General features: G+C 38.9%; 1 protein-coding gene and 1 pseudogene across 1 annotated transcript; one reads left to right on the forward strand and one right to left on the reverse strand.

Moving 5' to 3' along the window:
* Positions 1-6810: 6810 nt before the first annotated feature.
* Positions 6811-67992, reverse strand: Adgre3 (adhesion G protein-coupled receptor E3). Its single transcript, XM_041669444.1, has 18 exons — positions 67919-67992; positions 49266-49366; positions 45750-45800; positions 44903-45025; positions 38509-38665; positions 35281-35294; positions 32664-32686; positions 31081-31216; positions 29690-29791; positions 26782-26966; positions 22974-23141; positions 20064-20267; positions 17749-17984; positions 15782-15848; positions 14273-14364; positions 12291-12471; positions 9221-9358; positions 6811-6816 (listed from the first exon to the last, which is right to left on the reverse strand). The coding sequence occupies exons 1-18, from the start codon at positions 67990-67992 to the stop codon at positions 6811-6813; spliced, it is 2058 nt and encodes a 685-aa protein (XP_041525378.1).
* On the forward strand, positions 8776-8869 carry LOC121459945 (annotated as a pseudogene).
* Positions 67993-106127: the final 38135 nt, after the last annotated feature.

Consider the following 106127-nt stretch of genomic DNA (forward strand, 5'->3'; position numbering starts at 1 on the left):
ACTCCTCCCACCTATGTTTTAACTTATGAGGCCAAGCAGTTTCTTTATTACTTAACCAATGACCTTCCTCCATCATTTCCCCTTTTTCTGTTTAAACAAAAAGGAAAGGCTTTAACTTTAACATAGCAAAATTACATATAACAAAACAGTTATAAAGCAAGAATGACAGTTACAATATTTACATCTACTTTATCTTTTATCATAACTAAGGAAAACTATAACTATCTATATATTCTTTAACTCCATCAAAGACTCCAGAAGGACATAATATTACCTAAGCAAACAAGAAATAAGCAACTTTCAAACTCTAGAAATGACAGAGACATCTCGTTGCCTGGACAGTCACCCAAAGTTCCTCTGTACCGTTGGGGCATCCATCTTCAGCCTTCAGGCCCATGGTATCCAGAAGACATTTCCATGAAGCAGGAAAATTCAAAGTCAGTTCAGTCACTATCTGTTGAGTCCTGCAGAATGTCTTGCAGACTCCTTCATGAATCAGGAACCCCGATAGATCATCTCACCTTTCGGCAAGTTCAGTAGTCCTCTCTCTGCGGGTTCTCTGTGTCCAGTTTATGCAATAGTCCAGGCAAGAGCAGTTTTCTTGCCCAAATGGCTATCAAACTCCATAAGGATCCTCTTCGATGCCCATCTTCTTCTTGAAGTAGATTGGTGGTGCCAGGAGCAGAGTGTCTCATTGTCATGAAAAGTCCTAAGTTATTAAAACATTAAATGTCCTATTCTTTAGTCTTTGAAAGATATGAAGAATGTCTATCTAAAATATATCTATTTACATCTAGAAAATCTAACTAACATGACTACAAACTTGACTATTATGATTATCTATTAACAACCTATATACATTACATTTTTAAATGTACTACACAATCACAATACCTTAATCAATATCAGAAATACATACAAGGTTCCACAGAGCTCGCAGGGAACCAAGTTTGTAAGTTTTCAACACACAACCCTGGAAAGAAGACTTTTCAACAGTCTTACCAAAAAGTGACAATTTCTTCCCAAATGAAAACTCTTAACAGAAAATCCCTGAAACTTACCACACACACTAGAATCCTCCATATCCAAGTACATACAAGCTGGAAGGACAACTAACAGACAAAGACAAGAGAAGCTGCCTTTAAAAAGAAGAGATAAACCAAGATTCCTCAGACATTATGCAACCTGTGATGTTGCTTTCAAGTTGTTTCCCAAGTTTCCAGGTTTTGTGAGTCAGCAACCTTATTTGACACAGACTTTGAAATGATGGAGTTTTATTTTATTTTATGAGAAATAGAAAAAGAAAACAAAATATCATTTTTCATTTTATATACCAAACCCAGTTCCCACTCCCTCCCCTCCTCGCATTTTCTCTACTTACCTCCCCACCCCACCCTTCATCCACTCCTCAGAAGAAGGTAAGGCACATTGCTCTGGGGAAGGTTCAAGACCCTTTCTACTATATCTAGGCTGAGAATGTTATCCATCCAAAGAGAATAGATTCCCAAGAAGCCAGTGCAAGCAGTAGGGATAAATACTGGTGCCACTTCCAGTAGCCCTGCAGTCTGTCCCAGCCATACATCTGTCAACTGTCACTACATTCAGAGGGACTAGTTTAGACCTATTCTGTTTCCTTCCCTGTCCAGCTGAAGTTGGTGAGCTCTGGGTTAGCTCAGGTAAATTTTTTCAGTGGATGTTCCCATAATGATCTTGACCTCTTTGCTCATGTTGTCATTCCTCCCACACTTCAGGTGGCTTAGGGAGCTCATCCCAGTGCTCCATTGCAGGTCTCTGCTTCTGTTTCTATAAGTTACTGGATGAAGGTTCGATGGTGATATTTAAGATATTCATCAATCTGATCTCAGGGAAATGCAAATCAAAATGACTCTGAGACACCATCTTACACGAGTCAGAATGGCTAATATCAAAAACACCAATGATAGCTTATGTTGGAGAGGACTAAGGGGAACACTCATCCATTGCTGGTGGGAGTGCAAATTTGTACAACCACTCTGGAAATTAGTATTGCAGTGTCTCAGAAAAGTTAGGAATCAACCTACCTCAGGACCCAGCAATACCTCTCTTGGGCATATATCCAAAAGATGCTCAATCATAACACAAGGACATATGTTCAACTATGCTCATTGTAGCATTATTTGTAATAGCTGTTACCTGAAAACAATTAGATGCTCTTCAACAGAAGAACAGATAAAGAAAATGTGGCACATTTACACAATGGAGTACTACTCTCCAGAAAAAAATGACATCTTGAAATTTGCATGCAAATGGATGGAACTAGAAAACACTAGAATCTGAGTGAGGTAACTCAGATTCAGGAAGATTAACATGGTATGTAGTCTCTCATAAGTGGATACTAACTAAAAAAGAAAAGGATATTGAGCCTATAGTTCATGATCCTAGAGAAGTTAAGTAACAAGGTGAAGCCTACAAAAAACATACATAGATCTACCTGGAAAAGGAAAATATACAGGATCACTTGACAAAATTGGAAGCGTGGGAGAGGGGAAAAGGGAGGGTGAAAGGGGAAAAGGAGGGGAGAAGAGGAGGGGTGAGAAGAACTTGATAGAATGTGATAGTCAAGATGGAGGAAGAACAGAGATGAGAGCAAGGTAAGGATATTTTGATTGAGGGAGTCATTAAGGGGCTAGCAAGAAACTTGGCACTAGAGAAATTCCCAGAAATCCACAAGGATGACCCCAGCTAAGACCCCAAGCAATAGAGGAGAGGGACCTGAACTGACCTTGCCCTGTAGTCAGATTGATGGAGCTTTTTGAAACTTGTCTTTGTCACTTTTTTAATGCTGTTACAACAGACCATTTCCAAGGGGAGTTAAAAATAATGACTTTAAATTTGAGTTCATGGTTCTGGAGGGTAGTAGAGTTCATGAACCCATGGCAGGAAGCATGGCAGCGTTGCAGCTGGAATGGTGCTGGAGACATAGCCGAGACCTGACATCGGACTTCTAGCCATGAGGGAGAAGAGGGACAGATACAGAGAGACGGAGAGATAAGGGTGCATGGGGTGGTTTTCTGAAAATGCAAAGACCACCCAGAGTAACATACGTCCTCCACCAGTGTGCCATCTCCTAAACCCAACAACTGCAGAAGGAACATTCAGATATATGTGCCTATGGAGGCCATTCTCGTTCAAACCACCATAAGTCATAGCTTCTCCTGTAAGTAATTACTCCTGTGAGTAACCTCAGTAAAATTCATTGGCTCAACAACTTAAGATTTTGGTTGTTTTACTTTGTTTTGATATAAGTTCCCTATCTGAAGTGAGTAAACATCTGTTCGTGTCTCCCTAGGAACAGTGTCTCATAATGCTTACCTGTCTTTGAACCCTTGGGCTATAATAGTGACTGGTATTGAAGGATATGCTCACTGATATCTAAATGCTATAGGAGCAACTAACCACTCTCTTATTGCATTTAAAGCCCACTCTTCAAGAGACAAATTATGTCTGGTATCATTAAAAGTACCCAAAACTCATCGTTGGCTAGGTTCTAGGTCCTAGGGAGGAATGCAATAACATCATTTTGTTACATGGACAGATTAATGATGTTCTTGTTAAATTGTTATCTTTATACCCAAAGTTTGTATAACTCTCAACCCTCATTGGAGGTGGCCCAATAAGGACTACTAACACAAAATGCTGACAAAGATATGGAAGTAATGCCCAATTAACACTATGAACAGGTATATGCATTCATATAGCTATTGAGAGGAGCATAGAGTCTCCACAAACTGAAAGTGTGGTTACCTTATCACAGCACAAGTGTTTTTTTCCCCCTTGGGAGACAAAACAGTCTACACCCTACTCACAAGGTAAAAATAATAAACCAAAGTAAGACTTAACCGAAGTTCACCATGAGAACCAATAAATTTATTGGGTAACGGTTATTTACAAACACGTAGTTGACCTCAGAATAGCAGCACTGGAGATACTTCACCCAGAATGAGCGGCTGCTTCCCCACACTTGCATCAATGAGTCTCAGCCTTCATGCAGAGTATGTACTATAGCACCTCTGCAGACACCACGGCAGGAATATTAGGGCTGAACTGTGAGCAAATGCTTGAGAATTATGACTTCTTTCTCAGGTGAGTATCCAGTAACATACCCCACCCCTGCTCTGTGACAGTCAAGAAGCTTGCAAGCAGTCATGGTTGATCTTAGGAAGATGACAGCTTTTTTTTTCCTCAGAGAACTGTGTCCTACATCAGCATAGTTGAATTTATTGAGGTGCTATTCACTACAGCCATGATGTGGAGTCAGCTTCAGTGTCCCTCAAAGAATAAAGAAACTGAGCTTTATATAACCCATGGCATATTTTTCTGTTTTAAAATAGAATAAAATCCTATTTTTGCAAGGATATAGATGGAATTAAGAGAAGACATGCTATAATAATTAAGTGAGATGTAGCAAGAGAAATATTATCATTTTCCATTGTGTTGAAAATTAATAGAAAGAGGAATTATTATGTACAGGAAAAGTGACTGAGTAAAGAGGGTCAGGTAAGGATAAGGGAAAAGAAGTGGGCATGGTTAAAGCTGTATGTATGAAAAAATCCCAGTAAAATGCATCACATGTACAATTATTGTGCATTAGCAACCATAGCAAGATTATTTTCAACATGTCAATTCACATGGAAGAAAGGTGAGATGAACCTAGTTCATGTGTGGCCACACGGCAGTGATGGTCCTTGGTTAGAAGTAGGAACTCAAGTTGTGAGCTCTCTCTGTGAGTCAGTTCTGCTGATTTCCAACTTCCTCCTATAATAGATAGATATTTAGAGGTAAACAGAAATTCATTCCTCAGAAACTAAAGTTCTAGATCATGTTGGTATGACAAGCTAAGACTTTTGGTAAGGTCTAAAGCTCAGAAAACACATCCTAGTGTCTGACTCTAGAACCTCTTGTCACTCCCACATCTGCAATGTTTATCTTACTTTATCTTTTCACATGGTAGTAGGTTTACTGTCGTCCCTCACATCTTACTAGGTAGTATCATACGTGTCATCCTTTAATCTTTCTGGTGAGACTGATATTATCTTTGTTTTACAGACAGGGACTGTGAAACAAAGAGACATTAAATGTTTTGACCAGACCACATATTCTAAAAGTGGGAGTTTGAACTTATGTGTTTGACTCCATTTAAATATAACAATGGCAGGTCATTTAGATGCAACAGAAAATTTACTGGCATTATAAGGGTTGATATGGACCTTTTATACTGAAACATAATATCTAACGTAAGAGTTTCTGACTAGTTTTTTTCGATCATTTTTATGTAGTTGGTTCTTGAAATTTGATATTAAAGTATGTAGCTGTGACAGCATATTACAACAGAGCACAATGTTATTCTGAATATTATTCTGATTCTCATTTAATTACATTTTTATGATGAATTGATCATTGTTCAGACAGACTAACCAGTGTCTTGTCTTGAATGAGAATGGTACCCATAAGTTCACATATTTGAATTATTGGGCCTAAACTGGTAGTAGTATTGAGAAAAATTAGGAAGTGTGGCCTTGTTGAGGGAGATTTGTAACTGGCAGGAGGGCCGTGATGTTTCAAAAGCCTATGCCATCTCCAGTGTCTCACTCTTGCTACCTTGTGCTTGTGGATCAGGATGCGATTTCTCAGCTACTTCTCCAGTGCTATGCCTGCTTGCCTGTCTGGATGCCTATGACCATGCTCAATTCCAGAATAAGCATGGATTCCTCCTGTGAAACTGCAAGCTTCCAAACAAGCTCTTTCTTCTATCAGTTGCCTTGGTCATGATGTCTTATCACAACAATAGAAAACTAACTAAGATACCTAATAGCCACAGGGGCACAAATGTGGTCTCAGCAGATTCATCACTGAAACATCACAGATATACCTGTCTGAGCATGCTCAGTGTTCCATTATTCACAATACCTATGATATAGAATCTACAGAAATGCTTACTGTCAGATGAACAATGAAAATATGGTTGGCATACACATACAGTCACAAACATTTCTCCCATATTTAGATAAAAAAGACAGAGAGGATGGAGAGATGATTCAGCAGTTAAGAACAATAGATGCTCTTCAGAAAACCAGAGTTTGATTTATTAAACCACGTGGTGGTTCATAACTGTCTGTACCTCCATTTCCAAAGTATATGATTCCATTTTCTTACCTCTGGACACCCAGTACATAGACAAAACGACCAATTTACAAAAAATAAATTATGATTTTTCTTTCTTTTTTGAGACAGAGTTCCCTGTGTAAGTCCTGGCTGTCCTGAAACACACTCTGTAGAACAGACTAGCCTCCAACTCACAGAGATCCATGAGCCTCTGCCTTCCAAATTCTGGGATTAAAGGAATGCAACACCACTGCCTGATTATAAATAACTTAGTGAAAGAAAACATGAATGAAGATGGAGGACATTAATTTCAGTGAAACATTATATGCAGAGAAAGTAACACAAGATAAAGAAAAGGTGTGTTTTTGAATATTGAATGCTACTTAAACATTAATATAGAATAGCAACAGCTAGGGCAAGACACACATTAAATAGATGTATTTGATTTTAAAATGTTACCTGTATGATAGAAATATAACAGTGAAACTTATCATTACTAACAATTGATCTGTTCATCAGGAAGAAAATAAAGTGAAATTTGGGAAAGTAACTGAGAAGTGACTAGAGAGAGGAAGCTCTGTTTCGGTTCATGGTTGGGGCATAGCGTATGAAGGAGCGAAAGGTATGGTGGTAGGACCATTTTCATGTACGGCAATGTGAAGCTGCCTCTCACATCTGGGAAGATCAGGACAGAGAAAGGGGATTGTTCACTCTCAGATAGTTCTCTTTTTTCATTTTTATTTGATCTAATACCCTGTCCCATCAGTAGGTGTCACCTATGTTCAGTCGGTCTTCCCTGCCCAATGATATCTCTTTGGAAACATTCACATAGAATAACTAGGTGTAAATCATTTGGGTGATCTTAAATTCAGGTAAGTTGATAGTGATTATTAACCAGAAAATGAGAAGGAAAAGAAAGGCAAGGAGAGGCGAGAAGAGAGGGGAAGGGCAGGGAAGGCAAGAAAATGGAGGGAAGGGAAAGGAAAGGCAGGGGAAGTAATCTCTTCAGGAAAGTGCATGCTTCTCTGACCTGTCTGTTCTGATGGATCTCTCTAGCCTTTTGAATAAATTTGGGCACCTTTTTACACCTTCTTTAATAGAGGATTGAAACCACACCCATTGGCTTTTATTGTCATTTGCTGTTTGCCAATGCTGCACATCGTCCTTCGCCTTCATTTTGTCTTTTGTACATGCTGTATGGATTGTGTGTGCATGTGTTCATGTGTGTAAGTACAAGTTAATACACCTCTGTCTTCCACACGGATGTCAGTGAACAGCTTCAGGCTTCCTACCTTGTTTGAGACAAGGTCTCTTGTTTATCAAATAGTGCATCTGAACATTTGGATATTCTCCTGGCTCTGTGTTCCATCTTGATGCATTAGCAATGGGATTAAAAATTGAGTTACTGTATTAACTTTACATGGGCCTTTAGGACGTGAACCCAAGCTTCCTCTTGTGCATAACAGGTGCTTTATTTACTCACGAAGCCATTTCCCCAGCCTTCTACCCTCAAATAGATGATTATCTACATTAAGAGATTCAGTCCTCTCCCCTCAAATAAACTATCATGCATATTAACAGATCCATGAACACAGCATCCTGCCATGGCCACACTGAAAGATGAGCCCAGCATCAAGACTCTCATCACTCAAGAGTCTATGGTTTCTCAATAAATTGCTCTGTATAATTAGTTCACACAAACACCAATGGATAATTCTATCTCATAGCACCTTGAAGTCTTCATATATGTATACCTTTTATGGAGACTCATTGAGATACTTTAGAAGTAAATTTTATGGGAACTAGATGGTACAAACATAAGGCAAATTAGAGAATGTGGTGAAAACTGACAGCTACATAGCAGTAGTTGAAGTGATTTATGTGTCTACACTAAAAGTTTGTATAGGTGCACATATTCATGGATCTACACACAAATGGAGGTCACAGGATATCTACAGGTGTAGATTCCATTCATTTTTAAGAGGGTCTGTAATTGATCAAGGGCTCACCTATTCATCTAGACCAGTTGTCCAGGGAGTTCAAGGGATGCTTTGACTCTATCTACTCAGTGCTGAGGTTACAGTTATGTACCACCATGCCTTGTTTTTTCTGTAGATACCAGAGATAGAAATTGATCCTCATGTTGGCAGGGCAAACACTATACTGAATGTACTATCTCCCAAATTTTACAGATCTTAGTGCTTTGGGGTATCGTAGAGAATTGGGTCTGAGTATGATTCTTCCCGTACAGAAAGTTAGCACAAGATAAGAACTCAAGTCTATGACTCATAAGAGCCCTATCAAGCCAGAAAGAAGAACCATCTTGAGACGTGCCCTATTTTTATTGGCCAGATTTTTCAGAGTATCATAATACTTAGAAAAATCTTGATTCACAGAGTCTATGGACAAACTCTCACAGATGCAGAGACTGAGATAATTACATAAGAAACTAATATATACGGAGGCATGTGAACACAGAAAGTCCATGTTCTGATACAGAGTGAGGGCATAGCAGAGGGTGGTTTGGGCCTTAGTAAACAGAGGGAAATTTATTTATATGTCTTTTCTCAAAGGAAAAAGGTTGGAAAGTGTCAAGGAAAAGGGTGACAAATCTCTCAATTCTCAACTCCACCAGCGTCGGCAGCACATATTCTGAATTTGGAAGGGAAGATTAGCATATCCCCTGTGCAAGGATGACATGAAAATACACAAGGTGTCACTGATGGTACCAGAGGCTGAGGCATCCTGTGCTGCTTACAGACTGTCCATTGCCTATGTCTAATGAGTCTTCTAAGGTGAATATATACCTACTCATGATAGTGAACAGAAAAGATAGATAGAAGAGATGAGGAGTGGGAGGAGGAATAGAGGAAGAAATATTGAAGAGTAAAGACATGTGAGTGGGGTAGAGAGAGAAGATAGGAGCAAGAAAAGAAGAAATGAATAGAAAAAGGCAAGAAGAAAGGGAATGAAGGAAGGAATTTAGGTACCAAATCTAGAAACTGTGGCTGTATACAGTATGTCATAATTTTTATTTCTTTTTCAAGGAACAGAGAGGAAATCTGTTTGCATGACAAACCAGATCAGGCCACACAAAGCCTTTATGGGGAACTGAGCTTACCATTTTAGTGTGGGTAGTGGAACAGGACATCTCAGTGCTCTCAGCCTCAACCCCTTTGTGCATCTTACGAAACCACTTCGTATATTCCATTCGCACCTGAAAGTTTGAAAGAATAATTAAAAGGATGGCTCATATCCAGAACTTGGTACAAGGTAAGGGAATCTACTTTACATGGGATACAAATACACTAATGGCAAATCCTACTCTCTATGACTCATTGTTTTTCTGAATATATTTGACCATAATTGAACTTATCAATTTTATTTAAATTCAATTTCTTCCATTATAAGTAGGAACTTATATAAAAAGAATTGATAATGGTGACAGTGGTGAACTGGTGATTAGTGTAGCTGTATGACTGTGACATTGCTGAATGAGATGATAGCAGTGACGGTTATAATAAAGACAGTCATGATGCCCATAATGAGATAGCAGTGATGGTTATAATAAAGACAGTCATGATGCCCATAATGAGATGGCAGTGATGGTTATAATAAAGACAGTCATGATGCCCATAATGAGATAAGAGTGATGGTTATAATAAAGACAGTCATGATGCCCATAATGAGATAGCAGTGATGGTTATAATAAAGACAGTCATGATGCCCATAATGAGATAGCAGTGATGGTTATAATAAAGACAGTCATGATGCCCATAATGCTAATTATTAGAATGCTGATGATAATAACGGTAATTGAATGATCAGAGTAGTCCCAATAGGGTTGGTAATGGTGAATATGATGAATGTGTGATATGGCTACAGTGACCAAAGTGGTAATGATAATGATTATGGTAGTGATATTGATGTGATGGTAGTAAATATAGTGGTGATCCTCATGATAATTATGGTGGTGTTAATACTGAAAATAAGATGATTGGTGGCGATGGTGGTTGGAATGGAATGATAGATACGATGTTGATTGTGATAACTATGATGGTGGAAATAAGTGCGATGAAGGATGTATCAGTGAAAGCAGTGACAAGAGTGGCAATGTTAACGGTAGTGGTAATGATGGTAGTGAGGATGCTGAGAACGAAGATAATTATGAAGATGGTTATGATAATTATAGTGGTGATAAGATGACTATGATGATGGATATGATAATGATGATAATAAGAAGGACAATGATAAGATGATGATGATGGTGGTGGTGGTGAAGATTGTGGTCAAAAGTTACTAAACAGTAGATATATGTGAGGCACTTGATAAACAGCATAACATTTAACCTTCACATAAACTGAAGATAAAACATATGTTTTTAATCTCTAATTCAGGTGACAGAATCTAAATACTAAGAAAGTAACATTTAACAGCGCACATGACAGTTCAGCATATAATTCCATAGTCTGCCTTTTTAAAAATCATTGTCGTATTAAAAATAAAATTTGAGTTTTTATTCTTCACATGATTTTATAAAGACACCCATGTTTCATTTTACTTCTGCTGAAATAATTAACTCAAAAAAGTTACAGATCACCTTGCATACTAGATCTATTATGAATACAGTGAGTCCTTTATTATTAGAAAGCTTACCAGGAGCAGACTAGCTCCTCAGGGAAAAAAATACTCTTGGTAGTAAATTAAAGCAAGGTAAATCTTTTTGAAGTTAAAAGGTGTAATCATATCACACCAGTGGCAGGGTGAGGCATGATTTTACAACAAAAGGAAAGAAGAACCCTTTGGTCTATAAAATATCCCACAAGCCTCATATCACCAGAGAAAACTTTTATTTACCTATGATCAGCTCCCAGCAGGGAAGAAGGAATCATTTGTTCTTTAAAACACCTGATAAGTGTCTTTCATCAAAACAAGGGAGAAACTGCTTAATAACAAGGCTTTAGGGGGGAGGAGGTATGTGGTCAAAGTAACCTAACTTTTCCTAAGCCATTTACTGTGAGGGAGAAGTACCAAACATAGAGGAGGCACACAATTAGAGAAGAGGAATTAATGAACTGTTATAATGATGGTTCATTTGTATTAGCAATTTAACTGCTGGTATTTACATTCAATAGCAAACAAACAGACAAACAAAAACTTCACCAAAGATTGCCATAAATAAAGATTAAAGTATAATTACAGTGACATGCACAAAAAAGCGTGTGCACCAGGCAGTGGTGTACACCTTTAATACCAGCACTCAGAAGGCAGAGCAGGTGGATCTCTGAGAGTTCAAGGCCAGCATGGTCTACAGAGTGAGTTCCAGGACAGGCTCCAAACCTTGTCACAGAGAAACCTTGTCACACACACACACACACACACACACACACACACACACACACACTGTGCTACTGGATTATATTGTACTGTCTTATAGAATCCTAACTCTTCAAAATAAGACACTGTAACACTTCCATATGGTAAAGTAGACTCAGAGAGAATTGGCATCCTCTTTGAGGTCACAAAACAAACTAATAAATGGAAGAACAGAGTGAGGTAGATTGTGCCAAATATCCTAGTGTTATCCTGTTCAATATGAATCACAACAACCAATCATATCCCTGGTGAACTCAAATTTGATCATAAATTTTGCTTCAAATAATCAAAGAGTACAAGAAATAATGTTATTTGTAACAGTTATGCATAAGCTTTAAGATCTAATGTGGGATTTACATAAATTATCCTTCCCATTTGATACAAGACGAATAATATCCCACATTGTATCCATGTTGCCAGTCTAATTTATGCTCAAGTGAAGACTTTTTCATTTCATAAAGGCTAATTCAACCAAATGATAATTATACATCATCAACAAGAAAGAAATTCTGTTTTAAGCCACCATGGTTGAAAAATTGGAAAGAAAGTGCCATTTGTTAATGCAGTATAATCCACCTTATCTTGCATGCCCTTAAGAGGTACACTTAGATGCTGAATAGATACAAAACACAATGTGTTAAATAACTAGGAAAAACTTCAAAATATCTTAAACAAATGAACATTTGAAAATTGAGATGTGAAACTCCAAGAATATGAACAACTGGTCTAAGAGAATTTTGGTGTTAGGTTGGTAAGAAATGAGACAGCCTTACCTGGCGATTAAGCAGACAGTGTACCACAAATATCAAAACCCCCTGTAGGACATTGATGATGGTGAATAGATAGGCAATGATCAATTTCACCGTCTTCCCGAATTCAATGACCATAAAGAAGCCAATGCCCCAAGAACATCCCAATACAAATAGTTGAACAATGGCTTTAAATGTCATGATCCTGGGTAAAAACAATGACAACAAAGTTATATACTGTTCCTCAGGCTTTCACTATATGTTAAGTTAGCATTAATATCAGCAACATTTTTATGTGTTACACTACTACATTTTTAAAATATTTTGTTAATTAAAAAATGTATCTGTCCTGTCCACAAGGTGCACTGGGGTAATGTCAGTGCAGATCTTGTGGGAGTGGTCAATAAATTACTAGTACAACTTAAGGCCCACACCACAAGTGTGAGCCCACATGTAACCTTGCCTGAATGTTCAGTAGCCCAGAATCCCCTGATAGAAACAAATACAACTAGCAAAAAATTAGTCAATGAAATGATTCCTAATAATATCCTGCTGTACTCATAGATTGGTGCCTGACCCAATTGTCATCAAAGGGGTATCATGCAGCAACTGATGGGAACAGATATAGAGGTCCACATCCACAAGGTAGAGCCAGGGAAACCCTGCAGAAATGGGGAGGGAGGTTTGTAGGAGTCAGAGGGGTAGAGGATACCATGAGAATATGACACAGAGAATCAACTATGTGGAGCTCATTGGGGTCTCAGAGACTGAAGCAGCAACCATGGACCCTGCATGGCTCTAAGCTAGGTTCTCTGCGTATACCTTACGGTTGCATAGCTCGGTGTTCTTGCAGCAGTCCCAACGGTGGGAGTGGCATGTCACTGACCCTTTCACTTGCTCTTGGGACCCACCTTCTCCTAGTGAGTTGCCTCACCTAACTTTGATATGAGGTTTTGTGCCTAGTCTTATAGTAGCTTGTTAACTGTGCACAGTGGAAAGCCCTTGGAGGCCTACTCTTTTTTTTCTGGAAGGGAAAGGAAGAGGAATGAATATGAGAAAGCAGGGAAGGGGAAGGACTGGGAGAAGTGGTAAGAGGGGAAAATTCAGTAAACATAATATATGAAATAAGAATAAAAGAAAAATTACAGCAGTTCACACTTGAGGAATTTTAAGATGTTGAAAATGGTAATGCCCCCAGGGGCCTTTGATTTAGACTACATGGATTTTCCATTATGAGATGGCTGTGAGCTGGTAAAAACAAGGAATATAATGTACTGGTTAGAAAGCGAAGCGTTTGGGTATCAAGTTAATAAGGGATAGAGTGTGATACATTAATTTTCTCATTAGTAGGAAGTAAAGTCACCCATAGCCTGATCCTGAACACATCTGTGAGGGAGTATTAAAATAAGGTTGACCTCTGAGAATCTCTGTGAACGATTGTTTTGATTACAGTAATTGAGGAAGGAAGTTGTGCCCACCATGGGAAGTAGCAGTCCCTGAGTTGGGATGCTGGATTATATAAGGGGATCTGTATAATTGCATGCATTCACCACCATCTTCTTTCCATTTGTGAATGAAGTAGAGCCAAGTAGCTCTAGATCTATTTGCCTTGACCTTTCTATGACTGCGACTATACACAGTCAAGACCTGTAAAGTAAAATAGATCCATTCTCCCTTAATTTGGATTGGTCAAAAACTAAATAATAAAAATTTCTTTAGTACATAATTGAAGAAGCATATTTGTTTATCGGAAATAGAGAATTTTCTTACTTCTATTTAATGTTCCTGATTACAACCAGGTGGTAGATATGGAGAATTTTATTTTCTACATTTGTAAGTTTTTATGTTTTTGCTTGTTGGTCTTGGTATGGGAGCCAGGTCTTCAAACATTCTAACCAAGAATTCTATCTATGAACCACAGTCAGACCCATTACCATATTTTGCATCAAGTGTTTCTCCCCTAGAAAATGTTGCAATGGAAAAAGCTAATTCTGTTACATTCTTACTTGGTGTCCTGAAGTGTAGAAACTTCTTTATTGAGGGAAGAAAGTTTGCTTCTCAAAATCCATATAGTTTGAAAGTAGAACACCAGGTTGATCTGTGGGAGTGTCATGAAAAAAAATGAGTTGGAGTTTTCTTTTATGATCCTTTCTTCATAAAATACAACTTTGATTGCTGTGAGAGTAATTCTACAAACAGTTCAGGCCCCACGTAGACTCCACGGTCATTCTCTGACCTATTGTATGCAGTAAACAACATATGTGCAGTTGCCCCCACTTCTTATTTAGTTTCCTATGTCTTTTATTCAAAATAGGACGTTTTGAAAGTAGAAAGCTTTCATTCCTGACCTAGGCAAAAGGTATTAATTATGAAGTTTCTAGAAAATAGGAAAACATCTTGAACAGAGTAGCTGAATGTTCGCTCAATGTTTCTGAATGTACAAATCAACCAATGAACCAATTAATCTAGAACTTTAAAAACAACCTATGGTGGACTGTTATATTATATAATTTAAATTGCAATAAAGAAACTAGAAAGTATGTAAGAGATGAAGGATGGGGAGGTGGTGCTGGGAATGCTGTTATCTGTGTATGACTTCCTTATCGTATTCATAGACTCACAGCCGTTGTGGTTATTCACACACAATCAAGCCAGCAAAAACTCTAGCATGGGTGAGGAAGGAACTGTGGCAGCTTCACCGCAGCTAAGGAACGAGTGGCCTTGATAGCTAGAATAGGAAAGACACCCAATACTCCTTTTTGTATATAGCCACTGATAGGCTAGGCCCTACAGCCATGCACATGTGGGCTGTACTAGTTAGACTTAGTTGGATATGTAAATAAAAGAAGAGGATGTAAACTTGGGAAGAGAATTGGATGAGAATAGGGGACAAATAGAACCGTAGTCACTTGTATACTTGCATAAAATCCTTAACAATAAATTTGAAAAATCAGCTAAAGGGAGATGAGCAAATGAGGGACGAGTGGGTGATGAGCAAATGAGGGACGAGTGGGGATGAGCGAATGAGGGACGAGTGGGTGATGAGCAAATGAGGGACGAGGGGGTGATGAGCAAATGAGGGACGAGTGGGTGATGAGCAAATGAGGGACGAGTGGGTGATGAGCAAATGAGGGACGAGTGGGTGATGAGCGAATGAGGGACGAGTGGGTGATGAGCGAATGACGGACGAGTGGGTGATGAGCAAATGAGGGACGAGTGGGTGATGAGCGAATGAGGGACGAGTGGGTGATGAGCAAATGAGGGATGAGTGGGAGGTGAGCAAATGAGGGACGATTGGGGATGAGCAAATGAGGGACGAGTGGGTGATGAGCAAATGAGGGACGAGTGGGTGATGAGCAAATGAGGGACGAGTGGGTGATGAGCACACATTCAGGACAAGGGCCTCTCAGCCTGCGCTCTGGGTTCACATCTTCATCTCAGTTCCACTTCAATAGAAAGGAATGCATCCTATTTTTGACTGAATACAGGCACACCCACTAATAGCAGTCACCTACCAAGATAATGGCTGCCACTGGCCCCAGGAAGCTCCAGATGAATGCTTTATCAAGGCTGAGCCAGCAGCTGTGAATAGGAAATGAGGATTAGTTGTCTCTCTTACTACAGGAGTTGAACATGCGGCCTGGAAGTCTGATCTAGCACTATGCAAAACAATTGTTTCCAACCGGGATTTCAGATGTTCTTATCTGACGTGAACTGGGTGCAATAAGCATGAGCTTTCTCGAGTCTGAAGTAGGAAGTGGTTAAATCTTTAGAAAGATTGGATGACTGGAGAAACAGCAGGGTACTTACAACTCCGTAGCTGTCATTTCTCCACAGTTTTGGGTTATTAATTCAAGATCTTATTTCTTCTTCATTAGACTTTTGGTAATTTCTCCAGTATATACAAGATAACTCTCTATGAATTTTGAATGTCAAATATTTAAAACAATTTTTGCAAATCATTTCTCTTAGTAAGATTGACTCTATCTGTAAACATCTCTCTACAGTTCTCCATTTGGTCAAAATTTTTTTCTTGGGCATTTGTGAATTTTCTCATCTACAAACTGTATAGTAAGGGTTAAGTGGAATGATATACATGGAAATTTGGGGTAAAAGTCAAGACTCTATAGGTATAGTTTTTATAATGACACTGGTAGCTATATTGAAGCAGTCAAACCAATAGTTAACTCTAGATAAAATCAACTAGACAAAATTAAATATATTTCATATACTCTATTTCTTGAAGATTGTCACAACTTGCCATGAAAAATGTCAAAAAATCTAACAGAGAGTGTTCTAAATTGGGTCCTGGCATGTCACCATGAATAATTATAATGTCCCACAGCCAATGTTTAGGATTCAGCAACATTCACTCTTAAGTTATCTTCTTGGGTTGAAAACTACAACTATGTAGCAAATGCAGCTACAAACTACTCATATTCTGTATGTAGAATCTTACTGAGACTCAGTTACACTTCTTCACATACCATCAATGACTGCTTTCACTATAGCCGTGTAATAGGAAGTGATTTCTACAGAGACAGTTTGGTCTACAGACCTAAGGTATTTAGCATTTCTCCCTTTATGCAAACAGTTTGACTGCTCCAAATCTTGTACACCATTTAGGTACCAAGATTATTCTGATTGTAGGGCACTTCATGGAGTTATATTAGAGACACACAAGCAGTAAACCAGCCTTTAGTACTTGGCATTTTTCTGTTAATATCTACCTACTGCTTAAAGTTCTTGGAGAATATAATCCATGGGAATTTAGTGTGAGACTGTGAAATTGCTTTGACCATTCCTTAATTTCATGAAGTTGGGTTCATTTTTTTATGTCTGTAGATTCATTTGTTAAAGGAGCTCTCATTTTACCAAAATTCCCAATGTGATCAGACACCAAAGCTGCTGAGGATTTCCATTAGATTATGTTTTTAAGTATTAGAAAATATGGGACAAAAGATATGGACCAGTTATGAAAGTGCTCTTGTTGCATACACAAAGAACCCAGGTCTTTGCAGAAACTTGGTGTGGGGCTGAAAACCTGTGATTTCATCACCCAGGAGATGGAGTCAGGAACATGGGGAGCTCAAAGACATCCTTTACTACACAGTGGGCTCCAGGCCAACCTGGGATGCATGAGACCATGTTTCAAACAAACCAAAAATAAGTAAATAAAACAGTATCTATTATCTATTTTGTCATATATATGTTGGAATATATATATATATATATATATTATGGGCAAAAATTGTATCTATGAATGGACAACTTTCTATGTTATAGCTAGGATAAATGTGAACTCAACCAACAACAATGAAACAAGACACTCAAAACCAACACTGCTGGTATTTGCAAAAGACATTTTGCAGACAGGCTGATTTGAAGAACAATATAAAAAGAGAAGGTTACTTGTCCAATGAAAAGTCTGATGTTTAAGTTACATTTATACATTTCCACCTTGCACACACACTATGCTTACTGGGTATGTGTTCCATAATTCTTGTGTCTGGCTATTGCAGACACAGCAACAATAAAGGCAGGAATTCCGTAGCCTACAGGATACATGAACCTCTTCTTGAATCTTCCTGAGCTGCTGTAGTTGGCTACTTTGAGATTCCTCACAGTGAGAAAAAGGTGTAGCCCTTCCAAAAGCATCCACATGAAGGAAGCCAAGTAGAGGTAGTGCAACATTCCTGCAATGAGGGAGCACAGCACCTAAGAGGAAAGAATGAGAGTGTGGGACAGATGCAGGCTGTACCTGATCCAATTCTTAGTACCTACTATTCACTTTATGTTGACCTGAGATCTCAACAAGATCTGTAACACTTTTCTTGAAGACAATGCCCATTGAGACAGCCCTTTCTGATCATTGAAATTTACTTTCCACATAAATCAATTATCAGGTCAGAAAATGCCAAGGAATAGATACTGTCAGAACATGCCTTAAACTGGTAAAGGGTTTGTAGATCCATACTCCATTGCCCTGGAACTTTACACAGAAGTCTCTGGCATGTGCTCTTTGCTGCTTCCTGGAGGTCTTCAGGGGAATATACCTGCAATTGTTTATGCTGGGCACTTTATTGAAAATAGACATGAAGCAAAGAAAACCAGCCTACATATCACAATCCCAGAGAACTTAGAAAACAATGAGGACACTAAGAAAAACACACATAGATCTAATTTACCTGGGAGGTAGAAAAAGACAAGATCTCCTGAGTAAATTGGGAGCATGGGGACCTTGGGGGAGGGTTGAAGGGGAGGGGAACGGCAGAGAGGAGAGAAAAAAAATGTAGAGCTCAATAAAAATCAATTTAAAAAAAAAAGAAAATAGCCATTCATTGACTCTCTGTCCATCTTGGTATTATTTTCCTTGCTAGCTGAATATGTCTTACATAAAAGGAAAAAAAAAGGGTGTTCATCAACTCTTTGTTGTGGGATCTGTATTTAGAGAAAATGGTAATGAGCCCTCAGAGAACATTTACTGTTTATTAGTGCTACATAATACAATAAATGTTTTCTCAGGGTGAGATTTAACCACTTTCAATAGATGGATACCCAAGCTTACACATCATAACTAAGATAATAATAGAAATAAATATTAGGAAATTGAGTTTTAAAATATATACCTGCTTGTGGTAGAACTGGAATACTTCAAATCTGTTTACCTATATTCACAGATATTAAACTTAGCTGTGGCTTGGGAAATGACTCGGTAAGAGCACTTGCTTTGCAAACATAAGGATATGAGTTCAAATTTCCAACAACCACATAAAAGTTGGACATAACCATAGATGCCAACAGTCCCAACATAATGGGGTTGGAGAGGCAGGTACATCCCCAAAACTCTCTGGTCATCCACCCTTGTCAAAATGGCAAGCTCCTGATTTAGTGAGAGGCTGTATCTCAAGGTAATAAGGAGGATACAATAGAGCTAGGTATCTGACAACTTGCTCTGGCTACATTTATACATAACTGCTCACACCTGTGCACTAGGGTCCATGCACTGCACATGTCCATGGTATTCTGGATGGACTGGTAGAGAAGAAAGGTGACAGACAGCAGGAATAAGAACCACAGACACCACAGACACCAAGAACATCGTCAGGGAACATTGATGTTTGGAATGCTTTCAGTTCCAAAATGATCAAATACCCAAACTCCTTCAATTCTACACAGATAGAGAACTGAAATTTTCATCACGCATTGGTATGGGAGGTCCTTCTGTATATGTGTTGCTTTTGTTGGTTAATGAATAAAGAAGCTGCCTTCAGCCAATGGCTTAACAGAATATAACCAGGCAGGCAATATATATATATATATATATATATATATATATATATATATAAATACACACACACATACATACATACACACATATATTTTTTAAATATATATATATTTATACAGAGAGAGAGAGAGAGAGAGAGAGAGAGAGAGAGAGAGAGAGAGAGAGTCAGGAGAAGCCATGGAGTCGCCAGAGGAGAAAGACGCAAGCCACCAGCCAGAACCTTGCCAAGTAGGCTACAAACCTTGTGATAAAATATAAAATAATAGAAACTGGTTAAAAAAGATATAAGAGCTAGCTAGCAATATACTTATGTGATTGGCAAAGCAGTGATTTAAATAATATAGTTTCTGTGTGATTATTTGGAGTCAGGCCAACCGGGAATGAATGAGGAGCCTCCCTCAACAGAGTGTTTCCCAAGATCTCTACTGATGAATCCCTCTTTCTTTGTGCTTGCACAAGTCAAGGCAGCTAAAGCTCATAGGAAGTAACTTGATTCAGCCACCAACCTTAGGCTCAGTTCTGTTGATGCCGGTGAGAAAGAGGAGATCGGCCAGGAACAGGCAAATGGAGAGCTGCAGGTGGAGTGTCGTACTGGTATTCTGGATGGGCTGGCACAGGACAAAGGTCACAGCCGCCAGAAACAGGCACAAGAGGGAGAGACTCAGACCCACGTAGGTTATCACAGACAGTGCAGAAAGCACAGAGTCCTCCTGCAAGCCACAGAAGAATACATCAGACTCTCCATGTCTACACGACAGTTAGCATGAACATCGTGATGCACTCGGAAGCCTGGGTCTTGCCTTGTCCTATCTCTTGTACCATCAAGACTGAGATTAATGCTTAGCACATGTTATTCACTTAATAAATGTTAACTTAATGAAACATGCATGTGGAAGTGTAGTAGGAGCTGCGGGTTGCATTCCACCACCCAGCTCCTGCCACCGGCTAGCTTTACCAGAAATAACAACACACAAATTGTATTCTTTTAAACACTGCTTGGCCCATTAGCTCTAGCCCTTACTGGCTAATTCTGATATCCGGATCAACCCATTTCTAATAAACTGTGTAGCACCGGTCTTACTAGGAAAGATTCAGCATGTCTGACCAGGCGGCTTGCTTCATCGCATGCATCTGCCCGGGAGAGGGGAGCATGGTCATGGAGTCTGCTCCAGAGAGCAGAGCTGTCGAGTCTGAGCTCACTTCCTCTTCATCCCAGCATTCTGTTCTGTTTACTCCAACCACCTATGTTTTAACCTATGAGGCCAAGCAGTTTCTTTATTATAATTAACCAATGACCTTCCTCCATCATGGAAGGACACAGCATGATGGACACTGAATAGTAAAATAGTTGATAAACATGGCCTAAAGTAAAACAGGGTAGTGGAAATTTAAATTATAGATTAAAAGCCATAAGTTTTAAACATTTTACAAGGCTGGCTTACTAACTGAAACCTGTGACTATGGAGAATTGGAACATTGCAGAATGGCTGTAGCATTGTAATATTGCCTTTAGCCTGTGTGTTGCTTAGCATCCTCATGTATCTTCTGTACATCCTTTAGAAACACACAAGCAAACCCCTAACTTCCACTAACCTAAAATTCAAGATGTCATCAGCATCCCAGGTTGTGGCAGATTTCCACCTGTCTGATGTTCCACAATTGCATTTGAATTGACTTTATATATTATTTCCTTTGTTCTCTTCCTATAAAAGCATGGTGTTTAGAGTAATTTGAATTTGTTTTCCTGAGTCAGTGTCAGCCCCAAAATAAGTATTTTTATTTCCTATGAAGTAGAAGCTTTGGTAGTTTTGTTATTTCATGTTGATAGGAAGCCATTAGGTGAGTTTCCTTCACCTTACATTATCTGACACTTAGTTTACATCTAAAAATCCTAGGGGCCATGATGAACCTTTGATGATAACCAATTGCCTTAGTTTGGTTCAACCAGGGACATTTGGATATAACTATCTTGCAAGTGAAATAAAGGTTCTAGTTCCAGAGCCTCTAGGCCTCTACTACTTTGGGGTATGCAAACTCCACTTCCCAAACTTTGATGGCTTTCCTTGATGGGTTTACTTACTCCAGACACACTTATGGAAGAGTCAAGATTTCCCTAGGTTTGCTTAACCCACCACCTACCTTATGTTTCCACTACTGTATTTCTTAAAATGACATGAGTCATAATTCTGCTTTCCTGTTACTATGAAATCTTCAGGAAATGTTACCACTGCACACAGGTGAAGTCAAATGGCTGAAAAGGGGCTGTGTGTCACACCCAAGCCACACCATCCTTTAATAGTTATAATAACTCTGAACTGTGGGTTCTGCAGTGATTCCAAGCATTTTCCAGGGGTGCTATACGCCCAAAATTGTAATTAACTTGCAAATACTACCACACAGACTGTCCCCATTTGATCTTCAAAATCCAATACTGGTATTTATTAAGAATTTTTGGGGGCATTTCTATCAGGGGAGTGAAGCTACACATGTACCTTTGGGGGGGATCTGAAGTAAAATGACCCTATTGGTTTGTGTATTTCAATATTCATTCCCCAGTTGATGGTGTACTTTGGGGATATTACAGAGCTTTTAAGGAGGTACAGTCTTTCCGGTTGATATATGTCACTCTGTACAGGCACTGAGGGTTTATAGCTGTACCCCATTCCCCCTCTTCTTTTTCTTTCTCTACTTCTTTTTTTTTAATGTTTTCGTTTTTTTTTAAAAGATTTATTTATTTATTTTGTTTACAGTGATCTGTCTGCATGTGTGCCTACAGGCCAGAAGAGGACACCGATGGTTGTGAGCCACCATGTGGTTGCTGGGAATTGAACTCAGGACCTCTGGGAGAACAATAAGTGCTCTTAACCTCTGAGCCATCTCTCCAGCCCCCTCTTTCTCTACTTCTTGTGTGTGAACAAAATGTGAACTCTCAGCTCCCTGATTCCGTTATAATGCCCCTCATTCTGTGCCATGATGGACACCATCGCTTTGGAACCAGATGGCCAAATGAACTTCATATTTAGATTGCTTTCAGTCACAGTATTCTATGACAGCCAGTAAAGTAACTAACAAAACATTTGACAAAAATATGGCCCTCCTCTTTCATGGATGGACAGCATCTTAGACCAAGCACATAGTTTCAGAAGAGTCCCTCACATGGAAGAGTGAGGGACAGGGAGGGTGGAGGACACGTTCCTAGACAGTTCAGCTGACAAACATTGGAGTCAGTCTTTCAACAGGACACTAGTGAGATTACAGAGGTGCACAGGACCACACTCACTCTCTTAATATGGGTGTTTCTTGGAATCATTTCTCACCAAACGTACACACAATTAACTCCTTTCTCTGGATATCTTTTATAGACATATATTTAAGTGAAAATCACTTTCATGGTTGAGTTCTGTAAGACTTGATACCTCAAGGGATAGAGCCATGAGCACAGCAAAGCTGGACAGGTGGAAGCATTTGCAGGTGGTGTAGGAGTCATTGGTGTGCATGTGAGAACAGCCCTTAGTAGACCAGCTGCCCCCATCCTCCGATCCTTCCCAGTAGACACAAAGATGCTCTGCTCTTGGGTCAATGGGCTGCAAAGAAAACAGAATGAAGAAACATGGTTTTTGTTTCATAATTCAAACTTTTATTTATCTTTAATCAGGATATGTGACATTGACTTGCACATGTGATTTAATAGTTTCCCTTCTAATCTTTTTCTGTAATCTTTCTCACTCCTCACCTTTCCTGTACCCTCCGTCTTTGTTGCACCTCCAAATTATAACTACTCCACAAAGATTAATCTGACACACACCAGAATGAGAAGACATAACTGGGGACATTTCACATCTTCTCGTTCCACACAGATGTTTGTCTCATCATTCATTTTCTGTCTCTATCTCAGTGCCCTGTGCAATGAGAACTGATTTATCAGTTTCTTGTCAGTGACAATATGAATGAGGGGCAAGAATGTGAGATCACTGCTTGAAGAGAGATGTCAGGTGTCTTTTTTCAGTCTCTCTTTCTGCTCCAGGCTCCTCCTGGAAAAGGCATGTCCCTCTTTCCTACCTCTGACTCTCAGTATTCACAATTCCCAAGACCCCATTGCCTACACGGGTTTGAGCATGATAATAGTTTCCCTTTATGGAAGTACCCAGGCAGCTTAAAATTTTATTCCCCACTTTCTTGAGGTACCATTCACAAAACATGAATATCTTTGAGGTGTAGGATGTACCCCTAGATGCAGACAGTATGAAAGAAATAATAGAGCTGTGATACTGACTGGTTTTATGTGTCAACTTGACACAGCTAGAGTCAGCCGAGAAGAAGGAGCTCCAGTTGAGGAACTGCCTCCATGAGATCCAGGGGCAATGAATTTTGTAAATTAGTGATCAATTGGGGAGGGCCCAGCCCATAATAGGTAGTGCCACCTCTGGGCTGGTAGTTCTGGATTCTATAAGAAAGAAAGCTGAGCAAGCCATATGGAAACAAGTCAGTAACATCACTCATCCATGGTCTCTGCATCAGTTCCTGACTCCAGGATCCTGGCCTGACTTCTTTCAGTGATGAGCAGTACTGTGGAAGTGTAAGCCAAATTTTATCTCAGCAATTGAACCCTTACCTAAAATAAGAACCAAGCTATTAAGCATATCCCTCACATCCTACTTTAAATTTAGTGGCGATCTTGGAGATCTATTGTGTTTGAAATTAAAGAAAAAGAGACCAGGAATGTGAGAAAGAGCAAAGATGGGATGTTTGAGGGGGTGTTGGAGTTAGGAAAGAAGAGAGGAAATGAGGTAATTATATTTTAATTGAAAAAAATGACATAGAATGAGAATATTTTATGCTAATATCTTCTGAGTTGAAGCATTCATCCTTGAGATTCAGGAAGTATACAACTCAGAAGTCTCAGGAAATTCCTGAATCCTAAGGCCCCATCCTTCATTAAGGTTATAAAAGTTGTGAGGACTGTTGAGTTAAGGAGACCTTCACTTTTACAACTGCCTAGAAGACATGTGGAGATCTCAGGACGTCCAGGTTTCATGAATCCTTATCCATGCCCAGTTGGTCCTTTCAGTGAGGAACTTGTCTTTTAGACATCTATGCTCCTATGAGAAGCCACTCACCCTTACCCTAACAATTCACTGCTTCACTAAATTAGAATTTGGTGGTATAGTTACTTTGCTCTGTTGTGTGTTCCATATAATGGGTGAATAGATGTTTATATTCATCTCTCTAGGAAATGTGTCACACAACAGAAGAATCAAAATACATTAACACGGGGGCATGATTGTAATCTTAATACATTATATAAATGCAAGAAATTTCATTATTTAGCCTATTATCTTATATAGTTAATTTATCTTAATATAAACACTTAATCATGTCAAGATTCACTCCTATTATGCTAAGTCACATTAAGCATCCAAAATGTTATAACTTAAATTTTGTTTTCTGTGGTCCATGTTTTCCCATTTTCCACAAAACACATCTCCTGGTAGGCTCTACTGTACAGAAACCATGATTTCTACTGTTTAGGTTTCCAGTGTGAGTGAGAGCATAAAGGGTTTATTGGACCAGCCTTCAGGTTGAGGCACTGAAAGGCAAGGCTATTTTCTTTTCTGTTTTTGTGACTACATTTGGAAGAATATTACAGTCACACCATTTCTCCTGTATTGAGTGCACTCATTATTGACTAAAACACAAGCACTTGGCCATATGTACGAGGGGTTTTTCTTGATTGCATTATTTAAAGTTTGAGGTCACACCCTACATCAAGTTTATTCGAGGTCAGACGACTTCCTCCCAAATCTGAACCACACCTTCTAGTGGCAGCCAACATCCAAAGGACATGGGAAAAGGAAGACACTGCTTTCTGCTTGTTTACCCTCACTCTTGCTCACAATTTCATCTCTCCTGATGCTGAAGCATTCCCTCACTGGTGTTCTACAACTTCTTTATGATTCTAACATAGACTGAAGACCACCAGCTCTTCAGGAAATCCCTGGGACTCTTATCACAAAACTGGAACTGCTGAGGCGTCCAGTCTCATGGACTGAACAAGTAACTGAACAACTACTTAGCCTTTCTATCATTCTATCATTTCTGTTCTGTTAAAGAACTGTGACTAATGTGTGCCCTTTTCCTTTCTTCCCTCCAAACATTCCTGCTTAACCTTCTTTGCTCCTTTTGAATTCCTTCCTTTATTAATATTGTCATCTCACATATGTATAGATGTTTCACTAAAAACAACCTGCCAGTTTACATAATGCTACTTGTTTGCTTATTTTCAAATCTGAACATTTGATACTATATAATCCAAAGTAACTTCATATTTTTTATTAAATTTTTAAAATTTTATTCACTGAGGGGATGTAAGAATTTTACCCCCAATTGGCTACTGTGGCTAAGGTTACTGGAATCATTGAAGTACAGTTGCTTTCCGAAACATTGGTTTACATCCTTTGAATGTATGGAATAGGGGGACTGATGGATTCCATTGCCATTTTATTTCTTGTTTTTTCATGGGTTCAATATTATTATCCTAAATAGTTATATATTCCCAACTACATTATGCAATGATTCTCTTTTTTCTACATTCCCGTCAATACACACACTTGAAATCATAAAAATGTGTAACACATCAAATGTCTTTTTCACAATTCCATATGTGTGTAAAGTATATTCTTATTAGTGTGTCCCCTCACACTCTTTAATATCACCCACAGCCCCATTTGAACTAGGGGCTACTGAACACATTGTCTTCTTTACTCAAGTCCTTCCACATTGGAAGATGGGGCCTTATGGACCCTTTCTGAGCAATGACTGATTAACTGTTGATATGAAATTACAGATAACAGCAGTGAAGTTACAAAGAATTGACGTTTTCAACATTTTGCAATTTCTCTTATTTTTCAAAGATCACAGTTAGATCCCATCCCTTTCCAGACATTTAATTAAATCACCTGTCACTTTGTATACTTCATAGAGAGGATGATCTCTTAGAATTTAAGAGAATTAATTGCTGTTACAGAGGACCCAGGTTCCATTCTCAGCCTCCACATTGTGTCCCATGACGGTCTCGAAGTCTAGTTATAGGAGAACTGATAATAATCTTCTGAGCGAACTATATGGCCTTGTTCACAAATGTCCACGCAGGCAAAACACTCACACACATGCAATAAAAATAAACTTTTAAATTGTTCTTAAAGGATACTTTGAGAGTACGCTCACCTGAATATTTTGTAAAGTCAGGATTACAGGTTCAGATAGGACAGGTTTGACTTCTGAACGAATGGCAGCACTCACAATAAGAGAGTTCAATTTTACTTCAGTAACCCCTTCTTTGTTACTAAAATATGATCCATTTAGAAACTTCCCGAGGGACTGATATGCAATAAGAGCAACTGGAGTCTCATCTGAGGGAAAAATCATATTAGATATTTTTTACTATATAAAGAAAAAGGTATTTATTTTGTTTCCTGATTCTGTAAGGGAGGGACTTAGAAGATGACCGTGGTGATGATTTCCCTACTGTAGAGTTGTGAGAGTAAGGAGGGCATTGCATGTTAAAGATTTCTTAGACAAATGTCTTACATATGAACCATGAAGTAAACACAGCATGTTTAGTAAAATTACCCATGGGCATCCATTAAATTGCACATATAACACATTCTAAATAGTTTTAGGCATGGAATTTCACACAGAGACACACACAAATGTATATGTGCACATACATGCACACCCAGAGTGAGAGGAATCGTGGAAGAGGACACCATGTCCTGGCTAGTGTCATGCCAACTTGACACAAGCTACAGCAACTGAAGAGGAAGGAGCCTCAAATGAGGAAATGCCTCCAAAGATGGACTGTAGAAAAGCCTGTAGGGCATTTTCTTAATGATTGCTGTGGGAGGGCCCAGCTCTTGATGGATGGTGGATACTTGGGCAGATAATTCTGGGTTCTAAAACAAAGCAGACTGAACAAGCTGTGGGGAAGAAGCCAGTAAGCATCACCCTCCTTGGCCTCTGCATCAGCCCCTGCCTCTATGTTTCTTCCCTGTTTGAGTTCCTGCTCTGACTTCTCTCAGTAATAAATGGGCTGTTAACTGAAGTGTAAGTGAAATAAATTCTTTCCTCCCCAAGGTTCCTGTAGTCATGGTGGTTCATCACAGCATTAGAGACTGAGCTAAGACAATATATGTGCATATAAAATCATTGTATGATAGACACATATATAGATATATACACACATATATATGCACAGGTGTGTGTGTGTGTGTGTGTGTGTGTGTGTGTGTGTGTGTGTGTGTAGAACATGGTTAGCAACTGCTTGTGCTCCAAAGGACAATAAGACTAAAGGAAAATGAATTACCACCTTATACCTCAAGGTTCTTCAAGGTTATCTAATCATTCATTCTGACTCCCTCTCCACCATTATATATATATAATATATTATATATATATTATATATATATATATTTCTTTTCTCTTTATATCTTCTTCCTTCCCTCATCTTTTCTCCTCTCTCTTTTATCCCTCATTTGTTGTTCCTTCTACTTTCCTCTCTCTTATTCCTATGTTTTCATGGAATTAGAAGTTAATTTCTGTAGCTAAATACATAAACTCCAATTGTCCATGTGTTTTTGTTATTTTACAGTGTGTAGATTTTACTGTATTATAGAAATCCTGCTTTTTGATTCTGTGTAAAATTGAGAAAGTTGTATAGTTTTATTATACAGATATTGTAGATAATGAATTGCTTTATAATACCAGAATAAAACTGATTAACGCTATAAATATTAAAGCAGCTTCTGTTGCTTCTCACCTGATTATGACAAAAATGGGACAAAAACTGTTGGTCTTTTCAAACACCAACCCCAATAATGGTGTGGTTTCTAGTAGAAAATAAGAGGTGGAATCTCTCTATAACAGCACTCTATCACTCATCAGCCCACATTCGGTGCAGCCTTTTTAGAATGTGAACACAGTATAGGGAAATTAGAATGGTTGACGAGTGTTTTTCCAAATGTACAAAGACAAAGCGTAGGATGGCCTTCCCAGGGATGCCAAAGCAGAGAGCAAAGCTCTGAGGCTTCCTCCGGACCCACCTCCTGCTTCAAACTAAAGTCAGTCACCACCTCTGTTATTATTTACTCCACCTCAAAAAGTCAACTCATTGTTTGCGGAGAGACTGCTCAGGGCTTAAGAGCACTGGTGGCTCTTCCATAGGACCTGAGTTCAATTCTCAGCAATGACATAATAACTCACAATCATCTAAAATGGCATCTGGTGCCCTCTTCTGACATGTAGGCATACATGCAGACAGGGCACTCATCCCTAAAAAAATACATAAATAAATAAAATTAATAGAAAGAAAAAATTAACTCATTGTTAGAACTTTCTCTTTCTTGGATCTCTAAATTTCAATTAGCAGGGATGGTGCAGGAGTATTAGAAATTTGTGGAGTAGATACAGCAAGAGTATCCTCTATTTCCAGATCTTTTTATGTGAAACTGTTTGTATGCGTTTTTTCTTTTTTTTCTTCCTTCCTTCTCCACCTTATCCTCCATTTTTCCTGGGACACTTATTGAAGATAATGTCAAACCCAACATGCTCTGTTCTTCCATAGGAAGTTTGATTGATACAATCATGGTTCTTGATCACCATATCATCTATGCCTGCATCTACAAAACAAAAAACCCAGCAAACTTGAATAGTTATAATGGAGCTCCAATCCTACAGTATTTTCCATGTGGTCTTTTAAAAGAATGAGTTTGTCAAAAAAGAGAGAGCAACTGAGTAACTGCTTTAATAAAAATAGTCTCAAAATCTCAAAAGCAATAACGGTCAGGGCTATGATTGCCTGGCACCGTTGAATTTTAGGATGACAGACTATTGTACCGAAATGTGGCAAGTTTGTCCCTTGTCAGGAAGCACAGCAGTACAGCTGTGCTCTTACTCTAGTGTATGCTGAAGATATGCTGTCCTTACGAGAGTCCCTCAATACTGGCTCAGCTGTGCCTAGTGAGTAGTCAAGGAAGATCTTTTCTACCTACTGTTGGAGTCCCTCTCCCTTAGAAATGTGAGTGTGTGCCCCCGGCCCAGTTACTAAGAAAGAGAAGCTCTCTATTAAACGTACCACCTCTACTCTTGGTTTCATTGAGAACACTATTGCAGTCAATCTTCATTGTATTATTTCCAGCTTCCAGAAGAGTCATACTTTTGCACCTCTTGGTTTCATACACTGAAAGTAATAAAAAAGTCAGTTGTTCCACACTTACAGCAATAATAATAATAATAATAATAATAATAATAATACTTGCTGGAAATTTTCTGGTTTATATACTTTTCAACATTCAGGGAAAGTTGAAATCACTAAGACAGTTATTTATTTGCTAATCATTAATCCTTTGTGAAATGTCTCCTGTTAAGTTCCACATGATGAAGACTTTGTCATTAGTTGATGGTTATTGAAAGGTGATTGATTGGATCTTGAGAGCTAAGTTAATCAGTTGATTTATGTGACAGGAGAATAGGGGCTGGAGAGAGCTACATCAATACCAGCATATGTAAGAAGCCAGACTGCAAAAAGGATTGGACACCTTTCCCCTTCTGGTCATTTTCCAAAAAAGCATGTACAGATAGGGGATGTGCAAACATTCTTCACTGCTGTGGCCCCATCACTCAGGACTTTGGGGATTCTGTTTGAGGATGTTGTGGCCCCATCACTCAGGACTTTGGGGATTCTGTTTGAGGATGTTGTGGCCCCATCACTCAGGACTTTGGGGATTCTGTTTGAGGATGTTGTGGCCCCATCACTCAGGACTTTGGGGATTCTGTTGGAGGCCTCTGGCATCATTAGTTTTTTATAACTGTATTCACAGATTAACCGTATTTTTTATAAGATTCTAGAAACTAGTGGGTAAGTTAGAGGAGAAGCCACTGTACATTTGCATTTTAGAAGAACATCTTGCTGGGTGGTGGTGGCCCAGGCCTTTAAAGGAGGCAGGAAGTATAGGTGGTGGTGGCCCAGGCCTTTAAAGGAGACAGGCAGATCTCTGTGAGTTTGAGGCCAGCCTGATTTATAAAAACTAGTTCCAGGACAGCTGCAACTGTTACACAAAGAAATTTTGTCTTGGAAAAAAAAACAAAAAAATTAAAAATTAGAAAAGAGCATCTTGTCCCTTGTTCTTTCTGTCTTCTGCTCAGCACATGGCAGAGCCATGACATTCTGTCTCACTGCACATGGACCCATGTCATGTTGGCTTTGTCAACAAAGCCAAATAGAAAACTAGGACCCAACCACACCCACCTCCTGTCAGGTAAATCTTTCATACTTGAAGTGGATTTGCTCAGGTATTCTCTCATTGTGTTGAAACATGATTCATTCATCCTTAAACTTCCCATGTGTGTGGAGAGTGCTATTCATGTAGTTGGTTCACGTATTAAGTATTCATTTCTGGGAAATACCAGCTTTTACTCTTCATAGCCACTGAGTATACCAGAACCCAGTTCTCTTTATGATCTTCTTACCTATACCCAGTTCAGAATTTTCACCCTTTGTTGCTGCAGCTGCATTCTCATTCAGTACGTGGACTTCCACTTCATGAAGCACTTCCGTAGCCGCTTTTGCAATGTCCTTTTTAGATTCACGTCCAATCAGCTTCCCCTTTCAAGAAATATAGCCAATTATATTGACCCTTATCAAAACTTAAGAAAGAAGGAATTTAAGTTTTGCTGACTGGTGCCAAAACCCAACAACATTAACCATTGTGCTGTGGGATGACTTTTTTGACTCTTGATGCAAGTCCTTGACTGCAAACTGAAGTACTGTAAATCTACTCCAAAGTTTTTCCATTTCCATGGACATTCTGTTGTAGCTAAACCTCAGTGGTAGAAGGTTGTGTTGGACATGTTAAAAGGATGAGGCATTTCACATTTACATGTTGTTAATGAATTAGTTGCAGGTATGACTCCTCCCCAGATCACAACAGCAAAAATTACTATGTATGTATTTCCAACTTTTACCTGGGATAAGGACCAAAGTAGACTGTGGATGAGAAGCAGTCTATAATAAAACTCCTAATGAGTGAGTGGTACGCTTAAACAAGAGAAAGACACAGCAAAGCAGACTAATCATTTCCACACCCAGACATTGTTCCACTCACCCATACATCTGCTGAGTTTTTTATGTTCTCTGGTTTTTTCACTGAAAAATAAATCACATTTAAATCAGATATGGGGAACACCACATCTTGTTCACATTCATTTCCCAGTCACCATCAAGTTGGTGATTTTTCTGGTAGCTCTGCAGCCCATCTGTGTTCTTATTGTTGTTTTTGTTACAGTTTATTCGTTTGGCTTCGGTATTTTTTCAAGTATGAGAGAGCTATAGTTGCATGGGTAAGGAGAGGAGAGGATCTAAGAGAAGTTGTAGTAGGGGAAAGAACATGATAAAATGTATTCTCAAAATAATTTCTCAAAAGAATGTATTTTCGAAATAAACTCTCAAAAGTAAATAAAAACATTCAAAAGAAGTTGAAAATGTACTCTACAGTTGAATTTTTTGTCTTTTCTTTCATAACATATATGTAAATCACCTTTGTTTATATCCCATGCTGTTTTCCTTTCATATAACTTCCTACCTTTAACCAAACCATTTATTATCCCCAAGCCCTTGTTACTATTGTGATGTATTTTTATGTCTGGCCTTAGATGAGCTTTTACTATGTTAGGACTTTAGAAGGGGAAGAGTACTTTTTTTTGTTCTGCAGCTATCCCTTTTGAATTGAAACACTGTGTTCTGGAGAAGGCCCATTAAACAAAATTCAAAAGCCTCAGGAAGATAGAACCTTCATCTGGCGATGGATGGAGATAGAGACAGAGACCCACACTGGAGCACCGGAATGAGCTCCCAAGGTCCCAATGAGGAGTAGAAAGAGGGAGAACATGAGCAAGGAAGTCAGGACTGCGAGGGGTGCGCCCACCCACTGAGACAGTGGGGCTGATCTATTGGGAGCTCACCAAGGCCAGCTGGACTGGGACTGAAAAAGCATGGGATAAAACCGGACTCTCTGAGCTTGGCGGACAATCAGGGCTGATGAGAGGCCAAGGACAATGGCACTGGGTTTTGATCCTGCTGCATGTACTGACTTTGTGGGAGCCCAGGCTGTTTGGATGCTCACCTTCCTAGACCTGGATGGAGGGGGAAGGACCTTGGACTTTCCACGGGGCGGGGAAACCTGACTGCTCTTTGGACTGGAGAGGAAGGGGGGGAGAGGGGAGGAGGAGGGAGGAGGCAGAAATTTGTTCAATAAAAAAATTAATTAATTAATTAATTAAAAATAATAATCAAAAGCCTCATGAAGTTTATGAAACTTAAAAGATCACAAACGGCCATCCCCATGGTTATATAAGCAGTACCAATTGCTGAGGGAAGAATATTCTTCGATTAGATCAAATGAACTGCCTTAAAAATGTGTTAACGGAGCTCCATGTCTGTAGTGAGTTGTAATCTGTGCTGTGTGGAGTTTCTGATACAGCTCCAATGAGCACCACTCAACAACACTCTTGTAAGTAACTCTAGTAAACTCACTGGCTCAGTAAGTTAGATGTGCATAGAATCATTTCTTTGATTGTTCTATATAGGTGTTATATATAGGTATTCTATACAGGATGAATAGATAACTTGTCCCTATCATCCAGAACACGTTATATGACACCAACAAAACCAGAAATGACATGGAAAGCAACAGCTGTGTGTCACCTGTGTTGGACTGTAGGACGTCTAACGGTGTCTGCTTTTTGTGAAGATGGATGTCTGCAGAAGCAATTCCAATATGGCTACCTTTCCTTACATAGTAAGGCATGGTGTGTCTTTTTGTTGTAGTAGTGGTGGTATGCTCCCTGTGATTGGAGGTAGGGTGTGCAGCTGAGGGTAAGCTGATTGACAGTGGAGTGCCCGTGGGAGGAATCACAGAGTGGCCATCTTCTACTTGGTATGAGATGGCAGGCATCATTGATGACTGGAGCCCATCAAGCCATTCTAGGAAAAGCCACCAACCTGCTGATGGAGTAGAAAATAGATTACAATCCTCGAAATTATCATATGTTGTAGGGGGTCATAAGAAAACTGTGGCATCCATTGTTTGGCCTTTGTTGTGTGTATGAAGACATGCAACTGAGTTGAGATTTTTTTCACAGAAAGAGCTTGGCAGATAGGAGAAAAATCACACTGATAAAGAGTACTGCATTAGTCTCATGATTTGTCAGAGAAATCAAAAAAAAGGAGTGGAAATATAAAATGCAGGTATTGGCTGGCTATTCCCTAGGCCTGGCTGGATTAAAAATTAAGAGAATCTAAATTAAATATGTAGTAAAGAACTCTTCCTAGGATCCAAAACTTTGGACTCATGGAAAGAATAATGTAATGAGTGGAAGATAGCAAGATAAAATTAGGAAAGGAATACCAGGTCTGACTTCCAACAGAAAGTAAGAGAAATACACAAGTCACAGTAAGACAACACTTTTCTTAATAGCTGAGCATGAAAAACAAAGATAATCATCTGACATTGATTAGGGAAGTCTTTTAAACAAACACAATACAAAAGACATTTTATATACTTGTCAATGAGGCTGTGGAACAGACTTGTGGATATGATCAGTCTTTGTGCTGTGAAAGCTACAAATTTATTATTAATATTCCATGTCTACCCTTAAGAAAAAGAATACATAATTTTAAAGTCCAAAAAAGTGTCTAATATACTGTCACATAAAATCTGAGGGTGACATCTGTTCCTCAGCAGGTAAGATTCCATTAATATTACTGATTAAAACACACTAGAAGAGAGCCTGTCATTGTTGAGGAAACCGAGCATTAGAGAGGTGTCATTTAATGTACAATTAATTGACTCTTATGAGACTGTGTTAAAAGATCTCAGAAAGATGTTGCTCTAGCAGGTGACGTAGGCCTGATGGATCTTTCAAGGCTTTGCGGAACCACATAAGCTGAGCATGTATGAGATAAAGAGGTTTTAAAGAACGTGAGTGATTTTTTATTTTTCTTCTCTCACATATTACATCCAAACCACAGCTTCCACAGCCCTATACTTCTCCCAATCCACCTCCTTTATCTCCATTTCTCTTCAGAAAAGAGCAGGCCTCCTATTAACTGTGACTTATAAATCAGGTTCTAAAGTTGTTAAAATAACCAAAAGATGAAGAGAAAAAAGATAAGCAGCCAGAGAGATGGGTTAGTGTCACTGGATGAAAAATGTGGCAGCCGTGGTGTCATGCTGGAGTTCCTACAGAAGAAATTACCAGAAGGCCAACTGTTGGGCTAGTGAGGTTCTAGATGCCTTACAAACCCAAGTGAAAGCTCAAGGAAGGAAAGATGAAGATAGATTTGTGGTGGGGTTCTTCCCCCCAGCCTGGGGCTGTTTGACAGGTCAGGTGTAGCCAGTGGACAGATAAGAACCAAAGTTGTGGTTCAGAGCATGTTGAATTGAGAAGACATTGCCATCACCAGCACCAGACATGGCTGACTGAAGAGAGCTGAGCATCCCAAGGCAGCTGAGTCAAGACACAGCAGTTCAGCAGCTGACTGATGACCAGGGACTCAGAGGTTTCTGTGTGTAGTAGAGGACAACAGGGAATATGTCTCCTTCCATGCCACTGCACTGGCATTGTCTTTTTGATAAAATAATTTATAGAAGTGATGAGATCACTTCATACTGTGCTGGTTCTTGCTAATGGTTTGTTTTAGTGACCAATTGATACATACTTGGAGTTAATGGTGGTGGACATCTGAGGTCCTGTACACCATCATTAAAATAAGTTTTTTAATGTGGCACTAACCCTTGAGTATCTTGCAAGTTTGTAAAGCATCTGGGAGAACAGAGCTATTGTGAGTAGGAAATGTCACCCCAGAGAACATAATGCTGGGTGAAAATCCCTGTGGCTGAGATGAGCTGACTCCCTATGCGTCATTAGCTAGAAAGGTGCACAAATTACCAGTACTTGTGGGCTGCATGGCAGGACTTGGTGGCAAAGCCCTATTGATAAATACACCAAAATCTTTGGCTGAAGAACATAGAAAAATAACTTTGTGCCATATTTGATGTCCCTCCCTTGTAGACTTTCTTTTTAAAAAAATATTTATTTATTATGAATACAATATTCTGTCTGTGTGTATGCCTGCAGGCCAGAAGAGGGCACCAGATCTCATTTCAGATGGCTGTGAGCCACCATGTGGTTGCTGGGAATTGAACTCAGGACCTTTGGAAGAGCAGGCAATGCTCTTAACTGCTGAGCCATCTCTCCAGCCCCATAGATTAACTTTCAAAGTGGGGAAAAGTACAATGGGGACTGTGGCAGTGAAAATAATCACCAACAATTTTAGTTGACTACAAATCCTGCAGGCTATGCTACCACAAACTAGGCAAGATAAGCTCACTGGTGCAATCATGGCATGGCTGTTATGAGTATAACTGACTGCTTGTCAATTGCAATTAAGGTCTCCTACACAAGCTAGAACTCACAGGTGGTACTTTAAGCCAGTGACAAGAGTCAAAGGCCCCAAGGAGACCACTGTGCTTGTTCTGTTTAATGAATGTATAACATTAGCAAATTGTCTTTAAAATGCTAGTCATTGAGGGAAACTTCTTTATTGTAGGTAGAAATACAGTACAGAGAGCCGTAACTGAGAAATATCCACAGAGTAAATCTTCTTGCTGTGGCACAGTCATTTAATTCTCAGCCATGAAAGAATTAAGATAACCAATATCAATGTTGCTACACTCTGTGCCTATAGAACATTGTGGAAGCGCTGGCAGAAATAGTATGAGCGCTGGAGGAAGGAGGGAAGAGTTTGCAACTACTCCTCAGAAATGAAATGTTACATTATAGAGGAGGTAAACAACTCCAGTCTCAGGAAGCAACGGAACTTAGAAAACCTACCAGACCTCTCACATGGGCCACATAGGCAGTAGTCACTTCCAGGGAGAGGAAACTCTCCAGCCACCCTACTGCTCAAACCTCCTGAAGGATCTCTCTAGGAACGGAGCTTTCTGGATTGGGGCTTTTAGTGCCATAACTGGCTTTTTGTGATCCCTGACCCAAAGGATAACTTCAGTAAACTTGTCCATTCTCCAAGCTACGTGGGTGATGTCATTTCTCTCACCTGCCCTTGGTACCCTATCTTGGGCAAACAGACGTTTACTCATTTCCACAGTGAAAGTCACACTATAAAGAATTTGTTAGTTCGGCAATTCAATCAGAAGGACCCTTTGAGTAACTGCTCAAAACTAAGCAGAGTATAAAGACCCCTGGATATATGCTAGTGAAAAGCCAAACTTGCTAATTTACTATATTTCCAGCCTGGAATGAAAGCCTTGAGAAAATAATTTACAAGTCTAGGCATGTTGAAGTATGCTTGAATCTCAGCTGGGGTGGTGGCAGAGGAGAGTCAAGTTTTCTGGAATACTGGGTTATCTATCAATATCATCCCTAGCCACAAAAACATTAAACACAAACCAAACATGAAACTCTCTTGTCAGTAACCACGTGAGTAAGTATAGTAGTAGGTCCTGCTTCAATTCAGGGTCCAGACGAAACTGTGCCTTTGAGAATCATCTTGACTGAGCACTAGAGACAGATGCAGACAGCTCAGTTAGCCCACATCTAGACTGTAATAATAGAAAATGTGCAAAAGTAGGTATATTTACTATTTTATTCTACTAAATTCTGGAATAACTTGCTATTTAGCAATGTATAGGTAGCATAGTAAACTTTGTTGCTATTCCTATTTATAGATGAGGCATTTTAGTTCATACTGTGGTCAAAATTGAATTGCTAAAGAAAATATACCAGCACTAAGAAGGGGAAACACATAATGTTGCAATCCTAACCAAGAAGTTGCATGCAACTGAAACTTGCCAGGGAAGGGAAAATCAGTTTTCTGTTTTCTCCAGTGGAGTATCACATTTTGGTGTAAGACCCATATGTAGATATAGTTGGTCAACACAAAACAGACTATATAATTTGCATGTGTGTAAGAGACAGAGAGACAGAAAGAGAGAGATTTGTTTCATTTCATATTGCTTATGTCATGATATATTTCTCTCTATCTCTCTCTTTTTAAGGCAGGGTTTCTCTGTAGCTTTAGTCTGTCCTGGAACTAGCTCTTGTAGCCCAGGCTGGCCTCGAACTCACAGAGATCCGCCTGCCTCTGCTTCCCTGTGATGGGATTAAAGGTGTGTGCCACCACTGCCTGGCATGACAGAAGTTTTAGTCTTGTTTTTTGTTCTGCTTTATTACTGTTTTTGGAAAGACAAATGGGGGAGGGGGACCTGCAGTTAGGAAAGTAGGAAAGAGAGGAGGACCTGAGAGAAGTTGGGGGAGGGCAAACATAAAAATTTATTGTATGAAAAAATTTAATAAAAAACTTTTTAAATTGTCCACTAAAACCAATTTGTAAGTGTAATCACTACCTCTTCACACAGCATCATTTAGAGCATGATATTCCATGTAAGCTGAGCAGTAAAATACATTGTGAATCTTCAGAAGCTGATTGGCCGTTAAGGTGTTGCACGTGAAGGAAGGTTTGGGAGCATTAGTGTGAACTCAAGGGGTTTACTGGGCATACAGAGTGGCATGTGAAGTGCAGTTGGTATTAGTGCAAGATAAAGAAGTGGTGGAGTTCTGAAAAAAATCAGAGATGTCCGGTTTTAGAACTAGGAAAGAGACCTGTACTGGAGAAGAATTTGGAATGTTTCAATTTGGAAGTGGTTATTCAATCACGTGGATTAGTTGGCATTGCATTGCAAAAGATCATATAAAGCAAAGGAATGATGGATGAAGGTACAAAAATAATTCTAGTATTCCAGCCAATGGAGGCATAGCTGTCACAAGCTCTACCCACCCACCTTCTTTAGCATAATGGAAAAAGATATATGTATAGACTTACCATAACACTCAGGACGATCAATATCAGTAATGCCAGCTACCCAGTTGAAGATAGGATATTTTACTATACAACTGCATATGTAAGTACCAATTTTATTTTTACAGTATGACACATCTATGCACACCAGTGGCTCCAACTGACACTCATCAATATCTGTAAATGAAGGAAAGTTATTTGCTTTTATTTTTATAGGATGTACCAGTTTCTTAGTCTCTACAGCTAGATTTCATTTGTAAATTTACCAAATAATATCCTTTGTTCTTTGTTACAATAAATCAATACGATAAAGGTGACAGTTCTCCTTGAATTAATTTATGAACAACACAATTCTCCTTCAGAAACTGTTTTTATTATGTCTCCAAACATATAACAATAGCAATTTAAGGAAAGAATGTCTTATTTTGACTTGTGAGTAAGTGTGGGAAACAGTCCTTGACCACAAGAAGGCACAGCCACAATTATGTACATTGCAGAAGTACCTAGGCTGCAGAGAAAAACAAATATGGTTCTAAGATGTTGAGAGAAACGAATATGGTTCTAAGATGTTGAGAGAAACGAATATGGTTCTAAGATGTTGAGAGAAATGAATATGGTTCTGAGATGTTGAGAGAAACGAATATGGTTCTGAGATGTTGAGAGAAACGAATATGGTTCTAAGATGTTGAGAGAAACGAATATGGTTCTAAGATGTTGAGAGAAATGAATATGGTTCTAAGATGTTGAGAGAAACGAATATGGTTCTGAGATGTTGAGAGAAACGAATCTGGTTCTGAGATGTTGAGAGAAACGAATATGGTTCTAAGATGTTTTTCTCTGGTTGCTTTTCTACTTAGTCTGTAATTTAAGTCTATGGCGTTCTATCATTCACATTCATGGCACATTGTCCTTCCTCATTTAAGACTCACTCTAAGGATCTTCACGGGCATGCCTACAGGCATTATTCCAAATCCAGTCAAGTTGACAGTGAGAAATAATTATCACAAATATCAAAAAAAACATGCATGTGTTTTGTAGAGTAACACCCCCAAATAATAATATCCAGAAGGACTATGAGGTGGGCAGCAGCAACCTTCTAGACATCGAAGTATCCTATATAATGCTTAGAATGATGTTGAGGTACTACTGAAAGAATAAACAATGAATAGTGGAATAGATTATAATATGAGAAATACATTCTAAGGCAAGGTAATGGTGACAGCAATTTCTCTAATATAATATCACAACTCCAAAGGGAGAATTCAGTAGCTTCTTTAATCCTGATTCAAGTAGTTTGTTAAATTGACTTAAAACATACAACTCAGCAACAAGGTAATGGTAGTGCTTTAAATAATAAATGATCCCTACAGGTTCAAATATTTGAATAATCATGTTTGTTGGTATCATTCTTTAAGAAGACTATTGGGGGAAGAATATCAGTGGACTCTGCCTTTGGGTGTTTGTAGCCTTGTCACACTTCCTCTTAGATCTTTGTGATTCTTGTGTGTACTTGAGATGTGATATAGGATCTCTGACTGCCTCATAATATTGCTTTCCACCATTATGTACTTTGTCCCCGAAACCATAAGCCTTAACAAACACTTTATTCCATGTGTTACTTTTAGTTGTGTCATTTATAACAGCAACAAAACAATGACAAAGTTGTGGGGCTGAAGACATGGATCAGTGTTCAAGAGCACTGGAGACTTTTGCAGAAGACGCAAGTACAGTTCCCAGACTCCAAACTGCATCTTAGAAACATCTGTAACTATAGTCCCAATGGAGTGGATCTATTGCCCTCTTCCAACTTCCATGGGCACTACATGAATGTGGTACAAAGAAATACACGCTGAAAAACACCCCTATACATAATATAAACAGTAAATGAAGCTGAAACTAGGAAGTGGAATTATTGTTGTGGTTGACCTGACCATTCTTTCCTTTTGAGGAAGAAGGAAAACCTGGTTGACTCTGTACGTGGAGCTTTATTAGCTATTATTGAAGGATCTCAAAATGCAATGATTCAGAGAGTGATGAGGACATTAGAGGCCTGAGGCACAGGAGACCTCAGGAAGAAATAAGTTGTCTATTAGTACCTGGGTTAAAGGCCATTTGTGTTATGCTTCAGTGAAGAATCTGGATGTTTTCTGATGGAGGAAGGTCATTGGTTAAAAAATAAAGCAACTGCTTGGCCCTCATAGGTTAAAACATAGGTGGGAGGAGTAAACAGAACAGAATGCTGGGAGGAAGAGGAAGTGAGCTCAGAGGCTATGCTCCCCTCTCCCGGGCAGACGCGATGAACCTCCGACCCAGGATGGATGTAGGCTAGAATCTTTCCCGGTAAGTGCACCTTGGGGTGCTACACACATTATTAGAAATGGGCTAGTCCAGGTGCGAGAGTTAGCCAAGAAGAGGCTAGATATAATGGGCCAAGCAGTGTTTAAAAGAATACAGTGTCCGTGTAATTATTTCGGGGCATAAGCTAGCCAGGCGACCAGGAGCTGGGGCTGCAGGAACGCAGCCCGCAGCTCCTACTACAGTTTTCTGCCCTTGTTTTCATAATTGGCACAGAGTTGAACTTAAAAACAATTTACTAATTTACTTATGAGAGGACATTGCAAGGCAGCACAATGCTGAATCCATACCTGGTTATTACTTATTATCTCACTCACTTCTCTAAGGAGAACCAGAAAGCGGGGCAGAAAAAAACTTAAAGTGTGTATTATAGAGAGATAAGAACCCTAGAAAAATAAAATAAAATCCCTTTAACCCAGAGACTAATAGACAACTTATTTCCTGCTGAGGTCTTCTGTGCCTCAAGCCTCTAATGTCCTCATCACTTCCTGCATTATTGACATGCCCAATGTACACCAGAAAAAAGACTGAATATTGAAGCTTAGAAGCATCAAGGTTAGAGCTCTTGCTCTGCACTGGAACAGTGAAAAGGAGCCCTGAGGACTAGACTACAAGCGAAATGAGGGGAAAAGAAGTCCAAGGAGCTTCTGCTCCTACAAAGCATACCAACTAAGTTGCAACTGTGATCCATGGAGGAAGGGGTCTATCCTAAGCTGGCAGCCAAACTTGGCATTGTTGCCATGAAGATAGCAACTTTGAAGTCAAGAAGAGCGCAAGAATGTGGGTGTTTTGCACTCTTTTTCTATGGTTTCAGGGATCTCTTGGGGTCAGGCAAAGTATGCCAGGACTTGCATTTATGAGAGAAGGCTTTGGAAGCCTACTGTGTGCATTTGTAAAGGTGAAACCTGTACTGTGGTAGAGGTCTCAAGGTGCTGGAGTTAGCAGAGCTATGAGATACCTACCAAGAAGGGCTTTGCACAAGGAGTGAAAACAGCTCAAGAAGGAGAGAGATTTGTGTTCAGACAACAAACCCAGAGGAGCAGAGTCATCTAAGTCCTTAGTAACTAATGACCCAGATACCAGACTTGGAGCTGCAGCATTTGAGGCTTACCCTGTTGTGTTTCATTTGCTTTGGTGTGCTCATTTGGGAAGGTAATGTATGCTCTGTGCCATCATATGCATGAAGCAAATAATTTGTGTTTTCCTTTTACAAAACTCACAGCCAAGAGACACTTGAGTCTCAGAGTAGAATTTTAATTTAAAGTTGGTCTAAATGCATTTTTTCACATGAAATAGCTATGAACCTATGGTAGCCAAGGTAACAAATATAACAGTTTAAGTAAAATACTGTTCCCCATAGGCTAAGAATTTTGAGCAATTTATCCCCTATTGTGAATACTGATCCTATAAGTTATATTAAATGTATAATGTAGAGCTTTGCTGGAAGAAGTGCACCACTGAGAAAGGTCTCTGAAGGTTTATAGCCTTGCCCTACTTCTTGTTCATTTGCTCTTTTTCCTATTTGTGGGTGAGATGTGAATGTTCAGGATATTCTGAGATACTGTTAGGTCCAAAGGAAACTCCAATCTTCCAAACTCCAAAAGGAAATCTAGTGATTTCAACCAAGACTATAGGAGGACATCTGGCAATTAGATAAAAGCTGATTTTCCCCGGGAATTTGTGAACTTGTTGCCATTTATCTTACCTCTTGCAAAAGGGACATATATATAGCTGGCTACTTGTATTTCTTATTATCATATCAAAGCACATGCTGTCTTCTAGGCTCCCTAAGTATCACAAAAACCTGTTACACATTTCAAAGTTCATGCCAGCATCCTTCTCACCTCCATCACCCTCAGTCCCCTCAGTAGGTTACCCCAACAGCTGCTCGTTCTCCTTACGGCCCTGCCTCTCTCTCTGTTGTGCTCTGAATTCTCTCACTGTGTTTCCGTGACTCTCCTTCTACTGTCATTCTCCCCTGTCCAGGACACAACCCTTGCCATATTGAGTCTCCTGGCCATGTTAAGTCTACATTCTCTTTCTGATCTCAAATCTTCTAGATGTCTGGCTATTTTCTCTTATCTACAATAAAACTTCCCTCTTAACCATAAAATGAAGCAGTCATGTTGTCTGTTTATGCAGAGTCCTGAGGTCTATCCCCATCATTGTAGACTCCTTTCCTGGAACCATAAACCAAAGCAAACTATTTCTTCTATAAGTTACTTTTAGTCATGGTGTTTATCCCATTAACAAAATATACTTAATAGAAGAATACAATTAGAATAAGTGAGCTCATTATTAGAAATTGGTAGGGGTGAGATTGAAAGAGAATACTCCTTCCTGATATAACACTCGGACTTTCCAAGAGATACGTGTGGAGGGAGAGAGACATCAATATAAAGAATACATTAGATATCAAAGAATTCTCTTTCTAGCAGGGATATACTTAAGAAAATAGTGTGGTAGCCAAGAAAAGCTTAAGGAATTCACTGAGAAAGTATATGTTGTATAAATGACCTACAAACAACCAGAACTGATGCTTAGAAAAAGAAGTGTGAACTTCCGTCTTTGCTAAGTTTACCAGTCTACTTATACCTTTAGGAGCACTATGGGCTTTTCTCTTTATAAACTAACTCTCTTGCTCACACTGTCCATATGTCGCTGCTCCAATTCACTGTTCCAGAACATAAGAATCTAGGAATCACAGCAGGTTTCCCCAGGATTGTGATTTCTTCCCATAAAACATGACCACTCCTTCTTCATGTCCATTTTCATTGCTGACAGATCAGAGTTATCTTTATTTAAGAGAGGGACTGTATAATGATCAGTTTTAACTGTCAAACTGATGCATTTAGAACTAGAGTTGTGACTATGAGTTTTGTCGACATGACAGAAGGTAGTAGAACGGCCTGGGAAGGGCGTCTTAATGAGAGAAATATTGTGGATTCTGTTGGCCTGTGGGCATGCTTGCAAGGGATGCCTTATATTGAGTTAATTGAGGTGGTAAGACTTCCCACCCTGTATGTGAACAGAACTGATCTGGGCACAAGACGGAGAGAAAAGGAGATAGCTGCTTCATATCTGGCATGTACCCATTCATTCTGCCTCTGTTCATAACTGTGATTGTGAATAGCTGTTTAACATTTCTCCCCCTTTATTTTCTACAGTGATGGACTATAATATTACCAGATATAGAGCTAAGATAAGAAAAATGAAACTAATAAAGACGACTACAGACCAAAGATTCCTTGATCCAAAGAGCCACATGAGGCCTGTGTGTCCAAAGACTATAATGTGAGTATACTTTTTTAGTACCTTTCTTTTGTCAATGACTCTTCCAAATGTCTCTGAAATCTACATAGCATATCAATGTTTGATCAAGGAGCATAAGAATTTTCAATAACTATTAACTAAAACTTTATGTTCTTTAGGTTTTTATCAATGTGGAACAACAAAGGTTTTTTTTTTGAAAGAGGTACCTCAATTGAAAAAAAATGCTTTCATAGATTTTTCTATTGCTGTGAAGAGAAATTATGACAAAGGCAACTTAAAAAAGAAAGCAGTTGATTGGAGACTTATCATGGCATGAAGCGTGGCAGCAGATCAGCACACATGGTGCCAGAATAGGAGTGAGGGGATTACAGCTCATTTATCTACAGGCAGGAGGCACAGAGAGGACTAACTGGGAGTATCATGAGCTTTAAAACCCCAAAGCCCACCCCTAGTGTCACACCTCCTTCAACAAACCACACCTCCTAATCCTTCTCAAACTGTTCCACCAATGGGAAACCAAGCAGGTAGATATATGAGCCTATGGAGACGGTACTCATTCAAGTCACCATATTGAGTAAACCATGAAGAACAGTGCAGTAAGCAACACTCCTCCATGGTTTCTGCTTTAATATCTATGTCCAGTTTCTTGCCTTGAACTGCTGTCCTGACTAGCCTCTGTATCAGAATGTTACCTAAAAGTGTAGGCTGAAAGAAACCCTTTCTTCCCCAGGTAACCTAGAGTGTTCATCACAACAACAGAAAGCAAACAAAGACAGGCTTCTTTACCTTCACATCTCACATGGGGCTCAATTATCTTTCTGTTATCAGGTTCTGACCAGAATCCATCTTTACAAATACAGTGGGAGCTGTTGTAGCAGTCGGCATTTTCATTGCATTGGGGGCAGGATGCTGCAGGGAACACAGAGTACATTTATGAATTGCCTCATGCCCTTAGGGAGATCTCTTTTGTATCCGTTCCACTTATAAATGCTCACAATGCCTTACCATATCTATATTCTTACATAAATTTCTATTTTCCAGACTGTCATATTTCAATAAGGAGAACTTTCTTTAGTCACCATGTCTTCATTGACCAGCGGAGGACAAGCTGATAATGCCTTCCCATTAGGATTAGCTCCTTACATCGATGACTGACAGGAATGAGTCTGCAAAATACTTGTCTTCAAGAGGTGTAGAGGTGCCTCAGTTGCTAATTTAAATCAGATTTCAAGTAATATTTATGTGTAAGTATGATGACCTGAGTTCAAAACATGTTTCACAGTGCCAGCAATGAAAAAGTTTAGGTAAAAAATGTAGGCTAGCATCTTTCAGTTCTGTAACTTTGAGTCAGGTCTTCCTGTAGAGAACTAATTATCAAGTGTGGATTTCATCTTCTTCACAATTATGGCATCTTATCATAGTGATGTCATGAACATCAAATGCAATTACATGTGTAATCGCTCAACTAAGTGATGGAAAAAATGGTGAAGATGGAGATATTAGAAATATGGCAATGGTGCTTAAAACAAAATCATAAAATGCTTCACACTTAATAGTGACCCATTCACTTCCAGGAAATAAGATTCCATACCCTCTTATCTTTTCCCCAGGCTTTTTCCATGAATAGACTCACCTGAAATATTCTGCAGTTGTAAGACCGACCAGACCAGCAGGATACCAAGAGCTGGGAAAGAAAGAAGAGGAAATAATCTGATTGGGTTCCTTTGGGGCTCTGGCTCTGCTTGGGAGTGTTATGGGCTTTACTAGTCCTATAGAGAAGACTCTTATACTTAGTACACCATCTCACTAGAGTAGTCATAATGAATTGTTGAAAATACTGAAGGAGAAAAGTACATCCTGTTGCAGCTGTGAACCCACCTGTGACCTGTGCAGCTGTGACTCGGATGTTCCTTCAAGACTTGCACACAGATATCATACTCACAATCTTTGTCCTATGATTATGGGGTCTCTCTTTCCAGTACAAGCCTCTACACCCACATTTTGTATGAATCTAAATCTAATCACCATATGAAGAAAAGCACAACGCAAAAAGAATTCATGCCGGGCAGTGGTGGCGCACGCCTTTAATCCCAGCACTCGGGAGGCAGAGGCAGGCGGATCTCTGTGAGTTCGAGGCAAGCCTGGTCTACAAGAGCTAGTTCCAGGACAGGAACCAAAAAGCTATGGAGAAACCCTGTCTCGAAAAATCAAAAAAAAAAAAAAAGAATTCATATGTTTGGTGACTTTTCTGTTTGAGTCTATTTTTATTATTCTCAGAAAGAGAAGTATACCGTCTGATTTTTGTAGACTCAACGCAAACCTGACATAGCTTGGAAGAGGGAATCTTTATTGAAGTACTGTTCCATCTGTAGACAAAAACCTGGGTATTTTCTTGATTAGTAATTGCTGTGGAAGGGTCCAGGACACTGTGGGCAGTGTCGCCCCTCAGAGGGTGGTCCAGGCTTGTATAAGGAAGCCAGCTGACCAAGCCATGGGAACAAGGCAATAAGCAACATTCCTCTTTGATTTCTTCATCACTTCATTATTTGTGCTCTTGCCTTCTTTATAAGACTTACAATTGTAAGCTAACATAAATCCTCTCTTCCCCAGGTTGTTTATTTTTATGACAGAATCAGAAAGCAAACTAGGACCAGAATCTAATAAAAATCCAAAGAAATGACTACCTAAGTCTACCCTGGTGATCCAGTTAGTTTAACTGAAACTCCTTCCAGGAGCATGTGTGAAGTCTTACTTACAGGCACATAGCCAGCTGAGGGACAGGTGTGCTGCCAAAGAGTTTCTTTCCCAGTGCAGCATCCACTACTGTTCATTTGCATCTTGGAAAACAGGTAACAAATAATCCCATCAAACCTATCTCTATAAGGAATGTTAGGATCTAATGTTGTGGAAGTATTCTATGAGCATCCACATGGGCTCTGATTCAAATGTTCCAGATGTGTGTCATGAAAAGAGGACAGAGTTACACAAAAAGGTGAAGTTGATTTTAGTGCTATATTTTACATCATCCGAGAGCATTGAGATATTAGCATTCTAACATGTGTGATTAGAAAAACAGAGTGGTATACGGATAATTTAAAATGCTCTACATTTTGTATGTATTGAGTCTCTATTCTAGTTTGTTTCAGAAATGTGGTACATCTCCACTCACATGGAACATGTTCTTTGTGCTCATGTGATGCATATGGTGGATGAGGATAGTGTCCACAGGAGACATGTAACTTGCAGTGATGTTGCTGTTCTCAGGAAGATGAATGAAAAATAGAAAAGCATAGACTACATGTGTTGGACCTCATACCTTCTAACTGATACAAAAAGCCTCACACACCATTTCACAGATGTCATAAGAGCTAAGTCTCCTCCTTCCTGGGACCAGATATTTCCAGATAACAGACCCCCAAGTAGAGAATGACTAAAGCCAGAAACATTCCATTGTGCACTAAATAAGCCCAAGCTATTCCATATGCTCCTTATACAGGAGTGTACTCAGGACCGTTCCTTCACCCACACAAGCAAAAACTAAGCCTCTAAGTCTAACTGAAGTGTCCTGCTCCTGGATCTATTCCCCTGGGCACAACATTTTCTTCCCCTACTCTCACCTTGGATACCTTACATTCATTAATCCTGTATGCTGTGAAGTAGGTGAAACCCCTATTTCACATTTCCACTCATCTGGATCCCTAACAAACCCTTTGCCTAAAGGCTGCTCTTTCTCTGTCTCTCTCAAACCCCATTTCTCCTCCCTCCCAAAATCCTATCAAGTTGGATCCTGAAAATCAAAGGACAGTAGCATATTGGGACTGAATAGCCATATTTTGTAGATATCTGATTTTTCTGAAATGTTTTGAACAGACATTTGTACTGTTCATGAAAGCAAATGTTAGAGTTGGAAGGAAAGTTATGGTTAAGAATGTGATGTTGTGAACTTGAAGAAGATAAATAAGAGGTATTGCAGCTGAGTATGAGACAAGCAAGCTGGCCAGATAAGAGGAAGTAGAGTGCTCTGGGAAACAAAACACCAGCCCTGCAGGACCCAAATGACTCTGGTGGAATCCCCCTGACTCACTTCCCTTTCTGAGGAACATAAGCAAGGCTCTGTGGCCATCTAATCTATACTTGCATCTAATTGCAGCAGACTAAATTCTGGATAAAGACAGCTTCTAAAATGTCTCCAGCTATTCTAAGAAGAATACCATTGCATCCAACCTCACAGAGAAGGAGCTAAGCCTTGGGTAAACAAGAGAACCCACAACTACTCTTGGCGCCTTTGATGAGAGGTTCAAGTCAAGACAACAGTCCATTGAAACTACAAGCCAATCACCTAAGTATGAAAATAAATAGAGGGCAGATTAATTGATGGGTAGTTTAATTGACAAAAGCCATGCCAAGATTGAGAGTTAGCTGATTGAGCAAAACCCGGTGAATGATATGATGGATGATCATGGTTATCAAATAGAGAAAGAGAAGCTGAATTGAAGAATTTTCTATATTACATTGACCTGAGGACATGAATGTAAGGCATTTTTGATTGGTAATTTGTACTGCATGGCAAATAGAATATACATATTCATCTTCAGGTGAAGCGTGCCTCCATCATCATAGGGCGTTTAATGATGATTTTAATATTCATACTCACCTTCCTGTCTGTTATGACCCTTCCTATAAGACAGAAAAATCAAAAGTGGAACAATTACAGAGAAGGAAGAGGGCCAAACTGAGTAGACAAGGGAGATACAAACAAAATACAAAACTATTTGTTATATTGTGAGGTACAATTAATCATTTTTATCTCATTTTTATGTCAGGTCCAAAAACATTTTACACAGTTTTGGACACTGAATATTTATGATGATGATGAAAGTTTTATGGATTTATATTTTCATTTAAATCTGTGAACTTATATGACAGTTTACTTTTCTATTTAAAATGTCAGCTTTTCTGAAAGTTTAAGTGTGTTCGCTGTGGTTTCATTTTCTCGGGTACTTATAGGCAATGCATGAGGAATCTCAAACCAAACACTGCAGAACACACACATAACACTGGTGAGGGAGAAATTGACAATTATGGGTAAGTTAGAAATGATACAAGTAAGCAAAGCCACAAGGAGATGAGAGAACCCTTTTCTACTTACCTGTGGCATGCCGCTGGCAGCTGATTCCCATATCTCCAGTTGCCACCATCAAAGACCTGAGCATCTGTCCAGCAGGGCTGGTGAGAGTTCCTGGAATGAATCTATAAACAGTAATCTCTTGGTGATCAGAAAAACTTAGAAGATAAAAATGTCAATGCACTGCAAATGGATGGAAATAGAATACACTATCCTGAGTGAGGTAACCCAGACCCAAAAAGATGAACATGGGATGTACTCACTCATAATTGGTTTCTAGCCATAAATAAAGGGCATTGAGCCTATAATTCATGATCCTAGAGAAGCTAAATAAAAAGGTGAATTCAAAGAAAAACATATAGTTATCCTCCTGGATATTGGAAGGAGACAAGATTGCCATGCAAAAATTGGAAACTTGGGGGTGGGGGTGGGGTGGGCTGCTGAGGAGAGGGAGCCTGAACTGGCCCTATCCTATAGCCATACTGATGAATATCTTGTAAATCATCATAGACCCTTCATCTGGCAATGGATAAAGCTAGAGATAGAGACCCACATTGGAGCACTGGACTGAGCTCCCAGGGTTCAAATGAGGAGCACAAGGAGGGAGAACATGAGCAAGGACATCAGGACCGCAAGGGGTGCACCCACCCACTGAGACGGTGGGGCTGATATAATGGGAACTCATGGTGGACTGGGACTGATGGAGCACGTGATCAAACCGGACTCTCTGAATATGGCGGAGAAGGAGGGCTGACTGAGAAGCCAAGGACAATGGCACTGGGTTTTGATCCTACTGCATGTACTGGCTTTGTGGGAACTTAATCTGTTTGGATGCTCACCTTCCTAGACCTGGATGGAGGGGGGAGGACCTTGGACTACCCACAGGGCGAGGAACCCTGACTGCTCTTTGGACTGGAGGAGGGGGGAGGGGAAGGAGGGGGGAGGAGGTGGAAATTTTTAATTAAAAAGAAAAAGAAAAAAAAGGTCAATGCACTCATTGACTTTTGCCTCTTTTCATCAACCTATCTTGAGGAAAATACTGCTAAAAGATGACCAGAGTAGCATTGACTGGGGCACAAATGCTTACTCCAAGAATCAGAATTCCATGTAGCTCAGTTCTGTTGAGGTTTAAAACCCAGTTCACACAGTGATGACTCCAAAGTAAGGTTGTTTTTACACTAACTGTTGCTATTGCTTTTCAGGTTTTTACAATTACATTCATTTTATGGTGGGCAATATTACATTTACAGATGACACTGCATAGTGAAAGAGTGTGAAACACAGTGTGTTTATTGCTTCACAGGTGCATCGGTTTCTATGATTTCACTTAGGGCCTAGTTCTGTAGCTGGGAATATCCTATGCATAGGGTTTCTCTGTGTGGCTTTGGAACTTGTCCTGGAAATCCCTTTGTAGACCAGGCTGGCCTCAAACTCACACAGATCCTCCTGCCTCTGACTTCCAAGTGCTGGGATTAAAGGTGTGCACCACCATTGCCTGGCTCAAGATTTTATTTTTTAATTATGAATTTTACATTTTCTTTATTTGAAAAAGTATACAGCCTGGGCCTGAGAACATGGCACCCTGTTAAAGAGTGCTTTATGTGCAAGCAAAAGGAGCTAAGTTGGAATTCCTAACATCTATATAAAATATGGGACAGCTACACATGCCTGTAACTCCAGCAGTAGAAGGTGAAGACAGCTGGATCTTTTTGATGAGTAACCCTAGACCAAATGTCAAGTTCCCACTTTCTATAGTAATTCTGTCACAAAGGAATAAAGAGGAGAGTGAGTGAAGCCAGCTGGTTTCTGTGTGGGTATGTACACATTTACACACTCAAAAGCATGTAACACATATGTACACACACACACACTGGTACACAGACCCAAGTGCAAGGAAGGAATAAAATCAAATAATAGACAACAAAGGCCCATAGACTTCATCAGTAGTGCACTCTTTTTGAAATTTGGGGAGTTCTTTGCAGTTCATGGCTGCTAAGTGAAGAAGAGTCACTTTTCTTCAGAAATGTTGCCACTGGCAGATTGCCTATGCTTCAGTATATAACTTTATATACAAGGACATTTATGTATAATTGATTCTAGGCTCTGTGAGTTATTCAACACAGAAGAATAGGATATAAAGTTGGAGGAGTACATGAGAGGGAACATCCGGAAGGGGTGATTGGAAGGTGGATGTGATCAAGACATGTATGTACATGTATAAACTCTAAAAGAATAAATCCAAAATTAAAAAGCATGCTCTCTTCAAAAAGGAGTTACAAATATTTACACTCATTTTACATTCTTGGGGTAATCCATTAAGATTCTTTATATTGTGGTTTATTTGACTATTCTAAAGAATGTATTGATATGTATCTGTGATTAAAAGGGGCCTTGTGCTTTTGGTGATATATACTTTCTTTCAGGTGATCTTACCAAGATTTGCTTCAAATACCTCTGTTTTCTAAAGCAACAAGAAATAAAGAGGAAACAAAATTGTACAGGATTTATTCACTTTTAAAGTTATATTGGGAGAGACATTATACTATTATCTTTACACATACATATATTTAAAATTTTACAGGATAAAAAATGGTGTGGGAGGGTATAGATGAGAGAACAAATTCACACCGGTAAGTTAGTATTTAATAATCTATCAATACCAAGGGACAGAAGTTTACATGATAACATATATATGAAGCAGAGAGAATGATCAGGAAATGTCAACATGGTATACAAAATCAGAAACTGTTAGATGGATCAAAGATATTATGAATGGTTTGGTATAAAGGAAACTGAGGCAAATTGCTATTGGAGGATTGCTTCACTAGAATTATAGTCGTAGTGCACAGCATAGCCTGGGTCCTACAGGGAGTCAGGCTTTTCTGGTATGAAGGACAAAGGGATTGTTTTGTTCTTACATGATTTGCAGGCTGGAGGATGTGGAAGAAGCGGAGTCACATATACATGAGCTAGTCAATATGCCAGGAGTAACCAAGTAAGTAGGCCTATATGAAAATTAATTTCTGGTTCAGAATTGTTTGGGGTCTGGCTAATGGGGTGGTGCTTGCTTTAGAGCTTCAAGGGCTGGGTACTAAGGAGAATGCAAGGATCAGACCAGACTTGTTTAGCAACTATACAGAAAGAGCTGCTGAGAGAAATGGCCTGATTTCTACGGGAAAATCAAGCAGCTAGAAGATCTGTAACATAACAAAAATATACACACATGCATTCAAAATATGTTTATGTAAGAGAAAATTTATCACATAAATTTCACAAATAAATTGTCATCATGTGTACAATTGCATGCATGTGTGCATTGTATGTGGACACAAAGTTATCCATGGAAAATAATGCAAAACTCTCAAATACAGGATGATGTGAATTACTGAGCTAGACAGCTTATGTTTTCCTGTGGCATTGGGCAGTGATTGATCACTCTAAAATACTAAGAAGTACTGTTAAATGATATTAGAATAGTTTTCTGTCAAGTTATTGCTTGATTTTATAGTTAACATCATTTCAATGTTCAATGCTTTCTGTGAGCGAGTATTATAGACAGCAGACAGATTTTACTCCATATCTGGAAATCTTGTGAGGGAGATTCCCCTCTGTTGGCGAATGGTTAGGTTGTCCTCAATTCTTGGATAATTCACAATCACTCTGAGTGTGCTCTGTCAGCACACTGGGCCTCAACTGTGGTAGTTTGAATGTAACTGGACCCCATAATCTCATAGACAGTGGCATTATTAGAAGGTGTAGCTTTGGTGGATTGGGCATGGCCTTGTTGGAGGAAGTGTGGTGGGGTGGGCTTTGAGTTTTCCTATGCTCAGGATACTTCCCAGTGTCTCAGTTGACTTCCTGTTGCCTGCAAGATGTAGCACTCCCAGCTCTAGCACCACATCTGCCCGCACACTGCCATGATGATAATGGACCAAACCTCTGAAATTGTAAGTGAGCCACCTCAAATAAATTTTCCTTTATAAGAGTTGCGTGCTCGTGGTATTTCTTCATGGCAGCAGAAACGCTAACTAAGACACATGCCACTGAGGATGATGAGATGTTCCAGTCGTGACAGTTTCATCATTGAGAAGTGTTCAATTTGGAGAAAAAGCTACCATAGCTGGGCTTTCAATATGCACAGTACACGGCAAGCAGGTGTAAAATAGCATGAAAAATACTTGAGACAATGTCAGACATCAATAGAAACGGGCAAGGGAAGCTTCTCCGGGGTGATGCTGGCCAGTTTCACCACAGTCATCTTTATATAACAAGGCAAACAGTAATTAAATCTTTTGCCTTAGACATTGCCTGGGAATGCTTCATCTGCCAGACATACTCAATATATGTTTTCTTCTTTCAAAGACATGGTGCTTTTACTCTTGGGTTGTTTTGATTGCTATTTCCCCTTTTCACAGGATAGGGAGTCCATTTCATTCTTGGACAAGGACCTTAGAGGGCACTGTAAGGCAAACATGCTTGGGTCTAAAGTCAGGATTATGTATGGCAAGGACATCCCTACAGCCAACTTCTTAGTGATCACAGTACAATATACTATATAATATTTATTATAGGGAATGATACCTAACCCTTTATGAGCAATAGATAACAATGAAAATATTTCATCAAGGCTAATGTGAGAAAATACCCCAGTGGTCCTGCAGAAAACCTGTGATTGCTGTAAGTACAGAGTTTTTGTTGCATCAAAAGTCTGTGTCATGATTTGTACAGACACTATTGTCACACTGTTCCTTTGGCAATGAACTGGGTTCTTCAATTAACTTTCTGAGCCAGATTGGTGACATCTCCTAGATCATCTGCTGGTATTGCAAAATTAAACCCATCAAATGCTTTTATAACTTGTCTTCCTGCCTACATAAGTGTTTTTCTGTGTATATAAATGTGCACTTATGTGCATTTATGTGCTTGTGGGTGTACATGTGTGTACTATTAAACTTGGCTTTCCCCTGGCTGACTACTTTTGCTCTTTACCATTGTCGGAATTTAGTGAAGTGGCAATGACAGAAGAGAGGGTGGAGGCAGCAAGTATGGCAGTGAAAGGACCACTGAAGGGAATTAGAGAAAGAAAGCAGAGGCAGCAAAGATGATGAAAGCCATGAGAGATAAAGACGTGACTGCTACTAGATGAGCTTTAGAGACTTGCCAATTCTGGGTGTCTGGAGAGCCTAAAGCAGAGGGCATCTGCCCCATGACATCAACAGATCAGCAGGTGCTGTGTGACTCACAGATGCTGTCCACTTTTGTCTATTATAGCTCATGAGTGTTGAAAACAGTGGGCTGCTATTAGTGACATTGTCTTCAAGCCACTGGTGGGGGTTAAAGTTCAGAACACTAGTCTCCCATCTGAGTGCCAGGGTCATATTCCACTGCATTTTCAACCCTGGAGCAATGTAGAAATAGCTCACAGAGCCTGGTGCTATCAGCCTTCATATCTCTCGGTCCAGTGATCAGACCTGAAGTGTTCCACAGCTCTAGACTACAAACACTAGAAGAGTTTTTCTTTGTCTACTTGTGATTTCTGTGAGGATAGAGCAAAAGACTCTAGAATACCATAAATAATATCATGAAGTCATCCATGAAACAATCTGTCCTATGTCCTCATGCAATGCGTCAGGAAACACATCATGAGTCTGTATTTTCATAAAATATTCCTGGAAATTATCTATAAAACTTACAGGATCAGCTGCTTTTGCAGATATGTGGCTGGGAATCTGCTGTAACCGAAACTTCCGTGGCACCAATTGTTTTACATTCTAACCAAATGCAGCCTCTTATGTAAAAACCCATTTCTGGAGGAGAAAATATAGGAAGTGCTTAATGTCAGAGTAAATGAGTCATTGAAGCAATGGGCTGCAATATCGAGACAATCACTTGAAATCGAGAAGAGAATCACCTGCATGAAAATGACACTGGGTGTCTGGTATCTAAAATAGAATATCAAGTGCATAGTATCATCAAAAATACTGTTGTTTGTAAATCTGTAAAATAATAAAACCTCAAAAAAAGCTAGGGCCCTCAATAGAGATGTAACTCACTGGGTGTATAAGTGAAAAAAACAGCATGAGAATATTGATAATGTTAATAATTAATATCATAAATAAAACAATATTTCATAACTATATTAAATAGCCTAGGAAATATTTTATATGACATCACAATAAAAATAAAAGATTATAGAGCAATATAGAATAATATGTTCAAAAGTTATAGATATTAGTAGGAGAATATGAGTGATTTTATATTTTAACTGTAACTTTAAATTTTATATATTAATTTTAAAGTAAACTTCATTATAAAAAATTTAAAATTAAAAATAAAAATTTTCCATGAGTCATGGCTCAGAGAACCGCCCAGAAGAGGTGGCAGAATACTATGTAAGAGCCAGAATACCACAATGTCAGACATGAAACAGTCTCTCCTAGAAATGGGCACGTAAACAAGAGTAGCAAGAATAGCAGTATCAATGGACACATTAATGTGGAAGGGAAATTTTATTGAATCCATCACGACAAATAACTACAGACAATGACTGCTGACTCCTAAGAGAAGGAGAATTAGCCTGGTCCAGAGATGAGCCCCTTTTTGGTTAACCTATGCAGAATGGTAAGCCACGAACCCCCTAATACACAAACGACTGAAACATACTCAGCAGGGTGTGTGTGTGTGTGTGTGTGTGTGTGTGTGTGTGTGTGTGTGTGTGTAAGGGGGATGTAACAATCATAATAAAGTGAGTGTACTGGAGCATGGGATGAATTTGTGGGAGGGTAAGATGGAAGGGCCTAGTAGAAAAAAAGAGAGGGCTACTGATTTTTTTGACTTAATCTTGTATCCTGCTACATTACTGAAAGTAACGAATTATAGAAGTTCCTTGGTAGAATTTTTGGCATCACTTATGTAAACTATCATATCATCAGCAAACAGTGAGTGTTTGACTTCTTCTTTTCCAATTTGTATCCCCTTGATCTCCTTTTGGTGTCTTATTGCTCTAGCTAGGACCCCAAGAACTATATTGAATAGATATGGAGAGAGTGGACAACCTTGTCTTTTTCCTGACTTCCGTGGACTCGCTGGGAGTTTTTCTCCATTTAGTTTGATGTTGGCTGTTGTCTTGTTGTATATTGCCTTTATTGTGTTTAGGTATGTTCCTTGTATCCCTGCTCTCTCCAAGACCTTTATTATGAAGGAATGTTGTATTTTATCAAAATAGCTTTTTCAGTATGTAATGAGGTGATCATGTGGTTTTATTTTTCAGTTTGTTTATATGGTAGATTACATTTACAGATTTTCATATGCATCTCTGGGATGAAACTAACTTTATCATGGTGGATGATGGTTATGGTGTATTTTTGGATTTGGTTTACCACTATTTTATTGAGTATTTTTGCATCAATGTTCATAAGTGAGATTGGTCTGTAATTCTCCTTCTTAGTAACTTCTTTCTGTGGTTTAAGTATGAGGGTAATTATAGCCTCATAAAAAGAGTTTGGCAATGTTTTTGCTGGTTCTATTGTGTGGAATAATTTGAGGAGTATTGGTATTCTTTAAAGTCTTGTAGAATTCTGAGCTGAAGCCATCTAGTCCTGGGCTTTTTTGGTTGAGAGACTTTTGATGACTATTTCTATTTCTTCAGCAGTTATAAGTTTAATTTGCTTATCTGGTCTTGATTTAATTTTGGTAAGTGGTATTTATCCAGAAAGTTGTCCATTTTGTTTAAATTTTCCAATTTTGTAGAGTCCAGGTTTTCGAAATATGACCTGATGATTCTCTATATTTCCTCCATGTCTGTTGTTATGTCCCCCTTTTCATTTCTGTACCACAAAATTATAGGAAACAGATAATCTCCCACCAGCAAAACCCAAAGAAGGGAAACATACAACCACTACTACCAAAAAATAATAGGAATTAACAACCACAGGTCATTAATATCTCTTAATATCAATGGACTCAATTTACCAATAAAAAGACATGGGCTAAGAGGATGGATATGAAAACAGGATCCAGCCTTCTGCTGTATACAAGAAACATACCTCAACCTCAAAGGCAGATACTACCTCAGAGTAAAAGGATGGGAAAAGTTTTTCAAATCTTATGGACCTAAGAAACAAAGCAGTATAACTGTCCTAATAACTAATAAAATAGATTTTAAACTAAAATTAATCAGAGGAGATGGAGAAGGATACTTTATACTCATAACAGGAACAATCCTTCAAGATGAAGCCTCAATCCTGAACATCTATGCCGTAAATACAAGGTCACCCACACATGTAAAAGAAACATTACTAAAGCTTAAATCACACATCAGTCCCCACACACTAATAATAGAAGACTTCAACACTCTACTCTCACCAATGGACAGGTCAACCATACAGAAACTGACCAGAGAAATAACAGATGTCATAAAACAAATTAACAGACATCTATATAACATTCCACCAAAACACAGAAGAATATACCTTCTTCTTAGTAACTCATGGAACCTTCTCTAAAACTGACCACATATTCAGTAACAAAGCAAACCTCCACAGATAGAAACAAAAATTGGAGTAGACCCCTGTGTCTTATCGGATCACCATGGTTTAAAGTTAGAATTTGACAACAGCAATCTATAGATTCAATGCAGTTCTCACCCAAATCCCAACACAATTCTTCAAAGACCTTAAAAGAACAATAATCAACTTCACATGGGGAAAAATCAGAATAGTCAAAAGAATCCCATATAATAAAGGAATCTCAAATTCCCAAAAGACACTTAAGGAAATGTTCAACATCCCTAGCCATCAGGAAAATGTAAGTGATAACTGCTCTGAGATACCACCTTCCACCAGTCAGAATGGCTAAGATTAAAAACACCAATTATAGCATATGCTGAAGAGAATGTGGAGTAAGGGGAACACTCATCCATTGCTGGTGGGAATGCAAACTTGTACAACCACACTGGAAATCAGTATGGTGGTTTCTCAGAGAGTTGGGAACCCACCTACCTCAGGATCAAGCAATACCACCCTTGGGAATATACCCAAAAGAAGTTTAACCATATTACAAGACTTATGTCCAACTATGTTTATAGCAGCATTATTTGTAATAGTCAGTACCTGGAAACAAGCTAGATGTCCCTCAACCAAAGAATGGATAAAGAAAATATGGCACATATGCAGAAAATCTTATCAGAATAGCAGTGAATTCTCAATGGAAATTTCGAAAGCAGTAGAGCCTGCTCTAGAAGTTATAAAAGACAATGATGACCAAACAGTTAGAGAAATCCCCAATCCCATGCTTAGAATTTCATCAAACACTAGAAGATCTATACAGGCTCCAGGGTTACCACAAGTCTCTGTGAGATCTGAAAAGTCCTGCTTATTTGATTCTGTGGACTCTGTTCTCCCAGAGTTTTCAACTGAAGTGAGATTCCCCTCTGTAGGCTATGAATATGTTTTACTACCATTGTTTAATAAAAGAAGCTGCTTCAGTCTATAGCAAGGCAGAATATAGTCAGGCTGGAAGTGACATATAGAGAGAGTGGCAGAGTCTAAGGGAAACCATGTAGCTGCCGAAGGAGAAAGACACAAGCTACCAGCAGGAACCTTTCTGGTAAACCATGAGCCTTATGGTAAAATATAAAATAATAGAAATGGGTTAATTTAAGATATAAGAGTTAGATAGCAATACACCTAAGTGATTGGCCAAGCAGTATTGTAATTAATATGGTTTCTGTGTGATTATGTCAGGCCTGGATGGCCGGGAACAAACGCGCAGCCTCCATCAATAGAATGCCAACACTCAACACCTTTGGCTCCTACAATCCTTCCTTCTACTCTTCTGCAGGTTACCTGAGCTCTGCCCGTTGTTTGTCTGTGAGACTTTGCATTTGATCCCATCAGAAGCTAAAGGAAGCCCCTCTGATGAAAATTGAGCTAGGCACCTATTCTATGAGTATAGCAGAATATAATTAGGTTTTATCCCATTAACTTTTTGGTTTTGCCTGCTCATGGGATGTTTTTTCACCCACATGGCTGCTTCATCTAGGCTTGATATGGGGATTTATGCCTAGTCTTTCTATGTTCAGTTGACATCTCATGTACAGTTGACATCCCTGAGAGGTCTGTTCATTCCTGAAGGGAAATTAAGAACAGTGAATCTGGAGGAGAGGGGAGGTATGGGAAGATTGGGAGGAGGGGAGAGAGGAGAGGCTGCAGTCAGGATTACTGTGTGAGAGAAGATTATATTTAATTTAATAATAATTTAATGTGAATATATTTAATAATAATTTTAAAAAGACTATGACTGCCACCAAGAATAATATACCCAGCAAAAAATTTTTTAGCAAAATTAAAGGAAAAAGAAAAACTTTCCATAATTTAAATGCTCTAAAAGATTTACATACAACCAAACAATTGTAAAGAAAATATAAGCAGCATTTCTTGTGGCTAGAGAAAGGCTTTAACCTAAGAGAGAGATTATAGAAAGAAACACAAAGCCATAATATTAAAATACAAAAATATTACTGAGAACACAAACAACACTACCAAAAATTAGCAACACAATAGACACAACCAACTTACATATTCCAACAATGTCTTTAAATATCATTGGCCACAATTTCTTGATCAAAAGACACAGGATGACTGAGTGGATCAATAGAAAGCTAAATTCATCTACCTGTTGTCTACAGGAAACACAGCTTTAAAGATCAGAGTAAATGAGCTAGAGTAAAGGAATGGATAAGAGTACTCCAATTAAATGGAAACAATAAGCAAGCAGGCCATAATGGATAATAAAATAGAGTTCAAACTAAACCTAATTCAAAGACATAAAAAGGGACACTTCTTTCTATTGAAGAAAACAGTTATCCAAAAAGATATTATCTTAAACATATATGTATTAAACTCTGCAGTACCCAATTTCATGACAAATCTACCACTGAATTTAAAGACACTTGCTAACATCAATCCAATAATAGTAGGCTATTTCAATACCACACTTTCTTCAACAGATAGGTCATCTAAACAAAAAGTAAACAGAAAAACATAAAAATTAATTGATATCAAATATCAAATTGATAACAGCTATCTATAGGATATTCCTTAAAACACCAATAGATCCACCTTCCTCACAACAGCTCATAGAAGCTTCTTTAAAATAGACCACACTCGGTAGCACAAAAAAAAATCTTTATAGAGTCAAAAAGTTTGAAATAATTTCATGTAACTTATCAAACCACAATGCAACAAATCTTAAAATTGATAGCAAATAAATCTTACATGTACAAACTTCAGGATACTAAACAACTAATTATTGAATAATGAATGGGTTAAAAAAAAGTCAAGAAAGAAATAAAAATTTCCTGTAATTAAATGAAAATAAAAACAAAATGCAATAAAACTTCTGGAACACAGAATTGTATCCTACAAGGGAAATTTATAGCTGTAAGAGCTTACATTACAACATTAGAAAGAGCCAGGTGGTGGTGGAACTTTTCATGTCAGCACTCAGAAGGCAGAGGCAAGTGGATATCCGTGAGTTCCACAGCCAGAGCTGTTACACAAAGAGATCCTGTCTTGAAAAACAAACATGCAAATAAACAAAAGCAAAAAAAGAGAAAGAGTTCAAATGACGTAATGTTGTAATTCAAAATCTGTAAAAACAAGAACAAAACAAATAAAAAAATCCAGTTGAAGCAAGAAATAAGACAACAAGAACAGAAATCAATGAATCAGAAACAAACAAAAGAATCAAAGTATTTAAGAGATGGTAAATAAGAATGAAAGACCCTGGGCCTAACTGACCAAAAGAAAAATGGAAAGGACCCAAATTAACAGAATCAGAAATAAGCAGGGAAAAATTACAACATACACCAGTGAAATTCAGAATATTTTAAGGGACTACATTAAATTACTGGATTCCAGTAAATTGGAGAACTCAAGAAAAATAGACTAATTTTGGACTTAATCAACCCATCAAAATTAAACCAAGAATAAATGGGGAAAAATCCTAAATATAACAAAGACAAACGAGGAAATTGAAAGAGTAATTTACCTTTCCAGCTTGAAAAATACAGTGTCCATAGAAATATGGATTAACATCACAATTCTACCACATTTTCAAAAATAGAGTTCCAGACAGGCCTTCTTAACATTAGAAGAAGAAAAATAAGAAAGAATGGAAGGAAAGGAGAAAGAGGAAGAGAAGGAGGAGGAGGAGGGAGGGGGAGAAGAAGGAGGAGGAGGAGGAGAAAGAAGGAGAAGGAGAAGAAGAAGAAGAAGAAGAAGAAGAAGAAGAAGAAGAAGAAGAAGAAGAAGAAGAAAGGGGGAAACATAAGGTGCACTCCAAAACTTAATCCAGCAATCCAATTTTATTCCATTGTTAATTCTAACCAGGTAAAGGCACAAAAAAAAATTTACAGTTCAATACTGTTAATATTCATTCAATTTAATGAATTCAAAGTATTCATTAAAATGCTTGCAAATGGAAGAATATCCACCATGACTGACTGATGCAGGATTTCCCTATGTATTCTTGTGAATATGTTTTATTACCATTGGTTAATAAAGAAGTTGTTTTGGCCTATGGAAGCAGAAAATATAGCAAAGCGAAAAATTCAAGAGAGATAGAGGAAGAAAGAAGTTGGAGTCAGGGAAATGCTGGCAAAAGACACCAGAACCTTACCAGTAAATCACAGTCTTGTGGCAATAAACAGATTAACAGACATGGGTTAATTTAAGATGAAAAAGTTAGCTAGAAATATGCCTGAGCCATTGGCCAAACAGTATTGTAATCAATATAGTTTCTGTGTTATTATTTGAGTCTGAATGACCCAGAAATGAATGTGCAGTCTCTGTTTACACATGACAAAGTCAACTTTATCCTTTGACATGCAGGAATTAATAAACTCATGCAAGTAAATAAATGTAATAAACAACACAAATGAAACCAAAGACAAAAATCACATACTTGTCTCAAAAGTTCTAGAAAAAAAGGCATTTGACAAAATTCAATATGCCTTCATAATAAATGTCTTAGAGACTTTAGGACTCAATATATTAAGAGATATATTGAGAAATCAACAGCTAACATCATCCTAAGTGGAGAAAAGCTTAAAGCAATCACACCGAAGTCAGAAATAAGACAGAGGTGAGCATCCCCACTTCCTTTTCAATATCGTGCTTGAAGTAATAGCTGGTGCATAAAGGCAAGGGAAGGAAATTAAAAGGATACAAATTGAGAAAGATATCAAACTACCCCTGTTTGCAGATGAGATATTATTATACATTAGACATCCCAAAAATTTCACCAGAAAACTTCTATAAACAATAAACAAATTTAGTAATGTAGCAGGATAGAGAATCAACTTGTACTTATCAGTAACTTTTTTTATACACTACCAACAAACATAGAGAAGGGGATCATAGACACATGCCTAACCACAATAGCCTCAAAGAAACTAAAATATCTAGGAACAAAACTAATAAAAGAAGTGAAGGACCTCTACAATGACAATTTTAAACCTTTGAAAAAAGATGTGAAAAGACACTATAAAATGTGAAGACATCCCATGCTAATATATTTATAGAATTAACATCATTAAAAAATGACATTCTACAAAAGATATTTACAGACTCATTTCAATCCCAATTTAAAAATCCCATTTCATTGTCCACAGGTATAGCAAAGCCTACCTTAAAATTCATATGGAATCACCAAAGATCCGCAATAGCCCAAACAATCCTGAACAGAAAAGAACAACCCTAGAGGGATTATTTCAGATCTTAAGGCTTTCAACGGAGTGATAGCAATTAGAGCAATTGGTACTAGTTCCAAAAACTGATATGTAGACCAGTGGCGGGGGAACCCAAACATAAGTATAACTAATTTCATCCTCTTAATATTTGACAAATATGCCAAACAAAACAGAAAAAAAAACCTGGAAAAAAGAAAGCATCTTCAAGAAATGGTGCTTGAAAAACTGAGTATCCACATGCAAAAACTAATTCCAAATGAATTAAAGGCCAAAATATGAACCATTAAATGGCTAAAATAAAACATAGTATCCTACATGATATAGGTAAAGGAAGTTTCTGTGTAGGACTTGATTTGGCCAAGAATTAAGGCCAGCAATTGTCAAGTAGGACTCAAAAAAACTCAAAAGCTGCACAGATAAACAGTTACTGAGTCAAGAAGTACTCAATGTTTGAGAAACTCTTTGCCAGCTAGTCATCTAATAGAGTACTAATATCCAGAATATATAAAGAACTCAACACACAAGAAACAAACACAAAGAAAAATGGCTCGCTCAAAAACTGGGCCTGGGACCTGAACAGATAGTTCTAAGTAGTATGGAAAAATGGCTAGGAAATGCCTTTTAAAAAAATTCATTTCCTCAACAATTACGAAAATGCAAATCTAAGTAATTGTGAAGGTTCTTCTTACTCCAATCAGAATGCCAAAGATCAACAAAGCAGCAGATAGAAAATGTTGTAAGGGACCTAAGGAAAATAGAACCTCATTCACTATTGGTAGGATTCTATCTTAGTTATGGTTTCTCTAAGAAAGCACCATGACCATAATGCAAACCGCGGAGGAAAGGGTTTATTAGGCTTACACCTCAGCATTGCTGTTCATCACTGAAGGAGGCAGGAGCTGATGTAGTGTTCGTGAAGGGGAGCAGCTTACAGACTTGCTTTACCTGGCTTGCTGAGACTGCCTTTTTATAGAACCCAGGCACAGCAGCCCCACCACCCACAACGGACTGTGCCCTGCCCATAAGTTGCTAATTGAGAAAATGCCTTACAGCTGAATCTCTTGGAGGCTTTCCTCAACTGAGGCTCCTTCCACTCTGATGATCCTAACTTGGGTCAAGTTGACACAGAAAACCAGCCAGTGCATATTCTAAACTGGTGCAAACATTATGGAAATCAGTATCAAGAACTCTCAAAAGGCTAAAAATAAATCTACCACACAACCCAGTTACACCACATTTTGACATTTGTCTGAAGAACTTGGCGTCTGACAACAAAGATACTTGCTCAGCTCTGTTCGTTGCTTCTTTAGTCACAATAGCTAGGAAATAGCAATAAGCTAAATATCTTTCAATTAACAAATGGATAATGAAAATGTGATACATGCATACTGAGGAATACTATGCAGATAAAAAGAAAAATAAAATAATGGAGTTTGTATGTAAAGAATGAAACTAGAAAAGATCATAAATGATCATAAAGAAATAACCCACACCCAAAAAGAGAAACCTCCCATGCTCACTATCGCTGAAGGCTCCTACCTCCAAATCTTCAGAGTGTACCCTGAGGTAATGGCAGAAATCAAGAAATTCAAAAGCAGCCATTGCTGGAGAGCAATCGAGAAGGGAAGAACAAGGCTCAAATCTTCCCTTACCAAACAAGGAGCAAAATGGAGGCTGGTTTCTAATTAGGAAGGGGTAATGGTTATAAATATAGAAGGAGGAAAAGGGATAAAAGCCTACCTAAACATGTAAGTTTGTATATAATTATGTATGTATATATATGAAAATGTTCCATCTGTGCTAATAATGATAAAAAGTAGAGGAGACCCAGAATATTCTCAACACCTATAAAGAGCAAGGAGCCTGTGCACACAGACAAACACTGGAGTACCCAGGAAAGTTAAACCAAGAGCTTACCTGAGGTACTAACTGCTCTTCCCAGGACAGGAGGAATGATGTCCTTTAAAACCTGGTGATCCTTTGCTTTCTGGTGAAACAGGATACGCCTTATCTCCCCAAATTTATGCTTTTACTTTTTTCCTTTTTTTCCTAAATTTGAGCATTGCTTTTAGACCATAAGACCCACGTTTATGAGTGAGATCACTTGTGATTTATAACAGCCTGAGGACTCCCTGTGTTATCTTCTGGCCAGGCCAATCCTGCCACACAGGTGTTATGTTCACTCAGTCAGACTCCCCAGACCCTGAACCGTGGACATTCTTGTGAACGGAGCTACGTGTGCTCTGTGAGGAATCTCAGTGTAAACGTGTTTTAAATTGTGCACTAGGGACTGAGTTCATTGTAATCTGAATAGCTTTTTCAAAATTGTGCTGAACATAATACGGCTAAAGGAAAATGATCTGGGCCAGACTCTAAAAGTCCTGCTCCAGCATCAGTTACAATGAAATCGGGCTGAGCCGAGTTTCACTCTTGTCTCTTCATGGATTGATTTTTACCTGCCTACCTTAAAGCTGGCAGAAGATTTACCACAACTGCCAGTCGTGAGAAGCCATCTTTTTAAAGTATTTGGTTAGGAGTGTCCAACAAGACTTTAAAACATTCAGACTATTGTTGATTTCTCTTGATTGCTCCCCAGAGGAGAAAGGTAAATTCCTACTGAGGTACAATGTTCTTCAGAGAACAAGCCCAGAAAAATCCTGATAATTGATCTTAATGCAACCTCCCTGAAGTACAGCTGTCATGGTCCCATAGGGCACTATGAAAGCTCCCAAGATAGGAAGGCACCAACAGTCGTACCCAGCTATGACACCGATTATCCACAACAGTTATCAGCCTGTCATGATAATCTTTCTGGTGGAGTAGTGGCAATACTTTGGAGTTACTTCTACCAGCTGTCTAATTAGACTTAAGGACCCACTCAACAGAAGGGAAATTATGCCCGGTACTGGAAGTCTAGCCAACTAACTACCTAGGGTTAGTTAAGCCATGGATCTTGTATGAGAACTTATAATCACCACTTTACTAATGAAAAATAATTGCTAAACAAATTGTAAATATTTGCCCTTATACCCACAGGTAAGTATAGTCCTTATCCCTCATCAAGGGAATGGTTTTTGCAATAGGTGAAGATGACTACGGAAAAACATAACTCATTAAAATGAAGATTTGGGGAGCCCAGTTCCAAAGGATATATCTCCAAACCCCTCCCACACCTCAGGCTAGAGGAGCATTGAGGAAGCAGGGAAAAAGGACTGTAAGATTCAGAGGGTCAGCTAATATGCTGTGAGACTGAGTCTTCTAGTGATGCCAGAAGCTACACCCAGAAAGTCTCACCACCATGACTGTCCAAACTTAAGCTGGAAAAGGATAACAATAGACGTGTTAAAGTCTGGAGGAACCACGGGGCCTCAGCCACATACCAAGCACCACTGGTGTCTAATGAATGCTGAGCATGGGAGAAATTGTCTTCTCCAGGGAAAACACACCAACTGATTACCTAATATTGAATGATCAGCCCTGAAAATATGCATCCCAGTAACATTATACAGGCTGAGAAGGTCGCATTTAGGAATATATATATATATATATATATATATATATATATATGCACATATGAATTTAACAACAATTAATGGAGAAGCCTTAAATTGAAAATAGAGCAAGGAAGAGTATACCATAAGGATCAAAGAGAGGAAAGTGAAGGTAGAAATTATGTAATTATAATTTCAAAAATAGAAAACAAGATTTATCATATGGCTCACTTTAAGCTTCTTCACACACCATTACTCACAAAAAGTAAGTGCGCTAATCAGCCCTGCTGGTTCATTCCTACCACAGAAATACACAAAGTCCTTGCCCAAGAAATGTGCAAAATGAACTTGAGATGAAGTAATGCCCACACCCTACCCTTCAAGAAATAAAATGGGTGGCAAGGAGGGTCGCCTTGCAAAACTTTCCAGTTAAAATAGATTTTCCTGATTCTAAATCACAATAAAATTTTTCCTATTTTCTATGGCTAGTTGTTAATCCAGAAACTACTTACCAGAGAGATGGCGAATCTTTGTTTCTCACCGAGTTTGGGACGTTCTCAGCGCTGTCGAAAGAGGAACTGCATCACTTCTTATCTTGTTCTCCCTTTTCTCAAGGAATCTAGAGGTCAGATGAGAAGACTGAACATTTTGCTGAGGAGTTTACTTAATGTATTCTAATTAGTTCTCCTTTCACCAGAGTAAAATAGATAATGCAATGCCTAAGGCGGGTCGTATTCAAGTGCATTGGAAATGACTTCTCAAATGGTGACTGTTTGCAGGCCGCATGGTGTTAGCTCCTAGAGTTACACATTCAACTTCGAAGAGGCATCTCTAGGTGAATTCTTAATTTTATATGCACCCCCACTTTTGGAAGTGCTAAGTACTGACTGCTGTGTGCCACATATGCTCAGCAAGTGATGTGCAATTGAGCCACAACTACAATTCCCACTCAATTCTTACTGTGAACATAGCTAGTCCATTCCCTAGGAATATAGGAGGAATGCAACCACAAAAGCCACAAATCTCTATTGTGTTGATGATTGTAGTTATATGTTTTTCAACAATATTTAAAGATAGTAGAATGGGAAGTAATCAGTGTAACGATTGTTCTGTCTCTTTTTTTTGAGATCATAATTTTTATTAGTTTTTTGAGAATTTCATACAGAGCGTTTTGATTGTATCCTTCCTTTTTCACCTCCTCCCACATCCACCTCCCTTCCCCATCTAGTAAACTTTGTGCCACCACCCCCTCCCCCTTTTTTAACCCATTAAATCCAATTTGTACTGTCTATGCGTTCTTGCACTGGAGTGTGGTCCATGTATCGGGAGCTACACTTAGGAAAACAAAACCAAACAACAAAACAGAAAAACTGATTCTCCTTTCTGGGCAGCTATGAATCAATCACCCACAGCGTCGTGGCTGGTGTGGATACTTCATGGCCACCTCCTCTTTCCATGCTGAAATCTGGTCTGTCTGGAGCTTGTGCAGGGCTTGCGTTGTCGCCATAACTGCTGTAAACATATAGGTGCACCTGCCCTGCTGTGCCTGCGACATTGCTTCCTTGTAGCCATCCACTGCTGCTGGCTCCCTTAACCTTTCTGTTCCCTCTTTCACCAGGGTCCCAGAACCTTGGGGACGAGCTGTGACGTAGATGTCCTACTGAGCATCTGCTGTCTCTTATTTTCTGCACCGGGACCAATTGTGGGTCTCTGCCATCCACCAGTTATTACGGCAGCTTCTCTGAGCTTTACTCTAAGTGGATAAGTCATCAAGAGTCAGGTTTAGCCATTTATCAGATATATAGCAGCCAGGTCTCCCCTCACACCTATGACCTGACTAGCTTCGGGTACTTAGTCCGACAGGGGCGCTAGATATGTGTTTCTTTTTTTTTTTTTTCTTTTTTTTTTTTTTTTTTTTTGGTTTTTCTCTGTGGTTTTGGAGCCTGTCCTGGAACTAGCTCTTGTAGACCAGGCTGGTCTCGAACATTTTTTTATTGAGAAAAGGAGAAAAAAAAAAACAAGTTTCCACCTCCTCCCAGCCTCCCATTTCCCTCCCCCTTCTCCCACCCTTCTCCCCCTCCCCCCACTCCTCACCCCATCCCTCTCCAGTCCAAAGAGCAGTCAGGGTTCCCTGCCCTGTGGTAAGTCCTAGGTCCTCCCCTCTCCATCCATTTCTAGGAAGGTGAACATCCAAACTGGCTAGGCTCCCACAAAGCCAGTACATTACATAGGTTCAAAACCCCGTGCCATTGTCCTTGGCTTCTCATCAGCCCTCATTGTTCGCCATGCTCAGAGAGTCCAGTTTTATCCCATGCTTTTTCAGTCACAGTCCAGCTGGCCTTGGTGAGCTCCCAATAGATCAGCTCCACTGTCTCAGTGGGTGGGTGCACCCCTCGTGGTCCCGACTTCTTTGCTTATGTTCTCCCTCCTTCTGCTCCTCATTGGGACCTTGGGAGCTCAGTCCAGTGCTCCAGTATGGGTCTCTGTCTCTATCTCCATCCATCACCAGATGAAGGTTCTATGATGATATGAAAGATATTCGTCAGTATTGCTATAGAATAGGGTCATTTCAGGTTCCCTATCTTCAGCTGCCCAAGGAACTAACTGGGGACCTTGGCTTGGGCATCTGGGAGCCACTCTAGGTTCAAGTCTCTTGCCAACCCTAAGGTGGCTCCCTTAACTAAGAATTGTGGTTCCGTGCTCCCCTATCCAACCTTCCTTTATCCCAATCATCCTTTTTCCCCAAGTTCCCCCCATTCTCCCCTTCTCCCTTTACTCTCCCCATCTCCCCTTACCACCATCCCACCCCACCCCCAAGATCTCAATTTTCTCCCCGGCCATTTTGTCTACTTCCCATAGCCAAGAGGACAACTATATGTTTTTCCTTTGGTTCACCTTCTTACTTAGCTTCTTTGGGATCACCAATTGTAGACTCCGTGACCCTTGTTTATGGCTAGAAACCAATTATGAGTGAGTACAACCCATATTCATCTTTTTGGGTCTGGGTTACCTCACTCAGGATAGTGTTTTCTATTTTCATCCATTTGCATGCAAAATTTGAGAAGTCATTGTTTTTTACCGCAGCGTAGTACTCTAGTGTGTATATATTCCATACTTTCTGCATCCATTCTTCCTTTGAAGGGCATCTAGGTTGTTTCCAGGTTCTGGCTATTACAAATAATACTGCTATGAACATAGTTGAACAAATGTTCTTGTCATATGATCGGGCATCTCTTGGATATATTCCCAGGAGTGGTATTGCTGGGTCCAGGGGTAGGTTGATCCCGAATTTCCTGAGAAACCGAAACACCGATTTCCAAAGTGGTTGCACAAGATTGCATTCCCACCAGCAATGGATGAGGGTACCCCTTCCTCCACAGCCTCTTCAGCAAAGGCTATCATTGGAGTTTTTTATTTTAGCCATTCTGACAGGTGTAAGATGATATCTCAAAGTTGTTTTGATTTGCATTTCCCTGATCGCTAAGGATGACCTTAAGGGTCTTTTGGCCATTTGAACTTCCTCTGCTGAGAATTCTCTGTTCAGTTCAGTGCCCCATTTTTTAATTGGGTTAATTAGCATTTTAAAGTCTAGTTTCCTGAGTTTTCTATATATTTTGGAGATCAGACCTTTGTCTGTTGCGGGGTTGGTGAAGATCTTCTCCCAGTCAGTAGGTTGCCTTTGTGTCTTAGTGACAATGTCCTTTGCATTACAGAAGCTTCTCAGTTTAAGTAGGTCCCATTTATTCAATGTTGCCCTTAATGTCTGTGCTTCTGGGGTTATACATAGGAAGCGATCTCCTGTGCCCATCTGTTGTAGGGTATTTCCCACTTTCTCTTCTATCCTTTTCAGTGTGTTCGGGCTGATATTGAGGTCTTTAATCCATTTGGACTTGAGTTTTGTGCATGGTGATAGATATGGGTCTATTTTCATTCTTCTACAGGTTGACATCCAGTTATGCCAGCACCATTTGTTAAAGATGCTTTCTTTCTTCCATTGTATACTTTTGGCTCCTTTATCAAAAATGAGGTGTTCATAGGTTTGTGGGTTAAAATTCGGGTCTTCTATACGATTCCATTGGTCGACTTCTCTGTTTTTATGCCAGTTCCACACTGTTTTCATCACTGTAGTTCTGTAATAGAGTTTGAAGTCAGGAATGGTAATGCCTCCAGACAATCCTTTATTGTATGGGATTGTTTTGGCTATCCTGGGTTTTTTGTTTTTCCATATAAAGTTGATTATTGTCCTCTCAAGATCTGTGAAGAATTTTGATGGGACCGTAATGGGGATTGCATTGAATCTATAAATTGCCTTAGGTAGAATTGCCATTTTTACTATGTTGATCCTCCCAATCCAAGAGCAAGGGAGGTCCTGCCATTTTCTGGTATACTCCTCAATTTCTTTCTTCAAAGACTTAAAGTTCTTGTCAAATAGATCTCTCACATCCTTGGTCAGAGTTACCCCAAGATATTTTATGCTATTTGTGGCTATCATGAAAGGTGATGCTTCTCTGATTTCCCTCTCTGCTTCCTTATCCTTAGTGTGTAGGAAGGCAACTGATTTTTTGGAGTTGATCTTGTATCCTGCCACCTTACTAAAGCTGTTTATCAGCTGTAAAAGTTCTTTGGTGGAGTTTTGGGGGTCGCTTATGTACACTATCATATCATCTGCAAATAACGAAAGTTTAACTTCTTCCTTTCCAATTCGAATCCCCTTGATCCCCTTGTGTTGTCTTATTGCTATTGCTAGAACTTCAAGCACTATATTGAAGAGGTATGGCAAGAGTGGACAGCCTTGTCGTGTTCCTGAGTTTAGTGGGATGGCTTTAAGTTTCTCTCTGTTTACTTTGATGTTAGCTGTCGGCTTGCTGTATATAGCTTTTATTATATTTAGGTATGACCCTTGTATCCCTAATCTCTCCAATACTTTTATCATAAAGGGATGTTGAATTTTGTCAAATGCTTTTTCAGCATCTAATGAAATGATCATATGGTTTTTTTTCTTTCAGTTTATTTATATGCTGGATTACATTGATAGATTTTCATATGTTGAACCAGCCCTGCATCCCTGGGATGAAGCCTACTTGATCATAATGGATAATTTCTTTTTTTTTTTTTTTTTGATTTTTTGAGACAGGGTTTCTCCGTAGCTTTTGGTTCCTGTCCTGGAACTAGCTCTTGTAGACCAGGCTGGCCTCGAACTCACAGAGATCCGCCTGCCTCTGCCTCCCGAGTGCTGGGATTAAAGGCGTGCGCCACCACCGCCCGGCATAATGGATAATTTTTCTAATGTGTTCTTGGATACGGTTTGCCAGTATTTTGTTGAGGATTTTTGTGTTGATGTTCATGAGTGAGATTGGCCTGTAATTCTCTTTCTTGGTTGAGTCTTTGTGGGGTTTTGGTATCAGAGTGACTGTAGCTTCATAAAAGGAATTTGGCAATGACTCTTCTGTTTCTATATTGTGAAATACATTAAGGATTATACGTATTAGTTCTTCTTGGAAGTTCTGGTAGAATTCTGCATTGAAACCATCTGGTCCTGGGCTTTTTTTGGTAGGGAGGTTTTTTATAACCTCTTCTAATTCTTCGCGACTAACCGGTCTGTTTAGATTGTTCACCTGGTCCTGGTTTAACTTTGGTATATGGTATTTATCTAAAAAAGTATCCATTTCCTTTACATTTTCCAGTTTTGTGGCATATAGGCTTTTGTAGTAAGATCTAATGATTCTCTGAATTTCCTCTGTGTCTGTGGTTATATCCCCCTTTTCATTTCTGATCTTATTAATTTGCAAATTCTCTCTCTGCCGTTTGATTAGTTTGGATAGGGGTTTGTCAATCTTGTTGATTTTCTCCAGGAACCAGCTTTTTGTTTCATTGATTCTTTGTATTGTTTTCTGTGTTTCTATTTTGTTGATTTCAGTCCTCAGTTTGATTATTTCCAGTCTTCTACTCCTCCTAGGTAAGTCTGCTTCTTTTTTTTCTAGAGCTTTCAGGTGGGCTGTTAAGTCTCCAATGTGAGCTTTCTCTGTTTTCTTTAAGTGGGCACTTAGTGCTATGAACTTTCCTCTTAGGACTGCTTTCATAGTGTCCCATAAGTATAAGTATGTTGTTTCTTTATTTTCATTGAATTCCAGGAAGACTTTAATTTCTTTCTTAATTTCTTCCTTAATCCAGGTATGGTTCAGTAGTTGACTGTTCAGTTTCCATGAGTTTGTAGGCTTTCTGGGGGTAGCATTGTTGTTGAATTCTAACTTTAATCCATGGTGATCTGATAAGACACAGGTGGTTACTAATATTTTTTTGTAACTGTGGATGTTTGCTTTGTTACCGACTATGTGGTCGATTTTTGAGAAGGTTCCATGAGCAGCAGAGAAGAAGGTATATTCTTTCCTATTTGGGTGGAAAGTTCTATAGATGTCTGTTAAGTCCATTTGATTCATTACCTCCATTAATTCTCTTATTTCTCTGTTAGGTTTCTGTCTGATTGACCTGTCCATTGGTGAGAGAGGAGTATTGAAGTCTCCTACTATTAGTGTGTGCGGTTTGATGGCTGCCTTGAGTTTTAGCAATGTTTCTTTTATGTACGTGGGTGCTTTTATATTAGGGGCATAGATGTTCAGGATTGAGACTTCATCCTGCTGAACTGTTCCTGTTATGAGTATAAAATGCCCCTCTCCATCTCTTCTGATTGATTTAAGTTTGAAGTCTACTTTGTTAGAGATTAGTATGGCCACACCTGCTTGTTTCTTAGGTCCATTTGCTTGATAAGCCTTTTCCCAGCCCTTTACTCTGAGTAGATGCCTGTCTTTGTGGTTGAGGTGTGTTTCTTGTAAACAGCAGAATGTTGGATCCTGTTTTCGTATCCAATCTCTTAGCCTGTGCCTTTTAATAGGTGAGTTAAGTCCATTGACATTAAGTGATATTAATGACCAGTGGTTGTTAATGCCGGTCATTTTTTTAGTAGTAGAGTTTGTGTGTTTCCCTTCTTTGATTTGTGTTTGTGAAGGGTCTCTAGACGTCTGAGTTGTTGTGGTCATTGTTGGACTCCTTGGTTAGTGATTTTTCTTCTATTACTTTCTGTAAGGCTGGATTTGTGGCTGCGTATTGTTTAAATTTGTTTTTATCTTGGAAAATTTTATTTTCTCCATTTATAGTGAACGAAAGCTTGGCTGGGTATAGTAATCTGGGCTTGCATCCATGGTCTCTTAGTTTCTGCAGTACGTCTATCCAGGACCTTCTGGCTTTCATGGTTTCCATGGAGAAGTCTGATAGGTTTACCTTTATAAGTAATTTGGCCTTTTTCCTTTGCAGCTCTTAATATTCTTTCCTTATTCTGTATGCTTTGTGTTTTGATAATTATATGGCGAGGGGATTTTTTTTTTTGATCCAGCCTATTCGGTGTTCTGTATGCTTCTTGCACCTTCATAGGTATATCTTTCTTTAGGCTGGGAAAGTTTTCTTCTATAATTTTATTAAATATATTTTCTGGACCATTGAGCTGCACTTCTTTTCCTTCTTCTACTCCTATTATTCTTAGGTTTGGTCTTTTTATTGTGTTCCATATTTCCTGAATATTTTGTGATGAGAGTTTGTTGGACTTGCTGTTTTCTTTGATCAGTGTGTTTATTTTCTCTATGGTATCTTCAGAATCTGAGATTCTTTCTTCTAACTCTTGTATTCTGTTGGTTATGCTTGTTTCTGTAGACTCTGTTTGTTTACTTAAATTTTCCATGTCCAGCCGGCCCTCTGTTTGTGTTTTCTTCTTTGCCTCCAGTTCAGTTTTCAAGTCTTGAACTGTTTCCATTATCTGTTTGATTGTTTTTCCTTGGTTTTCTAGGGTATCATTCACTGATTTATTCAATTCTTCAAACTTTCTGTTATATTTCTCATCCATTTCTATAAGGGCGTTTTTTACATGCTGTTTAAGGGCATCAATCACTTTCATGAAGTCAATCTTTTCTACTTCTTCTTGATTAAGGTGTTCATGTCCTCCCGTTGTGAGGTCACTGGTTTCTGGTGGCTTCATGTTGCTTTTCAGCTTGTTGGGTGAATTCTTGCCTTGGCGTCTGCCCATCTCTTCTTCCAAATGCTCCCTTATGAATCTTCTTTTATCAGATCAGGTCTCCTTGCCTACCCAACGCTGGCTGTCCCCAATGTTGGCTCTCCTGGCGCCAAGAGATCAGGTCTCCGTGCTGGTGGGCAGGTCACAAACAAAGTGCCTACCCTGCTTGGTGCAGGCAGGCGATAGAAACAAAGGGAGTCCCGCCCGCTTGAGTGCCCCGAGGATTCGGACCTAGTGCCCAGACAGGCTGGGCTGGGTGATGTTATTTGCAGAAAGAGCTTGTTCAGTCTCTTTAAGAGACAAGCCACGCCCACTCCCTCCCCCATCTGCTGAGGCAGGCTGATCTTTAGCTTCTGGCCAGAGCTCTTTCTCTTCTGGTGCCTCTCTCCCCACTCCTTTGCTTCCTCCCTCCTCTCTCTCTCTCTCTCTCTCTCTCTCTCTCTCTCTCTCTCTCTCCCTTCTCTCCTTTTCCCTCCCCTCCATAACCCTCTAAATAAATATTTGACCTCACTCTGCAGTTGTGCCTATCCATGTCTCTGTCTCTTGCCCGCCCACCATGCCATGTGTCTCCCTGCCTGGAACCAGCCACCACTCGGGACCAGCAGCCGTCTCTGCCTGGGACTGGCTGCTCCCAGGGCCCGCTGCCTGCCACCACATAGCCCACCACCACCGCTTGGGGACCTACAGCATTTCTGCTGCCTACTGCCGCCAGGGATCCTGCAGTATTTTTAATAAATCCATAACAAGCAGCATTTCTTATCTCTCACCACATCCTCCCCATGGAACCCTTATCAATTCGCCACTTACTGGAAATACTTGTATATTTCTACTTATTCCGGAACACTAAGAAAGCCCCAGTCAATGCAATTATGCTGACTTCCTCTCCCAGGAAGAGTCTTGACTGGTATTTAGCATGGTGCTCTGATGCCGTGTCTTGTTTATGTGAGGAAATTCTTGTTAAATTCTACTATATTCCAGAAAATAGCATTTATTCTGGTAAATCAAAATATACATCTTGTAACTTACCTCTAGTCTCACAAAGTAATCAAAAAATCAACATCATTTGCCCTGACACTAACTCTTTCATTTCTTAGTCTCCACTTATTTTAGTAAATGAGGAAGTTTATGTAATGACAGATTTAAACAGTTGCCTCGAAACAGTTTTATAAATTGGTCTATCAATAGTATTTAAATACTCCACATAAGAATCCAAACAAAGAAGCATTCGCTCCTGTCATAGTCAAGGTTATTTAAATAAAACCTTCTGAATACAACAATGAAATGCCCAAAACAAAGAGAAATTCCTAAAATTCTGAGAATCATGTATGACAAAAGCTCAGTGTTGTATTCCAGAGATGTCTGCAGAAATGAATACACAGGTTTTCTATCTTTGTGTTTTTTCAGACGTGGACATAAAGCTTTGTCAGGTTGTTAGCTTTTGAAAAGGAAACAGCAATTAACGCGGTGTACAAAATAATCTCATGTTAGTGGTCATGTGGAAGAGAATCAACTCTTTCTAGAAAAACATGTTTCATTCTGGTTTCCAGGTTACCAGCTACTGCAGATGTGAGTGGAGTCATGTTAAATATATAATCATTTTGATGGCCCACTATCTGCCCATAAATGCACAAGAGAATACTCCAGAGTAGACAAGTTGGTCTCATTATAACAAATATCTAGCCAATAAACAATATTATGATTTAAAGAAAACGTTATAGTTTTGCATATATTCCTCATATACAATGATGGGTTTCATGACGGCAACTCTAAATATGTGCTTCAGGTATTTTCTCATATTTATGCTTTTATTCTTCTTACTTACACCCATGTATTACTGTTAGTTTTCTTTTTCTCAAAAAAAAATCCCTTTTCTATTTTAATGCCGTATAGGTATAAGGATGGTACAAAAATGATAAATGTTAGATAGATGGATGGATACATTGATGGATTATTGATAGAGTGACTACACATTTGAGAGGAAATGTGTGATATTATTTAACACAGTGTGGTGATATTCTGGTTCATCCATTTCCCTGCCAGTGTCACCATTTTATTCTTCTTCACAACTGATTAAAGGTCACTGTGCAGATCCTCCCGCGATTTATCTCTTTATTTGTTAGAGTATACAGACACTGATATTGTTGTCTAATGTGAGTAGTGACAAGAAATTTTAGAAATAGCTCAGGCTAATTGATCTTCTTGACATACATGCTGTCAGGCATGGTACTATTTGACTTTCTCTGTGAATACAGCAGAAACCAATAACCCCAGAGGTAATGATGTAGAGCCGTGCACTCTGGACAGCTCTTCTGTATTGGATGGTAACTAGTAAGGTCATTCAGTTGTGTCTTTTAGAATTTAAATGTAAAGCTTCTTCAAGGCTCACGAACAACAATTACAGCTCATGAAGAAACAAATAACAAGTCAAGATGCAATCAGATAGAATATTCTGTAGATGACCTTTCTGTACAATCTATATAGTATCTTACTTGATAGAGACTCAGCCTGTTGTGGAAAAAGAAACCTTCTACCCACCCCTCATAAGGTCCCAACAACAAATCAAAATACATTCACTCTGAGGCTCTGATGAGTTTATTGTGCTTACAAAGCACAAGTAAGGCTTACTTGCAGGAGTGAGGCTGGCTCCAGAATAACTGCACTATAAATTCTTTACTTTCATGGAAGCTGAATTACCCAGAACTGCTTAGAGTGAGCTGTTCAGTTAATTTTGCCCAGCCTATATACTCTTGTATCTCCAAAGACTCCAAGGCCCTGAGCAATTTGGGCATAAATGCATAAAAATGGCTGGGGGAGCAGATAGAACCATTGGTCATCCCCACCATTTTTTTCTATGGGGGAAACTCAACAGTCAACACACTCGATCATGATGTGCACTCACAGGCAGTCACAGCTGATTTGATGGAGATGGCCACTGTTTGACTTGGAGGAGCATATTTAACAGCTGAGCCTGTCACTATTATATCACTATAACAAAATCCCAGTCTATTTCCAATCCTAAGGATGTGGTATAATCATATCTCCAAATGTAACAAGGATATCATAAAATCTGCTCTTCACTTTCCTGTGGGATCTGCATCGTTGTTCGCTTGGACACATTGTCTTGCAGCATTATTTAGCCAGTGGTATGTCCAGCAATATAAAGAGAAAATTAAGGAAAAATATACAAGGTTCATTTTCCCATCCTCTCCTTCCTTGTGGACATTTCACATAGTATGATGTAGCATAATTAATGAACCTGCCACATTTAAGTATTCTTTCCTCTAACACCAATAAAACCAAGATTAGAACACCTACCCTCACCCACCTACCACCCTCTCACACATAGCCAAACCCAGAGTTCTTCACCATCCTTTTGCAAATTTTTTATACTTGCACATAACCAAAGTCATACATACTGCTTTCATTAAATACTTCTCATTAAATGTTTTAGTAAGGCAAGCTATTTTTTTACATAGTGTGCTTCATTGTGAAATCTGTGACTACAGTAGCCACGTCACAGTTAGAAGATGGCATCTGAAATAAAAGCATGATGGCTTTTTTAAAGGATATATTTGCAGTTGGCAGCTGCTGGAAGAGAAAGACTCATTTTTGGAGTGAGCGTCACCACTGGTATGTTACCCACACTAGTGGATGGTCCCATGTTCATGCACTTGTGAGAAGCCCTAACTGGATTCAGTCTGTTATTTTTAAAAGAGAAGCCATGAAAGTTGAAAGAGGCTGTGTTAGGTGTATGAAATCTGAGTGAATGGTGGAGGGGTAAATAGAAGGGCTTGAATGTGGACATACTTGCTTTATATACAAACATAAAATTCTCAAAGAATAATTTTAAAAATAAATTTTAAAACTAAAGCGAATACTTATAATCTAAAAAAAGCACAACACAGAAAGGAAACAAATTTCTCAAATTCAAATATTCTTATCAACTTTCACAGAAGAGAAAACCACATTTCAGAGAGGAGGAAATGACCCTCCCTACTGCCATGTGGTCGCAGAGCACAGCACACACTTCCTTCTTTACTAGACTCTGTTTTAAAGGAATTGCTCCTCAGCAAAGCACCACAGCTCACAGTGGCCTGTTAAATAGATGCATTTTCTTAAATCACCTTTTGGGATTCTAGTCTGAAAGAAAAAGAAAAACATCCAATACAATCTGTTGTCCATGTCCTAATTCAGTAGTAACTTACGCTAAAGACAAAGTATTCCTTTTAAATGCTTCAAACAAATGTGATTTCGTACTCAGTTCACAGAATCAGAGGTGATATATTCCATAGGACTGTACTATTATCATAGTTTAAAGCAATTGCCTTATGGCAGATGTGCTTAGTGTGTGATGCTATATTAAAATACTGTCACATGCATTAGGTTATTATTCCTCCTACAACCAACATCTCTGTGTCATTAATATGGCTCTGTAATATCCTTCATTTTTCATATTATTAAAGCAGTGTTTTATGTAGTACAAATGGGCCTTAATGTAAACATATGTCTTTTGATGACCATAAACTTCTGATCCTCTTTCCTCGGTGAGAGGAAAAGTATCAGCTTAAGACCCTCAAACAAAGCATTCAGAACAGAGGAGATTTATTTGTCCCAGAGGGATAGAAGACACAGAATAGGCCGCAACACCGGGCAGGGCGGCGGAAGGCGGCCGGAGGACGCCCAGCACAGCCGGCGGGGACCAACTGGGACAGGCTGGAACCGGCGGGGACCAGAGCGGCAGCAGAGGACACAGGCTGCTGGTGGCGGGAACCATCCCAGCAGCAGAAGCAGGCTGCAGGGACCCCGCGAAACACCGAGAACAGATCGCCCCACTACAATTAAACCAAAGAGGTAGGCATTCGGTTGGGGAGGTCCCTGGCAAAGGAGGAGCCAGATCCTATTCCTGAAGACCCTTCTGAGGGGTGAGAGGGATCTTGCCCCCCCCCCCTTAGGAACCAGGAAACAGAGCAAGGGCATTTTGTAAGAGGAGCCCCTGGCCAGCAGGGAAACCTGAACCAGTTTTAACAGACCCCTTAGATAGCATCGATAGGAGGAGATGGGCAGGCGTCAAGGAAAGAATTCACCCAATAATCTGAAAATCAGCATGAAAACACCAGAACCCAATGATCTTACAACAGAAGGTCTCCAACACCCTAACACAGAAGAAGTGGAAAAAATTGACTTTTTGAAAGCAGTAGAGTCCCTTAAACAACATGTGAAAAATGCCCTTATAGAAATGGATGAGAAGTATAACCAAAAATTTGAAGAAATGAGTAAATATGTACATAATACCCTGGGAAACAAAGAAAGAACGATCAAACAGGTAATGGAAACAGTTCAAGAATTGAAAACTGAAATGGAAGCAAGGAAGAAAACACAAACTGAGGACCAGCTGGATATGGAAAATCTAGGTCAACGAGCACAGCCTACAGAAACAAGCATAATCAATAGAATACAAGAAATAGAAGAAAGAATCTCAGATTCTGAGGACACCATAGAGAAAATAAACACTCTGATCAAAGAAAACTGCAAAGCCAACAAATTCTCATCACAAAACATTCAGGAATTATGGGACACAATAAAAAGACCAAATATAAGAATAATAGGAATAGAAGAAGGAGAAGAGTCACAGCTCAAAGGCCCAGAAAATATTTTGAACAAAATTATGGAAGAAAAATTTCCCAACTTAAAGAAAGATATTCCTTTGAATATTCAAGAAGCATACAGAACACCAAACAGACTGGATCAAAGGAAAACATCCCCTCGCCATATAATAATCAAAACACAAAATATACAGGTTAAAGAAAGAATACTAAGAGCTGCAAAGGAAAAAGGCCAAGTAACTTATAAAGGTAAACCGATCAGACTTACACCTGATTTCTCTATGGAAACAATGAAAGCCAGAAGGTCCTGGATAGAAGTACTGCAGAAGCTAAGAGACCATGGATGCAAGCCCAGACTACTATACCCAGCCAAGCTTTCGTTCACTATAAATGGAGAAACCAAGACATTACAGGATAAGAACAAATTTAAGCAATACGTAGCCACGAATCCAGCCCTACAGAAAGTAATAGAAGGAAAACCGCAACCCAAGGAATCCAACATTGCCAACACTGCCTACAATAACTCAGGCATCTAGCGATCCTTCACTAGCACAACTCAAAGAAGGGAGACACACAAATTCTACTTCCAAAAACAACAAGAATATCCAGCATGAACAACCACTGGTCATTAATATCACTTAATATTAATGGTCTCAACTCACCTATAAAAAGGCACAGGCTAAGAGATTGGATACGAAAACAGGATCCAACATTCTGCTGTTTGCAAGAAACACATATCAACCACAAAGACAGGCATCTACTCAGAGTAAAGGGTTGGGAAAAGGTCTTTCAAGCAAATGGTCCTAAGAAAAAAGCAGGTGTGGCCATATTAATTTCTAACAAAACTGACTTCAAACTAAAATCAATCAGAAGAGATCGAGATGGACACTTTATACTCATAACAGGAACAATTTGTCAGGATGATGTCTCAATCCTGAATATTTATGCCCCTAATATAAAAGCACCCATGTATGTAAAAGAAATATTACTAAAACTCAAGGCAGATATCAAACCACACACACTAGTAGTAGGAGACTTCAATACACCTCTCTCAGCAATGGACAGGTCAATCAGACAGAAACCTAATAGAGAATTAAGAGAACTACTGGAGGTAATGAAGCAAATGGACTTAACAGACATCTATAGAACATTCCACCCAAATAGGAAAGAATATACCTTCTTCTCTGCAGCCCATGGAACCTTCTCGAAAATTGACCACATACTCGGAAACAAAGGAAACCTCCACAGATACAAAAAAATATCAGTGTCCACCTGCGTCATATCAGATCACCACGGATTAAAGTTAGAATTCAACAACAATCCTACCTCCAGAAAGCTGACAAACTCATGGAAACTGAACAGTCAACTACTGAACCACACCTGGGAAAGGAAGAAATCAAGAAGGAAATTAAAGTCTTCCTGGAATTCAATGAAAATAGAGAAACAACATACTCAAACCTATGGGACACTATGAAAGCAGTGCTAAGAGGAAAGTTCATAGCACTAAGTGCCCACTTAAAGAAAACAGAGAAAGCATACATCGGAGACTTAACAGCACACCTGAAAGCTTTAGAAAAAAAAGAAGCAGACACGCCCAGGAGGAGCAGAAGACTGGAAATAATCAAACTGAGGGCGGAAATCAACAAAATAGAAACGCAGAAAACAGTCTAAAGAATCAATGAAACAAAAAGTTGGTTCTTGGAGAAAATCAACAAGATCGACAAACCCCTATCCAAACTAATCAAACGTCAGAGAGAGAACACGCAAATTAATAAGATCAGAAATGAAAAGAGACATAACCACAGACACAGAGGAAATTAAGAGACTCATTAGATCTTACTACAAAAGCCTGTATGCCGCAAAACTAGAAAATGCAAAAGAAATGGACATGTTTTTAGATAAGTGCCACATACCAAAACTAAACCAAAACCAGGTGAACGATCTAAATAGACCTGTTAGTCGCGAAGAACTAGAAACCGTTATCAAAAATCTACCTTCCAAAAAAAGCCCAGGACCAGATGGTTTCAATGCAGAATTCTACCAGAACTTCCAAGAAGAGCTAATACCTATACTCCTTAATGTATTTCACAATATAGAAACAGAAGAGTCATTGCCAAATTCCTTTTATGAAGCTACAGTTACCCTGATACCAAAACCACACAAAGACCCAACCAAGAAAGAAAATTACAGGCCTATCTCACTCATGAATATCGACGCAAAAATTCTCAATAAAATACTGGCAAACCGAATCCAAGAACACATTAGAAAAATTATCCATTATGATCAAGTAGGCTTCATCCCAGAGATGCAGGGCTGGTTCAACATACGCAAATCTATCAATGTAATCCAGCATATAAATCAACTGAAAGAAAAAAACCATATGATCATTTCATTAGATGCTGAAAAAGCATTTGACAAAATTCAACACCCCTTTATGATAAAAGTCTTGGAGAGATTAGGGATACAAGGGTCATACCTAAATATAATAAAAGCTATTTACAGCAAGCCGTCAGCTAACATTAAATTAAATGGAGAAAAACTCAAAGCCATCCCACCAAAATCAGGAACACGACAAGGATGTCCACTCTCTCCATACCTCTTCAATATAGTGCTTGAAGTTCTAGCAATAGCAATAAGACAACATAAAGGGATCAAGGGGATTCGTATCGGAAAAGAAGAAGTTAAGCTCTCGTTATTTGCAGATGATATGATAGTATACATAAGCGACCCCAAAAACTCTACCAAAGAACTCCTACAGCTGATAAACACCTTTAGTAATGTGGCAGGATACAACATCAACTCCAAAAAATCAGTGGCCTTCCTATACACCAAGGATAAGGAAACAGAGAGGGAAATTAGAGAAGCATCACCTTTCACGATAGCCACAAACAGCATAAAATATCTTGGGGTAACTCTGACCAAGGATGTGAAAGATCTATTTGACAAGAACTTTAAGTCTTTGAAGAAAGAAATTGAAGAGGACACCAGAAAATGGAAAGATCTTCCTTGCTCCTGGATTGGGAGGATCAACATAGTAAAAATGGCAATTCTACCAAAAGCAATCTATAGATTCAATGCAATCCCCATCAAGATCCCATCAAAATTCTTCACAGATCTGGAGAAGACAATAATCAACTTTATATGGAAAAACAAAAAACCCAGGATAGCCAAAACAATCTTATACAACAAAGGAGCGTCTGGAGGCATTACCATCCCTGACTTCAAACTCTACTACAGAGCTACAGTATTGAAAACAGCTTGGTATTGGCATAAAAACAGAGAAGTCGACCAATGGAATCGAATAGAAGACCCTGACATTAACCCACAAACCTATGAACACCTGATTTTTGATAAAGGAGCTAAAAGTATACAATGGAAAAAAGAGAGCATCTTCAACAAATTGTGCTGGCAAAACTGGATGTCAACCTGTAGAAGAATGAAAATAGATCCATATCTATCACCATGCACAAAACTCAAGTCCAAATGGATTAAAGACCTCAATATCAGTCTGAACACACTAAACCTGATAGAAGAGAAAGTGGGAAGTACTCTACAACACATGGGCACAGGAGACCACTTCTTACATACAACCCCAGCAGCACAGACATTAAGGACCTCATTGAATAAATGGGACCTCCTGAGACTGAGAAGCTTCTGTAAAGCAAAGGACACTGTCGCTAAGACACAAAGGCAACCCACTAACTGGGAGAAGATCTTCACCAACCCCGCAACTGACAAAGGTCTGATCTCCAAAATATATAAAGAACTCAAGAAACTAGACTGTAAAAGGCTAACCAACCCAATTATAAAATGGGGCATTGAGCTGAACAGAGAATTCTCAACAGAAGAAGTTCAAATGGCCAAAAGACACTTAAGGTCATGCTCACCTTCCTTAGCGATCAGGGAAATGCAAATCAAGACAACTTTAAGATACCATCTTACACCTGTCAGAATGGCGAAAATCAAAAACACCAATGATAGCCTTTGTTGGAGAGGTTGTGGAGAAAGGGGTACACTCATCCATTGCTGGTGGGAATGCAAACTTGTGCAACCACTTTGGAAAGCAGTGTGGCGGTTTCTCAGGAAATTTGGGATCAACTTACCCCTGGACCCCGCAATACCACTCTTGGGAATATACCCAAGAGAGGCCTTATCATACAACAAAAGTATATGCTCTACTATTTTCATAGCAGCATTGTTTGTCATAGCCAGAACCTGGAAACAACCTAGATGCCCTTCAATGGAAGAATGGATGAAGAAAGTATGGAATATATACATATTAGAGTATTATTCAGCAGTAAGAAACAAGGACTTCTTGAATTTTGCATACAAATGGATGGAAATAGAAAACACTATCCTGAGTGAGGTAAGCCAGACACAAAAAGAGGAACATGGGATGTACTCACTCATATTTGGTTTCTAGCCATAAACCAAGGACATTGAGCCTATAATTAGTGATCCTGGAGAAGCTAAATAAGGAGAACCCAAAGAAAAACATATAGGCATCCTCCTGAATATTAACCTTCAGCAAGCGATGAAAGGAGACAGAGACAGAGACCCACATTGGAGCACAGGACTGAATTCTCAAGGTCCAAATCAGGAGCAGAAGGAGAGAGAGCACGAGCAAGGAACTCAGGACCATGAGGGGTGCACCCACACACTGAGACAATAAGGATGTTCTACTGGGAACTCACCAAGACCAGCTGGCCTGGGTCTGGAAAAGCCTGGGATAAAACCGGACTCTCTGAACATAACGGACAATGAGGACTACTGAGAAATCAAGAACAATGGCAATGGGTTTCTGATCCTACTGCACGCACTGGCTTTGTGGGAGCCTAGGCAGTTTGGATGCTCAACTTACTAGACCTGGATGGAGGTGGGGGGTTCCTTGGACTTCCCACAGGACAGGGAACCCTGATTGCTTTTTGGGCTGAGGGGGGGGACTTAATTAGGGGAGGGGGAGGGAAATGGGAGGCGGTGGCTGGGAAGAGACAGAAATCTTTAATAAATAAATAAATTAAAAAAAAAGACACAGAATAAGAGACAAAGACAGGAGATGAAGGATAATAAGGAAGAAGGGGTATTTGTACAGGCAGGGAGAGGCGGGCACAAAGGACAACCTCTGGATAGAGAGGAGACAGATGTGGGCTATAGACAAATGGTGGTATATTATGGTAAAGGAAAAATCTGTGTTAGGATGTGTTGCTTAATTTATGTTGTTTTATTTTATTATTATATGTGTGTGGAGGGGTTCTAGACAGAGCTCTCTGTATAACAATCCAGACTGTCCTGGAACCAGTTCTTGTAGACTAGACTGGCTTCAAACTCATGGAGATCTGCCTGCCTCTGCCTCCCAAGTACTGGGATTAAAGGCGTGAACCAGCACTGACTGACTGAGTTGTTTAATTTTAATGTCACCTGTTAATCACATGAGGCACAAGGTGGTTTTAATTGCTGGACTTCAATATTTTCATGGCTAAACCTTGGTAGTCAGCATCAAGAGGAGAAAATTGCCAAAAAGAGGGAATAGACCTTGGTGGCTAGCTTTAGGAAAGTAATATAGCACCTTTTAACAGAGCAGAGGGAACCGGGTAAAGAAGCAGTGCCTGGCAGAGCCTCGTGCTCTGGGAGGCTGGTGTCCCTTCAGTCCACTTCCCAGGTGCTGAGATATGCACCCTTACATCTTCTATATTGGGTGCTGTGAGTAGAACCCAGAAAACAGACAAATGCTCCTCCCACAATGTTACAGTCCTGGGATTCACAGAACTTTTACAAGTAGAAAATAAAAGTGATGATTCTGAACACTTCTAGGTTGGGCTATCAAGAAACCAGTAATTTCTGCAGGTTTTCCTGGACTCTGATTTTGGCATTCAGAAGAACCCAAGCAGTCAAAAGAAGATTTCAGTCCAGGTTGTTTTATACCATTGAGGTCTCAGTCATTACCTATCTTCTTTATAACAAAATTCCTCAAGTGAGCTTGCAAGTCTTCCCATATCTGTCTGCCACAGCCTACTTTGTCTTCACTTTGTGTCTGAAATAATTAATCCAAGATCTTGATGGAATTTTAAATCACAGTGAAAACAAAATTCTGGCCATGTGTGTGGAGGAAATTTCTAGATTGAGACAATGGAGGTAGAAAGGTCATCATAAATGTGGGTGGACCATTCTGAGGCCTGAGGTTCAGAACTGAATAAGAAGGAGAAAACCATCTGAGCAGACAAGTACATAATTCTCTGCTTCCCAACTGCTGATTCAAAATAATCAACAGTCTCATGCTCCTGTCATCACGCTGTGCACTCTACAAAGCTCTGCACACCTGGAAGGGAGGTGAAAAGGAAACATCCATCTTAAGTTAGTTACCTTTACTAATTTTTTTTACATAACAGCATAAAAAGTTACAAAGCATTCTCCCATCATGATTTTATCTAAGAAGCAGAGAAATCCCTGAGTGAATATGTATTGTTGACATGGGCATGGCCATGCCAAGGACTCCATGGCATCCAGGGATGAACAGCAAAACAACTGGGAAGATGCTCAGAGGTGGATGAAAAAGCCTTCCTCTGATCAATGTGTGGGTTTTGATAATGTGCAGAAAATTTCCACCATAGCTATTTCATTCTGGATGTCAACAGACTGAAGACTACCAAGATTATCTAAAAGGGTCCCCTTAATCCAAAGGTGTGTACAGACAAGGCCTCCTGGTTTATATGTACATAACAATCATCTTTTCTTCCGCAGTTAATTGAAATAACTTTGTCTTCTTGTTCAACTGTATATAACAAACTCAACAAGCTTCTGGGATACTCTGGAGAACCAAGACTGCCCCACCCCCAGCCTTTGTTCCTTATGTGCGTCCATGTCATCTCCTCGTTCTCTTTCTGCCCCAGGTCAGGCCCATCTGTAAGGCTATGGAAAGACGTGGAATTTAAGCCTGGAGAGGTGCCAGTAATGAAGTGATTTCTGGGGATGTTCAAGACTCTGGGACTTACAGATAAAAACTATCAGGCTGTACTGACCCATGCAAACTATCAAAGTAACCACTGATCCATTTCTATTTGCCTTGTATGACCAAATAACATTATGTATATATTATGTATGTATACATATACTTTTTGAATATATTTATATACTGTTTCCTTAACTAAATTTCAAAGGCATGTAATGTCTGCTTACTACAGATTTCAATTTTCAATCAGATGTCAAAGTTAACATGAGTTCAGCTGATATGGTATTTTCCATATCAAAAATAATGCAGTTGGCCTTTTAACTGATGATCTCAAGCAAAAATGCTTTCTTGCATGGGAAAAAAGTGCTCAGCAGACACTCTAGATGAAAATCTACAGAACCTGTGTAACCTGATAGGAAATACAGACAACCAACTTCTTAATAAGTATATGAGATGAAGTTGTTCTGAGACAGCAATTAAAAATGAAAAAAAAAGTTACTATTTCATCTCTGATTATTCCCCCAGGAAAAGTGTAAATATGTGTTCAACCAGGATCACACAACGGCGTATTCATAGCAGCATGGCTCATAAAGTCAGTGTAGAACCATAGTGAATAATCAAGGGATTCGTCCATTCACAGAACACTGTGAGGCCTTTAAAGAATAAGGCACAATGGGTGTCCCAGTGTGGACGAAGCTAGAAAGTATTGTGTTCTTTGAAGAAGTCAAGTGCTTGCCTGGCAGATAAGTGGACTTGAGTTAAGTTCTTATGACTCAGAAAAACAAACAAAAGAAACAACAAAAACAAACAAAAACAAAAAACATGCATGGTGGTGCCTGCTTGGAATCGCAGAGCAGAAAAAACAGAGACAGATGGGTGCTTGGAGTTTCTTGACCAGCCAAATTAGCTTGCTTTATACACTCCAGACCAATGAGAGTCATTGTCTCAGTTAATACCATGGCAACTAAGGCCTCAGTAAGGATACACAAACTCCGTTCCTGCAAGGCATAAATAACCCGGACACAGTGGGCCATATGTATTTTATCATTCTACTGAAAAGAACTATTCAAATCAAGAAATCCCCATAACAAGAACTATATTTAATGTTCACTACAGGTGTGAAAAAACAACAAGTCTGGAGTTCCCTTCTGATGTCATGGAAATGCCTGAAATTAAACAGAGTGAGTTAAACATATTAAATGACTTAAATTCTTATCTTTGTTTGTATGACTTTTATCTTAATAATAAATAAGAAATTACTGCAACATGGAGGCCTAAGCAGAACCTTGGCTTCCTGTTTTCATTTTGGAAAAATCATGTGTGTCATTGTCATAGTTTGCTGACTACTATTGACTTCCTATGTTTAGAAAAAATGGTCTTTCATTCTAAATTTATGCTGATCTAATAGAAAGTGATGGTGTCAGAAGAGAACATATTGAGACCAAAATCAAAGAACAGATTTTAATTATAAAACCAATGATTTCCCTTTTTAATTATTATTTTTTTATATAAAACCAAAGCCTCATGACAAGCTTAAGATTTACAAGTGATCCTACTGGGGAAAGACGTGGATGAGTAAGAAGAAGAAGTAATTCAGACAGTTGCTGTAGCTGACTGATAGTGCCTCGGTCCAGTGGGTGCTGGACTCCAGTATACAATCCCATCACCAAAAGGAGGACACAGAGGAAGAAACTGAAGAAGTATCATACTTTTTATAGAGGCATAACAGTTATCCTCCCATTGAAACCAAACAAGAATCTCTTTTTCTTCACATCCTGAACAGCATTTTCAATTCTGTCAAATTGCCATTCTAACTGGAGAAGGAGATAATTTTATTGTTACAAGAGCTCCAATTCATAATATTAATAAAAACCCAGAGCCAGATATCAGGGAAAAAGCTGAAAGATCAGCGAGAGAAAGGAGTAAGCCACAGACAACCTTACCTTGCTAACTCCTCTGCGGAAAAGGGGCTGAACTCATGTCTTCTCCCAACTCATTTTCCTCTCTTCACCCAGCCACACACTTCCTGTATAGAAATCCAGTGCTTGACTAGTGGCTAGCTACACTCTCTTATCTTCAGGAAAGCTTTATTTGTTTAAATACAAACAAGATATTACCACATTTCCCTTTTTTATGTGTCAAAGACCAGTTTCGGCAAAAATACCACTTACCAGGACAAGTGCTTGGGGATTAGAAGAGTAAAGGGCATGAAATCATGAGTAAAAACAATAAAACAGAAACAGGACAGTATCAGGAGGAAGTTCCGGTGAATACTGAAATCTGCCTATGCTTAATTTTCCATATACTTTTATACCCCAACACAAGAGGGGGAAGGAAACAAAAGACTGTATTAGCATGATATAAAGAAGTGAACATACTAATTGAAGGTTGCAGGCTACATTCTTAGTTAAACATTAATTTGCCAGGATAAGACAAGTCACACTCACACCCTAGACCAAAACATTCTGTAGGCAAAACACTCCCTGGGTAGAATTCATTGTTCTCTCCTTAAGGGAGCAGGAACTTAGTTGGATCCTTAGACTTTTGTTTGAGGTAAAAACATATCTACTTCTCTATTTCCTGAAATACAAGGTCTGGATATTATCCACACCTGCTGACAATAACGTTGAGAGAGCAGAACTCTCTGATCTAAATCTAGGTGGAACCTTTGCTTGAGGTAGAAACAGACAACATCCTTGTAGGAATAGAGATAAGTTACAACTCTCTGACCTATGGTCAAGGTGGAAATAGACTCATATTTTTGGGCCTCCACATTTTTGTCCAATATAAAAGGAAAGTTATAATACAAGAAAAAATATATACAATGACTATATACAGTATTTACAGGCAATAAATACATAAACAATCTCTAGTTCACTAGCAAATTACAAATGTAGAGAAAATAATCCATACATACCCTATCTTGATGAGTCTAAAAGTTTGTAGCTAATTCCCTTTCTATTCTAACTTACATTACCAAAACTATCTTTTAATGTCTCTCTACCTTATATGCTTTATACTTCTTTAGTAAATTTCTTAATCTGGTAACAAGGAAAACTTTAGCTATAACTATGAAGTCTTCAACTCCATCAGACACCAGAGAAGGAAATAATATTGCCTGAGTAAGTAGGAAGTGCAAGAAAGTGACTTCCAAGATATGTAAGATATGGCAGAAACAGCTGGCTGCCCAGACATTCACCCAAGGTTTCCCTGCAATGTTGGGGACATCCATCTTCAATCAACAGGGCTAGCATATTTGACAGACTGTTTTATGAAGCAGAATATTGTGAAGGACGATCCTGCTTTGTCTTGGCAAAGTTTGACAATCATTTCCTTTATGTCCTTCTTGTCCAATTTGGACAATATACTGTAAGAAGTTGAGGCAAGGAAATTTTTTTGTCCAGTGGCTTTCTTTTGCCACAAAGAACTTAAAATGCATGTGAATTTTCTTTGGTGCCCATCATCTTCTCTGAAGTACATTGATGCTGCCAGGAACAAACATTGTCCTAAAAAAAGAACCTACATTATTAAAATATCTTAGATGCCACATTCTGTAGATCTCTGAAGTGTTTGAAGATGACCTGTCTATCTAAAATATATCTCTATTGACTTTGAAAACTTACCTAATATGACTACAAGTTAAATTGTAATAGGTGACTAATTACTAACCTTCATTTCCTTATTATCCAGTTAGTAATAATAACTTTCAAGAACTAAAAATATATATCATATTGTTAAATGAGCTATAAGATACAATATCTTGAACGAGATTAGAAATGTTAAGTACAATATGTTCTAACAAAATTAATCTCAAATTTTTATCAATATACAAAGATCCATATCATTGTAAAATATTTAAAACAAGTAGTTGCTTTTTGTTTAAAAGTAGATTCAACAATTTACCTTTTTATCCTATTTCTACATTTCCCCTTTTGCTTTTCAGAGTAGGTTCAGTAATCTACCTTTATATCTTACCATATCTATATCTCCCTAAAAACAAGAACTCTGAATCTTATCTCCTTTGCTCATTTTTTTTACTGACCATTACCAATAGCAACTTGTAATCAGCCCCCCTAAACAAAGACAAATATCCATAACCCAATGAAAGACCAAAAAACTCCCACCCCACCTCTGGGGAATATGGGTGTTATGTTTTCCTCTTCCGCCACTTAAAAGATTATTAGAAGAGATGTATAAAGGCCTGGTGAAGTCGGAAGTCGGTGTGCAGAAAGAGTGGGTGTTATGTTCTTAAATTTACTTCCTGCTGTCTGGGGTCAACAGCATCTTTAGGGGATCCTGAAAAGAAAATTTTGGATTAGTTATCAAGTCCCTGGGAGAGGTAGCTGTATTATTTGTTTTCCAGTCTCTGTGTAATGTATAAGTGCAGGGATTGTCTCAACCATGGCTAAAGTAGTCTGTAACATGGAGGGACTGCTTGTTGGGGTTTTTGTCCTGCTCAGTTCCCAAAGACGGCAAGTTCCAAAGAAAATCACACAGAGGTTTCCATAAGTTATAAACTGATTGGTCCATTAGCTGAGGCTTCTTATTAACTCTTGAAACTTATATTAACCCATTATTCTTATATATGTTAGCCACATGGCTTGGTACCTTTTTCAGTGGGGTAGGTCACATCCTGCTTCTTTTGTGGTCTGGGCAGAACTGGGGGGAATGGGCTTCCTCCTTCCTAGAATTCTCCTGTTCTCCTTGTCCCACCTCTACTTTCTGTCTGGTTGACCTACCTATACTTTCTGCCTAGCCAATCAGCATTTATTTAAAACATGATTGACAGAATACAGACAATTCTCTCACACCACTTCTCCCTCTTTTTTTTAAACAAAGGAAAATGTCCATAGTCCATTTTTTTGGAATGTGGACATAGTATTCCAGGCTACTTCATGCTGGTTGGGGGCACTGATAATCTTATGGGAACCTAAAGAAAATTTAGAATTATGATCAAGTCCTGACTGGAGTATCCTGTGAGGCTTGATCATCTCAGGTAGCATCTTGAATCTGTTCTGGATGTAGAACTCTGACATCTGGGTCATCTGTTCCTATTGGAGATTTCTCAGGTAGTCTTCCTTGATCAAACCTGATTTTCTTAACTCAGAATGAAACCACAGCTTCTCACTTCCTTTGGAAACAAAAGCAAATCCTCTTCTCCAAAGTAACATACCTTTTGACTTCAGTTTTGAAGTCAAGGTATTTTCAAAATACCTATCTTGGATTAATTCAGCAGCATTTATAAGCAAGTATCTTTTAGCAGCTGTTGCTCCTTCCTCAGCATTCAAACAGTTCAAAGAGCGCATAATAACATACAGTATCAAGATTCTCTGTGTACTTTTAATCTTTACATGGCTTTATTTTAACCTCTATTTCTTTTATTTTTACTTTTAACTTTTGGCTTTTTGAGACAGGTTCTCTGTGTATCTTTGTCCTGGAACTCCCTCTGTAAACCAGGCTATTCTTGAACTAACAGAGATCTGCCTGTCTCTGCCTCAGGAGTGCTGGGATTAAAGGTGTGTACTACCACATCTTGAACTCACAGAGATCTGTCTGTCTCTGCCTCCCACGCATTGGGATTAAAGATGTGTACTACCACACCTTAAAGTCACAGAGGTCTGTCCACCTCTGTCTCCCAAATGTTGGGATTAAAGGTGTATACCACCACACCCAACTGCTCTCTTCTTTTTTTTTTTATTTTAAGGACTTTAACATTTTTTTTTCAATCCTGCATATGTTTTTAACATACTGTTAAACCATTTAGAGGTTTTTTTTGTTTTTGAATCTCTCTTTATTGTATATCTCTCTTTTTCTGACCACATGAGTCTTTAATTTATCAAGCAATATGGATAGGATTAAAGCCGTGGCTTTGACAGCTGGATCCAGCCCATTCCTTAACTTTCTGCGATTCCAGCCTCATGGCGGAGGTACCAGCTGTAGCCATGTTTATTGCCACAACTCTATGGTGATTCAAGGTTCCTGCCAGCAAGCAAGCTGCAGCAGTGTGCTCACAAACCACACCAAAATGATCCGTAGTTGGACCACCTGCCTGAAAGAGTCAGAGTTTGCCCTGGCAGGATGGCCCAGAAAGCCAGCATTTTAAAACAGGGTGGCTTTTTTCCTGCTATGACTGAAAATCAAAAAGCATGTGGTCAGCTTTTCATCAACACTATTTTAGTGTTTCATGGCAGGACCTCTTAAAAGAGCTTAAGGTTTTGCAGCTAAAGCTGAATGAGGAAGCCTCTCTTAAATGAGAGCTCTTGCTTGCCTCTAGCAAGGAGAGCAGACCCCAGAAATTGCTGATACCAAGAAGCCATGCTTTACTCTATTCTTTTCTTCCCAAAATTACTTCCCAAGCTCTCTCAGGTTTTATGTGGATGCGGTTGTCCACATGGGTGCCATTCTGTAGCATGAGGGCCTGCTTGTTTGTCCTGGCTGCTCAGCTAGCTTAGCCTGAAATAATCACACAGAAACTGCTTTCATTTAAACACTGCCTAGCCCATTATCTCTAGCCTCTTATTGGCTAACTCTCACATCTTGATTTAACCCATTGCCATTAATGTGTATTTCCATTTGACTGTGGCTTACTGGCACGAGTATAACCAGTGTCCATCTCGGGCAGGAGAACCATGGTGTCTGCCACACTGCCCTTCTTCCCAGCATTCAGTTCTGTCTTCTCTGCCTACCTAAATTCTGCCCTATTAACTGGGGCAAGGCAGTATCTTTAATAACCAATGAAAGCAACACAAATACAGAAGGACTTCCTACACCAGTAGTCTGTGAGGCTTGATTATCTCAGCTAGAAACCTCGAAATTGTCCTGAACAGTTTGGAGTCCTAAGTTAATGTTTAGGTGGTGTTTTCAGCTTAATGGCATTATCATCGTCCTGGGAAAACATTATTGTGGGGCCCCATCCTCCTTCTGGAGACTTCAAAGGTCACTTTTAGGCATGGTCTTGATTTATTGCATAAAACTTTTTAAATAAAACATTTTAAATGTCATATGCAGCACATCTCAAAAGGTTAAAGGACCACACTTTGTTATGTACATCTGGAGTACAAAACTTAATATAGCATGGCAACTATAGTTCTTTGAGCGAGGGACATCAGGATTAACACACAACCTCAGATTCTGCAGACAAGCCTTTATTCCACTTTCTCACACAGTATAGATAGCCCTCAGCAGGGGAGGCCAAGCCAGCAAAAGCAGGAAGCTCATCACTGTAACTCACATGGCGTAGGGGTAAACATGCTTAGAAACATTACTGAAAATAACAGATTGTTCCTGCTTTTGTTTCTGTTTTCAGAACAACCAACCACAAGAGTGCAAAACAGTGGGGTGCAAAGGCCTATCCTCAAGGGACCCAACACTAGTTATGTGATAGACACTCAAATCTGAAATCATGTACAGGAAGCTAGATGGAGCCTTTCTGTAAAAATAGTACTCTATATGAACATTAATATCATGACAAAAACTTTAAATACATATAGATTAATCTTATAAATTTTGCTATATTAATTTTATCTTAAGAAAAATTTTAAAGACTCAAAATAAAACCAAACCAATGGATTCTGAGGTAAGTGACAAAACAATAGTCTCTAAATTATTGTTTTTCTTATTTCCATATCAGCTGGCTCTTCTGCCATAAAATAGTGATTTTGGATTTTGCATTCACAAGCATGCTAGTGTTTAGAGAAAGAGAGAGCCATGCTCCAACTCCAAAGCCAGCTTTAATTTTATTTAGACTGGGACTACAAAAAGACCATTTGTATTATATATCTGCAGAGAACAGCAAAAACAATAATTTGTGAAGATTTATGAAGTTTTATTCTTTGGAGATGTGATATATCAATAGGACAACTTATGTTGAGAGGTTCCACAAAATCCATTAATAGCATAAGCATAATATCATAAGCATATAATTCTGACTTTTGGACAGAGTCAGAAGGGTTTGATCTAATTTGTTTAAATTTTATGATTTGTAACCTGCTTTTCTGATTTATTTGCATCAGTATAATATGTCAGGACTCCAGATATTGGTGTTCACTGTACAATGCAAGGAAGGATGCAGTTAGTTGTCTACAAATTGAATTCTCTCGTTTCTGGAATATTTGTTGTTAACACCTCACAAAATTGCTGCAATTTTCTACCATGGTTGACTCTTTGTCCATAATTTGTCAGTTTCATCATTAGTAAAAGTTACTACAATTTCTGCTGGGTCTATTCATGCTTATTGACGGAGTCTCAATTTTTTTTTTTAGAATCACTCAGAGACCTTTTCCACATAATTTTTAAATTTCTTACTCTGTTTATGTGATAAAAGGATCTTTTTTTTTTTTTTTTTTTTTTGGTTTTTCGAGACAGGGTTTCTCTGTAGCTTTGGAGCCTGTCCTGGAACTCCCTTTGTAGACCAGGCTGGCCTCGAACTCACAGAGATCTGCCTGCCTCTGCCTCCAGAGTGCTGGGATTAAAGGCATGCGCCACCACCGCCTGGCTAAAAGGATCAATTTTTAAGATAATATCTTCCCTCTGTTTTACTACTCCTGAAGAAGAACAGAAAGGCAGTCAACCTTTGGACACACGAGCATTCTGCAATTTCTATTGCACCAAAGTTAATTCAGTCTCAGCAACAGCTATCATTATCTTGGACTATTTAAGTCCTTGTCACCATCTAAGATTTTTAACAGATTACACAGTCATCAGATTTTACCCCAATAATGGGCTGTAAATTGTGAATGTCTCCTAGCAATCTTTGAAAGTCATTAAGAGTCTGCAATTAATCTCACTTAATTACACATTTTGGCGACTAATTATTTACAGACCTATATTATACCCTAAATAATTAATAGAATCTCCTCTGTGGATTTTTTCAGGAACAATTTGTAATCACCAACAAGGCAAATTTTTCTTTACTACTTCAAGCATTCTTTCTAAAGTATCCACACTTAAATCAGTTAGTAAAATGTCATCCACATAATGGTAAATTATAGACTGAGAAAATTGCTTAAGTATCATTTCCATTGGCTGATATGCAAAATATTGACACAGGGTGGGATTATTTAACATTCCCTGTGGGAGAATCTTCCATTGATATCTATTAGAAGGCTGAGAATTATTAGAAGTAGGCACCATAAAGACAAATTTTTCTGTCTTTTTGTTATAAAGGTATAGTGTAGAAACAATCTTTTAAATCAATAACTATATAAGGTCATCATTTAGGCAATAGAGAAGGCAAAGGGATTCCAGACTGCACAGGGCCCATTGACTGAATCATCTTAATAACAGCTCTTAGATCTGTTACCATTTTCCATTTTTCAGATTTCTTTTTAATAACAAATATAGGAGAATTCCAAGGGCTGGTTGTGTCTTTAATATACTGAACTTCTCCTGTGCCAGCTGTTCTAAGACCTGCAGTTTCTCTATTGCTAAAGTCCATTGCTTAACCCTTATAGGTTTCTCTGTCAACCATTTTAAAGGTATTGATGTTGGTGCCTTTGAAAGATCACCAGCTGTTGTGCCCTGTTCTTGTACAAGCTGAAAGGTTGGGAACTGTTCTTTATAATACCTTCTGATATTTTCCCCAGAAATATACACTAATGATGGCTTGTTACTGAGATTGGAGGAATGTTAATCTGAGTATTACATTGCTGTAAAAAATCATGTCCCCATAAGATCATTGCTATGTTAGACACATATGGCTTCAATTTTCCTCTTTGTCTTTCTGGCCATATATATTCAATACATCTCATGCTCTGTTTTAGCTGAGATAAAGTTTCAATCCCTAAAAGCTCCTCAAGAAGCCAATTTGGATGCCAAGATTCTGGTGCAATTATTGTAACATCCACACCTGTGTCAACAAGACCTTCAATGACAACATCATTTATTCATATTTTTAATTTTGGTATTTGTTCATTTATGGAAGTTTGCTAAAAAATTTACATTATGGTTTCTCATGAATTTCTTGTTCTATCTTCTGTAGCTTTTCTATCATCCAGAGCACTTTGGCTTTTCATGTTATTTCAAAGACTTAATGGGTAAAGTACTTGTTAGGCAAACACTAGGAACTGAGTTTAATTCCTGGCAACCCAGTAAAATCTAGAAATGAGAGCATGTGTCTGTGGCATCAGCACTCCTGTGGAAAGATAGGAAGTGGAAGTGGGAGAAATCATGGCAGCTGGTGGTCTAGATGGCCTAGTATGCATACTGGCAGACATGAGACTGAAATGGGGTGAATAGTAAGGACCCTCACTCAGAGTCTTCCCTTGCCTCCATGTGTGCTGTACTATATTGCATACTAACACCCACAAAAAATGCACAAACGTATACTCATACACATAAATGTACACATACGCAAATAGAAGACATCATTCCTGAAACATTTGGGTTTTAATCTTAAAGGGGAAGCATTAAAATTGTATTTAGAAGTGTAAACACCATTACATTCTAGACCCTGTAATACTTTTAAAAACAATGAAATTATTGCTCAAGTCAAACAAACAAACAAATATATTCATCAGCTTACAAGGTTGCTTTTCAATGCATACAGAGTAAAGGTCTCGTTATAGTGCCAATGTAAAGGCTATTAATCATGACTATCAGCATTCAATGACTTACCAATAATTGGTGGACCTCCAAGACTGATTTTTCCCCAAGAAGATGGTTGAAATTATTAATATGTTGATTCTTTTCAAGGAAAATATTGTTTCATAATTCAAAAATTCAACAAATAAAATTCTAAAATTTCAGTAATCTTTTAAAATTAATTGGAACTTATATATTGTAAATATTGATTGGTCTATAAGAATATTTTCAGAAAGAATCTTCCCTGATGATGTTTGCCACCAATATCTTCCTTTCTACTTACTTTCTGTTTATGTGTATATACACACAAATGTATATATTGTTTCATGTGTCTATAAAACCTATTATCCGTGAATTAAGAAGCTGTTATTTTCTCCAAGTCTGACTTATTTCACCAAAATATGATTATAACCTGTTAAGTCAATTATCTTGAAAATGGAATAATTATTTTTCTCTTTGTTTTGTGTTTGAATATTAAGTAGTATGTTCTGTATCTATACTGTTGTGGGATGTCCTTTTGTACACTGGGAATATGTGTTGCTTTTATTGCTAGATGAATAAATCTGATTTGGCCTATAGCTGGGCAAAAGTGAGAAAGCCAAACGATGCAGAGAGAAAGAAGGCAGGGTTGAGGGAGATGGCAGCAGCCACCAGGGAAGCAAGATGTGAGGTAAAACCATAGCCATGTGGAAATACATAGATTAACAGGAATAGGTTAATTTAATATGTAAGAGCTAGTTAGTAATAAGACTGAGTCATTGACAAAATATTCCACTTCCTATCTTTCCACAGGAGTGCCGATGCCACAGACACATGCTCTCACTTCTAGATTTTACTGGGTTGCCAGGAATTAAACTCAGTTGCCCATGTTTGCCTAACAATTACTTTACCCATTAAATGTTTGAAATAACAACCCCCTAAACTTTCTGGTCATTCTGCAGGGGCTTCTCTCCCTGGATACTGCCTCTCTCTTCCTATCCTATCCCAGCTTGCTCCCAGGCACCCCCTCCCTTCTGTGGGATCATAAGATCCCCCAACTCAGCCTGTTTTGGGGCTGAGGCTCTGGGGACAAAGTGGTGAGTGCAACTGTGCAGGAGTTCCTTTGTTTCACTGAGCCTTCATGCAGCAAGCTAGTCCTTTTCTCTGTGAGGGTCCTGGGTTGAGGAATGTCTGCATTCCCTTCCAGGGCTACTGCTTGCCGGTCAGGAACACACTCACCCTCTGATGAATCTTCTGGTACAGGATCAGGGCCCCTTGCTGGCCAGGGACCTCGCAGACTTCTTGTTTATTATTCCTATGCAATTCATTTAAAATGTAATGTATAGTTAAGAAATACAAATAGTCACATATAATAGTTAAACTTACAGAATGTTACTTAGGTTTTCTACATATGCAATGATATATTCCAGATGGATAGGTAACCACAAGTACTATATTAAATAGATATGGAGAGAGTTGACAGCCTTGTCCTGATCCTGATTTTAGTGAAATTGCTTTAAATTTCTCTCCATTTAGTTTGATGTTGGCTGTTGGCTTGGTGTATTATTATGTTTAGGTATCCCTGCTCACTCCAAAACCTTTGTCATGAAGGGATTTTGGATTTTATCCAAAACTTTTACAGCATCTAATGAAATGATCATGTGATTTTTTTTTTCAGCTTGTTTACATCATGGATTACACTGATGGATTTTCGTATGTTGAACCATCTCTGTATCTCTGAAATGAAGCCTACTTGACCATGGTGGATAATTTTTCTGATTTATTCTTGGATTCGGTTTGCAAGTATTTTATTGAGTATTTTTACCTCAATGTTCATGAGGGACATGGGCTATAATTCTCTTTCTTAGTAATGTCTTTTTGTGGATTGGATACCAGGGTTAACACTCAACTTGGAAAAAGAGTTTGGCAATGTCCCTTCTATTTCTATTTTGTTGAACAATTTGAAGAGTATTGGTATTAGTTCTTTGAAATTCTGGTAGAATTTTGTTCTGAAACCATCTGACTTTAGGATTTCTTTTGTTGTTGTTGTTGGGAGATTTTTGATGACTGCTTCTAGTTCCTTAAGGCTTATAAGGTCTATTTAAATTGTTTATCTGTTCTTGATTTAATTTTGGTATGTGGTACCTAACCAGGAAATTGCCCATTTCCAATTTTGTGGAGTACAAGTTTCTGAAGTATGACCTAATGATTCTCTGGATTTTTTCTGTGATTATAATTATTATTATTATTATTATTATTATTATTATTATGTCCTCCTTTTCATTTCTGATTTTGTTAATTTGCATATTCTCTCTGCCTTTTGGCTAATTTGGATAAGGGTTTGTCTATCTTGTTGATCTTTTTTAAAAGAGTTTATTTATTTATTTTATTACTTTAAAAAATACCAATCCAAATTCCCACTCCCTCCAACACCCTACCACCCCATGCCCTCCATCCTAAGAGAGTGCAAGGCACCCTGCCCTGTGGAAAGTCCAAGGCCCTTCCTAGTACATCTAGGTTGGGCAAGGTATACATCCAAAGAGAATAGGATCCCAAAAAGCCAGTACATGTAGTAGAGACAAATCCCAGTGCCACTACCAGTGTCCCCTCAGTCTGTCCCAACTGTCAACCACATTCAGAGGGATTAATTTGATCCCATGCTCATTCGCTCACTCCCAGTCCAGGTGGAGTTGGTGAGCTCCCATTAGCTCAGGCAAGCTGTCTCAGTCGGTGAGCCCCTCCTGGTCTTGACCTCCTTGCTCACACTCTCAGTCCTTCCACTCTTCAACTGGACCTTGGGAGCTCAGTCCAGTGCTCAGATGTGGGTCTCTGCCTCTGTTTCCGTCTGTTGTTGCATAAAGATTCTATGGTGATATTTAAGATAATCATCAGTCTGACTACAGGACAAGGCCGTTCAGGCACCCTGTCCTCTATTGCTTAGGGTCTTAGATGGGGCCATCCTTGTAGATTCCTGGGAACTTTTCCAGAGCCAGGTTTCTTGCTAACCCCATAATGGCTCCCTCAATCAAGATATCTCTTTCCTTTCTCTCATATCTGATCTTACTCCATCTCAACTATCCCATTCCCTCGAGTTCTCCTCAAACCTCCCCTTCTCCCCTTCTTTCTACCTCCCACCCCCATTCTCCCAATTTTGTCAGACGATCCTATCTGTTTCCAATTTCCAGGTGGGTCTATATATGTTTTTCGAACTATAGGCTCAATGTCCTTTGTTTATGGCTAGTATCCACTTATGAGTGAGTACATACCATATTCATTTTGGGGGGTCTGGGTTACCTCACTCAGGATAATGTTTTTTAATTCCATCCATTTGCATGCAAAATTCAAGATGTCATTGTTTTTTTACTGCTGAGTAGTACTCTAATGTGTAGATGTGCCACACTTTCTTTATCCATTCTTCAGATGAGGGGCATCTAGGAACATGGTTGAGCAAATGCTTTTGTAGTATGATTGAGCATCTTTTAGGTATATTCCCAAGAGTGGTATTGCTGAATCCTGCAGTAGGTTGATTCCCAGTTTTCTGAGAAACCATCACACTGATTTTCAAAGTGGTTGAACAAGTTTCCATTCCCACCAGCAATGGATAAGTGATCCCCTTACTCCACATCTTCTCCAGCAAAAGCTATCATTAGTATTTTTGATCTTAACCATTCTGACAGGTATAAGATGGTATCTCAGAGTTATTTTCATTTGCATTTCCCTGATAGCTAATGAAGTTGAACATGTCCTTAAGTAACTTTTGGCCATTTGAAATTTTTTTGTTGAGAATTCTCTGTTTAGTTGAGTACACAATTTTTTAATTGGGTTATTTAGAATTTTAATGTCTAATTTTTGAGTTCTTTATATATTTTGGAGATCAGTCCTTTGTATGATGTGAGGTTGGTGAAGATCTTTTCCCATTCAGTAGGCTGCCTTTTTGTCTCATTGACTGTGTCTTTTGCTTTACAAATGCTTCTCTGTTTCAGGAGGCCCCATTTATTTATTGTTTTTCTTATTGTCTGTGCTTCTGGGGTTATATTTAGGAAGTGATCTCCTGTGCCCATGCATTGAAGGTTACTTCCCACTTTCTCCTCTATCAGGTTCAATGTGGTCGGATTTATATTTAGGTCTTTAGTCCTTTTGGACTTGAGTTTGTGCATGGTGATAGATATGGATCTATTTTCATTCTTCTACAGTTTGACATCCAGTTATGCCAGCACCATTTGTTGAAGATGCTTTCTTTTTTTCCATTATGTAATTTTAGCTTCTTTGTCAAAAATCAGGTATTCATAGGGTTGTGGATTAATATCTGGGTCTACAATTTGATTCCATTGGTCAATATCTCTGTTTTTGTGCCAGTACCAAGCCATTTTCAGTACGGTAGCTCTGTACTAGAGTTTGAAGTCAGGGATGGTAATGTCTCTGACGGTTCCTTTATTGTATAGGATTGTTTTGGCTATCTTGTTTTTTTTTTCCATATGAAGTTGATTATTGTCCTTTCAAGGTCTATGAAGAATTGTGTTGGGATTTTGATGGGAATGGCATTGAATCTATAGATTGATTTTGGTAGAATTGCCATTTTTACTAATGTTGATCCTTCCTATCCAAGACCACGGGAGATTTCTCCATTTTCTGATATCTTCTTCAATTTCTTTCTTCAAAGACTTAAATAGTTCTTGTTAAATAGGTCTTTCACTTTTTTGGTTAGTGTAACCCCAAAATATTTTATGTTATTTGTGGCTATTTTGAAAGGTGATGTTTCTCTGATTTCCCTCTCAGCTTCTTTATTTTTTTGTGTATAGAAGGGCTACAGATTTTTTTTTTGAGTTGATCTTGTATCCTGCCACATCACTGAAGGTATTTATCAGCTGTAGGAGTTCTCTGGTAGAGTTTTTGGGGTCACTTATGTACACTATCATATCTTTAAACAACGAAAGTTTGACTTCTTCCTTTCCAATTTGAATCCCCTTGATCTCCTTATGTTGTCTTATTGCTATTGCTAGAACTTCAAGCACTATATTGAAGAGATATGGAGAGAATGGACAGCCTTGTCTTGTTCCTGATTTTAGTGGAATCACTTTGAGTTTTTCTCCATTTAATTTGATGTTAGTTGTCAGCTTGCTATATATTGCTTTTATTATATTTTGATATGATCCTTGTATCACTAATCTCTCCAAGACCTTTATTATGATGAAGGGATGTTGAATTTTGTCAAATGCCTTTTTCAGCATCTAATGAAATGATCATATTTTTTTCTTTCAGTTTATTTATATGATGGATTACATTGATAGATTTTCATGTGTTGAACCAGCCCTGCATCTCTGGGATAAAGCCTACTTGGTCATGCTGGTGGGGGGGGCAGTATCAGTTGCCTGTGTTATTGTGGGTATAGTTATCTTCTTTGGGTTATGGCTTGTTTTTAGTACTTTCTGTAAGGCTGGGTGTGGATATGTATTGTTTAAATCTGTTTTTGTCATTTAATATCTTGTTTTCTCCATCAATGGTGGATGAAAGCTTTGCATGGGCTTGCATCCATGGTCTCTTAGTGTCTGCAGCATATCTATCCAGTTAATATAAAGTTATATTTAAGGTCGTTTTCTTCTGCATCATCTGTATTAGCTGTTCATGTCTTGCTGGTGTAGAACCACTCATTTCTGGTGATGCATATTGTTCTTAATGTTGTTGAATGTGTTCTTACACTGCTGCCTGACCACCTTTTCCTTCAATGGGTGCAGTTGGGGCCTGTGATTTAAGTGGTCACTCATCCTATGGTTCAGAGGGTCCATGCCTTGGTGGGTGTTGATGTGGCTCTGAAGCCCCTCCAGGTAGAGGTGGGAAACAGGGTCCAGTGGTCGCAGATGCTGTCTTAGGTGGTCAGGAGTGTGGGGAGGCTTCTCACAGATCTCTGGGCCTTCACTGGGTGTGGGTAGTGTGCATAGGGTCCAAAATGTAGAGTCCTCTAGCTGGCGACCCAGACACTCACCCTGCAGGTGCATTCAGGGCCAAGGCTCTTTCCAAGTGGAGGTGGGGCCAAGGCTATTGCAGCCTCAGATGCTGTGGGAGGGGGTGGTTGGTTGTGAGGGGAGACTGCTCCCAGGTCCCTGTGGCTTTGCTAAGTGGTGATTAATCATTGGATGTGCCTCTGAAGACTGTGGCCTAGAGAGCAGGGCTCTCCAGCCAGGGAGCCAGAGAGGTGGGGGCAGGGCCAAGGATCCAGTAGATGATGTGGGGGTGGTTGGAGGTGTAGAAAGGTTGCTCCCAGGTCTCTGGGGATTCACTGAGTGAAGTGAGGGCATGGAATGTCCTCAGAGAACTATGGCCTAGAGAGTAAGACTCACCAGCTAGAGAGCCCAAAACTCACCTCTCCGGGTGGGGGTGGGACCAAGCTCTGCTGAATGCAGATGCTTTGAGGGGTCCTGGGGGTGTGGAGAGGTTGCTCCCAGGTCTCTGGGGCTTCACTGTGTGGGGAGGGGCATGGGGTGTCGTCTCTGAACTATGGCCTAAAGAGTCCACATCCTCCTTATTTATAAAGATTCTGATGAAAAGATTTTATAATAATTGTAACAGTTCTTGTTTTATAAGTGACTTTACCTTTCCTGAAGCTTTCAGTGTCATGTTTTACTCTGTTTTTATTAAATCATGGGATTTTCTTCTCTGATCCTCTGTATTTGGTGTTTGCTCTGTAGACTGCTTGTTCATGGCTGGGCATCTCTTTAGGATTTTGGGATTTTGTCTGTGACTTCATTGAAAATATTCTTTGATACTTATAACTTCTATTTTGCATTTATTTGTGGTTACCTGGCTGGGGTTAGTTGGATGTAGTTAGTTACTTGTATCTCCACTCCCATTGTTGTTCTCTTGTTGTCTTGCTTTCTGTCTCTTTTTTGTCATTACTACTAATTAATCATTACCAGGATTTTTAGTAAATATACATCTAGGTCATAAACTCTCTCCCACATGGCAAGTCATGCAAATCACTCACATCTTAATGCTAGATTCCATATGCTGATCTCTGAATTCATTTGAATGACCATTGCTTTTCTCATGCACTGGGAATCTACTTTGTATTATGTTGTTCTAGTCACCAAACGACATTGGAATCTGTGTGCATCAAAATGGTATTTCCTTGTCATTGTCAAAGTACCCTGAATAATGTTATTGTTGTGGATGGAGCACAGAGAAATGGAAAGACAAAACACTAGAAAATCATTACAGAGAAAAGAGAGGGACTCGTAATGATCACCCAGTAATCTACATTTCTTAACTGAAATGATCCACATGAGGTAGTATTGACAACCATGTTAATTAAATCAACTAAAATTTTTGAGTCCTTTCATTAATGGCCAGACAAAGAGCAGGCTCAGATCTCTGAAAAGTCTCTTGCTTAATAAGCTCAGGGGTGCAGATTTTCAAAATACAATACCATAATACATCAGTGCCGGAGGTCGAGTTACATCAGTGAGAGATATGGGGTCTTCTAATAAAGTCTATTTTTTGCAAAGCTCAGCAGCATTTTCCAGACAGCACACGGCAATAATCTTTGATTTAGACTTCCTCTTAGTTATTTTAGATTTGTTTAAAATACCAATTATTTTGGTTAATATGTCTGGACCGTGGTCAGAACTGTGGGCAGTCCCAAAAGCATTGCATAGGAGGATGTGGCTGTTGAGGGATGGAAGGCTTAGACATGTCTAGGTAGTCATAAAATAAAGTTTGGAGAAAATATTGTTCCCTTGTTTTTTTAAATAAAATTCAGTGCCTTGAAGTGATGATGCAAACCTGGAGTTATCTGTTCACTCCTTTGTCTTTTCTCAGTAATATCCATTGGCTTCCAATCACTTAATGCTTGTTCTTCAGCTGAACACTGCCTCCAGGTCTTTCCTGGCTGTTACATCTTAGTATATGCTCTTCTTTCTTCATTTTCAAAATCCTCTCCTACATTGCTCCTTATTTTTCCTCCTTCTACTGCTCCTATTATTCCATTAGCAACCCGTTGGTAACCCTCATAAAAGGAAGTCTCAGCTTACCTTTAACTTCAAGCACAGTTTCCATGAGAAATTCTGCTTACATAGCAGCTTTATTCATCTCTTCAGACCAGTTAGCACGGATATATTTCAAGAAGAAACATTTTTCCTTTGTCCCGTAAAGTTCAGCAACCACTACCTGCTAAATACATGTACAGATTGCATACTTTAAAAACACAAGACAAATAATAAAGTTTAATTTGTCTATAAATGAGAGTTTCATAGAAAATAAACAATAACATTATGCAGTTTTAAGAAAGAATGAGACTTACAGGAAATTGCTAGAAATCTAAAATCTGGCAGAAATAAGTGATAATATTTTGAAGCTTACACACTTTTCAACAAAGTTTGATGCTTTACAGGTCAAATGAAGAAACACAGAAAGATTTTGTGTGTCTGAAGGAATATTACTAAGAAGGATGTACTGGTTGTAACGGGGGAATCGTCTTGTGT

This window comes from Microtus oregoni, unplaced genomic scaffold (assembly GCF_018167655.1).
Source record: "Microtus oregoni isolate MIOR12 unplaced genomic scaffold, Mior012 000019F_ref0000042, whole genome shotgun sequence".
Lineage (NCBI taxonomy): Eukaryota > Metazoa > Chordata > Mammalia > Rodentia > Cricetidae > Microtus > Microtus oregoni.

Bases quoted from the DNA above. Each gene is read 5' to 3' on its own strand.
- Adgre3 (XM_041669444.1), bottom strand. From the start codon at position 67,992: ATGGCGACAACGCAAGCCCTGCACAAGCTCCAGACAGACCAGATTTCA. The intron at 45,801-49,265 runs GTAAGTAGAAAA...TTTCTTTCCCAG, and splicing joins CTGCCAGCGGCATGCCACAG to CTCTTGGTATCCTGCTGGTC. The intron at 45,026-45,749 runs GTGAGTCTATTC...TGTTCCCTGCAG, and splicing joins ACAACTGCAGAATATTTCAG to CATCCTGCCCCCAATGCAAT.